At 34.3% G+C, this 144,179-nt stretch overlaps 5 protein-coding genes and 1 pseudogene across 5 annotated transcripts in view; 2 read left to right on the forward strand and 4 right to left on the reverse strand.

Moving 5' to 3' along the window:
- LOC109816786 (uncharacterized) overlaps positions 1–5,744 on the reverse strand; it is a 9,971-nt gene extending 4,227 nt beyond the window's left edge. The window contains exons 1-3 of the mRNA XM_020381905.3: positions 5,645–5,744; positions 5,425–5,510; positions 451–1,043 (exon numbers count right to left, since the gene is read on the reverse strand). Of these exons, the coding sequence (XP_020237494.1) occupies positions 451–1,043; positions 5,425–5,446 (615 nt within the window). The 5' untranslated portion in view covers positions 5,447–5,510; positions 5,645–5,744. The remainder of the gene's footprint in view (positions 1–450; positions 1,044–5,424; positions 5,511–5,644) is intronic.
- Positions 5,745–50,711: 44,967 nt separating this feature from the next.
- Positions 50,712–53,069, forward strand: LOC109816779 (large ribosomal subunit protein uL18-like; annotated as a pseudogene).
- Positions 53,070–75,114: 22,045 nt separating this feature from the next.
- On the reverse strand, positions 75,115–76,071 carry LOC145950517 (uncharacterized). Its single transcript, XM_083061609.1, has one exon. It carries the CDS (start codon positions 76,069–76,071, stop codon positions 75,115–75,117), a length of 957 nt encoding a protein of 318 aa, XP_082917735.1.
- A 3,466-nt stretch (positions 76,072–79,537) lies between these two features.
- On the forward strand, positions 79,538–103,742 carry NRPA2 (nuclear RNA polymerase A2). The gene is made up of 27 exons (XM_020381903.3): positions 79,538–79,842; positions 80,414–80,496; positions 80,602–80,721; positions 85,635–85,711; positions 86,464–86,527; positions 86,680–86,750; positions 87,422–87,499; positions 87,630–87,675; positions 87,818–87,998; positions 88,078–88,130; positions 89,292–89,365; positions 89,519–89,636; positions 90,583–90,670; positions 90,919–91,034; positions 92,552–92,679; positions 92,787–92,866; positions 95,477–95,718; positions 95,794–95,958; positions 96,091–96,255; positions 96,339–96,413; positions 96,748–96,851; positions 96,931–97,006; positions 99,420–99,548; positions 99,628–99,768; positions 100,560–100,772; positions 102,486–102,740; positions 102,891–103,742. The coding sequence occupies exons 1-27, from the start codon at positions 79,692–79,694 to the stop codon at positions 103,320–103,322; spliced, it is 3,525 nt and encodes a 1,174-aa protein (XP_020237492.1). The 5' UTR covers positions 79,538–79,691; the 3' UTR covers positions 103,323–103,742.
- On the reverse strand, positions 81,419–84,175 carry LOC145950814 (uncharacterized). Its single transcript, XM_083062606.1, has 3 exons — positions 82,623–84,175; positions 82,084–82,483; positions 81,419–81,972 (listed from the first exon to the last, which is right to left on the reverse strand). Exons 1-3 carry the CDS (start codon positions 84,041–84,043, stop codon positions 81,568–81,570), a joined length of 2,226 nt encoding a protein of 741 aa, XP_082918732.1. The 5' UTR covers positions 84,044–84,175; the 3' UTR covers positions 81,419–81,567.
- A 34,071-nt stretch (positions 103,743–137,813) lies between the features above and the next one.
- Positions 137,814–139,539, reverse strand: LOC145950518 (uncharacterized). The gene is made up of 2 exons (XM_083061610.1): positions 138,735–139,539; positions 137,814–138,070 (listed from the first exon to the last, which is right to left on the reverse strand). Exons 1-2 carry the CDS (start codon positions 139,537–139,539, stop codon positions 137,814–137,816), a joined length of 1,062 nt encoding a protein of 353 aa, XP_082917736.1.
- Positions 139,540–144,179: the final 4,640 nt, after the last annotated feature.

Here is a 144,179-nt window from a genome sequence, read left to right on the forward strand (position 1 = left end):
TCAGGTAATTATTTTTGGTTAGCTCTAATCTAGGAAATGATTTCTCTTGTAATTAATAAGTAAAAATTAATATTGTACATTGGATAAATAGTTGCCAGTGGGTTGATTAGATGTAGTTTAACCTCAAACCTTTTTCTAATTCAACCCAAACCAACAACTAATTTGTACACCATGAAAATCTTGCTGTTTTACTACCACTCCAAGCAGAAATTATGGTCAACAAGACGAGTATGAGTTGCTATAACAGTTTTTTTCACTTTGCTAAGGGAGTTACCATCTACAAATATCATAGAAACAAGATATTTTACAAGCACACAGCAATATAATTGTTACTTCAATAATAAGGACAAGATGAAAAGTTAAAAATCACCAAAAAATGCACATAATGGTTTGTACTGCTATTTTTGCATAAGTTCATTCTTATAAGTTTAAGAATTTGTCTTAACACACCTGAATTTGCTGGATACCAGTCAGATCCTTGCAGAAATCACTCAGAAGCTGATTGCAGGTGGGCCTCACGTATGTTTGAAAACATGCTTCCAGCTGACCAGTGATGCTACTCACTATAACAGATGGAAACTCAATTATTTCTTGGGGGTAGGGAACTTTATCCTTGTCACAGGTAGCCTCAAAGTCTATCACCACAAAATGCTGAAATTCTTGATATTGCTCGCGAGGGTAACCCTGAGCAACCATATTAATTGGGAGATACTGAAGCTGGTTCTCAACAGGATAAGGATAAAAATGGCTCTCAAAAGCATTCATTTGGCATTGCTGCACCTTGTGAGAGTTAAAATGGCAGGGTGCCCAGGTGCGGTAATTTTGGTGATAAGTAGGCTTGCTGTGAAATTCATTGGGAGGCTCAAGAAACTCACTGCCTAAATGGCAGTTAGGTTCAGTAACATCCCCAGCTGAATGAGTACCAGGCTCACTTTTAAGCTCTGCGAAGCCTTCTGTAGAACTCCCATTACACTGAAAATTGCAAGGGAAACCCTTGCCCTGGAGGCATTTTAAAGATGCCTCACAGTTTATTTGCATATTTTCTGCATAAAAAGAAAGAAAAAGGATCACCATGGGCACAAGCATGAATCTGAAAATTCTAGAAAAAATCTTACATCTAAAAAAACTATTTGCACAAAGATATCCAGCTTTCCCAAAAGAGTGAGTGGACCAAATTGAATCTAAGTATTCGAGAGACGACAACCAACAAATCATATTTTTATCTAATTCGATTTTTATTTACCATAATTATCAACTCTTGTATATTAAACATGAACCTCTATCTTGCGTGAGACCATTTTTGTGATTTTTCCTCAACGAGAGGATTTTTTGATTTCTTATTTAATTCGGTTTTTATTTATCATAATTATTTATGAATTAAAATTTAATATTTTTAAAATAAATTATCAATAAATAAAATTAACATTGCAATACAATATAAATTATTTATATGAAATCTAAAATATAAATTTTAAATATGATTTATATATTCAAACATAATATTTATTTGTATATATAATTTATTATAAATTTTAGTTATGTATAATAGATATTTAGCATGTGTATTGCACATGCTAAAATACTAGTTAATGCATATTTACCAATACTGGAATGCCAACTAATTATACTCAACAAATTATCATGCAAGAACATACATTACCTTAAACAAACAAGGTTTATAATTATACTTATGAACTAAGTTCCAAAATTCTACTCCCCAAGCAGGTATCTCGACAGTGTTCACTCCGGAAACCCATGCCTTTAACTCTAAAGTCCAAACTTTTCACATGTCAGCTACACAACATCCATCAAACTCAAACCGCTACACCCTCTCACACGCTACCCACTTCCAATCTTCACTCCTATATGGCCCTAAGTCCTAACATTCTGAATCTCAACACCTCAGTCACATAAAGGCAAAATCCACCCCTACTTGCATTTCAACCAGTAAATTAAGACCCAAAGCATGTAAAAACCACTCAATCCAAATCCATTTCTCACTCACATTACTCCCAACCACGCAAAACCACCAATCAGACCGAAGTTGAACTTTGAACCACGGCAAAGAAAACAGACAATAATACAGTACTCTCCACAACAAAAATTTCCACAATCAAAAACTAGGCACAAAAAAAAAGAAAAAAAAAACACGATGAAAACAGAAAGATGGGCCCAAGCACAAAAGTGGAAAATCTAGAAAAAATCTTACATCTAAAAAAGAATTTGCACAAAGATATCAAGCTTTCCCAAAAGGAGTGAGTGGATAACTGACTGAAACTATGTATATGAGATATGACAAGCAACAAATCATTTAGTTTTCAACTACTTAAAATACATAATAAATTATCAAAAGATAACTCATGACAGAAAAAGTCTTCTTCATACTCTGCTATCTGAGGTTGACATAAATTAATGCACATTTACCAATACTGGAATGCCAACAAATTATACTAAAAAAATTATCATGCAAGAACATACATTACCTTAACCAAACAAGATTTATAATTTTACTAGTGAACTAAGTTCCAAAATTCTACTCCCCAAGCCGGTATTTCGCCGGTGTTCACTCCGGAAACCTGTGCCTTTAACCCTAAAGTCCAAACTTTTCACATGTCAGATACACAACATTCATCAAACTCAAACCGCTACACCCTCTCACACGCTACCCACTCCACTTCCCTTCTTCACTCCTACGGCCATAAGTCCTAACATTCTGGATCTCAACACCTGAGTCACATAATGGTTAAAAATCCTCCCCTCCTTGCAGTTCAACTAGTAAATTAAGACCCAAAGTAAATAAAAACCGCTCAATCCAAACCCATTTCTCACTCACATTTCTCCCAACCACAAATCAAACCAAAATCAGACAATGACACAGTATTCTCCACAACAAAAATCTCCATAAGCAAAAACTAGGCACAGAAAAGAAAGGGAAAAAAAGCACATGATGAAAACAGAAAGATAGGCCCAAGCATGAATCTTGAAAATCTAGAAAAAATCTTACATCTAAAAAAACTATTTGCACAAAGATAATCAACTTTCCTAAAAGGAGTGAGTGGAAAAAATTGAAACTAAGCATACGAGAGATGACAACCAACAAATCATATATGCAAAACTTAAAAAGTACAATCAATAATCAAAGGATCACTTCGCATGGAAAAAGTCTTGTTCGTACTCTCCTATATGAGGGTGATGTAAAATAATGCACATTAACGAGTACTGGACTGCCAACTATTTATACTCAAAAAAATTATCACCCAAACACATACATTACCTTAACCAAACAAGATTTATAATTTTATTATTGAAGTTCCAAAATTGTACACCCCACACTGGAATCTCGTCGCCGGTTTTCACTCCAGAAAACCACACCTTTAACACAAAAGTCCAAACTTTTCACATGTCAGCTCCACATCATCCATCAAACTCAAACCGCTACACCCTCTCACACTCTACCCACTTCCAATCTTAACTCCTATGGCCCTAAGTCCTAATATTCCGAATCTCAACACCTCAGTCAGATAAAGGCAAAATCCACCCTTCCTAGCAGTTCAAACAGTAAATTAAGACCCAAAACATGTAAAAACCACTCGATCCAAACCAATTCTGACTCACATTTCTCCCAACCACACAAAACCACCAATCAAACCAAAGTTGAACTTTGACACAGCAAAGTAAACAGATATATTTGCACAATCAAAAACTAGGCACACAAAAGAAAGGAAAAAAAACGAACACGATGAAAACAGAAAGATGAGCCCAAGCAAGAATCAGGAAAATCTAGAAAAAATTTAACGTCTAAAAAATATATTTGCACAAAGATATCCAGTTTTCCCAAAAGGAGTGAGTGGATAAAATTGACACTGTATATGACAGATGACAACCAACATATCATTTTATGCAAATACTTAAAAATGCACAATCAATAATCAAAGGATCACTTCACACGGAAAAAGTCTTGTTCATACTCTCCTATATGAGGGTGATATAAAATAATGCACATTAACCAATACTGACTGCCAACTATTTATACTCAAACAAATTATCATCCAAGCACATACATTACCTTAACCAAACTAGATTTATAATCTTTTGATGAACTAAGTTCCAAAATTCTACTCCCCATGCTGGTATCTCGCCGATGTTCACTCCGAAAACCCGTGCCTTTAACTCAAAGTCCAAACTTTTCACATGTCAGCTACACAACATCCATCAAACTCAAACTGCTACACCCTCTCACACGTTACCCACTTCCCATCTTCACTCCTAAGGCCCTAAGTCCTAACCTTCTGAATAGCAACACCTCAGTCACATAAAGGAAAAATCCACCCTTCCTTGCAGTTCAACCAGTAAATTAAGACCCAAAACAAGTAAAAACCGCTCAATCCAAACCCAATTCTCACTCGCTTTACTCCCAACCACACAAAACCACCAATCAAACCAAAATTGAACTTTGAACCACCACAAAGCAAACAGACAATGACACAGTACTCTCCAAAATCAAAAAATAGCCACACAAAAGAAACAAAATAACACACATGTTGAAAACGGAAAGATGGGCCCAAGATCGAATCTGGAAACTGTAGAAAAGATCTTGCATCTAAAAAAATATTTTCACAGACATATCCAGCTGTCCCAAAAAGAGTGAGTGAACAAAATTGAAACTATGTATATGAGAGATGACAACCGACAAACAATTTATTCAAATACTTAAAATGCACAATCAATAACCAAATGACCACTTGGAGAAAGTCTTGTCCATACGCGGGTATCTAAGGTGACCGTAAAATAATGCACATTAACCAATATTGGACTGCCAACTAATTATAATCGAACAAATTATCATCCAAGAACATACATTACCTTGACCAAACAAGATTTATAATCTTTTGATGAACTAAATTCCAAAATTCTACTCCCCATGCTGGTATCACGCCGGTGTTCACTCCGGAAAACTGTGCCTTTAACTCTAAAGTCCAAACTTTTCACATGTCAGCTCCACAACATCCATCAAACTCAAACCGCTACACCCTCTCACACGCTACCCACTTCCAAATGAAGACAAAATCCACCCTTCCCCTTGCAGTTCAACCAGTAAATTAAGACCCAAAACAAGTAAAAACCGCTCAATCCATACCCAATTCTCACTCACATTACTCCCAACCTCACAGAGCCACCGATCAAACAAAAATTGAACTTTGAACCACCGAAAAGCAAACAGACAATGACACAGTACTCTCCACAAAAAAAAAAAAATCACACAATCAAAAGCCAGACACACGAGGGAAAGAAAGAAAGAAAAATCGCACACGATGAAAGCAGAAGCTAAAACCAAATTAAACCAAAAAGAAATAAAATTGCATGCATCAAAATGAAAACCGAATTAAATTAAAAAAAGGCAATTGGAAGAATCAAAAAGCGAACCTGAATTTTCAAGGGCCATCATGATCGTGAATATAGTTGAGATCCACGAGCGAGTACATCAGATCCTCCTATAAACAAAATCACGGCTGCATCGAAAACAGAAAGGATCAAAACGAGGGAGGAAGGCAGAGAAAGCGTGGGAAAACGGAGGAGAAGAGGGGAGAAAATAAGAAAAGGAAGAAAATGAGAGAGAAAAAGTAGAGAGAGAAAGAGAGAGAACCTGATTGTAGAGAGAGAGAGGGGTCTGAGTGAAATTACCTATCGGATTTTATATACACGAAAACAAAACTATCTTCTTCTCTTCTCTTTCGTGGGAGAGTGAGTTAAGCATTTCAGGGAGAAGAGTGGGGCCAACGCAACAGTTAAATTATTCTTAAATTCAGATTAAAATATTTCTTATTATATTTTCCCTAAGTCATCTTCTTTTTATCTTATTTTAATAAATTTTTATTTTTCTTCTATTTTTAAATATTTATTTAAATTAATGATATAAAATATAAATAATTACTTTAGGTGAGTATTGAGGATCTTTAAGAGTTTTTTATTTTCGTATTTAATTCAATTTTTATTTATTATAATTATTTAAAAATTATATTTTAATGTTTTTAAAACAATAAAATAAATTCTTTTATAAATTTATAATATAATTTATACTAATCTATAAAGAGAATATTCCTTTTAGTAATCACTTTGGTGTGTCTATATATTTTGGACCATTATATTTTTTCATTTTAAAATTTATATTTATACTTATTATAAAAGGAATACATTTTAGTAACCATTCTTTTGGTTTTCACTTTTTAGTGAACCTTTATATTCTTTAATATATAAAAAAAAATCTCATATCTTCTAGAATTTCTAATATTTATTTGTATATATAGAGAGGATGGTTCAAATTAGACCAATATAATGTAAATTTTTTAAAATTTATCACTGGATTGAAAGTTCTTCATTATATATACAAAAATTTATATTAATTCAAAATGATTTGATACATTAATTTTATAAAAATAAAATTGACATAATATATACATTTCAAAATATACTAAAATATCCACATTTTGATTATCTTCAAATTATTGTTCAAATTTAACAAAATTTGATATACACATGCAAGGTGATATGGAATTATAATTCAATAGTTAGATTAATAAAATTCACATTTAATATAAAGTTATTAAATGATCAATCTATAACTATTAATAAAGAGAATACATTTTTAAATAACTACTACTTTGGTCTCCATTTTATTTTTTTTTACTTTTTTGTCTATTCGGTTAAACAATAATTTTTTATGGATAAGGGATAGAATGAAAAATATATATATGAAAAAATGTAACCCATTATTCAATTGTTCGAGGCACTTCGTGCCTCAACCCCTCTAGTAATTGATAAAAGTTATATGGATATCGTTTAAATCTTCTATTTCTTTATATATATATATATATATATATATATATATATATATATATTAAAACTATCTATTTATTCATATTTGATTGAAATACAATTTATCCTTATAATTTCACTTACTTTATCTTTTAATCTTGAAAGTTTAAAATAGATATTTTAATTTCTTATACTTACCTTTTTTAATCTTTATAGTATAACATAGATATTTTCTATCACTATATTTACTAATTTACCTTTTTAAATTCTTATTGGGTTGTTGTTTAATTTTATTTTTTTTATATATTGTTGTCTCTTTTATCTTGACATGGTAGAGTTTTCAACTTTGTGATTTTGACATCAAATTTATCTTTTCAAGAGTTATCGTAAAATAGGTTTCTAGATATTTTGTTCCTCTTTTCTAGCCTCACCTGAGATGTTCATTATTGATACAACTATTGCTCAATTTTTTTACTAGTGACTTTGTCATATTTTGATGACTTGTCAATAAGCGTCACAATTGAGAGTAAAAAAAGTAAATCAATGATAGAGATTGTAAAAGGATTTAAAAATTTAAGTATATGAAATAAAATGGTCTATCAAAATCTATAAGGTCTAAAATAATTAATATATATATATATAAGAATACTTAAAATGTCTATTTTAAACTATAGAGACTAAAAATGTATTGTAAACTTTAAAAAATTTAAATAAATTTATATATTCAAATAGTATTTAATTATATACATAAATCATTTTAAATTTAGTTATATATGATAAACATTTAACATCTATGTTGCATATGCTAAAATACTAGTACAATATTTTATATATATATATATATATATATATATATATATTATTTTCTTAATATGTTTCATAATTTTTTTTTATAAAATCAATCTATAAATGTGAATGACTATTTTGCATGATAACATTTTTAGGAATTGTTACTATTTTAGTTTGTGTAATACACAAATTAAAAGTTTATTATATAACTAAAATTTTTAAAAAATTATGTATATAAATATTATGATAAAATATACAAATTATACTTAAAGTTTGAATAAGTAGATATTTTTAAAGATATAAATTATATTATATATAATATATAATTTATATTGTTGTATATTATTATTTTTATTTATTGATAACTACCATTTTAGTGTGTGCAATATACATGTTAAATATTTATTATATAGAATTAAAATCTATAAAAAAAAATTATATATACAAATAAAGATTATATTTGAATATATAAATTATATTAAAGATTTATATAAACATATATTTTTAAACATATAAATTATATTTTAGAGTTATGATAAATATTTTTAATTATACCACAATATTTTTTATTTATTGATAATTTGTTTTTAAAATTTAATTCATAAATAATTATAATAAATAAAACTTGAATTAGATAATAAGTTAAAAAAATATTTTAAAAGAATTTTGTCGAAGAAAAGTTTCTAAAAATATTATTGTGTAAGAAAAATATTTGTGTTTAATATATAGGGTTTAATTTATTTTAAAAAAATATTAAATTTAACTACTAAATAATTATGATAAATAAAAATTAAATTAGATATAAAGTTAAAAAAATTCTTAAAAACTCTCGCATTAAAGAAAAACTCTTAAAATTACTCTCACATGACATAGTCATTTGTGTTTTATATATAAGAATTTATTTAATAATAGGAGTTGCTTTATTTTAAAAAATATTAAATTTAATTTATAAATAATAATAATAATAAATAAAAACTAAATTAAATATGAAATTTAAAAGAACTCTAAAAATCTCTTCTCGAAGAAAAATTCCTTAAAAACACACTCATATAAAATAGTAGTTCGTAAGACTTCAACAAAATCATTTTTAACGATGTTTTTATTTTTTTATCTAATTCAATTTTTATTTATAAATTAAAATTAAAAATTTTAAAATAAGTTATCGATAATTAAAAATAATTTTGTACTACAATATAAATTATTTATCTTAAATTAAAAATATAATTTATATATTTAAAAATATTTATTTATACAAATTTTAAATATAATTTATATATTTAAATTTAAATATAATATTTACTTATATGTATAATTTATTATGAAATTTAGTTATATAAAATCAATATTTAATATGTGAAAAATAAGGGTTAAAATACTAGTTATTTTTAAATTTGAGATACAAAATTTGTTTAATCAAATTCACTTATATAAAAATTATAAAATATAATAAATATACAAACAAACAAAAAAACTATAAAAATAAAATAAAATAAATTGCATGAAAACGAATGAAACAACCGAAAAGTTAAAAAAAAATATATATATATATATATATATATATATATATATCAACTACTTTTTTTTCTTCACTCATTTTCACATGATTTTTAAGTTTATATTTATGGTTTTTTTAAAATATTAATTTACAGAGCTCAATAGTTCCTCACCTATTAAATAAGTAAAAAGAAATTAAAATTGTGTTTCAAAATATAAAATGATTATTACTTTAAAAAATAAAATAAACCAAATTCACATAATAAATGATTATAATAATTTTTTCTAAAATAAATCTTAAAAATAAGATAAAGATTACAAATATAATTTATTATTATTAATGGGGTGAGCTATACATGTATTATATTCGGTTATAATAGAAAAAGAGTATACTTAATCAAAAAATTTTATTTGAATTTTTTTTTGTTTAACAAGTATAATTTCTTTTCATCAGATTGACTTTATAGGGTTAAAGTGATACTTTTAGTCACAATTTCATGTTTAAGGTCCTTAATTAAGAAACATAAATGTCAAATAAGTTGAACTAGTCACTTTTGATATTTGAAACAAATATAAATAAATTAGTTAAAAAGTAAATATGTCTTAAGAAAAATGAAAAAGAAAAGAGTATTTCTTTTATTTGTTGTTATATTGGATTGAACCAAAAATGCTCCAATTGTTTAGTCTTTTAAACTAATGCCTAAGCCTAGCCTTTCTCGGGCTACAGGCTTTTTGAACCTCCCATATTTTTTATTTTATTTTTTTTAAATTTCAAAGTTGATAATTATTGTAATAATTATTTTCATTAACACGTTTTTATTGTAAAAAAATTATTATATATCATAAAACAATCTCATCTACCATTTTATAAAATCATATAATCAACTATGTGTGCATAATGAATCTTGAAATGTTTCATCTTGCAAAAAAACTTCTATATTTATTCAAAATTCAAGAGTCAATGCTAAAAGTGTATTATAATATCACAATAGTTATTAGAATACTTAGTATATCACAAGCTATCTATGCAATGTTAACACAATTACAACGATTTTTTGTATTTTCAATAAGCTAAGATATTAAAATCACATGATAATATAACTCTATGCTTCTCTAAGTAAATATGAAGCTCAAATTTATTGGTATTAATTGTTGTTGTGCTCACAAATTCTTCAAATTCCTATAAAATAAATAACTAACTAAGATAATTAATATAAATATATATAATAATAATAACAATGAAATTAATTGTACAAAAATTATAAAATCAACTTCATAGAAATTAAATGATATTAGCATGCTTTTTTTTCTCCTCTAAATAAACATGAAGTTTGTGTATGATGTGACTGACTCACATTTGAATGAGTCCCATTTTTAACATATTTCTTACTCTTAGACTCTTCATTTTTTTTTACTTTTCAATAATAAGTGAAATATAAAATACTAAAATTTAGAAAAGAAATAGGCAGCATAGGCTTGACCATGCTAGCCTAACTTCATTTATGACACAAACTTTAAATGGACATACATTTAATTCAATCTTGAAATTTATAACCAAAACCTTATAATTCATCTGATGGGTGCGCATTAGCTCAACAAACTTGATTAGCCTTATTTTTATTATAAATTTGAGAGACTAAAAATATATTTAAACATTATTTTTATTATAACTTTTAAAGTACTTTAACTATACATTTTAGTTATTTGTAACATTTTTTTTAAAGTTTTAAAAATTTACATAAAAAAGTTTGAAGATTATAACTAAAATTTAAATAAAATCTGTATAAGAAAAGTTTGAAGATTATAAAATTAAAATTCAAATATTCTTCACAATTATACTAATAACAATTAGTAAATTTAAAACTGAATTTTAAACGTTCAATCATATAAGTTTAAAGTTCAAACAATAATTATTAAAGTAAAATATTTTGATTACACATAAATTAATATAAAAGATAATAAAATACAATACTTAATTATTATAAGTCCAAATAAATTTTAAATAAAATCAAATTCATACAAATCTAAATAAATTAAATGTTAATGGTACAAGTATCCGCGATTACATATACTATGATACCTACTCTCCTTTTTAACATGTGTGTATAAAAAAATATACATACTTATAAGTATTCATTTACAATATTTATTTTTTACGTGTTGTGGATTATATTCGTGAATACTACTTGCAAATATATATATTTTTGACATCTTTAAATATCCACTACCTACTGGACCATTATCTCTAATGAAAGATACATATTAATACTAACAAGAAAAAGTTATAATAACATTATGTCATTTATTAAAAAGAATTATAAACAATTAAACAGCTTTAAAATTATCAATATATATATTAAAAAGTTGTCAATAATTTAAACAAATAATATATACATTAACATTAAAAAAAACTATTTAAACATTTATTATTATGTTTGACAAATTTATTATTTTTATAAAATTATACCATAAAAAATTTAAATTTGTTGACAGTGTTACATTAAAGATCTATATCAATTAAATTACTCATTTTATTCATACTACAATTTATGATGTTTTTTTTTTGTCAGCATACTACTACAATTTAAGTTAAAAATTAAAATGAAATTAAAGTTATTTCTATGGCAGCAGGGGACACGTGTGGAGCGTGCGGAGGGGCGTTACGAGTGACGTTGTTGAAAGCGAAAGAGATAGCGCGGTGAGATATTTTGGTTTGTTTGTGACCACCGCTTAACGGTTGCGGATGAATGTGGACCGTTCAATTTATTAACTTCTTTGAATCCTCACCGTCGATTCTGCATGGAGCGTTTCCGTGGGGCCATGTTGACGTATATGTCAATTAAACTTCTTTGTTTTTCTTTCGTCATTGTGATTGAGTGGTTGAAGTCCACGCCAAACGGCAAACCCAAATTATATATATATTTTTAGGTAACTAACTGTATATTTATCTATGGAGAAGTAAATCTATATTTATGCCTAATATTTGAAATTGTTTTGATTTTAATAAAAAATATTGATATAATTATAAATAATATTTAATTTATTAATTATATTAAAATTAAATAATATTTGTGTAATACTTATATTTGTTTTAAATTTTTAGAAATTTAATTTATTTTTGAAAAAAAATTATTTGACATTTATATAATTTTTTTATTTTAAATTTATATTAAATAAAATTTTATAATTGTTATTCTATGTTGAAATGTTTGTTTTTCTAATATTTTTCTAAAAAGTATTTGATTATTTTTAGATGGGTGCAATAAAGAACAAGTATATTCAATATATGATGGAGGTGAGGATGAGAATACAAATCTCATATTTATCGGGTATAAGGATGAGTACAAAGTATAGAAAAGTATAGAAATGGAGACAAAGATAATGAAACATGTAACATCCTGAATTTTCTACTAGTATAAGGGTTAATTATTATTTATTTTTATATTTATGAAAATTATTTTTGAAAAATATTTTGATTTTTAGTAGCCCAGAACGGGCCGTTCCCAAACTGGAACGGGCCGTTCCAAACTACTAAAATGGCCTATAAAGACTATATTGGAACGGACCGTTCCAACTCAGGATTTTATGAGTAAAATGCGAAGTCAGAACGGGCTGTTCCGATTTAGGAACATGCCATTCCAGATATGCCCGTTGTAGGTAAAATGTGATTTCAGAACGGGTCGTTCTAGTTTTGGAACAGGTCGTTCTGAATGTGAAATTTAAGCATGACGAGTGAGTCCAGAACGGGCCGTTCTGGATTCGAAACGGGCTGTTCTAGCCACTCCTAATGCCTATAAATAGAACGCTCCGGCACTCCTAAAAGCACATTTTTCACTTTTGATCTCTTTTTCTTCTACACTCTCTGAAGACCAAGGGGAACCCAGAGGAGGAGACCAACAAGATCTAGCTTTAGTTTCAGCTCCTGCTTATCGAGGTAAGGGGGGAATGAGAAACCTCGCTTTGGGTGTGGGAATATCTGTTGGGTAGTGGAATTGACCCTCAATCCTGTGTTTGTTGTATTTTTTGTATGCTCATGTATGAAGGATTTTTCTCCAATTGTATCTGTTTTGCCTATTGTTTTTCTTATATGTAATTAACTGTATGATTTGAGATCTGTATGGGTTCCTATGGGAAACTTTAAGGAATGCATTGATGATTGTAAGAGGAGATGGTTTGAAGAGGTAATTGTATGAATTAATTGTAGTTTTAAATGTTTATTGTATGAATTAGAGTGTTCTGTAAATATGAATGTTTTCTGTTTTGCTTTCTGATTGTTCTGATCTATTTCTTGTTGAATGAGATGTATAAATATGTGTTTATTTTTCAAAATAAACAAGTTTTGATATGAATTAGAGTGCTCTGTGGGTTCCTGTGGGAACCCTATGAGAAATAGGCAAATTTTAAATATTTTTTGTTTTATCTTTTGAGTTTTCTATTGTGTTCCTTAATGTTTGCAGAGTGTAAATATGTGTTTAATTTCGCAAATAAATGAGTTTTAATATGGATTAAAGTGCTCTGTGAGAATTGTGAATATAATGTGATAATGTGAATATGATGATGAGATATGATGATGAAATATGATGATGGAATATGATGATGAAATGTGATGATGAAATGTGATGATGAGATGTGATGATAATAATATGATATGAGAATGCATAGATATTATATTATTTTTATTTAAAATCTAAAAATAGAAACAAAAAAATTTAAAAAAAATTAAAATTAAAAAATTATAACTCAATTTGAGTCTTGTTATAATTATTTTTTGTTTGAGAAGAAGTATTTTTAAAAAATATTTTAATATGTTATAAAAATTAACAACAAATTACATGTTTTAGAAGAAAAAAAATTTGTTATGCATATAATATAAATTGTAAATCAAGATAAAAAAAATTATAAATTAATAATATATATATTTTAAGTAAAAATAATAATAAGTTGTTATTAACCTCTTTTTGGATATTTTAATCTTTTTTCTATTTTATTTTTTCTTTTTCCAAATATATTCATGTTTTAAGATTCTCCTCTACCTCTAACATATTTTAAAGTGTAGAAGAGTGAAATTGGGAAAAAAAAAAACAAACTTCTTCTTCCATTTCTACTCCTTCATGTTTCAATAGTTAAAGTGGTCTTTGAGGTTAGTGTATTTAAAGTTATTATTTTTATATTACTTTATTTGAATTATTTTTTTATTTTCAATGAGAAATTCAGTATTTTAATTTTTATTTACTCATTCTATTTTTATGTTAATTTAGAAGAAACATTATATGTTATGAACATTACATTAATTAAAATTATGTTTTCAAGTTAAATTATTTTTTCAAGTGATTGATCAACAACTTCAAGAGTTAAACAACCATTTCACATAAATAAATATTGAGTTGCTTCTTTGTGTAGCATGTTTAAATCCAAGAGATTCATTTTCTACATTTGACAAGGATAAGTTGATTCATTTTGCTCAATCTTATTCTTCTGAATTTTCTTCAGTTGAACTTTTGGCATTAGATAACCAACTTGAAAATTATTTCATAGATGTATATTTTAACAGTATTTTTCATAAATAGAAGGGATTGGTGATCTTTTTATGAAGTTTGTGGAGACAAGAAAACATGTTGTATATCCATTGGTATATTTGCTTTTAAAGCTAACCTTGATACTATCAATGGCAATTGCATCAATTGAAAGAGTTTTTTCTACTATGAATATCATCAAGAATCGGATGCGAAATCGTATGGGAGATGAATGGTTAAATAATTGCTTAATTACTTATATAGAGAGAGGTTTTTGATAACATTGAAAATGAGCAAATCATTCAATGTTTTTTAAACTATGAAAACTTGTAGAGAATAATTATGATATGTATTTGTTTTATATAAATTTTATTTTATATTTTGACAAATTTATGTCTTTAAATATTGCCCCCACTACTTAAATTTTCTGGATCCGTCACTGATCATGTGCATAAATGTTTTTAAGGGTACGATATGGAATACACCGCTAGAGAAGGCCCCCTAGTGTAAAAGCTTTGGGGATTAGTCCTTGGGGATAACTCGGTTTGGAAGTCCCAATCTCGCCCATTGTGTGCATGGGATGTATCTTGCGCGACTTAGCTATCCCGACGAGACTCTGGTAGTATGTCCTTCTAGTGAGAGTGCGTAGAGAGTGTGACCCGGCATGTACTCCTAGACTACTCTTCGTGCGGCAATATGCCATGTGATATGTTACTGGCACCACATGCATGATAATATGTAGTCCGGGTCCATACTTATGCATTTTTAATGTTATATGATAAAGTGATGGTTTATGTCTTGGATGAGTGAGATGTGATGTTATTATTAATTTATCTACGTTATACCTGTTTTATTTGTGTTTGGCTATCCATCATATATTTCTACACTCTGAGCCAGAGTGAGATGTTTCTCACTCCTTTTTCTCGTGTTATTTTTCTTTGACTGTTATACAGGTGATCATTAGCGTGAGGCTGAGGATGTTGGTGATGAAGCTTAGGCTTTTATGTTGGGTTTTGCTCTAATAGGAATTGTGACATCGGGACATATATAAGATTAGTTTAAGATGTTCTTATTAAATTATTTTGGAAAACTCAGTTTTATTTCTTTGTAATTTTACCGGCATGTTATTTGGATTAAGTTTATGAATGTGAGCTTTTTACCCTTACGTGGTTGGAAATTTGGTTTTTAATGATGAAATTTTTTTTTTATAATTACTGTATATGTATGTTGGGGTAGAGGGTGTCACAAAACACGTATCTATTTCATCCTTTGTCATTATCATCTTTATGTTTATCCATACTTTAAAGAGTTAATCATCCATACACTGCTAGTGTAAAGTTTTTTACACTGGCAACCAATCAAATCTTTTAAATTATTTTATTTTATTTTTATTTCATTAAATAAACAACTGACATGACACTATTAAAAGATATGATTGGTTGCCAGTGTAAAAAAAACTTTACACTGGTAGTGTATAGGTGATTAACTCTACTTTAAATACCAGTGTAAAAAACACTTTCATTTTTTTGTATGTTTTTAAAAAAGTATAAAAATAATTAGATTTAAATATGTGTGAGTAATTAACAATTATAGGGTGTGAGCAATTTTGAATAGAATTAAGAAATTTGAAAAATAAATTTATAAAAGAAATAGACAAAAGAGAATAAAAACTAAATAGAAAAAATATGGAAGAAAATGAGATTTTTGAAGTAAAAGAACAAAATAATTATCAAAATGTGTTTTTTGTTATTAAATAAAATCATCACCATTATCTTTTTTTAAAATAAATTTTGTTATTTTTAATTTCTGAACAAATATGTAGAGGCATAGTGTATCTCTTTCCCTTTTTAACACTATACTATGTATAAGGGCTATATATTGATTGTTTAATTTCCTTTTAGTCTCAACTTTTTTTGACACCGTTAAACTCTTATAACTATTTCATCTCCAATTTATACTTTTGATGGACATGATAATTTATATAAAAAAAAAGTAGATTTCAATCATAAAGACAAATGAATTTTTAACATGTAAGCAACACATGTGAACCAAGGTTCACATGCCAAAATAACAAAACATATTAAAATAAGGAAATAAAAAGAAATGAAAAAAATAACTAGTGGATGTTACTTAATGTGTAACTATTTTATACCGGTGTAAAAGAAAAACTCCCCCAATATGCTTTTGAAAATATGATTTCAACAACTTTTCCCTACTAATATATGAAGATTTTTTTTTTGTGTGAGTGCCTTTTTTTTTGTGTATTTATTTTATTGCTAAAATGGAGGCAACCCCATTGTACCTGTCAGAGGGCACACTCGTAATCTTCTGGTAGGTTGAGGGCCGAACGAGAGCTTCAGGTAGGTGTTGTAGAGGGGAGAGGTACCTACAAAAGGCACTCTAACGCTCAAGTCAGGACAAGCACAATTCTCGACGGTAATAAATGAACAGTGACATACCTCATTTTAAGTGACCTATTTACACTACCTTTGATGGGCCCTGCACGTAGTGGGCCTCTTCTGATGCTTACCAAATTAGGTAATACGATGCGAATCGGCTGATTATGCCTTAATTGTTGGTTTGCCCTTGTTAATCATAATCATCGCCTTAATCCTTTCCTGGCACTATCGGCTCCTTGCCGAGATGATAGATAAAGGCTTGGGGTGCCGTTCGTTCTCGGCCTTTGGCCGAGATGATATATAGTGTAAGATGTGATAAATCTCACCACAATTTGTGAGGCAATCAATATGATTTAAGGGAAAAAGATTATAATGTAAAATAGGAAATTACATCATAATAATGAGAGAATAATTGGTAGGATATTAGTCCTGATAACTAGCTCTTAACACCCCCCGTCAAGCTAAGCATTGGATTGAGACCAACACGAAGCTTGGATCGAAACAATTCAAACAATAGACGAGGCAACGCCTTTGTAAAAATATCAGTAAGTTGTAGAGAAGTAGGAACATGGCGAACAGCCAAGCGACCAGAGGCAACCAACTCATTGATGAAGTGACAATCCAAATCAATATACATAGCATGCTTATGAGCGACAGGATTCTGAGCCATAAACAATGCACTTTGATTATCACTGAGAAGGAGAGGAGTCGTAGACAACCCAACACGAAGTTCACGAAGGAGATTGAGCAACCAAACAAGTTCAGAAGTTGTGTTGGCCATGGCCCGGTACTCAGATTCACAACTAGAGCGGGCAACAGTAGGTTATTTCTTGGCACTCCAAGACAAGAGATTGTCACCAAGAAAGATAGCATAGCCATAGGTAGACCGACGAGTGTCCGTGCAGCGAGCCCAATTAGCATCACTATAACCAAGAACCGTGGGAGAAGGTGAGCTGCGAAACGTGAGTCCAAAATGTTGTGTACCACAAACATAATGGAGAATACGTTTAATAGCTTGAAAATGATCAATAGTAGGAGCTTGGAGAAATTGACTTACCGTGTTGACTGCATATGATAAATCAGGGCGAGTAATGGTTAAGTATTGTAAGGCCCCAACCAAAGAGCGGTACTGAGTTGGATCAGAGTAAGCCACTCCATCACTAACAAGATGAAAACCGGCAGCCAATGGGGTCGAGATAGGTTTGGCCTCAAGCATCATAGCTCGGGAAAGCAGATCATGAGCATATTTGGCTTGTCCCAAGAACAAACCATCGGCAGTATAAGTGATCTCAAGACCAAGGAAGTAGCCAAGCTTTCCCAGATATTTAATTGTAAACTCAGCATTAAGACGAGCAATAAATTGAGTGAGAAAGGGGGGATCACTTCCAGTAAGAATAATGTCATCCACATAAACCAAGAGGTAGAGAGTGATGCGCCCGCGATAGAAGAAGAACAAGGATGGATCAGCCCTGCTGCAAATAAAACCAGAGTGCATTAAAAAAGAGCTCAAACGTTGAAACCAAGCACAGGGCGCCTGTTTGAGCCCATAGAGAGCCTTGTTCAACCGACAGACATGAGTTGGAAAAAGAGGATCAACAAAGCTAGGAGGTTGTTCCATATAGACAGTTTCAGTGAGGTGGCCATGAAGAAAAGCATTTTTACATCCAACTGATGAAGTGGCCAGCCATTAAGCACGACAAGTGATAAAATAAGACGAATAGTAATAGCCTTGACAACCGGACTGAAAGTGAGTGAGTAATCAAAACCTGGAATTTGCGTGAAACCTTGAGCCACCAAACGCCTTTTTAAGCGCTCAATAGTGCCGTCACTTTTGTGTTTGGTACGAAAAACCCATTTACTACCAACAATATTAGGAGCAGATGGACGAGGGACTAAGGTCCAAGTATGATTATTATGAAGAGGAGAGAGCTCATCCTCCATTACTGCCAACCATTGAGGATGCTTCATGGCGGATTTAAAATCCTTGGGATCAGCAGCAACATGCATAGCAGTGAGAAGAGCAGTAGGCTGGTGATGAGCGAGGGCATAATGCAGATTAGGCCGAAAAATGCCATTCTGTGATCTAGTCTGCATACGAACAGCAACCGGGGCTGGTTGAATAGAAGCATCAGAAGAAGCAGGAAACACTATAGGAGAGGCCGATGTTGGGGATGGAGTCCGTGGAGGAGAGATAGGTTTCGATGAAGCAGGTGCAACAGGTGGAGCAGGATGGGGAGCCAGAGCAGCATCCAAGGAAACACATGATGGACAAGACAAAGTAGTAACTGGTGGTGGTCTCGTCAGAAGAATAGCGGAAGCAAACATCGAAGAAGACTTGAAGCCTGTGATTGGTTCATAAAATGAAGAAACCATAAGATCGATGCTAGAAGAAGGAGAACCTGCAAAAGGGAAGCAAATTTCATCAAATTGAGCATGGCGAGACACATAAATCCTGGAAGTGGTCAGGTCTAAGCATTTGAATCCTTTGTGATGACTACTATAACCCAAAAATATGCAAGGAGAACTCCGAGGACTAAATTTATTTTTCATGTATGGGCGCAAGCATGGAAACACACGACAACCAAATGGATGAAAATTAGCATATGTAGGCGCAACTTGAAATAGAAGTTTGAATGCAATCTGGCTGGATAGCACCTGAGAGGGAACACGATTAATAATATATACCGCAGAACTAAAAGCATCAACCCAATAACTGGTAGGAACATGTGACTGATACAACATTGCAAGACCAATCTCAAGAACATGTCTATGTTTCCGTTCAACCCGACCATTCTGTGCTTGAGTATGCGGGCATGAGAACCGATGAAGCACACCAGAAGAAGCAAATAAACCCTGTACTTTGTTATTCGTGAACTCGATGCCATTGTCACTTTGGAAAACTTTAAGAAATCGAGAAAATTGGTTTTCCACAAAGACTTTGAACCGAACAAGCACATCATAAAAATCTGATTTATGTCGTAATGGATAAAACCAGGTAAAGCGAGAGAAATCATCCACAAAAATAACAAAGTAAGAATATCCAGCAACAGAAGCAACTAGAGATGGTCCCCATAAATCACAATGAATAGATCAAGAACGGCAGAAGCCCTTTTATTATTGTCATAAAAAACCAAATATTTACTCTTAGCCATCTGACAAGTAGTGCAACAGATTGGCTTAGGCAAAATAGATGAAACATTTAAATAACCTTGCTGATTTAACTTATTAATAACATCAAAATTAACATGTCCCAAACGAGAGTGCCAAAGTTCAAAAGAGGCACGAGGCAGTGAAGAACTAGTAGTAAGCAACGCTTGTGGTCCTTGATCCATCACATAAAGTCCTTGATCACATCGTCCCCTTGCCAGAACTCTTCTTGTCTTTCGATTCTGAATAACAAAGGAATCATCCACAAAAATGGCTTTAGCATGATTATCACGAGCCAGTTTGCTAACAGATACAAGATTTTTAGTTAGATGAGGCACAACCAAAACATATGACAAAGGAACAGAATGTGATAAAGAACGAGAACCAACATGAGTAATATTTAAAGAGGTCCCATTACCAACAAAAACACAATCAGTACCATTATAATTTTGGGAATCAGTCAACTGAGACGAAGAATGTGTCATGTGAGATGTGGCACCGGAGTCCATATACCAATCTGACTGGTTTGAGGTGTCCAACGAGCAACTGGCAGCAAATGCCTGAGCCAAATTAGCAGACTCAAAAGACCGATCCCAGCGAACCAGACATTTGTTAGCATAATGACCCTGTTCACGACAAATCTGACATCGAGGGACATAAGAGTTGCGACGACCAGAGTTGTTGCGATGTTGACTGTCGCAACCCGAAAATTTCCGATCTTGCGACCTATGGTTTAGACATCCTTTTAAAGATCTCATCAATTAAGGAATGCCCGGACACCAGACTAATCCTTAATTAATGGTTTTGAAAATAGGTTCATGGAGTCGCCACCAATATTTTACTCAAAACATTGGAAAAAGAAAAGGTTTTTAAAAGTCCAATAATGGCCTTGATAACCAGAATTGGGTTCGGGGGTCGGTTACGTGTAGGGAAGGTATTAAGCACCCCTACAACGCCCTTAATTGGTACCCTATGACGAAGTTAACATTATAAATAATAATAATATAGATATTAAATCCCCTTTTATTGATGACTATTTACATGCTTGAAATTTAAATTAAACAATTGACTCTAAAATATCTACATGATTATTTTTATTATAATGATGTTTATCAGAAATAAGAAACAAAGATAAAAATAAAGGAGAGAGAAGAAGATTGACTGAAATACCTCGTATCAAGCTTTGTTAATGGTGATTCTAGGTGCTTTGTGGCGACCTTTTCACACTACAATACCTCACAAACTCTCAAGAAATACAAGAGAGAGAAAGAGAGAGAAAAAGAGAGAAAAAGAGAGAAATTTCGAGCTCTGGACGAAATTTTGGAGTCCGGAGAAATGAGCCCCAGCTGTCTATTTATAGACTTCAGGAAGGGGGTCCAGAACGGCCCGTTCCAAAACCGGAACGGCCGTTCTGGATATGGCCGTTGTGCCTAAATTTTGTACCCCAGAACGGCCCGTTCTGAAATCGGAACGGCCTGTTCCGGGGGGACCAAAACGGCCCGTTCTGGATTCAGAACGGCCCGTTCCGGGGCCAGAACGGCCCGTTCCAAAAATCGGAACGGCCCGTTCCGGGGTAATCCAGAACGGCCCGTTCTGAAATCGGAACGGCCCGTTTCGGGGGAACCAGAACAGCCCGTTCTGAATTCGGAACGGCCCGTTCCGGGCCCCTAAAAAAATCCCTAATTTGTCTTTTGGGTCTCTGACGTCCTATATTGTTGTTTTGTACCTCCCGGACGAAATTGGGTGTCTACAGCTGCCCCTCTTTACTTGTCCTTTGGAATAATTGTGTTGCTTTTCCCAAGGCAAGTAAAGACGTAGACATTTCGTACGGGTCTTCTCTTTGTCTCTTTGTGTGATGCTTCTACGTTGCTTCCCTTGGATAGATGTATTTGCTCGTATCATCACCCTTTAGAGCAGTTGCATACTCTTGGGTAACAAGGCTGACAAATTGTACACCTTATCTTCAGTCTTCGAGTAGAAGCTCCATTGTTTTTCTTGTGATAGTGAGGTGAAAATTCGGATCTTCACTCTTGCTTTGACAATGGATACCTTCACATTGTTTCCTTTGGGTAGACGGTGTTCCCTATATCCCTGCCCCTTGAAGCAACTAAGTGTTAGGTTGTATGCTCCGTTGGGTGTTAAGGATGGTAAACCGAAACATCCAGCCTTCAAGATCCATGTGAATGCCCCATGTCGCTTTCTGTGTCCGAATCCTCTCCTTTACTTCAGCAGTATAGATGCTCCCACATCATTCCTTTCGGGTAGATGGTGTTTACCTGTATCCTTGTCCCTAAGAGTAACTGAGTGTTGGTTTATGCTCTGTCGGGTGATAAGGATGGTAAACCGAAACATCTAGGCTTCTGGTCTTGATATAGACGCTTCTTACTGCTTCTGCTTGTCTCATGGTAGTGTGTCTCTTTATTTGTGGCTTGTTAACGAGGGAGTATATTCTGAGCTCAGCCTCTCCAAGCTGGACTGATATTTAGGGCTTCAGCCGGCCCACTCTAAGGTCAGGTAACCCACTTTGTACTAGTTTTGGGGATCTAGCAACCCTTTCACTAAGGTCAGGTAACCCAATTTGTACTAGTTTTGGGGATCTAGCAACCCTTTCACTAAGGTCAGGTAACCCAATTTGTACTAGTTTTGGGGATCTAGCAACCCTTTCACTAAGGTCAGGTAACCCAATTTGTACTAGTTTTGGGGATCTAGCAACCCTTTCGCTAAGGTCAGGTAACCCACTTTTTTGTTGAAGTAGTTTCGTAGCTCAGCCTCTCCAAGCTGGACTGATATTTAAGGCTTCAGCCGGCCTCCTCTAAGGTCAGGTAACCCACTTTTGTACTAGTTTTGGGGATCTAGCAACCCTTTTCCTAAGGTCAGGTAACCCAATTTGTACTAGTTTTGGGGATCTAGCAACCCTTTCGCTAAGGTCAGGTAACCCAATTTGTACTAGTTTTGGGGATCTAGCAACCCTTTCGCTAAGGTCAGGTAACCCATTTTGTTGTTGTACTTGATGTCTTCTTGTTGGTGTTGTAGGATGAAAGACTGCCTCTAGGTGGATGGGCAGGAGATGTTTAATGTGCCCCTGTGTTGGTGGGCAGAGAAGTGGATGATTGGTAGGGATTCCAATGTTGCCCCTGCCACTTGAGTATTGTTATGCCTCTCCAGGCGCCTTTATTGTGGGATGGCTGGTAAGTTTTTGGTGTTGTTCTTGTCAAGGTGAGTATTGTGATGCCTCTCCAGGCGTCTGCTTGTGGTAGGGTTTTTTCTGAATTTCATTTTTATTTAGCTTCGGCTCTTTCGTGTTTGAAGCTTGCCTTTTTTGCTATCATTTTTTGAATGCTTCGGCTTTTTTGACATTTTCGAAGCTTGTCTTTTTCTCATGTTGCTTTTTTTTTTTTTATTATTGTCATCATTGATGGAGGAATCTATTCCTATGATGTTGTTATCTGCTGAATCTTTATTGATGAGTATTATTTTGGAAGCCACTCCTGGCTTTGGTAGGAAAACATTCCTGGTCTTGGCACTTTCATGAATCTTCCATTATTCGGTTGAGGAGTAGGGCGCGATGGCCTCTTCATGCTTATGAGTCTGCTTATTTGGTTGATTCTATTCCACTATTGATATGTCTTTGCTTAGTGGGCACATAGAATCACTTCATGTTGTCGTTTGCCACTGCTTGGCTCATGCTCGGCTATTTTACTTTGACGAGTGTTTTGTCCTGATGGCTCCTTCTGACCCATAACAAGTAGAATGCATGGATGCATGGATGCAATGAAAATGCAAGACAGGAATGATTCTTTTATTTTTTGTGTAACGCCCTTCCATATGCCCCTAACTCATATGCATGCGATGCAGTTTATGCTCATGTGTTTGTTCCTAAAGATGCAATTTATTTTTGTTGGGAAATTAACCTGTACGTGTTAAGGTTAATGGTGACGATTCCTTTTTATCCATGTCGTTTGTGATTATCGTTGGGATATGTTCTTTTGAGCCCAAGCTTCAATGGCTCCTTGACTATCCAGTCGATGTGTGGTCAAGCGTCTCTAACCTCTATTTGAGGACATCTCGGCCTTCCCTCCGTGAGTATTCACTGTGCATTTTCCGTGTATCTTTTCGGTACCATTTTAATGCCATAAGGGTTAAGAGAAAAAGAAGGGATGTTTGTATTTATTTATCTTTTTTCAAAAGGGTTGTTAGAAAGGATTTTTCAAAAAAAGAGGTTTTTAGAAGAAGGGTTGGCCAAGGTAGGCTTTGGTGTTTAGGGTTATTAAACAAACGTATTTGCTGCAAGGAAGCTATTATTGTGTTTTAGCCTTTTTGGAAAGTGGAGTGATGACTTGGGTTTGTGCTTTGTTTAGATGATCCCTTGAGCTGCCTTTCAGTTTTCAAACTCAGGTCACTGCTTTGACGTCCTAACTTTTGCCTAGGTTACTTGAGATGCGTTCCCTAGCGGACATTTTTTTATCATTACTTTTGCCTAGGTTACCCTTTTTTGATTGTGGGTTGCCTAGCAGATCTTGCCCTAACTTTTGCGCAGCCCCCTTGGTGGGTTTCCTGCCAGGCTTTCATTTTTGCAGCGTTTGTGAGGTATGGGATGTCTTTATTTTATCAAACCCTAGTCATGTCTGGATTCATGTGATTACTTTGTTATCCTTTCCATGCTATTATCGAGTAACATCTTTGTCGCAAATACAACTTGTTTATTAAGGGTTGATGGATGAGGTCTAGAGTGAATATTTGTAGGGAGAAGAGAAATGAAAGAATGTTATGGCATTTAAAATAGTACTTCCAATTTACAGTGCCCCTTTAGCAAAGCTCGAAGGCCCGGGCATGCCCCAAGTTCGTGATTCATACACAGAGAGATAGACAGAAGTTGCCCCCTAGAGAGTCATGAATGATTTGATAATTTTCAAAAGAAAACCTTTCCACTTGTTTGAACGTCGGTGTTTTGCATTTGGAGTGAAACCTTTGTGAATTCTTGCTTTCGAAGGGAATACTCGAGCCACCTTTCAATTCCAACTCAAATAGACATTTCTTATTTTTATATATCCCTACTTTTGCATAGGACGTATCCTATCGGGATTTTGATTTTTTTTTTTTTCACCCTAATTTTTGCCTAGGACGCCCTTTACGGGTTTTCATCCTAACGGGTTTTTTGTATGCAATGTCTTTATTCTTCAATTGGGTTTTGTCATGTAATTCCCTAAAAAGCAAGGATTCGTCCATTCTTGACCATTCCTCTTATCCCGACAATTGTTGTTTCTGTATGAGAAAGTCTCGATGTTTGAATCGTCAATTTGGGCGTGTGATGCCCCCAATTACTGATAAGTGTTCCCCGATTTGATGTGTCAGGCTCACATTTGATTACAGTAATTTCCAATATCCAACTAACACGCACAAATTAGATTTCCCTTTTTATTCTTATTTATTATTTACAAAGAAGGCGTGTTATCTATATGAAACCTAGAATAGGATACAAGGTCACTTGAGAGATTCAATGAATATCATTCTCATCGATTTTTGTTTAGAGAACATCTTTGCATACTATTATATGTGCCTTCCATTTCTAATGAATGCATATGCTAAACTAAAAAATGCATGATATTTGTTTTTGCCTAAATTTTATCATTTTTTTTTGTTACTAAAGGGGAATGATGCATGATTTTTGCTATATATATTTTTTAAAATAAACTACCCTATATGATGCTTTAGAGTTAGGGTATACAGAAGAGCGTTAGTTTTAGTTTTTTTTTATTGATATCTGTTTGTTTGTAATTTTTATCTATTTGAAATAAATAAACACAAACAAATGCAACACGCATATGCTCAAACAAATGTACACCTGCGAACAGTCACGTTTAAATCCTTGGTCTGTGGTCCCTGCAAGAAAAGTGCATTGTATAGAACGGTTCTAATCTCACTGGTCTTAAGGCCCCCAAGGTGCCCCCATTATAAGGACCCAGTATCTCTGTCGCCGTCACCTGGCAAACTCTAAGGTTTGTCGCAGTATTTCGGGCTAGAGTAACCGGTTATCACCTTGAGTGTGATTTCCGACAAGGCTCGCAGGCTCCAAGGCCAAACTTGGGCCGGTCGTACGTCAACCACTCCCTATGTTTATTACCCTCATGCCCCCGGGTGTAGGGGGAACTGTTGTGTGCAAAGGTTTGTGTACAATTTTTATTTCAAACAAATGCTGAATTTAAACAGGCAAACAAATATTAAAGTCAAACAAAGAAAATAAACAAGGTAAAGGGGAAAAAATATTTAAATTATTATTTTTATTTTATTAACTTCATCAATTAAATGGGCCTGACCCTCTTTAAACATCCCCAGTGGAGTCGCCATCTGTCGCAACCCGAAAATTTCCGATCTTGCGACCTATGGTTTAGACATCCTTTTAAAGATCTCATCAATTAAGGAATGCCCGGACACCAGACTAATCCTTAATTAATGGTTTTGAAAATAGGTTCATGGAGTCGCCACCAATATTTTACTCAAAACATTGGAAAAAGAAAAGGTTTTTAAAAGTCCAATAATGGCCTTGATAACCAGAATTGGGTTCGGGGGTCGGTTACGTGTAGGGAAGGTATTAAGCACCCCTACAACGCCCTTAATTGGTACCCTATGACGAAGTTAACATTATAAATAATAATAATATAGATATTAAATCCCCTTTTATTGATGACTATTTACATGCTTGATATTTAAATTAAACAATTGACTCTAAAATATCTACATGATTATTTTTATTATAATGATGTTTATCAGAAATAAGAAACAAAGATAAAAATAAAGGAGAGAGAAGAAGATTGACTGAAATACCTCGTATCAAGCTTTGTTAATGGTGATTCTAGGTGCTTTGTGGCGACCTTTTCACACTACAATACCTCACAAACTCTCAAGAAATACAAGAGAGAGAAAAAGAGAGAAAAAGAGAGAAAAAGAGAGAAATTTCGAGCTCTGGACGAAATTTTGGAGTCCGGAGAAATGAGCCCCAGCTGTCTATTTATAGACTTCAGGAAGGGGGTCCAGAACGGCCCGTTCCAAAATCGGAACGGTCGTTCTGGATATGGCCGTTGTGCCTAAATTTTGTACCCAGAACGGCCCGTTCTGAAATCGGAACGACCTGTTTCGGGGGGACCAGAACGGCTCGTTCTGGATTCAGAACGGCCCGTTCCGGGGCCAAAACGGCCCGTTCCAAAAATCGGAACGGCCCGTTCCGGGGTAATCCAGAACGGCCCGTTCTGAAATCGGAACGGCCCGTTTCGGGGGAACCAGAACAGCCCGTTCTGAATTCGGAACGGCCCGTTCCGGGCCCCTAAAAAAATCCCTAATTTGTCTTTTGGGTCTCTGACGTCCTATATTGTTGTTTTGTACCTCCCGGACGAAATTGGGTGTCTACATTGACGAGAACCACCATTAGAATTGCCACGGTTACCACCATTAGAACCATCATTGGAATGTCCACGGTTACCACTGCGAGATGACTTATTGCCAGATGAGCGAGGTTGATTGTTCGCATAGAAGGCAGCTGGCTGAGAGGGCGTTGGTTCCTCAAGAGATGCCTGAAAAATAACATGGCTTTCGACATTACAAAGAATATCAGTAAATCGAGGCAAAGGTACCTGATCAAGCTGACCCGTGGAAAAATTTGCATAGGAGGGACCAAGACCACGAAGGAACTAGTGTACTTTGTCATCATTAGCAATAGGAGCACCAATAACAGCTAACTGATCACAAATAGTGCAAAATTTCTTTCCATATTCTGTCACAGAGATGGAACCACGACGCATGAGTTGAAGCTCGTCACGGAGGCACAGTTCACGAGCCTTGCTGCGTGAAGCATAGGCAGTATGCAGAGCATTCCAAATATCCTGAGCAGTGTCAGCACTGAGTGTCTCAAAGAGGGCCTCCTCAGTCAAGGAAGAAAGTAGGAGACTGGTGACATTTCGTTCTTGAGCTTGCCATTGAGCGAATCGAGGATTTGGAACAGAATCAAGGATCTGCGACGGTGGTTCAACAGAACCATCAACAATGTGAAACAAATTCTGATTTTGAAGAAGAGAAGTAACCTGTTTACGCCAGAGAAGAAAATTCTCAGAGTTAAGTCGAATGGTGATCATGTGAACCAAGGTAGCAAACGACATAGACGGAGGAGTGGTATCGTTAACCATGAGAGAGGACCGCAAACAGAATTGGACGATCGCACGGTTGGGGGAGAATGCACGACCGTGGTGGCAGATGACGGCACAAGGGTTTGGAGGCTAGGTTTGGAACCAGGTTCTGATACCATGTAAGATGTGATAAATCTCACCACAATTTGTGTGAGGCAACCAATATGATTTAAGGGAAAAATATTACAATGTAAAACAGGAAATTACATCATAATAATGAGAGAATAATTGGTAGGATATTAGTCCTGATAACTAGCTCTTAACAGATAGGGTGTTGGGGTGCCCTTTGGTCTTCGACCTTTAATCGGGCCGATGGGTGTGTGCTAGGGCACACTTAATCCCCGGCCTTTGGCCGAGCCAATACGTAGGTCATATGGAGTCTTATCGTGCTCTTGGTTTATCTTACCGGTCTCTAGTCGAGCCGAGGTTACTAGTCTTTTATCGATTCGGCTATTTGCCGAGCCGATGGTTTCGCCATTAATGATCTCATGTGCTTGTTAGTGCATCCATAGTCATGTTCGAGGTCCGCGTGGGTGTCTGATGGGACAGCACGTTTCGGTCCACGTGATCGATAGGACCCTTCCGGCACACCCATTAAACATTATCTCATAGTATTGTCACTACAAATCTTGTTTTATTCTCATAAACCTTTAGATTGATTTAAATTTCTTAAAAATATTATTGGGACACACTTTTAGCTTTATTTTAGGATTAAAAAGACAATATATTCTCAAAATGTTGAGAATTCACTTAGAAAGACTTTAAATATATGACTTTCTATGTTTTTGACTTGTTAATTGACTATGAACTTAGACATTTCTTTTCATCACCTAAAATAATCTGAATCAATATAATTGATAACAACTCAAAAATATATCTAGTGTTAATATTAAATTTACATTCAATTAACATATTCAATGAAATACCTAAAATCAAAGGCAAAACATAATAACTAATTTAATAGATGATCTAGATGGTGAATGCCAAAATAACGAATAACAACTTATGGAGATTTTTTACTAGGTGAGTAGTCTAAATGGTGTGACCCTATTGAATCACAACAATTGGTACAAAAACCAAAAGCAACAGTTGGTATGAGAACCATAATCAATAATTGACATGGTGACTAAAAAATAATTGTTGGAATGAGGACTAGAATTGGTTTCTTGAGTTTCGTCACTTACACTAGAAAAGTCCAGTACTATTGTCAAGAATAAAATAGATTAGGGATAAGTATACCATGACCTTAACATACATAACTAAGCTTATATGGAATTAGTTTGTCGATTATCTTTCAAATATTGCACACCTTTCTAATACTTAGTTAAGGATTTTGACACCCGACCTTGTACCTTACTCGTTGGTCGTTTGTGATAAGTATGGTTTAGCTTTCACCATACTATTTCGATTGAAAAATCTATAAAAGACAACTTAAAACAACCTCTCTATCAAAAGACAACTAACTTCCTAAAGGGTTTTCAACTTTTGGACTCTTTGAACACCATAACTAATATCCACCATACAATGAAATTTAAGTTTTTACGAACATTCAACTTGAAAACATTCATCACATGTCCATCACAGGGGGTTGACCTGATGCTCCTATGTTCAATTCTCATCTATGTTAAAATAATAATTGGGCAACATAAGTCATAACCTGAAAGTGCAGATTAATCTTTGGTTGTTAACTTTGGGACACAATGTTCATGAACCAAAAATATTATTAAATCCATGATAGTCTCCTATCCTATATTCTCACCCAATATCAAACACATTTTTCAAACAAAAATATATTAGGACACATTAGTTGATTTTTCCATAATAATTGTTGTATTCATTCTAAAATCCTTCCCAAATAATTGATATATTAAAATCATTAACAAAATTTAATTCATATGTTAAGTAATCACAATCAAATATAAATTTAAATAAACACACACAAAAGTAACTAATTATAAAAAAATTGGTTGTATTATTAATTGGCTTTTTGATTTAAATGTATTTATTTAAACTAAAAGTTTTATAATTTTACGAATAGTTTGATCCTAATTAATTTAATAACATATATTATAATCATATTATACCAAATTACTTATATATATATAATAATATTAATATGATATAAAAAATATTATATCTTAATCTTTATATTAAATCCATGATAGTCTAATATCCTCTTTTTTTTTCAATCTGAGGCACATTTTTTCAAACAAAAAAAAATATCAAGACATATTGATTTTTCATACTAATCATAATCTTAATAATATTAAATCCAGGATAATCTTCTATTATATTTTCTTTGTTGAATCCTACCTTAATATAGGTTTTAATAATGACAAACCCTTAGTTCTAAGTAATCATGTAGAGTTCTCATAAAAAGTACTAACATAATTATTTAAGTGTTTTAGATGTATTTAATACTTAGGAATTCTACAAGAGTGTCAGCTTAGAGGCACTTTCAGAATATAGCCAAACAATCTAAGTTGATATGAAGCATCTTGTTCAGAGTTGATTTTTAACTATACAAGTTTGTTGATTCAAGTAAGTTGATGAACATTTTTTCTTAGGGAAGATGCATTGAATACTTGTATAAAAGTCTCTCTAATGGAAACTTTTGCTTCAAGAGGTCTCATTTCAAACTTAGTTTCTCAAAAGACTAGTACTAAAGACCCTACTTAGAAGGTTGTTCAAAAGCATAATCAGAAGGAAGCTTCAAAAGCAAAATGCTTATGAAAGATTTGTTGACAACAATGATGAAAGTACAAGGTGACATCAACATTACTTAAAACTAAGCTACCACAACAACCATATTTCAGAGGTTATAAAAGGAAGACCAAGGCTACAGTTTTGAAGCAAGATAAAAAAGAGCCATAAAATACAAGCTTCCATAGTTGTAATCCTTGTTTCATACTTTGTGTTCAGAGATCTACACTTCTTCATTTTGTAAACACTTTTGTAATAGAAAAAAATGAGAAACTTCCTTAGTGGAATCTCCTACTTAAGGAGAGATTGTTGTAACCATAATAATTTTTAGGATACACAAAAACCTAATTTTGTGATCTAGTGTTTACGGGTATAGGAAGGAGTAAAGAGATTCAACCAGTTGGTTGAGTGGACTCATGGTAGGTGGCTTTCAATGTGGGTAGCCTAACAGGTTATTAAGGAAGAAGTCTTAGTAAATTGCTAAGTTTGAAGCACAAATAGTAGGTGGTTATATTGAGTGGAACTAAACCCAACACATGGCTAATGGTGTAATTAAAACATTTGTTGCTAATATAGTTGAAAAATCTCATAAAGTGTGAGGACTAGATGTATCCAAAGTTTTAGTGAACTAATATAAACCTCTGTCTACAATCTCTCTTACTCTATCTCCTTTATTTGCTGCATTTTTTTTTTACTACAATATACATCTGAACCACATGCCTTATAGTTGTCTAAACTCTTGATTAAAGAAGTTTCTGAAGGTAAGTCTAAGTTTTACTCACTCAAAATGATGAAACCCTCCTTGCATGGATTGAGTTAGGAGCATTAAAGAGGGAAAACCAGACTCCTTGGATCATCGAACTCAAGGTTTCTAGCCTTGGTGATGGAGATGATTGAATGGTGTTTATGGAGGCTAGGTGTTTGATGAAATGATAGAATGGTACTTTAGGGTTTTTGGCTCACTTCATTGATGGATGAAGGACACTCCTAAAGGAGAGAATACTCACGGTGAAGATGAGGAAGAGAGGTGGCCGAATTGACCAAGGTGACTAAGGAAGGATTATCTTCTTAACTAAAAATTCAAAAACCACCACAGATATATTCAAAGCTTACAGCTAGACCTTTGATCACCAAAGTAGCTATAACTGGAGTTCTAGACCTCCGTTTTACTTGATTCATTGTAAAGGTAACATCTAAGGCTACAACTTTTCTAAAGACCATAAAATCTAATTCTGTCAATATAGCACTTGTACTAGCACAACAAAATTGTAGTGCAAATATCCCCTACACCAGATAGCAATAGTGTATCAACATCTAAGGCCACAAAAATAGCTCAACCCTTCCAAACCCACTCCTTTTCATCTCAAATTCATATCCAAGCTTCCTACTACAATCCTAAACCAAAACAACTCACATATTCAACACAAAATACTTAGAAAATAAAACTCACATGCTACCTAAACTATAAAAGGTTAACATGCAAGCACCAACACTCAAGGAAATCACCAATCATTTCAATCTCTCATCAAGAATACTAAAACTCCAATTCTCAAAAAACAACCTCCTTGGATTCAATCGCTACAGCTATAGATTCTAGAAACTCCATCAACCATAAACTCTTAATACACTCGACAAATCAATGTCTCACCCAAATCTAAGGTTTTAATAGTTTCTAGTTGATTAGCACAATATCTCGTCTACTACTACTTGCACATATGCTTGCAACACAAGCAATATCACTCATTCACTACTTCTTACGTAAGCAAGAAGTATTAAACAATTAAGCACTCATAAGAATGAAGAAGAGCAGTCATAATGATATTAGCTAACACTGTCTATCATTCCTCTAATTACAATATAATCTAACAGTATAAAACTTAACAATATCAACATAAGGAGAACATCGTCCTCATCATTATCAAAGCAAAACATCATCAAAGTACCGCACAAACAAAACACTGTCAAAGTACACAACATAATCATGATAAGTACATAACTCACGGCCGATTGGATCGACCTGCTCTGATACCACTAAATGTGACACCCTCTACCCAAACATGAATATATAATAATTAAAAAAAATCTTATTGGGTTAAAAAAGCTCTTTAGAATTAAAACAACAATTCCAATAACATGAGAGTAGAGAATTCACATTCATCAACTTAAAACATGATCAAATGCGGAAAAAATGAAACATGAGTTCTTCCAAAACAAAATACAATAATGAAGTCCTAATTACGCCTAGTTATGCCCCGATGTCACATATCCTATCAGAGCATGCCCAACTGAAGCCTAAGCCTTATCACCAACATCCTCATGCTGATGATCACCTGCAACACAATTTTAAACACATACAAAGCAAGGGAGTGAGAAACATCTCACTCGGTTCTAAGTGTAGAAATAACAGTTAGGCAACACACACACAAATCATACAAGCACAGTCATAGCCACACATTATTTAGGTACAAATTTAAATTATACATACAATAGTAACACATGCACAGTCATTCATCATGCAATGATCTCATGGACTCGACTCATAAATGCATGTGGCGCTAGTCACGTGTCTCATAATCACATTTCTCATCATTTCATCACTGGTGACCCAAGGTACACCTTGTTAGCTTGTTACATCACTTGGTGACACAAAATACACCTGTTACATCACTTGGTGACACAAGGTACACCTGATTAGCTTGTTACATCACTTGGTGACCAAAAGGTACACCTGATTAGCTGGTTACATCACTTGGTGACCAAAGGTACACCTGATTAGCTGGTTACATCACTTGGTGACCAAAAGGTACACCTGGTTAGCTCATAAATGCAAATGATGCATGTCACACATTCACAATTTCATTGACTCAACATTTCTCATTTCACATCTCATCATATCTCATGTCACATTATTTCACAATGTCATATCACAGATCATATGTTCACCTTTCACATTCTCACATCATATTCATATAGTCTCATACAAGAAACTTCTCGTAATCATATACATCCAAATAGTACATAAATCATACCAAGAACTTATCCAAAACATGAAGCCATCATCAACTTTACATATAATGCCTCAAATCATCCATAGATCATATTCCTTATTTTACGTCATAGGGTTTCCCAAAAGAATCCACAGAGCACTCTAATTCATATTAAAACTTATCTGTTTTCAAAATTAATCACATATTCATACATCTCATTCAACAAAGAGTACAATAAAGCAATCAGAAAGCAAAACAGAAAACATTCATATTTTTCCTGTTTCCCATAGGGTTTCCCGTAGGAACCCATAGAGCACTTTAGTTCATATAAAAACATATTCATTCTCAAAATCAATCACATATCTACACACCACATCCAACAAGAAACCCAACAGAACAATTAGATGGCAAAACAAAAAACGTTCATATTTTGACTGTTCCTAGAAGCATGCATCAGGCAAGGGATTGGAGACAATCCTACTACCCAACAATTATTCTCACACCCCCGAGCGAGGTTTCTCACTCCCCCTTACCTGGATAAGCAGAAGATGAAGCTAGAGCAGAATCTGGTTGATCTCCTTCTCTTGGTTCTCCTTGGTCTCCAGAGAGTGTGTCCAGAAATAGTGTCAGAGTGCTCTATTTATAAATTTCAAGAGTGGCCAGAACGACCTATTTTGAATCCAGAACAGGCTATTTTGGATCCTTTCAGCATGTGTAAACTTGGCATTTGGAACGGTCCGTTCTAAAACCAGAATAACCCATTCTGAGTTTGCATTTTAACACACAACGACCATATTTGGAACGACTCATTCCCAACTTTGGAACGACCTGTTCCCAACTAGGGTTATATAGGCCATTTTGGTGGTTTGGAACGACCCATTCCAGTTTGGAAACGGCTCGTTCTAGGCTACCAAAAATATGTCGTTTTAGTAGTTTGGAACGACCCGTTCTGGGCTACTAAATGACCCTCAATAAATCTTATGAAAATTACTAAATTACCCTCCATAAAAAGTATGAAAACTGGGGTGTTACAAAAATAAATCCTATGACTAAGATACTTTACAATACAAGGGTAAAATGGGAAATACAAGGAAAATAAATCCTATGTCTTAGATACCTAACAATACAAGGCTAAAAATGGAAAATTAAAGACAAGGTTAAAATAGGAATAAAAATAAATTATATGCTAACAAGGTTTAGGAGAATGATTAATATCCTTTAGCCATGAGAAGCATGTCTCTAGGGTGTTAGCTCCCTATCCTCTTCCAATCTCCTAGCCATGAACCTAGTGATGGGTCCCACATGAAGCTCCAAGGATGGTCCTCCATCATAAAAGCGCCAGTTTCTGAAGAACAATTTTATTTAAACTTCTCAGAAGCAAATTGAAGTAACTAAGTTTTTGAAACACTTAAAAACACCATCTTCTAAGTAACAAAATTTCATTTAAAATTGATTTTTAAGAAAGACAACAATTTAACCCCTCTTATTGTTACCTAACATTCACTTCAATTGGTATTAAAGCTTGGCTCTTAGAGTTGAGCTCACTTAACAATGTATGAGAAAAGATCCTGAAGAAATGATGGTTATTCAACATCTAGTAATGTTTATTCTAGAAGGTGCTTCAACAAATAAACCTGTAGGTTTTGATGGAAAGGATTACTACTATTGGAGTGATAGGATGAAGTTGTTCCTAGATTCACAAGATGTTGACCTACTAGAAATAATAGAAAAATTGTTGCACAGAAAGATACACACTAAAAGTGGGGTTAAATAGTGTATATCAAAAACTCGCTCTTTTTGTAGTGAGGGAATTAAGAGTACAAACAAACAAAGTACTAGAGAGTAATCAGACGAAGTAATGAAGCAGACAAAATGGAATAAGTATTTTTATATTGGTTCATCTCCAACCTAGAGACTACGCCTAGTTCTTAATCCAACCAGATTGAGTTCCACTATCTTAACCAGGATACAAATATTCTTTACAAGCCACTTCTGGCTAAATGACAAGCATTCTTTACAAGCCTCTCTAAGCTTAAACCTAAGTATTCTTTTAAACAAGTCTCTTCAAGCTTAACCACTAGGTATTCTTTTAAACATGTCTCTCCAGGCTTAACCCTTACAAATACAATTGATAATAGTTATAAAATAGCTTTGTCTCTTCTAGACGTGATGCTATACAATTTTGGCACAAGTAGTCTACAAATAATTCTATACAAGATTTGCTATGAAGATCTTCTTTGTAGAATATCAGCTTTGTATTTCTCACTGCATGAGTTTGCTTTGTGTGAGTTTCTCTTTATTTTAAGCACTTTTTTCCTTTTTCATCACACTTCCTCTTACTTCATAGTTTACATCCTGCTCATCTTTCTTGTTCATGCCACTCTCTTTTTCTATCAAGGTCAATCATATTTGCTTAACGATTTTGCCATTATATAGTTGCTTTTGAAAGATGACCATTATAGCAACGTTCAAATTTCCTTAAGTTGCTTCGTGTGTCTATTCTTCAGAGAGTATTGTAGATGCATTTAATGCAAGCATTAAATGTTGATTAGAGATGCGTGTGTCCCTTGTTTGATCTTAGGTAGCTATCTTGAGTGTGGCAGCATTAATAGAGAGCAATTAGTGCAAAGCAATCTTTTTCAGTGTCTTGTTCGAGATATTTAGAATTTTCTCTTTATATCCTGACACAATGATTTGATGTCTCCTTTTTTAAAGCTTTTGTTCTATTTGAGGATCCTTCCTTATTAGACCTGTTAAGGAATAAAACATTAATGTTTTCTTAAGGATAAATTGACAATATAACAAAAAATAAATATAACATTAACACCAGATCATATGCTTTGTCTGATGTTCTTTGTCTTATAGACGAAATGTGTTACTGCTTCATCTATAATGCTTTTCTTTTGAAAAACTTAAAGCGATGTTCTTGTTGTTTATATGAGGAATTTTAGACACACTCTAAGCTTTTTAATGATATGTTTGTGATCATCAAAACTCAAATCGTCTCAACGGATTCCAGATTGTTCTCTTGATATCCTAAGCTTATTTTTGATCTTACAAAAATGGCCATATATACCAAAGAAAACTTTGGATATAGGGGTTATTGTAGCAAAGCCAAAACAAGAATAAAGTCTTGATGAAAAATCCAGATGCTTGCTTAATGCAAAGGCCAAGTCTTATCTTACTTGTGCTCTCAACAGATTTGAGTATGACAAAGTGAAAAAATGTACTATAACAAAGGAAATTTGGGAGAAACTTAAAGTAGCATATGAAGGAACAAATCAGGTAAAAGATTCAATAGTAAATATTTTTACCCTTTAGTTTGAAATGTTTAAAATGTAGCAACAAGAATCTATAGACAACATGTATAACAAGTTCATTATTATAATGAATTGTAGACCCCTAAAATTGTCCGGGTCAGAAATAAGACTCGAAGACTCTCGAAGACCGAAGGAAAGTCAGCCGAAAGGACTCCTGGAAGACCCTGGAAGACCCTAGGATGATTCTTCATAGGTTTAGAAGTCTTAGAGTAGCTTAAAATAAGGATGTGGGAGGATTGGAGCTCAATACGGCCTCCTAGAAGTTCAGTACGGCCGTACTGAACAATTTGAACTACAATACGGCCGTACTGAAACCAATACGGCCGTACTGAATTCAATACGGCCGTACTGTAGTTCAAAACTTCAGTACGGGCCGTATTGATGTCAGAGGCCGTACTGCGCCTCATTCCTATATATAGGACGTCATTTGGACGTCATTCCACACATTTGGACACTTTTTCCAGACTTCTGGACCCTCTGGCTGAGTATTCTGGGGTTTTTGAGCAGTGTTCTGCCCTAGAAATCTCTCCGAGAGCCGATCCGACGAAGTTCTTGAGTTCTGAGCATTTAGCTTGAGGATTCGAACTAGTCGAAGGGAAATCTCTTTGATTTCCAGAGTAAAAAATATTTTTAGGGAAGGAACGAGCGAGCGTGTAGTGGGAAGGAGCGTCAAAAAGCCTCCTAGCGCATGTTTAAATATATAAAAGCACGCTTCAAAGGTTTCTTTTCCAAATCCCTTCTTTTACCGCTTTCTGATTGTTGCATTGCATATTTAGAATTTTCATCATGTAAATATTCCGCTTATAATCGTTTCTAATAAATAGGGGTAATTTAGTAATTTTACACTGTTATTTATGAAATAATCCGTCATAGGGAACCCGAAAGGGGCGTTGTGGGGTGCTAACACCTTCCCCGCACGTAACCGACTCCCTTACCCAACTCTGGTTGTAATGGCCAAGGTTGATTTGCGAAAATCAATTACCTTATCCCTTTTTCCAATGTTTTGAGTAAAACATTGGTGGCGACTCCAAGAACCCTTCTTTTTGCGAAAACCACTAATCCATGGAGGGTCCCGCTTGGGATTAACATGGATTGGTGAATCATTTAATAAAATTGTTAGTTCGATGAGGTCTCAGTTTGAGAATAAGTCGTTCTAACAATCCATCATTTTTCAAAACTTAAAAAGAGTCCAACCATCGTCGCGAATGCCAAGGTCCGTTTCGGCGGGTGGCGACAGATGGCGACTCCACTGGGGAAGCCTCAAGAGTCAGTCCCATTTAGTGATGGATTATTTCTAAAATGATAGTCTAAAATTACTTCATTACCCCTAGCTTGTATGATAATATGTTTTATCTATGTGGTTTTTAATAACTATTGTATGTTTAAATTTTCGCAATTGTTTGAAATAAAAACTGCACACAAACCTTTGCACACAACAGTTCCCTCTATACCCGGGGGCATGAGTGGAAAGCCATAGGGAGTGGATGTTAGTACGGCCGGTTGTCGAATGGGTCTATAGGTGCCCGTAGACCGTTGTCGGAAAGCATCACTCAAGGTGAAAACCATGAACTCAAGTCCGACAGTGCGTTGGAACTTTCCATCGACTTACGACGAGAGGAATTGGGTCCCTATAATGGGGGCACCTTGGGGGCCTCAGACCAGTGAGAACAGTTAGAACCTCCTTGAATATGCACTTTTCTGCAGGATACCCCTACCTCGTGATTCGCTCGTGACTGTTCGTGGATGAGTGAATTGTTTGTGTATAGGTCTATGTGACATTGTTTGTACATTAATAATAAACCTCGTGATAAGGTCTAAGAATAACCCCCATGCATGAAAAATGTCATGACATGAGAGGAAAAACCATGTGTGAAAATATAATAAAAGTGAGGAGCATGTGCATCATTACCAATAAGACATCATGCATCCTCATAACCATTCATTTTAGGCTCACCAATACCCCTTGACATGAGTGAAAGAGACCCATGACTATTGAGATTCTCCGTTGGGGAGAGATCATAAGTCAAGGAGGGTGGTAAACCTCCGTCTTAAAAAGGCAGCGCCTTAAAGATGGAAGGTTACCAAGCTCATGTCAAGAGTGTATTCATTCCATAAATAAACTAATTAGATTAAGCATTCATTTTAGAAAGTGGCTGGTCATCTCTCTGTCCTCACGCGCGCGCAGAAACTCAAGAAAATGGACGCGTTGGAGGAACAAAACAAGAAGCTTACAGCCGAGCTCTCACAGCTCAAGGAGCAAATGGCGCAAATGATGGAACTCATGCGTCACCAAAACATGCACGGGGCTCACCACAGTGACCATGAGTCCCATCATGAGGAGGATCATGAGGAAGAGCAAGACCCTCCGCGAGCTGTACCCCTTGGGGCGGGGATTACAATTAGAGAGCCCGAGATTTCAAAGGAGCAATTCCACGCTCTCGAGGACCGGCTGAGGGCTATGGAGGGGCATGATTTTGACATCAAAGATGCCGCCGACATGTGCTTAGTGAGGGACATCCAATTCCCTCCCAAATTTAAAGTGCCCGATTTCCCAAAGTATGTGGGATCGACTTGCCCCAAAAGTCATCTCACTATGTATTGCCGAAAAATGGCTGCATATGCCACTAATGAAAAGCTCTTAATCCATTGCTTCCAAGAGAGCTTGGCTGACACCGCACTCAACTGGTATATGCAGCTGGATGGGAATCAGGTGCGTACATGGAGGCAGTTGGCCGACGCATTTCTCAAGCGCTACAAGTATAACATCGACCTAACACCCGATAGGTCCGATCTTCAAGCCTTGAGTAAGAAAAGTGATGAATCCTTTAAGGCGTACGCCCAACGATGGAGGGAGTTGGCGGCACAAATAGAGCCCCCGCTGTCGGATAAGGAGACGGTGTCCCTGTTTATAAACTCGTTGACCAGTCCCTATTATGACAAGATGATAGGGAACACGACAATGCTCTTCTCGGACATCATCACCATTGGAGAAAGAGTGGAACAAGGGTTGAAAAGCGGGAAGCTAGCTAAGCCTTCCCAATCATTTGAAGCTAAGAAGACCTATGGGAAGAAGAAGGAGGGAGGAGTCAATGTCGTAACTATTTCTTCATCTTCTTCCACTTCGAAGTCGGGAAAGTCGCAATACAACCCTGTGAAGAAGTTTGATAAACTTCCGACCACGTATAGCGACCTCCTGCCGAAGCTAGTACAAGCTCATCTTCTAGCTTACATTCCACCAAGGAAAATTGATCCACCTTACCCCGATTGGTACAATCCGCAAGACAAATGTCTATACCATTCGGGGGCACCGGGGCATTCAACGGAGAACTGTAGAACTCCCAAATATAAGGTCCAAGACCTTATCGATGCTGGGTGGGTCACTTTTGATTCGACAGCGCCCGATGTGAGCAAGAATCCTCTGCCGAAGCAGGAGTAGAGAGAAGAGCAAGCCACGATAGGGCCCCTCCACATTTTTCTTTTTGGGACTCATGATCAGTACCCGAGATCATGAGATCCTTTTCATGTAAATAAGGGTTTTTGTACAGTTTTTTATACATATCAATAAAGAGGCATTTTTCACACATCATTCTCTCATTTGTTCTTTTCTCCCTTTCTCTCATTAACATTAATAATTCTAAACCAAAAACAGAACCAATAAAACAATTATGTCTGTGATTGTTCGCTCCGACCGGGATCCGAAAGTTGAGGGTGAATGGGTTGAGTTGGACAGTGATGAGGAGACCATCTCTCCGGATCTGCAAAGACTGCTAAATCAAGAAGCTCGTCTACTCCAACCGTATCAAGAGAAATTGGAGGCCATGAATTTGGGGCAGGGCCAAGAGATAAAAGAGGTCAACATTGGGACCCATATCAGTGATGAAATAAGGGCACAATTGATCCAATTGTTAAGGGAATATAAGGACGCATTTGCATGGTCGTACCGTGATATGCCCGGTTTGGACACTAACATCGTCGAGCACAAGTTACCATTGAAAGAAGGGTTTCGTCCCGTCAAACAAAAGCTCCGACGAATCAAGCCCGAGTGGTCTTTAAAGATCAAGGAGGAGGTCGAAAAGCAATTAGACGTGGGATTCTTGGTTGTATCTCAGTATCCCGAATGGCTGGCTAACATCGTGCCAGTCATTAAAAAGAATGGAAAGGTTAGAGTTTGTGTTGACTACAGGGATCTGAATCGTGCTAGTCCAAAGGACGATTTTCCCTTACCACACATCGATACACTAGTGGATCATACAGCCACGAACACACTCTATTCCTTTATGGATGGGTACTCTGGGTACAACCAAATCAAGATGAATGTGGAAGACCGCGAGAAAACTTCCTTCATTACACCCTGGGGCACTTTCTGCTACAGGGTGATGCCTTTTGGACTCAAAAATGCGGGTGCCACCTACCAACGAGCGATGGTGACGTTATTCCACGACATGATCCACAAAGAAATCGAGGTATACGTGGACGACATGATCGCGAAGTCAAAAAACGAAATGGACCATATCCAATATTTGAGAAAATTATTCAACCGACTTCGCAAGTATCAGCTTAAGCTAAATCCGGCTAAGTGTACTTTCGGAGTTCGGTCGGGTAAGCTTCTCGGGTTCATCGTCAGTGAAAAAGGCATAGAGGTGGACCCCGATAAAGTGAAGGCAATAATGGAAATGCCTCCTCCTAAGACCGAGAAAGAGATAAGAGGATTCCTCGGCAGGGTGAACTATGTTGCAAGGTTCATCGCACAGTTGACCGACACGTGTAGACCAATATTCAGGCTGTTGCGCAAGAATCATTCCGAATCTTGGAATGAGGATTGTCAACAAGCTTTCGACAAGATCAAACAGTGCTTGGCCAATCCACCAGTATTGGTGCCACCTGTCGAGGGAAGACCATTAATCCTCTATTTAACCGTGCTTGATGAGTCCATGGGATGTGTGCTAGGACAACAAGATGAAATGGGAAAGAAAGAACGAGCCATCTACTACCTGAGCAAGAAATTTCTTGACTATGAAACCCGCTACACGCCGTTAGAAAAGATATGTTGTGCGTTAGCATGGGCAACACAACGGCTCAGGCAGTATATGATTAGGCATACTACTTGGTTGGTTTCCAAAATGGATCCAATTAAGTACGTGTTCGACAAACCAATAATCACTGGGAAGATTGCCCGATGGCAAGTACAGTTATCAGAATTCGACATCATACATGTCACACAAAAGGCCATCAAGGGTAGTACCCTAGCTGATTACCTAGCACACGGGCCGACCAACGACTACCAATCCCTTCAGGATGATTTCCCCGATGAGGATATAATGAATCTACAACATGAGGAGCCTAAAGATGATGCGTGGACCATGTATTTTGATGGAGCCTCCAACATGCTTGGACGAGGGATTGGCACAGTGCTAATCTCTCCACAAGGAAAATACATTCCCATAACGGCAAGACTCAACTTCGATTGTACAAACAACATGGCTGAATACGAGGCTTGCGCGTTGGGAATCCAAGCAGCCATCAACAATGGTATCCTAAAGCTCAAAGTGTTTGGTGATTCGGCCCTAGTCATCTACCAACTACGAGGTGATTGGGAAGTCCGAAATCCTAAACTGATACCATATGTTGAGCACATCAAAGATTTGACACATCTCTTCCAAAGTGTCATCTTTGAATACATTCTAAGGGAGGAGAATCAGTTTGCCGACGCTCTTGCTACGCTCTCGTCGATGTTCGCCTTGGGTAGTGAGCATGAAATGCCCATCATCAATATCCGGCGGCACGATAAGCAAGCGTTCTGCCTTCTGATAGATGAAGCTGTCGATGATCGTCCATGGTTCCATGACATCAAGCAATATTTAACAAAAGGGGAATATCCTGATGCGGCCAGCGATAATGACAAGAAGCATATCCGAAGAAGGGCCATGGGATTTCTGCTAGTTGGTGAAACCCTCTACAAAAAAAAATTATGACTCGGTCTTGTTGAGATGTATAGACCAAGTCGAAGCTCAAAATATGATCAAAGAAGTACATGAGGGGGTTTTCGGTACCCATATCCCCGGGCCTGCAATGGCTAAAAAGATCCTCAAGGCGGGATACTATTGGTCGACCATGGAAAGGGATTGTTACCAATACGTGCGAAAATGCCATAAGTGTCAAGCATACGCCGACAACATTCATGTCCCACCGACTCCACTAAATGTATTGGCTTCACCTTGGCCATTCGCAATGTGAGGCATGGATGTTATTGGACCCATCGAGCCAAAAGCTTCCAATGGACATAGATTCATCCTTGTGGCCATTGACTATTTCACCAAATGGGTAGAAACGGCATCGTATGCTCATGTGACCCGAAAGGTGGTAACATCCTTCATCAGGAAGAACATTATATGCAGATACGGTATTCCCGATAAAATCATCACTGATAATGGATCTAATTTGAACAACAAAATGGTGGAAGAACTGTGCCAAGAATTCAAGATCCAACACCACAACTCTTCCCCATATCGGCCAAAGATGAATGGGGCAGTCGAGGCAGCCAATAAAAACATCAAGAAAATAGTACAAAAGATAGTTGTCTCATTTAAAGACTGGCATGAGATGTTACCCTTCGCTCTTCATGGTTATAGGACTTCAGTACGCACATCTACAGGAGCTACTCCATTCTCCCTCGTCTATGGGATGGAGGCAGTTCTACCTGTTGAAGTCGAGATACCTTCGCTAAGGGTAATCATGGAAGCAAAACTTTCCGAGGCAGAATGGGTTCAAAGCCGATACGACCAATTGAATCTTATCGAAGAGAAACGGCTGAACGCCATATGCCATGGTCAAGCCTATCAGAGGAAGATCAAAAAGGCTTTTGACAAGAAAGTCCACCCTCGAGTCTACCATGAGGGAGAGCTGGTAATGAAGAAATTGCTACCAGCTCAAAAGGACAAAATCGGAAAGTGGGCCCCGAATTACGAAGGACCATACGTGGTAAAGCGAGCCTTCTCAGGAGGAGCATTGATTCTCACGGACATGGATGGAGAAGAACTTCGATACCCAGTCAACGCTGACGTGGTAAAAAAGTACTATGCTTGAAGACGTTGCTTGCATAGGCCCGCTAGGATGAAAACCCGAAAAGGGCGTCCTAGGCAAAAGTTAGGGCAAAATAAAAAGCCCGCCAGTACAAGGGTACTAGGCAAAACAAAGGCGAATTTATCCCCGCTAGGATACGTCCTAGGCAAAAATTAGGGGCAAAAGAATAAGATACAAAAACAAAGCAAGCAACGATCACTTGAATCGAAAACCGAAAGGCGGTTCAGGTGATTATCTTCTAGAAGCAAGCGTCTTGCAGTATCTACACTCCTGGCTCAGGCATCTCACCCGAAGCAATTAGGGGAACGTAAGAGCAACGATTACAGATATAATTGTTAAGCCTGATGTATATAGCCTACCCTGGCCAGCCATTCTTCAGAAATTCCTTTTGTATATCTTTCTGTAAAACCATTTGTGAATATCAATAAAATATCTATTCATTTCTCTTCTCTCTTGACCATGTGATTATGCCTCTAAATTGGTGTTTCTAAAAAAATTGTACGAAATTCTTTTAATAATCGGTCAATAAAGAAAGTTGGAGGGGTTCTTATAAAATCCGTAATCTCCTGCGTAAAAGGCTCACAAAAATATTCCCTCACATCGATGACAGAAATTCCTCCAAGAAGAGGAGGATAGGGAGAGCCATTCATTTTTCTAAAAACATTAACAAAATAATTAAACTTGCATTTTGTGCATCACACACACATTAGTTGCACATTCAAAGACCTTATCATGAGGCAGTCGCATAAAAATAGAAAAATAGGAAAAATTTGTTGTGTATGACAGCAGCCAACAGAAAAAGCCGAAATCAACGAAAAAAGGCAAAAATCAGAAAATCAACCGCATCGTACAGAATAACTGAGCCTGGAGAGGCTTGCCGAAATAATACTCCCCAAGAGACATCTCAGCTTGCACTCTTGGGCTGAACAGAAAATCAATAAATTGTACAGAATAACTGAGCCTGGAGAGGCTTGCTGAAATAATACTCCCCAGAGACTTCTCAACTCACACTCTTGGACCAAATCCCTAGTAAGAGCTATCAAAGCAAGATCAGTAAGATCCCCCAATGGAAGCAATGATCATCCAAACGAAATATCCGAGTCAAAGGACTCAGACTTCCTCAGTGGAAGATAGCCTTCCAACTCGAGCGACGAGTGAAGCTAAGCATGAAGAGGCTTTCTAAATAATACTCTGGGATACATAAGATCCTCAATCCCCATTCGCCTACTCAGAGGCACCCCTTCAAAAAGAGAAAAATCCGAAAAGATCAATAACCATTCCCCAAGCGGAATCCGGCACTCAGCCGAACACCAAACATCAAGATAATTCGCCTACTCAGAGGCACTCCTTCAAAAAGAGAAAATCCAAAAAAGATCAATAATCATTCCCCAAGCGGAATTCGGCATTCAGCCAATCATTGAACGTCAAGATGATCCGCCTAACAGAAGAGGCTAATCAAAATTAACGACAGAATCCCCCAGCGGATAACAGCCTACGCAGAGGCAACAAAACCAAGAAAATCAAAAAGAGTCACCCGAATAAGGATAACCGGGATACTCCACCAACGTCGAAAGGACGTCAGCCAATCATAAGGCATCGCTCACCTCAAAAGGAGCATCTTTGTGTCTGCACCCCCAAGGAATCAGAAATTCCCCAGTGGGCACCAACTACGCAATGGAAAGTTGGGACACAAGAACCTATGAGTAACTGCACATCCCCTAGACGGATCCCTGCGTTATCCAGCCCTCAGTGGCACAAAAATAAAAAACAATCGTCGAAGCAGCATCGTGGACTGTGGAGACAAAATCATCACAAATCCCTGGAGAGGGCAAACTCACACTGCCAACGTCGTCAGAAACACGGAGGCAGACCCTGGGGAGGGCAAACCGCAGACCCTGGAGAGGGCAAACTCACGCTACTAAAGTGACTAGAAGCACGGAGGTACGCAACCCTGGGGAGGGCAAACGCAGACCCTGGAGAGGGCAAACTCAGCTGTCAAGGTTGTCAGAAACACCGAGACAGAGCCTGGAGAGGCGGTACTCAGCTACCCCGTCGTCAGAAACACGGAGGTATACAACCCTGGGGAGGGCAAACCGCAGACCCTGGAGAGGGCAAACTCAGCTGCCAAGGTTGTCAGAAACACCGAGGCAGAGCCTGGAGAGGCGGTACTCAGCTACCCCGTCGTCAGAAACAACGGAGGTATGCAACTGCCAATGTCGTCAGAAACACAGAGGCAGAGCCTGGAGAGGCGGTACTCAGCCACCAACGTCGTTAGAAACACGGAGGTGTGCAACTGCTAACGTCGTCAGAAACACGGAGGCAGAGCCTGGAGAGGCGGTACTCAGCTACCGAGGTTGTCAGAAACACCGAGGTATGCACGAGCCTGGAGAGGCGACGACTAATACTCAACCTGGAGAGGCTACTCAACAATTTTCCACCGGAAGACACTAAAAGTCGGAAGGATGGCTTATTCCCCGGACAATTGGGTCAACTCCTTTACTTGTCAACCGGTACACCAAAAAGCTGTTTGACTAAGTAAAGGGGGGGCAGCTGTAGACCCCTAAAATTGTCCGGGTCGGAAATAAGACTCGAAGACTCTCGAAGACCGAAGGAAAGTCAGCCGAAAGGACTCCTGGAAGACCCTAGGATGATTCTTCATAGGTTTAGAAGTCTTAGAGTAGCTTAAAATAAGGATGTGGGAGGATTGGAGCTCAATACGGCCTCCTAGAAGTTCAGTACGGCCGTACTGAACAATTTGAACTACAATACGGCCGTACTGAAACCAATACGGCCGTACTGAAGTTTTTGAACTTCAGTACGGCCATACTGAATTCAATACGGCCGTACTGTAGTTCAAAACTTCAGTACGGGCCGTATTGATGTCAGAGGCCGTACTGCGCCTCACTCCTATATATAGGACGTCATTTGGACGTCATTCCACACATTTGGACACTTTTTCCAGACTTCTGGACCCTCTGGCTGAGTATTCTGGGATTTTTGAGCAGTGTTCTGCCCTAGAAATCTCTCCGAGAGCCGATCCGACGAAGTTCTTGAGTTCTGAGCATTTAGCTTGAGGATTCGAACTAGTCGAAGGGAAATCTCTTTGATTTCCGGAGTAAAAATTATTTTTAGGGAAGGAACGAGCGAGCGTGTAGTGGGAAGGAGCGCCAAAAAGCCTCCTAGCGTCTGTTTAAATATATAAAAGCACGCTTCAAAGGTTTCTTTTCCAAATCCCTTCTTTTACCGCTTTCTGATTGTTGCATTGCATATTTAGAATTTTCATCATGTAAATATTCCGCTTATAATCGTTTCTAATAAATAGGGGTAATTTAGTAATTTTACACTATTATTTATGAAATAATCCGTCATAGGGAACCCGAAAGGGGCGTTGTGGGGTGCTAACACCTTCCCCGCACGTAACCGACTCCCTTACCCAACTCTGGTTGTAATGGCCAAGGTTGATTTGCGAAAATCAATTACCTTATCCCTTTTTCCAATGTTTTGAGTAAAACATTGGTGGCGACTCCAAGAACCCTTCTTTTTGCGAAAACCACTAATCCATGGAGGGTCCCGCTTGGGATTAACATGGATTGGTGAATTATTTAATAAAATTGTTAGTTCGATGAGGTCTCAGTTTGAGAATAAGTCGTTCTAACAATCCATCATTTTTCAAAACTTAAAAAGAGTCCAACCATCGTCGCGAATGCCAAGGTCCGTTTCGGCGGGTGGCGACATGAATGAGTGGAATGACTTAGGAGAAAAGTAACCACACATCGTAAGATAAATAAGATCTTGAGGAGTCTACCAAAAATCTAGAGACCAAATATTTTAGCCATCCAAGAAGCAAAAAACTTGAAGATGCTTCATATGGATGAGTTGATTGGATCCCTTAAAGTACATCATGAATAGGAGCTACAAGAAGAACTCCAACCTAAGGGAAAATCTATAACTCTTAAGACTAGTGAGAAATCCAAAGCATTAAAAATTTAGGAAGACTTACAATCATAAGATGTTGAAGAGAACTCAAAAGATTATGAGTTAGGTCTTATAACTAGAAAGGTTTAGAGACTACTCAAGAAAAGAAATGGAATGAGAAGGATCTCATTTAGAAATGACTATCTAGCTAGAAAAACCTTCAAGAGCCAAGTAACAAACAATGAGTGCAACAAGTTAGGACATTATAAATCAGAATGCCCATAACTCAAAAAAGATGAGAAAAAATGAAAGAAGAAAGCCATGATGATGGCCACTGTGATGACTCAGAAGAATCATTTTCTGATGGAGGAAAAGAACAAAATCAAATCTATGTTTGATGGTATATTGAAACAAAGAACAAGTATATGAGTTTGAACCTAAACAATTGAAAAATGTTAAAGAATTGTTATTTTCTTTTGATAATATTCTAAAAGATTCAAATCTGTTAGCTTAGACATGTGTCTCTTTGAAAAGGAAACTCTTAATTACTTAGAAGGAAAATGAGAAGATCTACTTAGACAATGAAATATTGAACAAAAGGAACATATGTCTAAGAGATACTCATTTTAGCATGTCTGGATAATTAAAGAAACTCACCAAGGAAATGAAAGTTTTAGAAAATGAAAAAAGATTTCTCAAAAACATAGTTGAAATTTTAACTAAAGATCTATCAAACTATGTAAATGGAAAAAGAAATTTTGATAGATTGATTGGTGATCAAAGACATTTCCAAGATAGAGTGGGTCAATGCTTTAAAGAAGAAAATCATAAGAAGGTTATATACAATTAGCCCAAATTCAGAAAAACCAAACAAAAAGGTGTTTCAACTATAAATAGATGGGGTCATGATACTTCAAAATGTTATTGGAAAAAGACATGGTCAGAAAGAAGATTACTAACATGAAAGGACCCAACCAAGTATGGGTACCTAAATCCCTTTTAATTTTTTATGCAAGAATGTCTTTTACACAAAATCAACAAAGGGCAATGGTACTTGGATAATGGATGTTCAAGGCATATGACAAGAGATAAAAGTAAATTCTTGACCCTTGAAAAGAAGGCAGATGAAGGACGTGTCACATTTGGAGATAATAGAAAAGAAATAATAAAAGGCATTTAAAAAATAGGTAACATGAAATTTTCCCAAATAGTTAATGTATATTATTGTTAAAACATTATATTTTAAGCATTTGTGAGCTATGTGATAGTGGCCATGAACATCTGGTTACCAAGGTGCCAAAGGATCTTAGTCTAGTCGATTTCTGGTGGCCGAATGACCTATTCGATATACAACGTAAGATGAACAACACATACGCACTTATGTACATTAGCATACACTCGAGCGTAATGTGATGAAAAAAGGTAATTCTAAAAAAAGCTTCAGAAACAACTAACCACAAAGATGAAGGAAAAGACATATGCTTAATTTTCTATTTTCTATTTCTTGATTTGAAATAAGAAATGTAAAACATTTAAATGTAACAAAAATGTAAAAAATATTAATTGTATTACAAATTTATTTATTTAATTATATTGTTAATACTATAATATGCATATTATTTTTTTTATTATATCATATAGGTAAATATACTGACTTATTTATAAACTTTTTTTTATAAATATAAACATAGTCTTTTCAAATAAATAGGTTTTCTTTTAAAGATTTAAATATGTTCTTTTTATTAAATAGGTCAAACTATAGGTTCGTATTTAAAGTGTGTCCTATTCGTATCCTTATTTAAAATTGTCTAACTTTTTTTATCTAAAATTATTAATAGAATGATATTTTAGAAATTAATTTTTAAATTTGAACCACTTGAAATCTTGAAAAACAAGAGAAAGGAGTGCTTGTCAAAAAAGACAAAGATTTCATAAAATTGATAAATTAAAAAATATTTAAAAATTATAATAAAAATTATTATTAATATAAGAAAGTATAGATATCATTAAAAAAAATGTCGAAATTTTCAGCATAAAAAATATGTGGAGGTTTAATAGTAAAATCAAGGTGTTAAGTCCAAGGCAAGCCCAAAGCCCTAAATCCATTGGGGAGAGAAAAACCCTAAACCCATGACGACCCAAAGCAATATCTTATAAGCAAAATACTGTTCAACCCTAATTCGCTCTCACTCTTTTCAGAGGAAGAGATCCAGCTTCACACTGATGGTGAGTACCCAATCCCTCTTCTATCTAATCCGTAGCAAGTTTCACTATTTCGCAGAATCTTAATCTCTTTCATACGTGTTTCTTCGTTTCATCAATGTTCCCATGTTTTGCTAGCATTAAGGTTTTTGAGCTGAAGGCAGGGTTTTGAGTTATGGTGGGGTTTGGTTTCAATGTTGTTACTTCCTTGATTGCCCCATTTTGTTACCCATTTCATGTTTTGTGTTTGTTAGCTTGTAATGGATCAGTTTTGAAAAAGCTCTGCATTTTATTTTTTGTTCCCATGTTTTGTTTCTGACATAATCTGTGTGGACATTGTTTCGAGTGCATATTGAAGGCCTATGTCAAGGCCCAGAAATCAAAGGCGTACTTCAAGAGATATAAAGTCAAGTTCAAGAGAAGAAGGGGTATGTTATCTGTTTATTTTGTTTCGTGGTGTTTTTTTGTCTATATTGTTTCTTGCAAATGTTGTTTATGATTGTGGTTTTGTTTATTTACCGCAGAGGGGAAAACTGAATAACGTGCTAGGATTCAGTTGATTAATCAAGATAAGAATAAGTACAACATACCAAAGTACCGCTTTGTGGTTCGATTTGTATCCTACTGTCATGATAATCTGTAGGTTTATCATTTATGTGTTTCTTTACTTGAAGAGATGGTTATAATGCTAAAAGTTAAAAAGTATTGTCATTTTTTATTTATTAATAGTAAAATATACTTTAGCATATGATATTATGATATGAATAACTAAAATTATTTCATTAGTTGATGTTTTAATGTGAGGGTAAACCTTAACCATGTTATTTAGACCAATAAGGACATCATTGCCCAAATAGTATCTGCTAGCATTGCTGGTGATATTGTTCTTGCTGCTGCATATGCACATGAGCTTCCTCGCTATCGTCTCGAAGTAGGTCTTACAAACTATGCTGCAGGTACTTTGTGAGAAAGTCTCAACTCCCCAACCCTTTTCTCACTCAAGGTTTTTGTCTTATCTTTTCATTCTTTCTCTATGTGACCAACTTATTGCATCGGTCTCTTGTTGGCTCGTTGAGTGCTTAAAACACTTGAATTGGATGAGGAGTATGAGGGAAATGTTGAGGTATGTATGGATTTGTTATTTGCTATGCTGTGTGCGTGTGTTTGACATCGTTTTGAGTTAATTGGTTGTTTCTATTTTAGGCTACTGGAGAGGATTTTTCAGTTGAACCTGCTGAGAGCAGAAGGCCATTCCATGCTCTCCTTGATTTAGGTCTTATCAAGACTACAAATGGCAACCGTGTCTTTGGTTCCCTTAAGGTAACCTATTATACTGTGTTGGTAATTGGTGTGATTTTGTTTTGATACTAGTTAAAATGAATAATTGTAGTGGTTTACAGGGAGCTCTAGATGGGGGTTTTGATATCCCTCACAATGACAAAAGGTTTGCTGGCTTTGATAAGGATAAGAAGGAGCTTGATCCTGAGGTTCATCGCAAATATATCTTTGATGGACATGTTGCTTCCTATATGAAGGCACGGGCAAAGATTTTTAATTAGTATCATCTTGTTGGAATGTTTTAGTCCAATATTAGTCTTCAAATAAATGTTAGATAACCTATTTTGTATTTTCTGCAGACATTGATGGAAGATGAACTGGAGAAGCACCAATCACATTTCAGTGACTATATCAAGCGGGGACTAGAGCCTGATGGTTTGGAGGAGCTGTACAAGAAGGTTCATGCTGCCATCCGAGCTGATCCTTCGATTAAGAAATCTGAGAAACAGCCACCTAAAGAGCACAAGAGGTAAATCACTGATGTTTATGTGAATGCTTATAGATTCTATGAATTATGAAATGCATATGGATTTGGTAGGGTAAATTCCTCTAATAGTACTTCTAGGAGATAAAAATTAGAAGGAAAAATTAAATAAGTTTCTCAATAACTTAAAATTAACTATGTACAAGTTAATTTGTAGAAGTTTTCTCCTGTTAGTTTATCCAAAATTTAATTATGAATTTATGTATAAGCTAATTTTAGTTTATGGAAAAATTTATTTTGATTTTTTTCCTGCAAGTGTTTCTGGAGAATTTTATCCAAAGAGGCCCTATTTCTATTTTGTCATTTGATTTGGACCTGTTGTTGGATTGACCGTATATTTAGCTAACACATGTTCTGTTTATCTAGTTTGTGCTCATATTAGTTTGGTTTGACATTTGGAACATTTGATTCTCACGTATGCTAATTTAGGCTTTTTAGTATTTAGTGATTGGAGGATGTTTTTGCGTCTTTGTGCAGGTACAACCTCAAGAAACTTACTTATGAGGAGAGAAAGGCCTAGTTGGTTGCTCGCTTGCAGGCTCTCAACTTTGCTGTTGATGGTCATGATGATGACGAAGATGATGACTAAAAGTTCATCATGGATGCAGTAACATTCCTCCATTAATAGGATCTGTCTTAACATGCATTTAAAGAAATCATTGAGAATATTTTTTCTTGTACTCTTTATTTTCAAAGATCACCAATTTTGGATACTTTTGGAGTTGAGTTAGCTATAATTTTCTCAATTTCGTTTTTAGCCTGGATTGATGTGTTATACCTTATTTTCATGGTTTACAATATACGTTCGTTACCATAAAATCAACCTTTGTTAGTGTCATCCTAAATCGTGGTTGTCTTTATAACCTGATTTTGTTGGCCTTATCTGTGTGGGTATATAAATGATTAAATCGTGCGTTATATATTAAAAGAACAAGTTTACATATGTGGATTTTCAGTTTAAACCATTTTAATCGAGTGTTAATTTCATATACAAGTGTATTTTACTTTTTAAAACGTGTGCCTGTCCAATTTTTGACCGAGTTACATTCATTACAATGTTTTCAAAATCTAAGCGAATGCTACGAGGTAGTTCCTTGTGGGTTCATGCATGAATAGGGGGAAAAAGTGCTACAGTACTCAAATAATTTTAATTATTTATTTAAATTATTATAAAATTACCACTAACCTCAAATGACTTATTATAAGGATTATGCATAGAAATCCCTCACCTAAAGATAAATCAGAACCCTCTAGTATGGTAAAAATGTGAGTATTTAGTTTTCAAAAATTGTGCAAATTACAGGATATACCCTTAGTAAGTTCTCATTTCAAAATACTGAATAAGTGTAAGAGCTTCTATTTTCTGAATATGATTCTGTAAACTTATGTTTCTCTAGGGAGACTTCATTTTTATTTATCCTACATGGATAGCTTTCGTATATATTTTAAAAGATGGAAAATATTACAAACAAAAAAAAAATTGAGATGCTACTAAGATTGAGATCCAAGTGTCTAAGCCACTCATAGCTCGCAACAGAAGAAGAATCGGAATAGTTGTAGCTAATATCTGGTGTCGAACCTTTAAGCCAGCAAGTCTGGTAGAAAATATCTAATGGTGTTAGATTAATGATTCACCTATGAATCATATCCCATCAAACTTTAAAGTGAGCATTAAAAACATTAGTTTGTTTAATGAAGTTTTCCTTGTAAAGTAGAGATGACAGGTGTTTCACCATACAGGAGCTTTATGGGGAGAAGTTTTGGAGTCTAAGTATGGAGGATGTAAATGACTTTTAGGGGAACATGTAAATAAAATGACGTTTATATGGTATAGAGGTTTGAGGAGGATCCAATCAATCAAATTGGTTAGACATGATGATGAAGTGGAAAATTGGTAAGGTAGATAATATGTGGTTTTGGTTAGATAATTGGTTAGGAGAGGAAAGTTCGGTGAATAAATTCCCAAGAATCTTCATAAGCTCTGAACAAAAATTAGAAACAATTGGAAACATGGGAAGTTTGGTGGATGAAAGTTAGGTTTGGGAGTTAAAGTGGCATAGAAAGTGGTTCCAATGGGAAAGTAATTTTGTTACAAATTTGGAGCAACAATTGACAAATGTTACTACAAAAAGAGGTAGAAGATTCATGGCATTGGCTAGAAGATGATTCAAGAAAGTATACAATGAAATCAACTTACAAGGCATTACATAGAGAATGAATGAGAAGGCAATATGAAGTAACATTGAATGAAGTATGGAAGTTGAACATTCCCCCAAAAGTTGCATTTATGATATGGAAACTCTTAACTAATATGTTGCTAACAAAACTCTAAATGAGGAATGTGAATGTGTCCTCTAATGATTGTCCAGTCTTTTTTTGCCAAGTAGTAGATGAAACAATAAAGCATTTATTTTTATCTTGTGTAGGTGGATTCATTTTGTAAAGAGTTTTATTCATGGTTAGTTATCACCACAATGCTACCCCAATCTCCAATAGACACCTTTGGCAATACACATAGGCAACATGAATCAAAGTTAAGTGTGAGGAGTAGAGTGTTTTGTGGTGTTCGGTGGTTTGGTGTACATAGTGCCAAGGAAATTTATGTGCATTCAAGAATGGTACTTCTGACAAAATCATCTTATTACAAGATGTGTTGTTCATGGTGTGGTCTTGATTGAAAAGAAAAACTAGGTTTCAATATTTTTTTGTTGATCATGAAATCATGCCTAAGAGATCAATCCAAATGGAGTCAAGAGAAATGGGTTAGGCTTGGAAAGAAAGCCCAAAATCTTGGTGAGTTTTGGATCATTTTTAGTAGTCTAATTTCTCTTCTTTATAAATGATTTTTCTTGTAAATATTTTATTAATTTTGAATTTGTATTTTTGGGTCAAATAGTTTATAAATTTATTTCCTAGTAATTTCATTTTTAAGGGTGTAATTAGTATTTGTGGAGAAAAGATAAATACTAGATGACGAAATGGGGGATGTTGGGTAGTGTGGTTAAAAAATTTGCATGTTTTTCATAGTGAAATAGTAATGTTAGTCAAATAAAGCGTAAAAAGCAATAAGATGGAACATTAGATATTTTTACTTTTTAAAAATGTGTGCGTGTCCAGTTTTTGGCTGAATTACATTCATTACAATGTTTTCAAAATTTAGGCGAATGCTACGAGGTAGTTCCTTGTGGGTTCATGCATGAATAGGGGAAAAAAGTGCTATAGTACTCAGACAATTTTGAAAATATTTTCTCTTATAAAAGTGTTTTGTTTGTTAGCATTAAAACTGTAAACTCAATGGATTCAATATCATCTTTTGGCTTAATAGTATTTAAGGGGGTTTAACTAGTCAATGATATATGTTCTTATTAGGCTTGAATTGCCCATGAGAGAGTAAGAGGTGGGAAACCCCAAGGTTGGATGTCCATTTTGTAGACTACTACTTCTCATGATTATTCAAACTCTAACAAGTCACATGTGTCACACCTAGTCACACTTTTATCACCTTACCTTGTGGCATGCTCTCATTGGCTCTTCTAAATCTAAGAATGTTGACATCTAGTCAAACCTTTTTCACCTTGTCATATGGCATGCTATCATTGGCTCTTTCATATCTAGGATAATGACATTTTTAGGAGAGAAATTCATATTTGAAAATGTAACTAGAGTTAGTAGTCTTTAGTACAAATTAACCTAACATTGGTAACCTTAAAGCATGGTTAACTTAACTTGCACTACAAGCTACCAAACTCTATATATACATCCCTCCCTATGTAATTTCGTCACTTTTGAGTTATATGAGTATTGAATTGTTCAAAATTCTCTCTTAAAAAAATAAGCTCTTTCTTGGGAAAACTTTTCTCTTTATGAACTTTTATCATGAAATTCCTCCTTGTGACAAGTTTTTCATCTCTTGCTTATTTTCCTAGGAAGTGGCACACCCTTCTCCTTTAATTTTTTCCACCATTTTTTATTTCTATTTGATGCTCAGAGATCCATGGATGAAGATTGAAACATCAATTGAGCTTGTTGATAGGAAACTAGTTCCATTTATCAACTAGTACCATCAATTGATGTGTTCACTAAATTTGGGAAAATGCCTAGAAGTTATTTGATGATTCCCACTTGTTGAGGAATGTTACAAGGGGTGTGTATATACATGTGAATCGATAAATGTGTGAGGACTTGCAATGTTACATATCAAAGAATAAACATGTAGGCTAATGGTCTTAAAGATGTGGATATGGCTATGATGCGTATGGACAAAACAAGTGAATATGTAGCTATTGTTACTAACTAAGATGTGAATATCATAATGATGAGTTGTTGGTGGATTACCTTGCATGGAAGCTAATTTACAAACTAGACTTTGGTGTTTAAGGGCTAGAGGAAGTGGTCATGGTGGGCTTTAAATTACATACTAGATTTTGGTGTTTTGGGGTTGGAAGCTTGTGTAATTTTGTTGAAAAACATGTGGATGTGTGTAGTTTTATCTTTTTGTACTTCAAGCTTAGTGGGTTGTGTAACATCCCAAATTTTCTAAAATTATTAAAAAGGATATTTTGATTAATTAAAGGGGGTTTTATAAAATATTTTAGAGGCTTCAAGTGTTTTTAATAAATGTTTGCATAATTTTTTTTTGTATAATATTTGTTAGAGAAATATGTATTTTTATCTTATTTTGTTATAATAAGTATTTACTAAAAATATGTGTTTTTATTATAATTATTTATATATTTTATATTAATATAATTGTGTTGGGAGAAATATATTTGCTTCATATATTATAACTTGTTAAGTATTAATTATTGTATGTTGTTATAATTATTTGGGTTGGTTTTAATAATTATTTTATATGTATATGGATATATTATAATGTTATTAAATGACTTATTTATTTTATTATATAATAGAAGGGTTTTTTGTAACTTAGGTTAATTGTTTTAACTATTGAGTTAAGGTGGAATTAAGTTTTTTTAAAAAGGGAGTTATCTGATCAATTTTGATATTTTACGCTCTTTTACTCTTTCATGTACATTTGCACACTTCAGACCTCGGAGAACTAGACTTTAAGAGAAATCACATTGGAAATCCACATTCATCTTCCAATGCTCATCAAGGTAAGGGGGAATGAGTAGTTATGCTCTAAGCGTAGGATGTATATTGGGTAGTGGGATTGATCCGCAATCCTTTCCTTATTGCTTATATTGTATGAAAGGGGTTTTTCCAATTGATTGCATTATGTGTTTTTGGTCTTCTGTATGATTCCTTGTTGTTTTATTTGATGTTCTTTAATTGTATATGTCTAAATTTTATGATTGAACCTGTAATCGTGAAGTTTGGATTGCTTGTGGATTCTCGTGGGAACCCTAAATGGTTATTGCATGTGTAATTAATGGCAATATGTAATTAAAATGTGAAATTAATGTTAGATTTGAGTAATTGATGAATTAATAAAGTAATATTAGGCTTTAATAATGATTTTTACCAATTGGATTGGAGTTTGGGGCTTGTAATGCATGATTTTCACACATCCTCCAAGTCTTTCATGAACTTATATCACATTAGACATCAAATGGGCCACCTTGGGCATCATTTGATGTTGTTCCTGCAAGTTTTTGCACTGGGCGTGGCCTCAATCACATCAGGTGCATGTACTCTTGAGAGGGTGTTGTCCTCTCTACATTGGATGTAATAAACCCATCTCTAGGTGTGATACTATGAGAATCAGGTTTTGTGATCTTAATATGAATTGTATACTTGGATGTTAGCTATCAATTTTTATTGGAATCACCTAAAAAGGAGATCTAGAACTCAAGTTATGATTAAATTGGTAAGTAAAGGTTAGGTTGTTAGATTTAGGCTAAAACATTATGGTTTTGTATTTTTTAAAAATAGTAGTTGACATAATTGTCTCTTGAGGTTAGCATAGAAGTCGGAAATAATTATTTTAGACTTTTAATAAGATTAAGATGAACTTGATAGCATACATATAACTTTAGATAAGGTGTTTGGACTACACAATGTATTAGAAGATTGAGTTATGAAAATGTAGTTTTTGAATGGTGATAATGAATAATTTTACCCTTCCAGTATTTGATCTTATAAATTTTAGGTACTTATATCAATATTTAGGAAAGATAAATCATGAGAGAAATTAATTGTGAGTAATTTATGATGTAAGCTAATGGTGAATGACTTGAGGTGTTATATCAAGCGATATGGTAAACGATGTATTTGAGTTCTAAACATTTGACTCTTGTGGAATACAATGTGTTGTGCTTGTGTGTTGGCCATGTGATGGTCATGTGATGTGAAGTCTAAGTTGAGGCTTAGTAGGGATAAAATTTGGGCATGTTGGCTTAGCAGTGATATGAGTAATGCATGTACGTTATGTGCTTGTGATAATGTGATAACATGATACTACATTGAGTCTTGTATGTGAAGCATGCATCATATGCATAATTGAGATTTTGCCCTCAAATAGTGCCCTTTAGGCATTGAGCCTTCAAGCAATGTCTAAGTGTTTTACTAGTACCACATCCATATTCACATTGAAGCTCATGTCCATTACATTATGTGATGTGTATTTGTGATGAAAGTTGTTGTGGACCTTGACTGACCTTATTATGCTATCTTGGGTTATATAAATGTATAAATGATGATTTCATATTTTTTTTATGTGTATGACTATCTAGCTATATTCTACACCATGAGTTAGGATAAATGTTTCTCACTCCCCTTTTCTTTTTCTTTTGTTGGTGCTCTTATGTATGTGTTGCGAGTGAGGATCATCATGTGGATGATGAGGCTAAAGGCGAGACTTATGCCTTATGCTAGGTGTTGTACTTTGATAGGATGTGACATCAAAGTTTAGTTAGGATAACATATTATTGGTTTTTTTATAAGAAAAAAATAATAATCTATAACTTTTCATTTTAGAAAACACTGACAAACATTTTACTATTTATTTAATAATATATTTATGAATTTTCTTTCCTTTCCATGTAAATTTCAAACATGAAATATTTTACCATTATAGGCTAATTTGTTAAACTTTTTCTACGTTAAACTTTGGATTGATTCAAGCTCATGTATATTTTGTGGCTAAAATATTCAACAAGAGGAACATTGGATTTTGACAACTTTTATATAGGTTTTACTTTAGCTTTAATGCAAATATTTCTATAACAACTTCTACTTTTGATTCTTTCTTGAAGCTTTAATTAGTATCTCTTTCTATACTTAAGAAATACTACTTGCAATGATCAGATGGTCGAACTATAGGAGTAGATGTTCTAATGGTCATGGTTCTATTGTAATGGAAAAATCACATTTTGGTGTTACTTGCATAAACTAAGTAGAAACACCATGTTTTTGGTACTTGCTAATTAAGGATCGTTGATTCTGAGGTTAGCGGAAAAACACATAGAAGAGGGGGTTAAATATGTGTGTGTGTGAACAAAGGTATTTTAAAACTTTTTTGCAAGAGTAGTACTCTTCGTCCACTGCACTTTTGAATATCAGACGATTGTGCAGAGCTTGCTTAACGAACGATCAATGCGTCTGAAAGGTTTATCGTCCATTAGGGAAAATTTCTTGTAAAAGTATTAATTGAAGGTCTTACATTTTCCTTTTCAAGATGGTTTCGTTTAAGAATAAGTAGTAGATGAACTTTCAGAGTAATAAGTTTTTCAAGCAAAGTTAGCGTCTTCGTCTAAAAGTTGTTTTAAATATATATGAACATTGAACGAAGTCTTTCGCAAGGATTTAATCAATAATGAAGATTTGCGTCTAAGTAAATAAAAGAATGTAATCATTTTATACTGGTTCACTCAACAGAGCTACTTCCAGTCTCCTTCAACTTGAAGGGTTCCACTAGATAAGAAATGAAGTACATAAGTATTGTTGACCACTTCTAGCCCGTTGACTTCACTCATTAGCGCTAGTATATTCTTCTCAGCCTCTTCAAGCTAACAATGAATATTATGAACACCCAGGTTAGAACCACTCCTGGTCCAAGTATTCTCGATCACTCCTGACCCAAGTATTCTTGACCACTCCTGGGCCGTCAGCTTCACTCACCAGCGCTAATATTCTAACACCACTTCTGGTTCAAGTATTCTCGACCACTTCTGGCCTGCCAGCTTCACTCACCAGTGCTAGTATTCTTAAACCACTTCTGGTTCTCCAAGTATTCTCAACCACTTTTAACCTGTCAACTTCACTCACCAACGCTAGGATATTCTTCTCAGCCACTTCTGGATAGCAGTGAATATTCTTTGACAAGCCCCTCCGGGCTTTACAAGTATTCTTTTCCTAGCCTCTTCAGGCTTTACAACTAATAAATATGTAGTCGGGTTTGAGTGTTTTGGGTTACTCTCACTAAGAGGATACATCTATGATCTACACTCACTAAGGTTTTGCTCTCTAAGATGTACACATTTAGATTTCCTTAGTTTACAGAGAGAATTACACTAAGGTACATTTGACCCTATTTGCTCTGTCTCTGATTTTGATACTATATGGGCTGAATATAGCTCTTCTTCATGCTTACTCCATTTTTTGGACCAAAATAGCCAACCACTAAGTTTTGAAGTTGAGGTTTATATAGTCTTGTGATTTCTGCCCATTGTAACTTTCCGTTCAAGCAAATATAGTCGTTCACGACTAGTTTGATCTTCGTATTTAATGCTCTGATTCTTGCATTAAATGTGACTTCCTATTTATAGATAGTGCGTGAAGTTTTCTTGCTCAGTTGGTAGCTGTATCTGAATGTAGTAGAGTCCTAGGAAACTTCTGTCTTTTTTTGACCCTATAGCTGTGGAGCTTTTGTCCTTGCTTGAAAAGGGAATGTACTTTTTCTGACATATGCATGATTTAACATTTGAGCATGTTCTTCTTTCTTCTTTTCTTCTAATAATTCAGATAGCTTCGTGTGTTCTTTTGTGAGTGTAGACGATGTTCAAATTTGCTTTTGAACCATAATTTCTCAGGTGTTTGTGTGTCATTCATCGTCTGTGTCTGGTAGTCAACATTTAGTTCAATACTTTGACCTTTGTCTAATAAGCATTTTGACTTTTCTTTTGTCTTGGTCAACCTTGTATATGGTCAAGCTTTCCATTTCTTCTTGATCGTTGATCATCTTTCGTCTGAGTCTTTGTGTGCTACCTTAGATTGTATTTTGTATGGTCTTGTTGAGTGTTTATGTTGACCTTGTGTCTTGTGTCGTCTAATGCTTATGCTTCTTTGTCATTTTACCTATTCTTATATCTTTCTGAGACACTAACGCACTTGTTAGAGATAACAACATATATTATATTTGTCTCACTCAAAACTTTTTGGGAATGTCTTCGTCTGACTTACAGATTCTTCATGCTAACAAAGGTTATTTAATGAAAGTTTTTTATGCACATTCTAAAGGTAGTGTGGTTCTTGTGTAATGTGTAATTTGTAGGAATGGTTTTTTTTACTCAAGTTCATTTTGAAAAACGATTTTGAAAATTATAACCTATAAAAACCTAACAATAACCATATGATAATACAAGATTAATACTAATCATCATACCTTATGGATGAAAGAAAACATAAATTTGGTTACAACACTATAAAGATTGAGGGCCAACATAATAACCTTCATATAAAGTTTTAAATGACTTGAACCTACTCATCAATAATGACTAAAAAATATCTCAAATTTGCCAAATTTTGGACCATACTATTGTAATGCTTATTCTTTTCTTCATGCAAGTACTTGCAAGTTTATGAAATCATATATGTTAAATAGATAAGTATGGCACCAATATTCATTTTGTAATTTGTACTTTGAACATTACTTCTACAATCAAACAATTAGTATAAGTATTACAAGAACTCTTAAATTTAGTTTAGACAAAGCTTTATTAAAGGAAGAATGGGTAAAGAATCTGATGGAAACTTGTTTGGAGAATCCGGATTGATGTGAATCCTCTTCAAGTTCCTCCCTAGATCTTCGGCTCCTTGATTCTTCCTAAGCTTTGATAAGGTCTCCAATGGAGGAGGAGACCTTAGAACCACCAAGGTTTGGTGGAGAACTCTCCCAAGAGGCGCCACTCCTTGATGAAGAGATAAGCCTCTTCAATTCTCACCACACTCTTCTAGTGAAGGGATAAGAGAATTGGATGAATATCAAAGAGGTTTAGGAACTTTTAGAAGAGAGAAATCTGAACAATATTTCAGAAATGAAATCTCAATACATCCAAAAGTGTTTTACAATGAAGGAAAAACGAAAATATAGGAGTAGGAAGCTTAGAGAGCAAGCTAGCCTTAACAATGGTTCACTAGGAACCATGGTAAGGTCTAGCTAATCCGTCCAAGGTCAAGAGGCTTGAAGTGCAAGCTTCTCACTTAGCTTGCTTGGTAAGCTAGCTAAGGAGAAGCTTGTGCTTCAAGCTTCCAAGCTTGAGAAGCAGCAAGCTATTCGGCCAAGTGTGAACACAAGTGTGAACACATCTAGGTGAGCGACTCTTTGGACTTATTTTACTCCAACCAGTTTTGAAATGGTTAATTTGATTTAGTTAGGTTCATTCAATGTGAATGGAACCTAGCTAAATCAAATCTATGAAAAATTAGGAGTAAAATGAGTCCAATATGTAAATTTTAGCCTAAGACCACCTTTTGGCTAAATTGCTAGTAACACTCTCTAGCTTGCTAATGGCACTCTCTAGCTTGCTAATGCCACTCCCAATCCTACTACTAGAAAACTAAGAAAATAATGTATTTCTAGGTTAGGTTAAATGGAGTCATAGTGCTAAAGTAACCTACCCTAGAAACAATATACAATAGCTACTAAAAGGAAATAAAGTGCCTCACAAATACAAAGGCAAAAATATACCTAAACAAGTATCTACTATATACAAGGTACAAGAAATCAACTATACAAGTATGTACAATGGAAACTCAAGAGACTAATAATAGGAATTACAATTAATGCTCATGAGGAGCAAAGGTCTAAGAAGCACCTCCTCTGTAGAAGCCTCCTCTAGTTTCCTAACCATGGATCTAGTCAAAGGTCCAATGGCCTTCATGTATACATCCTCCTTGGATGGTCCTCCATCAGAATCATCACAAATAAGAGAAGAGAAAACAAATAAAAGAAAATCAATGTAAGCTTTTTAAATTCTCCAACATATATGGCAATACTCCATTGACGAGGCTACATATGGTTTACACCAAGTAGATAACAAATGTTTAATATTATAACAAAACAATTAATGTATTAAAGAAATTTTTTACAAAATACAAATATGCATATAAGAACAATTTTATGGCCCATCTTGTGATATTATAATACCAACATAGAAAAGGAAATCACCATTTAACTATTATATGCCTTAATTGTTGGTACATTCTATCGTGAATTGGTAAAACAAATGGTCCATAGGTGCATTAAGGAAATTATTGGTTGTAGTAAGTATAGGCGGATCTATCCAATATACTTAACTCATTTGAAAATTTTATAAAAATTGCATTTTGGTTTTCTAATAACTACTATAGGAGTTGCTTCTTCGTTAACTCATTATAACAATTTTTCATTCTGTCATTCACAAACATCCTCTTCTTTTTTCTTAATTTTCATCAATATTACCTTTTGGATCTCAAAATTCCCTTCCCACAATTACAAAATTGGATGCCTGATCTCTTTTCAAGGTTCAACTACCTAGCTTGGTAATCCCAAACTAAATCCAATTTTGGAAGTTCCCTTAATCTAAAAACCTAAACTTTTTCGTGTTTAAGAGACAATAGTTGGCCAAAACAAAAACTCTTTGTTTCATATGCTAGTAGTTTGTGGTTATTAGTGATTTGTAGCTATTTGTTGAAACTAATGTGAGGATCAATATTTGTACGAGGTTTTTTTAGGGTTTTCTTATTACATTGTCAGAAAAGTAACGTAAGGATCTATATCTAAAGTTTATTTTTTTTAATTTTAGTGTTTTGCACGTTTTTGGTTGGATGATTGACTATATTGTTAGTGAAGAGGAAATAAAATGGACGCTAAGCATGCAACTATAAAGGTAAGTGAGATTTTTCTTACAATATAAAAATTAATATTGTGGTATGTGCCATAACTGTTACTGTGAAGGTTGATAGTTTTGTTAAGTTTGTCATGCTCCTAAAGGTTTAATAGAAGATGATATTTTTAGGGTTGATAGATATTTTTGAAGACATAATTAGAGAAGATAATGCATATGAAAATGGAAAAAATAATGATTCGAGTATTATTTTGGAGCAAATGTTTGAACAAGAATTAGAAAGTGTGTTAACGAAGGAGAAGTTGAGATTTTTTTTTACAGTGAAAAAGAGGGTCATAGTTTCTATTTTGGATGACATTTTTTAATTTGTATTTGCATTTAAGTCCACATGAACTTAAGAATGTTTAATTTGTAAGTCTTGAGATGGCTTGTAAGGTGAATGAATTTGTTTCAAGAAAAAATAAATTTTTGAGAAATAGTAAAAGAGAAATATTACAACAAACATTTGTTTGCTTCAAGTAAACATTTAGAAATAATCGTCGATTAGACATAGAGAATCGAAAGTGTGAGAAAAAACGCAAGACAAGGTGTGGATGTGAAGTAAAACTAAGAGTGCATATTGATATTAATTGTAAACTATGGTACATTACATATTTTCTAGATGACCACAACCATAGACAATGAGTATTTTAGAATGCTAGCTTCTAATAGAAACTTGAGCAAGTTAGATGTAAAGTAGTTGAATAAAATAAAAAAAAAATAGCATAAATACTCCTCAAATTTATGGGTCATTTGCAAATCACCCAGGAGGTTATGAGAGACTTTCTGTTTTTACAAAGGACATGTACAAGTAAGTTGGAAGATAAAGAAGGTTGCAAGGTTTGGATGCTAGATTTGCCTTAGAATATTTAAATGGTTTAAGGTTCAATGATCCTTTAATGTTTTTTGTCACATTGTTAATGAGAAAAAAAATTGCAATATTTGTTTTGGTGTGATGGCATGATGTAAATGGACTAAGAAATATTCAGTGATGTGTTAGCGTTTGATGCAAAGTGTGGGAAAATTAAGTATTTATGCCCTATAATTGCATTTTCTAAGGTTAATCATCACAATCATACCACAGTATTTGGGAGTGTTGTTGTTTCAAATGAGACTGAAGAAGAATATATTTGGGTACTTGAAAAATTTATAAAAGTCATGAAAGAAAAGTCATCAATGTATATTATCACTAATGGTGATATTGTAATGAACAATACTATAAGAAAGGTTTTCCCAAATTCATACCATAAATTGTGTGCATGGAGTTTGTTGAGGAATGCAAAAACTAACATGGAGAAGCTTATATTTATAGAGGATTTAAGAAAGTACATGTTGGGTGACTATGAGTTTGACTTGCATAATCATTATTGGATTTTAGTTATTTGAAAAGAGGAAAATGTGGTGTATAACTTAAGGGGTTTTCTTTACCAATTTTAGGGCAACTTCTCGATGTGAAGGATTGCATTTTGAGTTGAAAAAATTTATTCATTTGAGGATTAGTTTGGTAGAATTTGTTCAACACTTTAATCATCTTCTGAGTTATATGTATTATAGAGAGTTGAGGCGGGCTTTGCATCAATTCATGGTGACCTTATGCCACAAACAATTTTTCATAATCTAGAATTGTTAGGTGCAAAGTTTTATATTAAATAAAATTTCAAATTATTTTGTGTTCAACTTGATAGTTTATTTGTGATAAGGGTGATTGGTTGCAAATAGACATTTAGTTGTTGTATATACTTAGTGACAAATTATGAAATGAAGCATAAACAATGGTAGGTGTCATATCAATTAGAACCAAATATTTGAAGTGTTCGTGCTTAAGAATGGAATCATTTAGCATTCCTTATGATCATATACTTGTAGTGTTAGTGCATCTTCGTTTTAATGAGTTACCAAAATGTTTACTATTAAATAGGTGAACTAAGGCTACCAAGGATGAAATTAAGGGCAAAGCTAGTAACCAATTTTGGGACACACATAAAGATGCTAGATACTTGTCGTTAATGGAGTATTGTAAAGACCTTAGTGTTTGGACATGTGAAACATATAATGATTATGTTGATAAAAGGGATAAAGTTGTAAATGAACTACTTCAAATAAAAGTTAAAAAAACTCGTCAATTTGAAGAAGACAATACATTGAAATATGAATTAAGTGAAGTTATAAAAAAATATTGTCACTATTAGAAGTAAAAGAAGGTTTGGTGAACAAGGATTGTAGAGTAAGGATAGGAAATCAAAAATGACTACTAAGTGTTGTTCGCATAAACATACAAGTCATAACATGAAAATCTGTCCAACACAATCGAAATTTGATGATATGAAACAAAGCACGTCTAGAATAAGTTTTTAAATGTGAAGAAAAATATATACCTTACTAAAATGAATAGGTAATCAATATTCTTATTATTAAAATTATATAATTCTTACTGTAAGAGAATTATATGTGATGTGTGTAATGATATCATTGTAAGAGGATGAATATAATGAAGATTTCTTTAATAAATGCGATGAATTTGATGTTGACGGCATGTGTGAGTATAGTCAAAATCAATTTACAATTATAAAGTCCAATTATCTTAAGAATTAAGTGATGAAGGTAATGTTTATGAATTTTGTGTGTGGATAAAGGGAATTACTTCATGTTTTGATATTGTTTGACTTACGTGGGAGTGATGTTATAAGTGATTGGGTGCCGATAATTTTTATTATATTTTTTTATTCATATTTTTAAGCAATTGATGACGGATGCACTAGAATGAGAAAAAATTAGGAAAAATCAAGATGTATCAAATTTAGATAATTTGGATGGCAAGGTGGAGATGAATCAAACTTTTGTTATTATTTTTGTAGGACTACTATTTTTTGTTGTTAGTTAAATTTGGCATATTATGCATATAATGTATGTGTTTTCATTTGTAATGCAATTTTACATGTTGATGATGTATATGAATGGATGCTTGTGGCAAAATGTTGTGTTGTTTGATGAATTATCTTTGCATAGTTGTGTTATTTAGTGGTTGAACTCCCTTTTTTGCACTTTGCCCTAGATTAATATGTATCTTTATTTTTATTTTTATTTTTTTACATTTCATGGTGTAGCAAACTTACTAAAGTTAAGATTCTGCACATATTTTATGGTAACGATGACTTAGTTGATCGTTCACTAATTGTTGGCTAAAATATAAATAAAAAATAGTTATTGACTAATCTCATTATTTATGTCGCATGATGATACAAATAATTTAATGTAATATAAATTTAATTAAAGTAAAGTAAATATGACCATTTGTTGCAATCAAATGCCAAAACTACTACGAATTATGTTGTACTTCGTTAGTTGTTTAACTAACGATAATCAACTCTGTCTTGAAATGCATTTTGTTTGAAGGTGAATATTCACCTATAGTATTATTGCTGAGAATGATTTTACTAATAATCTTGCATCTACTCAATTTTGTATCAACATGATTGAGAATATGGGAGGTATTCACGAACTTTCATTAGGATTGATTTGTCATTATAGATGATCTCCAGCAATATACTCACTTAGGTGTTGTGTTTAGTCCACTCTAGATTTGTACTTAATAGTGTTGGATAGTTTGCTTGGACATTTATTGAGTGAGGAATTGCACTCGTAGTTAGGCCCCTTGTAATATCACTTTGAGACTTAATCTTTGCAAGCTTCTTATCCATGTGATTTTGTTTTTTTTTTCTTTCCATTTCATCCAAACGATCATAAACACCTAATAACTAATGAAGATAAGAAAAAAAATCAAAGTATGTACAATTTAGGTTGTTCAAAAAATATAAATTGTAAAATATTTAATAGCAAACTTGAGTCATGTTATGAATGACCTATGTTGTAGAGTATGTAGCCTTTATAATTGTTTGAAGCCTTGATAGTTGATTTGCATTCTAGCAACTGAAGCATTAAAACAATTGAATATGTATCTACATAATGAGAATCGTTTCTAACACCTACTATAAAAAAGTATTATCTTAGAATCATTTTCATTTTGTTGTTTGTGTCAACATTAATGGTTAAAACATTTACTTTTGTCGTCTTGTATACAAACTAATGATTCTTTACTAACCATCGAATATGCATGAACCAATTAGCTAATTTACAACAAATGCATTATTAAACTATCCTAAATGAAGCAAAATTGGTTTCAAAGCATTCAACAAAAGGTGATGTGGCAAGATTTAGAGTTTCATTCATGGATGGCCCTACCATTGGAATACCAAGTGGTTGTGGAGAATTACAGACTAGGAAAGTCATTAAGTTGGAATTTAAAAACAAATGTGTTTGTCTTCAATATGTAGAACAGGTAGGAGTTATTGTTATGTTTTTTGTTTTTTTTATATTACAAAGTTGTATATTATAAATATTATTTTTTATATTAAAATTTCTACCATGATGACTACTAGTCTAGTAGCATTACTGGTTGATATACCGGTGACTTTAGTCACTCAACAACTAACTGCCAATTATAGTAGTAATAATATCTAAGCTTCAAAAGTCTTTGAAAAAGCGTAAAGTAAGTCTACTTTGTTACAATTATTTTTCTAAATATACATTATTAATGAGATAAACATTTATATTATTAATGGCACAAACATCTATAAAGTATTATATAAAATTTTAAAAATTTTAATACATAATTGTATATTATATCAACTTTAGGGTGTGCCGATATCTGAGGTTGACTACTTAGGACAACACAAAAAACCCAATAAATATAAATATGGCAACAAAAAGAGAGAGAAAATAATAATAATAACTTACGCCACAAACTAAAACTTTCATTTTTCTCGATTCTTCTATATTTTCATGAACAACATTTGTCGTTGTCAAATCTTATATATTTTTAGGATAGAATGTTTTCCTCTTTAGAGAAAGTTTTTTATGGAAAGCACAAGGCATTTGGTTGGATTCAGTGGGCAAAAGGAAGAGAGGCATTACATGACTTGAAACCTTACCTTTGAGCACTCTTTTAGCATCATGCTAAAGGGCAACATTGTCGTGTTATAGCAGTGTTGGCATAACAGATGACAGAGGAAAATTTATAAATGTAGGTTCTCTTTTTATGCAATTTGTTCCAAAGATGCTACCCCATATGAATGAGTTAGGTTTTGATTCATGAAACTCAAGAAGAAGTTCAACCACATGTTTCTTTTCTTCATTGTAGCACTTCGGACCACGGTTCATGCTTCATTTCATCTTTTTGCTTTCCAAAAACTCTCGTAATCCTAATTTTCTTTTCTTGTATTGTAGTAGCCTCTCTATGTTTGACACATGTCACGTTGACACAATCGCTAGGCTTTATACCGGTAGCTAATTAGTCTTGCATTCACATAGTGACATAATAAAATATCTAAATAATAATATGGTTGAAATGATTTGTTTTGCAATATCGTTAGAAGAAAACAAAATAATCTATTATGATAATTAAATACAAACAAAAAATATGTGGTATATCCTTTTCATTAAAAAATTACTTGGTTAATTTTTCTCAAGAATATTAAAGTATCTTTAACGCTAGAATCCTCAAAGTTGCTTTTGTTTGAGATTTTGGGTTGCTTAAAATTTATGCATCTTTTCTCATATAAGATATGTAGCTTATGAATAAAAAATCTCTTTCAACATGAACCATCATCAATCAAGATGAGAAAAAAACTATAAATATTAGAAGAGGGAAATTACCAAAGAGATGAACAACAACAATTAGAATAGACTATAAATCAACTAAAAGAATTTAAAAAGACAAACAAATTAGGGAAAAAATTAAAAATAAATAAATCAATCATCCACTAAGAGTTGACTAGAACTTGCATTAAGCGTAGTTGATTCAAATAGACATCTACTAGGGTCGAGGTTGGGGTAGGACAACTTTGTGAGGTTGACAACGACCAATGGCGAAGGTTAGGCGATGAAGTCAAGGTTGAGCAATCGTTTGAGATTAGGATTGAACAAGATTAGGGCTTGTAGTGATTGCTTTTTTAGTTTGATAGCAGCGACAGGTGAGAGAGAGGCAGATAATTGACATACATGTTAAATTATTAAGTGCCTTTTTCATAGTACATATTTAGTTGTTATATTATAAGCTAAAATCTACTATGGACAATGTTGTATGTAGTAACCTTACATAATGTTATTAGGGTTTTCATAATACAATAGCAGCGCATATTTAGTTGTATTATTAGGTGTGTTGCATATTTAACAATAATATATTATTCATAAAAGTCATATTTTTTTTCCTTATATGTCTTCTTCATATTTTAAATTCAATAACATTGCATAATTGTTCAATATTTATTATATTAATCACATAAATCACCAAAATAAACATTTGTCCCAAGATTGGTTTCTCTAAATATTTCTGACACAATCATATTAAAACAAAAATAAAAAAAAAATTGTCACTACGGGTTCACAACAAGATTGCTCATTTTAATGAGATATTGACAACAATTCTATTTTCCATCATGCACATAAAATTACACATTAAAAAAATTAAAAGGGTTCAAATCAATTTATGATGTACAAAATTAATATGAAATAAAATTTAATATTTTACACATTAAAAAATTATCAATACTACCTAGTTCTTTCTTATTGTCACATCCATGAATATTCTCAAAGTTTACAATATCACCAACACAAAAGTTATCTCCCTTACAAAAGTTATATCATCCCCTACAAAAAACTTCTTGGTATTGATACCAAAGGATGTACCACATTTTATTTATTATCAGATAAATAAATGTTAATCCTATGAGTTTGTCTACGAAATTCATTTTTTTTATTACAACCAAAAATAGCCTACACACCAAATAAATTAAAATTTAACATAAAATTAATATGATAAATTTGGTTATAGAAAATTTATATAATTATTTTGACGATATATATTGTTCTAACCAAGGAATATCGTTAATATAACAAATTATGACTAATGACAATTTTTTACTACAACATAGTTGAGTCATGCACAAGTGTAGCTACAAATCGATCAAAAAAAATAAACAACTAAATTGAAAACTATGATCCTTAATTTTGAGTTAATTTATAAATGGTCAAACATTAACAACAATATATTTACCTCTCATTTTTAGAGAAGAACTTCAAAATTTGCATTAGCATAACGAGCATTCATCTACACAATGAAAAAACAAATTACAACAAATCCATCAACTACCTTGTACAATGATAACTTCATGAGGTTATGATGGAAATAAAAAAAATGCACCTTAAGTGAATGTCAATTATTGAGCACAATGTATGATAATGGTCAAAGAAGAACGAGAAGTGAGAATATAAGAAAAGGTTCAAACAAGTTGGAACCACAAAACTATAGGATGCATTGTTGATTAAATTGAATTTATAACAACAAAAATAAATGAAGGTACATGCACAATGGAAGCAACAAGGAAAACAAAAAAGCAACAAAAAATACATGAAATTGTGTTCCTATTTTGAACTTTCAAAAACTAGTACACTTGGAACCGAAACATCATACTAATACACTTCTAATACATGAGATTATTAAAAAATGACATTGATGAATCTTAAAAACATTGATCGACTATAATTAGCACATACACGTCATAATTAAAAAAAATGATGACTATGTCAAACACATTAAGTATAAATAAATTTACATCAACAAACAAATTAATATTATTAAAATTTAAATTATTACATCTACAACCTACCATTAAAATACTTAAGTAAAAGGGAAGAATTTGGTTTTTCATTTATTATCGGTCAATGTTATTTTAAATAATTTTTTTATAGAAATTTATTATTATTGTTATTGTTGTTGTTGTTAGTATTATTATTATTATCTTTGATCTATTGGCTTTTTAATTACTTTTGTCTTTTATTAATTTTTTAACTCGAGTATTAAAATCTTAAAATATTTGCAAGTGAATGGGATCAGGTTAATCTATCATGATTAACATGTTTTTAAAATAAAAATCTATTTTTAGATGCATTTTTGTATATTAATTATATTTCACGTATTATGATTTCTTCTACACATATTAATACACTTTGTAAAATTCTTTAATTATAACATTATTGAGAATCTATTTTTAATAAACTATATATATAAATTATTATTATTATTATTATTATTGTTATTATTATTAAACAAACATCCATTTTATACTGATATGACTATAAATTGGATGCATATATTAAAAACTTAAAATACTATTATCATCTAACCATGTAATTAATGAATGATATTGTCTTTAATTAACATAACATTAACATTAGTACTCCATATTATTAAGATTTAGATGTACAAATTGAATTGTCTATTTATATATAATTTAATAATGTTTATATTTTTAACTGATTTATATTTTAAAGTTTATTTGATGTTGATTATTTATAATCTTGTTCCATATTTAGTTATATTTAGATATGACATAAAACTCACTAGATAGAAAATTTGTCACAAACTTTAATTCTAGCAAGGAAGATTAGGAAGTAAGAAAATCTATTTTTTTGTTGAATAAAAATTGAAAGTAAGCTTTTATTTGAACTAATGTGAGCTTGTATATTTCTTATAAAACAATGATTAGATGTTGGCATTCATGAGCATATCAACTTAGCAACTAGTCAAAATGGTGCACAATTTATATAATCGAATGAAATGGTCTTTTGTTTGAATATCAGTTTGTAGTTGTTTGTAGAGCAATGATTTTTGTTCTGATGTTCACGGATCAGGAACTTATCATCTTTGGAAGTAGTCTGAAGTATTAAAAATTAAATGCTTAGCAATTTGATGAACTTTAAAGTTGAATGTGCTTATAGCTTTGGCTCATCCATGATCCATTACGGACTGTCAAGATTTTTATTACCATTAAACTACTTTATAGAATTATTTTGGTTAAAAACATAATTTAGTGCCTTATAATATTTTTTTTTGTTTCAATTTAGTCCCACTTTAATTTTTTGTTTCAATTTGGTCCCTAATAATTTAAATTAGTGCAATGTTAGACTTCCGTCCAAATTATTAAAACGGGGTTAACTCCTCTCGACGTGGACGCCACTTGGATGGATTAACCATGGGCACGTGGATGCCTACGTGGATTGACCATGGCCACGTGGAAGCCTTCTTCTTTTCTTCTTCTTTATGTTTTTGTGGATGAGTATGTTTTCATTATTCTCATCTGAAGGTTCTTATTATCCGCCCCCACTTCCTCTTCTTATTCTTCTTCTTCTTCTTCTTCTTCTTGACAAATTAATTTTTCTTTTCCCCATCTTGTCATTTGCAGGATTTGAAGTTAGGGTTTATTGTTCAACAACGCAAATGTTCCGGATGTCTTCGAACTCATGCTCAATGAACTCCACGAATTCAAGTGGGTCTGAAAGTCATGGTACTAGGTATTTTGTTCCCTGTTGCTATTGCGGGGAGGTTACTGTGTTGCGAAACAACAATGACATTTGCAAATGCTGGTAAAAGATTCCGGGGTTGTCCAAATTACAAGGTATGTTATGTAAATTATTTAAATTAATTTTGCCCTAATTGCTGATTTTGGGGTTTTGTTACTTTGGTTTAAAAAATTTGTAGTTTGGTGATGCTGAACAATAAGGATGCATTTTTTTCAAGTGGTCTTTAAAGGAATATGTGGATGAAAGGGATTTGTTGATAGTTAGGCAGAGGAGAAAGATGAACAATCTCCAAAGTTCTCTGAAGTCAATAAGATGCTGGATGAAGTTGTTGATAATTGTTGTTATTTTTTTGTTGTTGAATTTGGTCTTAATGTATGTAATTTGTAACAACTTGGTTCAATTTGGAAGGGTGTTTTATTTGAAGTAGTGAAATATGGTGTTTTTTATTTAAAGACAACTTTTGGGATGTTGTTGTTGGATATTTTTGTAATGTTGGTTTAATTGCAATGGAATTATCAAGAATTAGTAATGATAGTATTGAAGCATCGTAAGTTGCAAGTTGATAGTATATTTATCTCCTATCAAGTTGACATTTTTGACCTCAAAAACTTGCTCTTCAGCCCAACTGAAAATAATATGTTAACTCATTATAAACTAATAATGAGTTAATTTAAACAATTCAAACCCGGTGAAATATACCTTGGTATCCACCATTTGTTGAAATTACTTCCTTTTCAATCTTTTTAAGTATTTTAGGAAGAATATCTCCTTGATTTAACAATAGGTTTTCCTCTAGCCTCAACAATGACCGAGTTAAAAGCCTCACTCATGTTGTTAATCAAAATATCACATTTAGGATTTGGCTTGAACCTTGACTTGCTCCAATACCAGAAAACAATAAAATATAAACAATTATTTGAATTAAGGCATAAACTACAAGTTATGAAACAAAGCATACCTAGGGGGAATTTGAATTACATGTTTGAATGCTTCAACATCCACTTTTTAATCTCATGCATTTCTCTTTCCCATGCTTGAGGATATGTGGCTGTAGCTACCTTCCACATCAAATCCTTTAATTTTTTCCAAGGAAACTTCTTCCTAAAATTATTTTAAAGGTGTCTAACACAAAACCTTTGATCTACACCGGGCAACAATTGATTGATTGCTGGCAGCAACCCCTACAAAATAAATATTACACACAGAATCAATCAATATACTTATTCTCAACTATAAAATTAAAAAAATTAAAATTTTACCTTTTGTTGATCAGAAATGAATGTGTAATTAACTCAAATTGAAAATCCTCCAAGATCAGAAATTAGGAGGTGTAAAAACCACTCCCATGAGTCTCTAGTCTCGGCTTCAACAACTGCAAAACATATTGGCAGCATTTGGTCATTTGGATCTCTTCCAATTGCTGCCAATATTTGACCACCATAATAACCCTTTAGAAAACATCCATCTAACCCTATTATGGGTCTACACTTTAAGAAACTTTCTTTGAAACCTTGAAAACAGATATACATTCTTTGAAAGGTTGGAAGTACTCTACTAGGCCCTTCAACATTATTCCCAACATTATTCTCACAATCTTCATTGTCATCAACCTTCACCTTCACTGTTGAACCTGGATTAGATCTGATTAGCTCATGACTGTAGTCATAGATCCTCTTGAATTGTTCTTTAAAAGACCCTTCAACATAACTCTTTGCAAATTTCCTAGCCCTACATGTCATGGCCTTAGAGATGGTAGCGTTCCATTTTCTCTGCACTCTTTCTCTAATATCATTCAATTTTAGTTTTGGATTCTCCTTCATAGAAGTTTTAAGTTTCTCACTTAGCCACTTAGAACTCAACAAAGTCACCTTGTGGTCCCTACTACATGTATGTCTATCAAAAATCTTTCTTAGTTGCCAACTTTCTTCATAAGGTACTTTGGCACAATATGCTACCCATGGACATCCTTGTTTGCATATCACCCTTATCCTTCTTATCCTTTTTTTATCATTTTTTGTAAATTTTAAATTTCTCCCTGAATTAACAACATATGATGTAACTGCCCCTTTAAACTGTATTCTACTCAGAAAATACAAGCCCAGTTCCCACTTATAATCTTCCATATTGCTAGGCATATTAAAACATGGATACTTACTTGAACCAACAGTATATTCTTCATCACTAGTGTCATCCGGGCCACTTAGTAATTCTTCCAATTCATATTCTTCATCTGAAATACCCCTACCCATGGAAAGGTTTTTTTTTATCTACTCCACAGTTGTCACCTTGGAGCAAGTCATCATCTGAATCATCATCTAAATTGTTATTTGAATCATCATTACCAAACGCATCAGTATCGTCATCTATAGGGTCTATAGTAGGCTCAATAGTCTTCTTAGGCCTACCTCTCTTCTTACTACTACAACTAGGTTGTTATTCAGGTACTGGTTCAGGGACAGGTATTTCAAAATGATTCAATATATCTAACTCACCACTATTACTAACCTGTCTTACTTCCAAAGGTCCTTCAAACCTATCAACTGAAGAATTATGTCTAGGTTTAACATGTACCTCAAATAATTTAATATCTAAAATTTATTCTTCATCAATATCACCCAAATGTACTGAAGGATAAAAACCACTTGTGAAAATCTTTATCACTCCATTTTTGCCTTTTATTAGAAATTTTGTGAAAATATTTTTCCACAAAAATGAGTGACCATTCTCATAAAAATAGTGTGCATGGTCATGATTCTCCTAGAAGTAGAATGAGCAATAAAGAGGAACTTCGTGAATTTAGGGAATATATTAGGAAAATAAGTAGAAAATGAAAAACACATTGAAACAATAAGAGAGTTGCTAAGCAAGTTAGTGGTGGGGGTGAATCTAGTAGACCCAGTGTCTATGAAGACAATGGGTCTTCTAGGCCTAAAAAGCAAGATGGTAAGGGGTCTTCCAAGTCTTTTAGAGGCAAACATATGGAAGGAGGTTCACAGCTCAAGAGCCATCATTCACACACCCACACTACTTCAAGTGAAGGGTTCTATAGTAGTCACCATTATGATGGCTACTATCAAAGACCCCCTAGGCAACATAGGCTTAGGCATGACTCTCATAAGGGACCTAGAGTTGACCTTCCTCCCATTGATGGAAAGGATATGTTGAAGAGTACTTAGATTAGGAGATGAAGGTGGAATAACTCTTCACTTGCCATAATGTGAGTGAAGAGAGAAGAGTTCCAATGGCTATCCTTAGCTTTCAAGGGTTTGCCATGTATTGGTGGACTTTACTTGAAAGGGAAAGAAGAATGCATCATGAACCTCTAATCCAATATTGGAATGAGCTAAGAAGTGCCTTAAGAAGAAGGCATATACCCTCCTATTATGAAAAGGAGTTGATGGACAAGCTCCAAAGACTTCAACAAAGAAGCTTAAGTGTGGAAGAGTATAGGCAACAAATGGAGTTGCTCATGATGAAAGGTGGCATAAGAGAATAAGAAAAGACCACCATAGCAAGGTTCCAAAGTGATCTTAACCTAGAGATTAGGGACAAGGTTGAACTATTGCCTTATAGAGACCTTAATAAACTAGTTCAACTTTGTGTGAGGGTAGAACAACTTAAGAGAAAGCTTAGTATTAAGAAGGAATCTACCTCCTACCCTAAGAAAGACTTCAAGAAGAAGGGTCACTCCTCCCATTCTAAGGTAAAAAGACCTCTAGAAAAACAAAAATAAAAACAAAAACAAAAATCTTCCAATGATACTAGAACTAGTTCTTTTAAATGCTTAGGAAGGGAACACATAGCTTCCTAATGCCCCCACAAAGAAAACAATGATCATTAGGAGTAATGAGATTTTAAGTGAGGAGAGCACTTCATCTTCACCATCATCCTCAAGTGAAGAAGATGCAAGCCTTAGTTATAGTGAGGAAGCACCATGTGGTGGTGACCTTCTAATTGCACAAAGGTTACTTACCAACCAATCACGTTAACAAGATCAACCACAAAGGGAGGACCTTTTTCCATTCTAGATGTAAAATTTTCAAGAAAACATGTTCTCTCATTGCTGATAATGGATCTTACAACAACTTTATAAGTTAAAGGTTGGTTGATAAGCTTAATATAATTACTATAGCCTATCCTAAATTTTATAAACTTCAACGGCTTAATGAGGATGAACCAATAGAAGTTAAGGACCAAGTAAATGTTCCTTTCTCCATTGAAAAATACAAAGATGAAGTTTTATGTGATGTAATTCCAATGGATGCAAGTCACATCTTACTTGGTAGACCTTGACAATTTGATAAGAACAAAATTCGCCTAGCCCACTTAGTCAAGAAACACGCCTTAACTCATCTTTCATCATCCCAAGTGTTAGAAGATAAAATATTAATGAAAAACAAATTAGATGAAGAAAGAAAAGTAGAAAAGAAATAAAAAATAAAAACAACCTCCAAAGTCTTAAAGAGGAGGAAGAAAAGGTTATACAATTGGAGGGTAGTGTCTCCTCTAAGGAAGTTGTTCCTAGAAGTTAATTTTTCATAAAACACTCTATTAAACAATGTCTTCTAGTAGAACAACCTCTCTACCTTCTCCATGCTAAAGAGACACTTGCTGCCACAAGCTTTGACTCAAGTATCTACCTGAGGGGTTTTAAGAACTTTTAAATGATTTTGATGATCTATTTCTCCAAGAAGTTCCAAGTGGACTTCCACCTTTAAGGGGGATAAAACATTAAATTGATTTGGTACTTGGGGGTTAACCTTCCCTATAGGCTTGCCTATGGAACCAACCCTCAAGAAACAAAAGAAATAGAGATTCAAGTTGAAAGCTTGATGAATAAGGGTTGGGTTCAAAAGAGGCTAAACTCTTGTGTTGTGCCTATTCTACTAGTTCAAAAGAAGGAAGGAACTTGAAGGATGTGCACAAACTGTAAAACTATTTTTTCAAGTTTAGTTTGATCTATTTCCATCCCTATTAGCAACACATTCTTTAACACACTTATTTTAATTGGTTGAATTTTTTTTGAAAAATATAATATTTGGTGGGTCCTACACTCTTATTTAATGAATCTGTCATAATTTTATATTTTTCAATAATTCTCAATTAATGAAAGTGAGTGTGTTAAGAATAGTGGATTGTTGACACACCTCTTACAACCAACTACAATAATCAACTCCTATATATTAAACACAAATTTTTATTTTGTGCAATAGTATTTTTAGAAACTTTTATTTGATAAGTGAGTTCTTAATTTTTTTTTAATTTTTTATCTAATTTATTTTTTTTATCATGATTATTTATGAATTAAGTTTTAATTTTTAAAACAAATTATCATTAAATAAAAATGATATTTTATAAATTATTTATCATAAATAAAAAATATAATTTATGTATTTAAAAATATTTATTTATACAAATTTTTAATATAATTTATACATTAAAACATAATATTTATTTATATATAATTTATTACAAGTTTAAATTATATATAATAAATATTTAACATGTACATTTAAATTAAAATATTAGAAAATTTATAATTAAAAAAACCAGACAGAATGGACCTCCCCACAAAGTGAAACCCCTCTTCTCTCGCTGGACGGTATGGACCTCAACCGGGCCTCAAAGTTAGTGGGCCATGCGTTCGGCCCCAAAAGCCCAGAGATGATAATTGCTAAAAAGTAATAATAACAATAATTAAAAAACACTGAAAACCCTCGCCATAAACCCCTCTTGTCCCCTACTTCATTCTCTTCTACTTCGGCGTCGCCTTCTTCGCTTCTCAGAATCAAAACGCCATCGAAACGACGCCGTACCCTCCTTCCTCCCCCTTCTAACCCTAGTTCCTTCTTCTCCGAGAGTGGCGAAGATGGTGATTCCTAAGTTCGACGCGTTGCGAGAGCTGTTCAGGCATCACATAGAGTCCTTTGATTACATGGTCGACGCTGGATTGGAAACCATGCTCAGCCACATCAAGCCCATGGAAGTCTTCGACGATTTCACTTCCACAAAGCTTAGAAATATCCTTTTTTTTATTTTATTTTTTTTTATTTTACAAGTTTAAGACTCAATTAATTAAGCTTCACAGCAAGCAAATTTTTATCTTTTGGCTTTATAATTTTCTTTAGTTTGGAATTAGCTTCATGGGATGCGTGTTTTTAGTGTTTGGTTTCAGTTTTTTTTTTCTTTGCAATTTGGGTTTGCTATTGTTAAATTGGTGATTGTTGTAAAGTTGCAGTTTTGTAAGGCATTGTATGGATAAATTTCTCTTTAAGAATTAAGCACCTATTGGAGAAAAAGATAAAGAAAGAAGGTAAAATGAATTTAACTTTTTATATAGGGTAAAACCAAGTTATGCGCTTTAGTTTCTGGAGAAGTTAGATGAGAGAGATTCTATATAACAGTTTAGTACAAAAGTTATTTTATTTTATGGGAGAAGTTCAATTTATTTTATCTTCTTATTTGCCTTTTCTGAAGTCCTTATGGAGAAGTTTACTATGTAGAGCCTTAGTGGGTTTGAGAATTTTAGTTTAATTGGAGTCACATAGTTGTTGATGGAATTGGTGTTTATTCCCTTAATTTGATTCTTACTTTGGTTGGATAATCCGGTGCTGTATCCACCGCAGAAGGAGCGGATTTCAAGGACAATGCGGGAGGCTTTACTTCCGTTTGAAGCAAGTTTCAGTTTTAACATTTCATGCTTTTATAGTGTGCAGTTTTTTATTTTTGGTTTTTTATTTAGTGATTGATTCAGTTGTTTTTTTTTTTTTTGTGAGCAGTGTAGACAGGCAAAGACTTCTTATGGAGGGAAGATTACTATAGATGTTTGCTTTCAATATAATGACGGGCCTATTATTAGGGAAAATGTGAATTTTGGGCAGTTTCCCATAATGTTGCAGGTTTGTTCACTTTGTTGCTTTGTATTTAAATTTCAGCTTTCCCATTAAATGAATTTTTATGTTTGTTAGCTTTCTATGACTTATGACCTGATAGGATTTTACATAGTTCCGGTTGAGCTAGTTGTGGAAATCCACTAAGTGCATGATAGATTTGTCTTTTTATTGTTTCTGCTTTAAGGTAATGATTTTTTAGGGCTTTTATAAATAAATAAAGATAAGTGGAAGTATCCTGATTCCCAAGGTTTTATGGTTTTTCTGTACAAAAGGAGGATGTTAGTGTGAAACGTGATAGATTTTCCTGCTACATTTTTGTTGGTTGGATTTGGGTTGTGGAAATAGTTGTGGGTGGATGCAATTATGGATGGAAGTGTACTGTATACATTTTTTCCTCCCAATTTTTTTTCAAGTGTACTGTATAAGTTTTAATTTCTGAGGCTGTTTACTGTGTAAACATTTATTATTTTGTTGTAAGAATAAAGAGCATTAAGGACTTTTCACCAGTTAGTTTTTCTTGACTTAATTGTTACAAAACTTAGAAGAATTTTTAGTACTGAATTTTTATTCCATGTAGGTATGCGCAAGGTTGTCAAACTCGAGAGTCTACACAAACTCGTGGAGCTCTGGTAGACTCGACTTGTAGACTCGTAAGAGTCTACCTAATATTAAAATATATTAAAAAATATGAACACACACAATATGATATCACTATTTCAACATTCTAAGTCTGAAATAAGTCAAATAACAACAATAAAATGTCATAATACAAATCTTAACCATACATAAACAACCAAAAGTCGAAAACACATAAGTCCACAAATCAAAAACATAAAACAAGATCTAAATTAATCAATCAAAGTCCAATCCTCCAACAAATGCATGTGCATCATCATCATCTTCATTTTCTTCAAGCTCATCCTCTTCATTTGATGATAAGGGTTCTTCAATATTCACATCATCAAAGACCAAATCCTCAAGGTCATTTAAAGTTGGATTGGTTGAATCTCCAACTAGTTCAACATTTCCACCATCATCCACATTTTCATTTTCATCCCTAAGTGGTGGTTGGACATTCTCTCCATTAAAAATAGCATCTCCTTCCTCAGTTATCCACTCATCATCAGAATGAAGTTCATCAAAAGGAATAACAAGATTTCTTTTCACTTGTTTACTCTTTAGCTTCAAGTTATACATCACATAAACCAAATCATTCATCTTCCTTTGATGCAAGCGATTTCTTCTCTTTGTATGAACCTAGAAAATAGAACACAAAAACCAAAATTTCAAGATTACCTATAAGGCTAAAACTCTAATTTCTAAACATTAAAAATTAACAACTAAAAACAAAGACATTAATTCAATTACCATTTCAAATGAACTCCAGTTACGCTCACATCCAGAAGAGCTACAAGTTAAGCTTAGTACACGGATTGCAAACTTCTTTAACTCTGGACATCCATCCCCATAGAAGTCCCACCATTCTGCAGGAAGCATAATCTTCCTACTAGCCACTGCAGTATCAAGACCAAACAACCCTCTAGCATAATGAAATTCAGCAAGTTGCGTACCAATCTTGCTCCTCTCATTCAAGTCACTCACCAACCTTGTCATACAATTGTATAACCCTTGTTTAACCTCAACATCATCATCTCTAAAATTAGGGTCATAATGGAAATGGGGATTGAGGTAATATGCAGCTGCATGTAAGGGTCTATGGAGTTGTTTATCCCACCTTTCATCAATAATATTCCATACAGGTTCATAACTATAAATATGAAATAAATGCAAGTTAGGAATATTGCCATTATCATATACTAGAAACATGAGTACATAACTATACTAATTTACTAAATAAGATCATTAAATTTCAATAGAAATATAGTTTAGAACTAAGAAAAGTTTACCTTTTCTTAACATTGCCGAAGTTGATTTTTATCTTTTCCTTGGCACAATCCATCCCATCATATATAAAACCCATGGCAGGTTTTTCATCAGAATCCACCAAGCGAAGGACAGTCATAAGAGGAACAACGGCTTTGAGACATATGATTATGTTCTTCCATAGACGACTATCTAAAGCCATGCCTTCCACCTTTCTTCCCTCCGGTGTAGAGGAAAACTTACTTGATTTCCACTCATTTGAACTAAACATACACATCAATGATGCTTTATTATCATTGAGACAAGATAGAGTTAAATAAGCAGTAGCAAATCTAGTTATACCGGGCCTAACCAAGTCCCTCCCCTTAGTGAACTTCTTCAACATGCTAATGAGCATTGTTCTAGAGTATATGTAGGTGGTAATCTTTCTTCCTTTCTTGATAGTCACTTCATGAACCTTTAGCTTCTTCTCAAAATCCTCAAAAATCAAATCAATACAGTGAGCAGCACATGGAGTCCAATACAAATTCTTCCGTGTCTGCATTAACATTTCACCTGCTGCCTTGTAATTTGCAGCATTGTCTGTGACAACTTGGACCACATTCTCTTCTCCTACATAATTGACAACATCATCCAACATTTTAAAAACTTTATCAGCTGTTTTAGAGATGTCAGATGTGTCTAATGAATATAGGAAGACTGTCCCCTTAGGACTATTGATCAAAAAGTTACAAATTGATCGCCTCTTCTTATCTGTCCATCCATCAGACATGATTGAACAACCAGTCCTCTTCCATTCCTTCTTAAACTCTTCAAGCATTGAATCAATTTCAATCACAGCTTGTTTCAAAAGCTTCTCCCTCACATCATGATAAGAAGGGGGTTTATAACCAATTCCATATCTCCCTATCATCTCACACATCTTTATAAACTCTACATTTTTAATGGAATTGAAGGGAATGGCACTTGTGTAAAAATACCTTGCAACTTGTTGATCAACTTGGTCCTTGTAGTCTTTTTTCATCATTTGGTTTAATGTTATTTGAACTCCAGCACCACCAACTCCTTTTCCTTTTGTCAAAGCCCTCATGTCCATCTCTTTTTGTATGTCATCTTCCTCATCAATATCAACCAATCTCTTTTTCCTCATTGATGTCTCTTTAGCCTCCGCAACAATTTTCATCATTAGAATTTTAACTTCTTCCGGTACCATTGCACATGGTTCAGAATCTTCTCTAGTACCAGCAAGGTGACGCTTAAATCTGAAAATCCCCCCACTGATAGTTTTTGTGCAATAGTTGCACTTCACCTTTTTGCCATTGCCTAGAACATCTGTCCCATGCTTCCAACCCATGTCAGTCCTATTTCCAGGGGCATTTTTCCTTGCTCTGGAAGAAGAAACTGCATTGCTTGAAGACTTTGAGCCACCACCGGTTTCAGACATCTTGCAATTATAGGAGTGAGAACTGAGAAGTAACACTCACGAATTCACGATGACGCTGGAAGCTGCAATGAGGCGTTCGTATGCGGCAGAAGCTGCAATGAGGCGTTCGTATACGGCGGTGTTCGATTGCGGCACCGTTCGCAGCGGCGTAGACGTGCGCTCGCAGCGGCGTAGACGTGCGCTCGCAGCGGCGGAGACGTGCGTTCGCAGCGGCAGAGACGTGCGTTCGCAGCGGCGGAGACGTGCGTTCCAGCGGCGGAGATGCACGTTCGTTGAGGCGGAGCTGTGCGCTCGTTGAGGCGGAGATGCGCGTTCGTTGAGGCGGAGCTGCGCGTTCGTTGAGGCGGAGATGGGTGTTCCAATGGTGCGGAGGGAGACTCAAAAACGTGAGAATGGTGGAGGAAGCTCGCGCGCAGGGAAACTGGTGTTCTTACTAACTAACCCTAGGCAAAAACGACGTCGTTTTGGGCCATTTAGGGGTCAAAAAAAAAATGTAACCAGACTCGTGGACTCGGGCTCAGACTCGCGATTCTGACCGAGTCTACCCGAGTCTACCCAAAAACGATTCTATAAGCGAGTTAACCAGTTTTGCTCCTCTAGAATCGTAAACTCGTCCGAGTCTACGAGTTGACTCGCGAGTTTGACAACCATGGGTATGCGTATAGCTTAATTTATAGTTTTAGTGAAAGATTATTAATTTCCCTGTGAAATTTTCATGAATTTATTGTTACAAAACTTAAAGAAATTTTAAGTATAAAATTTTATTCTGTGTTAGGTTGTTTGTTTGTGTATGTAAGTGTTCGGCTTAATGTTTAGTTTAGTGAAAGCTTATTAATTTCCATGCATTCACAATACAAAACAGAGGTCAAACTAATATTTTTGGCTGTGCACATTTTAATTTTCAATACTTCACTATTTTCTTAAAGGTTAGCTTTTGTATTAATTTCTTAGCTACATTTATTTCAATGATTCAAAGAAATTAAATCCCAGTAATAAAAAAAATGATTATCTATCACAGGTTATCCTCTTTTAAACACAGCAAAATGAAAAATACATTAGCAATGATGATACTGTAGACTACAGAGCACTTTGTTCCTCTACATATCTACCATGGAAATTCCATGATAGAAGTCATGTGCTTTTTGCCAAATATAGTTACAGAAGTACTATTCCCTTCGAAACATTGGTGCTTGTTCGCAAAGATGAAAGATCCACTTCCCCAAACCTTTGAACTTACTATTTGTTTCACATTTTTATTCTCAAGCATTCCATGCTTTTTCTAGACCCGAGTCTAAAATTCTTTGTAATATTAGCATGTTTTCCCTTTAATAAACTAATGTGTTTGAATTGAAATTTACATTATTTATTTCATATGTTTTTATAAGCATAACAATCTGTAAATTTTGACTTGCCTATTTTCTTGTTAGCTTGACAAACACATACGACTTGTGCTGTTATGCATGTGTTAGTTTGTTGTTTTGAGTACTACCATGCTCTGAACTGTACTGGTGGTGTCAGAAAATTAGTTTTTAATTATCTAACTTCTACATAGTTGTGTTAAATGTTTTATCTTTAACCTTTACTGATGCAGTCAAAGTTATGCAACTTAAGAGGTGCTAATCCCCAGAAACTTGTGTCCTACAAGGAAGAAGCATCTGAAATGGGCGGGTAGGTTGTTAAACCCTACTTATATATATATATACACACACATAGAGTATAGAATTCTTCCATTCAAATATTAAAATTACATATGTACCTGTATTTAGGAGTGTTGGTCCTCCTCGTTGTATTAGAAAGAGCTTCTAAGACAGAGAGTTCATTTTATTATAATATTATTTTGATGGTCTGGTTTGCTTCTTCTTTTTTACCCCGGCTTTCCTAAGCTTCTTAATTATGAGAGTACAAGCTAATTAAAAATTGAATAATTATGCAAGCACATCTTTATCCTTCACAAAATAAACCTTAACTCCAAAATGCTGTTAATAAGTAGCAGCAGCTTAGATATTACTATGGACTACAGTGAGTGAATCAATGCAAAATCATCACAGAACTTCTGTTGGGAAGCTTGATTTAAGAAATTGTATTTTGTTTATTATAAGTATTATTCAATTCCCTTGTTCCATTTATTAGAGTATAGAATTTTACTCTGTATTTTCTCTTGTTTAAGTGACTAATGTCACTGATAGTGGTTAGCTGTCTGTTAGTTAGTTTGTTATTTTGCTGATAGGTGTCTTCTTTTCCTTCTGCTGTACTCTAGAGTAGCTTCCTTGTACTTTTTAGCAACTACAAAAATAGTTGCATCTCCTTTGTACATTTAGGAAAATATCAATATATTTCACATTCTAGTACCATTACTTTCCTTAAATTGTTTCAAGATTGTTTGCTGATAATTTGTTCATCAAACACCTTATCTTTTTCAGTTACTTCATCTTGAATGGCCTTGAGAGAGTTATCCGACTGTTAATTATGCCAAAACGAAATTATGTAAGCAATCTTATTCCTTGTGTTCTATGCTTGCATTACAGCAAGTAAACTAGAGAAGTTATATACCTTGTTTCTGCAAAAGGCTAATCATGGATTTCTCAAGCCCTTGTCATGGCTTATTAATTCCTTTTCTGGTTCTTTAAATGTTGTAGCCAATGAGTGTGGTGCGAAATTCATTTAGTGACCGGCGGGAAGGATATACTGATAAAGCAGTGGTAATAAGGTTTGTTCAATATACTCTTAGTGCTATTTTAAATGATTAAATTATCATGAATGGTAGTCTTTTGGATGTTTGTATCTGTAAGGCTTAATAAGATTCCATGAACTAAAATGGTTGGACATTGGGACTTTTTGGAATCTTTCCTTTTTTCCCCTGATTTTCTCATTTGTGTAATTGGATCTTCCAATGGGTTCCTTTCTTTTTATGGAAAATGGGCAAATTGCAATAGGATGTGCTAGTTTACATATTTCTAATTTAGTATGATTGATCAACGAGTGGTTAGCATCTTTTAAAGATAGTAATTCTTACTATTTAACCAATACCATTCTTTTTGGTTTGTGATTGCCTCAGAAAAAAAACCTTTTATAATTAATATTAATATCTGATGCATGTTATTTGGTATTCACAGAGTTAGATGCCCAATGCATGCTATTCTGCATTTGCCTGATTAAATGAAAACATAAATAAATTATTGAAATTGATGTTGTCGAGTGGTGTGCCAAACCGACAATTGCCTTCCTATTTTAATTTTCTCCATGCATGGAATATCAAATTGTTTGTTTATCATGTTTTTCAGAAATTTGTCTATTTTATTTTTACACAAAAGTGATATATCATGATTTCTTTAATACTTCAGTATGATTTATTTTAAAGTTTTACATTTTATTTGCTAGGTGTGTAAGAGCTGATCAGTCCTCATTATCAATAAAGTTGTATTACCTTCGTAATGGGAGTGCTAGACTTGGTTTCTGGTAAGAAGCCTAATGTTGATTTAAAAGACCTACTCCAAACTATATTTCATAATCCTGTTTTACACAGCTAAAATAGTTCCCATGATTTCAGATGTAAGTAGATATATTTCATCATGATATCATTTTTCAGGTTAAGGGGACGGGAGTACTTGCTTCCTGTGGGCATTGTTTTGAAGGTACTGACTACTGACTATTAATTTACAATAAAATTCTGTTCTAATTTTTTTCTTAGAACTGGCTTGCTAAATATTCCTTTATTTATCCTATGTCCCAGTTGTTTGAAGATTTTTTAATGGTGCTAATGGTCATTTGTAACAGGCCCTCATTGACACAACTGATCGTGAAATTTATGTAAATTTGACAAGCTGCTATAATGAGAAGTATGAAAAGGGAAAGGGTGTTGTTGGGACCCAGCTTGTTGGTGAAAGGGCAAAAATAATCTTAGATGAACTTCGGGATTTGTCTCTTTTCACTCGACTCCAATGTCTAGAATATATTGGTACTTAACATGGCATCCTTCAAGGTTTCTTTGTTGAACAATTTGTATATTTTGTACTAATTCTTTATTTTAAATTCAGGAGAGCACTTCCAACCTATTCTGACTAATCTTAAGAATGACAGTTATTCTATTGTAAGTCTGTATGTTATCATCATATACTAATGGTAAATTATACCCTCCTCACTTGAAAAATGCAAAAATTTTACTGCCCTCTATTTTGAAATATTACACTCCCCTCCTTGGAGAAATTAATGTATGCTACACTAGTCAAATATGACATGAACAAGATTGATAGAAACCTTGTATCTTATTAAAAAGAAATAGGGATTTTTCCCCTTGAATACAGTGCCTAACTTGCAGAACTTCAATGGACTGCATCTTGATCTCCCCACTCATTACAACATGCTCTATTTCTTCCACAAACCTAATTACTAGTGTAACTAACTAACCTAATATGTATCTATCAGATATTCAGAGCCTTAGTGGTGGTTACTATTGAAGTCCTACCACTGACTTTTTCTTTGAGGTTTTTGGATTTTGAAATAAATTTTGTTTGATGTCCTAAGTTAACAGTAGGGGGTTAGTCAAAACATCATTTCATCTTCTAAAGTTTTCTTAGTCTATATGTAGGTGTTCAAAATTAGCGGTAGGGGACACTAAGACATAGAGACTTGAGGATTTTAATACACTGTTTGAAGGTAAATGGGGAGGAAGAAAATGGGAAAGGGGTGGGTAGGACAGGAATACCAATTTTTCACTTTTTGTTAGAGAGTAGAAACAGGAATGAGAGAAGTTTTTGTTTGGGACCCACAATAAAAACACCCTCCCCCCTATCCAAATTTTTTTTTTGGCACGAATAGGGAAGATCTCTCTTTTCATTTTTTTTTTGTTTTAGTTTCTTATAAATTTAAATATATTTTTTAACAAAATATTGAAAATAGTTTTATTTAAAGAAAATAATAATGGAGTAAAATAAATAAAAATATTTTTTTGTATAATTTATTTCTTTTCAATCTCTCTTCTACTTATCTAAATAAGCTGAGAGATATTTTTTAACTGTCCTAATTATTACTATCTTTTTAAGCATTACACCTTTTCTAGTTTCTACTCTATTTCCCTTTTACTTCTATATTTCCTATTTTTTCCCCTTCTTTCTCTCTTTTTCACTTATATCCAAAAAAAGCATTAGAGTGAGGGGGGGTATAGTTTACCCTTTGTATTAATTTAATTGGAGGAAAGGTTTCTTTGTTCCTATGTTTTTCCTGCGATTATATGAATTTCTTTGTTTTCTAGGTGGCTGATGCTGTTTTGAAGGACTGCATATTAGTTCATTTGGATAACAATTTTGACAAATTCAATCTTCTCATGTAAGCCACTTACTATTCTTTATGTGATGATTTTGAATAATTAGTCAGATTCATTTGTTTCTTATGGACAAGAAATACTTTTGGTAGAGGATTTATGAATTGTTTTCTCACATTTTTGGTTTTGGTTGGCCCCCCCTTTCTTCCATGATTCAGTTTCATGTTGCAGAAGCTTTTCTCGCTTATAGATCAGACATCAGTGCCAGACAACCCAGATTCCTTGCAAAATCAAGAGGTTTTACTCCCCGGCCATCTGATTACACTTTATCTCAAGGTAGAAAGCTTTTCACTGATTTTCATTATATAGTTATCGGTAGTATTGAGGACATGTCATACACATTATGGATCTGATAACACTTCAATTTTAGTTCAATGAATCTCAAGCTGTTTATGGCATACACTTACACTATTTATTTCAATTTGACATTTTGAAAATTCACTCTAAATTCAAGCTTTGAATGGAATTGGGCAATCAAAGTTTAAAATTCCTGTTTGGTTGTGCCTTTTTGATTTGGTCAAATTCCTTATAAAAAAGCCAATTAACTGAAACCTTTATTAATTCTTAATCCTGACCCTACAGCATTCAATTAATTGCAAGAAGCAAGAATGAAGGCAGTGGGGAGTACTCTGCACTACAAAGTTTGTAGTTTGATCTCCACACTTTATAATTGTTTCCTACGTTTGAAGTAATAACCTAAGGCACAATTTGAACTCAAAATTGATCTGGGGATATTTAATTATGTATATTTATATACATTTAAATATTTTGGCTTAAGATTTTTAAAAGCAAATCTAGACCATACATACCCACACAATAATAATAGAATTGAGGTTGCAATTTTATTTCCTGATTCTGAGTAACCCAGACAAGAATTTTAAGATTTTGAATCCAATTCCAAATTGATGCTGTAGTTTATCAATTCTGTTGAACCGGTAATGGATTTGTGGTGTGTATTTACCTCAATCTGGCTTTGATTTTAAAAAAGACTACATGAGTTTCATTACAGCATAACTTGGTCTACAAGTCCTACACTAAAGTTATTTGTGTCTTTCTTTCTCTCAACATGACAGTTGATAGTGTTGTTTCTATAAATCTTGAAAGTTCATATTCATTTCAGCTTTTAGTTATTACTTTATGATCTGGATCATGCTGTCTTCTAGTATTCTTTCCATCACTTAATGTTAAATGATTTCTTACATTTTCATACTGTTGATCCTAGGAAAAACTTGAAGATTGGCTGGAAAAGGGAAGAAGGCTTCTTCTGGACGAGATCAAAAAGAAAAGCAAGAAATTTGATTTCAGTGACAGTACGTAGATATTTGTTAGCTCTTTCAACATGTTATTTCCTGGATTCTTTTTTTGTTCTATCTACTTAATTTTTGTCAGTGTTTAACTGCTATAGTAGTTTGTTTTTCCCAGAATGATCTTGAGACTATTAATGATTTAGAGATTCTTCCTTTTGCATTTTATTGCAGTCTGTATAGCAGTATGAAGTTGGTGATATTTACCATATATAATTTTTGTCAATTTATTGTCTGCCTCTCTGGTATTGCAGTTAGTCAAGTTAAGAAAGTCATGGATAGAAACACACCAAAGCAAGTCAGTACAGCAGTTGAAAATATGTTGAAAACTGGAAGATTGGTTACACAAACGGGTCTGGATCTGCAGCAGGTATTGACTTGCCAGTGTCAAGTTAAATAATACTTCTGTAATTTTGTATTTGCCAGCTGCCAATTGTCTTTTTTGTTATAAAAAGATATAGTATTAATAGGCTTACTCATAAAGAAATGCATATCATTAGATATTCTTTATTAACTTGTCAAGAAAAAAACAATTACATTTATCTTTTGTATTTTTTGGTATGTTTATTGTGATCTGGTTCTTGAAAGGATAGACCAATCTTGACTGCTGCTGATATCATATTCTTTGTGCCTTCATTTTGGAAGCCTTTTTCTTTCCTCTTTTGATGTTCTTCCCAGTAACCTTCTGTGTGACACCTGTGCTAATCCCCGAAGGCCTTTTCTAATTTTATTGTTCATATAAAAGTTATTCAGAGTGACCTATTAAGCATGGGAAAATTTAAAAAGGAGTTTTGTCCATGTATTAACACGTCAAGGCTCAAGTTCTACTTGGTTACTTCAAACTTTGATGTAGTGCTGTGTGATTCTCTTCTTGTAACATTTTATAACCCTCTGCTTGGGAGTGGGGCAGGAATTGAAAGGAAAGTGAGGGAATAGGTGAGAATTAATTTGATAGGAAATACAGTGGAATTTGTAGTTGATTGGTAGAGTGGAATTAGATGAGAAATTAAAGGGAGTTAGTATTTTACCCTTCTCTCTTTATTCATGGCTGTTTCTATGTTTATTGTCATAATGTATTACCGATTCTACCATATTTGAATATGATGATTTTTACGTATAATGCATTACCCATTTGCATAATGCATCACCTACGGGAAAGAACTTGGATTGTGATAATGCATTACCCTTTATCATAATGCATTACACACGAGATGGAGCTTTGTTCCTTCAATCATGAATGCATATAATACAAAAGAAAGAAAGGATAATTTTGTTATTCTTGCTCAATTCTGCGACAATCCCCTCATCTTAGAGAGTAAATTTTAAACCATGGGACCCACCATCTTCTCCACTCAATTAACCACTAATCCCCTTTACCAAGCACAGGTACTGTTGAATATATCCCCTATTCCTTCCCCTTCCGTGATAATCACTCCTAAATCCTCCTAGCAAGCAGGGGGTAAGGGAATCAGTGGTACATTATAAAAAGGTTAAAGTTCAAGTAACTGCCTTTGACTAATGGTCATTTGTAAAAATGAAAATCCTATGGTTCAAAGGTTAACTATTTGATTCCCTTACCAAATCATGCAATGTAGCGCAAAATTAACCCCCTCTATTAGGGCTGCACAGAAACCCCCATTTGGGTGTCGACAACACTGTTTGACCAATTAAAGGAGTTGTGTTATTGAGTTTTGAACCTGAAAGCTTTCTGAAAATCTCTACCTAATAGGTGTTTCCTTCATTTCAGCCAAAATAAATATTGAGTAAACTATATCATTGAATTTAAAGTTATTCATAGCAAGACTAGTTTCTTAATTGCTTTAAATCTCTTGTTTTTGTTTGCTTGTTTCCCTCCGAGTTATTCATGGACTATTTTTGCTTAATCAGAGAGCAGGTTATACAGTTCAGGCTGAAAGGCTAAATTTTTTGCGTTTTCTATCACATTTTCGTGCTGTTCATCGAGGGGCCTCATTTGCTGGACTTCGTACCACAACTGTGCGGAAGCTGTTACCTGAGTAAGTACTGTTTTACATAATCGGCATACTGTGATTTTGTTATAATATACTTGCATATGTATATAAGTGTTTCTTATTTAGATTTTTTTTTTTTAACATATTAATAGATCTTGGGGTTTTCTTTGCCCTGTGCACACACCTGATGGAGAGCCCTGTGGATTGTTGAATCATATGACTTGCACTAGTAGTATGTTACTTCTCTCATTTTCCACTTTTTTGTGATACATTTATCTTTGACTCTATTTTATCTTCTTTTTAAATGCAGGATATTTGCACCTAATTGTGAAATGTACTTGTTAATGACTTACCAACGCTTTTGGATGTGCCTTAATCCACCTTACATGGGAATATTATTATTTATTAGTAATTAAAAGAGATTGTACATTGAATTTTGTCAATCTGTAATTGCCTCTTGAAACATTGTGAAAACTGCTCCCTAAAATAGATTTTCAGAGAGTAGCACCTTAGCTTTCAATTTATTTTAGGGAAAATTGTAGAACTGTACTTGGACCTTGGTTATGGCATACGTTTAACTCGACTGAAATCCTCCCTGTAGGGTCTGAGGCCGACTATTGATTTTCTGCCTCCAGTACAACTTAATGCTATCAGTTTTGACTAGTTTATGTACAAATTATAACATTTTTCGGATCATGAGCATCAGTTCATACATTACTTACAGATTGTGGTCTTTTTGTTACATTTGATGACAAGAAGCTGCAACTTGAACTGGATTAGAAGTTTCTATTCAGTGAAATTAAGATTATATATAATTTTTTCCTACCTGTTTAAAGAAAATATAAGAAAAGTGAGTATACACTCAATGATGATAGAAACCATCTAGATGAAACCATTTGTCTTTCTTTGAAAAGTGAGTATATATAATTTTTTACTACCTGTTTAGTTACACATTGATCAAAGATATTGTCAATGTAATCACTATAGAGTTTGGACATCCTCACCTTAGAAGTCAGATTTGAGAGGTTTAGTTTGGCTCTAAGCCCAAATTCTAATATGGTATGAGAGCTCTCCTTTTCCTTTACCATTTTCTCACATATTCCATGTGCCATCGCATTTATTTGATTCAAAATTTTGTTTGGGTTAGTTTGTCAAGATAATTTTTCATTGACTAGATATGCCGCTTTAAAATGGGAACTAGATCCATACAAATGAAATATTGGGTTTGTGGTAACTAGACCCATACAAATGAATTGCTCAATATTGAAAAAAACCTAAGTCTCACATCTACTAGAGATAAGATAATTAAAGAGTATATAAGTAAGGGACAACCCTCATCTTATAAGTCGGTTTTGTAGGGTTGGATTAAACCCACAATCCACTTTCTAAGTCTCAGGGAAAAACAATTATGTCCGTTGCATCACATTCCTTATGGATGCAAGAATATATTTAGGATATGTTTGGATTCACATTTGGGTGCCCTCAACTTGAGTATAGGATTGGTCAAATATTATTTTCCCATTGACCAAGATGTTTGGCCTTGTGTTTTAAACATTCCAAGTAGCTTTTCCCATTTAGTCATGATGTTTGTTTCATGTATACTGTGCTTTCACAGGGCTTGATTTCAAGCTGTATCAGAGAACAAAGAGAAAGAAAGAGAAAGCTTGTAAAAGATGCTGATATATTTCACATCTGAATTTACAATATTTGATAACAAGTATTTATAGAGAAGATTACATAGCTCAGATAACTATGCTACTTACAACAGAAAAAGAGCTATATACATCAAGACTAAGTATTCTAACAAGCTGAGCTGCATGATTTCTTTTTATTCCAATCTCATGTATGCCCTTCTTTTTTCATTTGATTTCACTCAGCTGCATTTCGATCACAACAGTAATGTGAATCATAGCTGCATGATTTCAATCACAGGGTTTTCGCTGTTCCCATCCATGAGTGTTTTGTCAATTATCATCTTTAATGCTGCTAGAATAATGTTAACATCAACAGCTATATATTGTGTATATATATATATATATTATATATATTTTTTTTATAAACCTAGCTATTTAATTTTATGTAAAATAATATTGCAAACCAAGATATTTAATTTTGATTAATTAATTTATATTAATATTGATATTGATATAATGAATTACAGTACACAAGAAGTCTCATAGGAAATATATATGTACACTATAATCCATTTTGGTAATTACACACCAAAAATCAATTTTGATTGCAATTTTCCAATGGACATCCCGAGTCAAAATCAATTTTCTAATAATTGTGATCCAAACAAAACCCATGTTCAATTTTCTATTATTCGTGATCCAAACAAAATTTGTGTTATTTCAAACTGACATTCACTTAGAATCAATTCTATAAAATTATGTCAATTCAAAATCAATTCTACAAATGCATTTCCAACACAGTTAGTATGAAGATTTATGAATTTGTTGTGAAGGACATTGGTAGTTTCCAACAATGACAAATTATGATCAAGCATAATGACAAATTCTCTATCAATATTAGGATACCAGTTCTATCACACTTTAAGTGGGCCAGAAAACTCTTGCAATTAATCTTGGCATGTGCTGCATCTAAAATAGGGTGACCTAAATATTTACAATCTAACTCTTTAACTAAAACACTGTTGCATATACTATCCTTAACACTTAATTATTTTGTTTGTGTGATAAAATATTTGCAATGTTATTAACCTACTTTTGAGGTAATCTTTGTTTATTTGCTTGAAGATTCATTGTTCATTATAGTAAATCAAATCCAACTATTGTAGTTAACTTTTTTTTTTCTTTTTTTCTGCTCTTCTCTATTTCAGGGATAACGTCATTCTTTGATTCTCGAGGAAATATTAAAGATTATTTTAAAATAAAAATGTCCATCCTAAATATTTTATTGGAGGTTGGGATGACACCATCATTGCCAAAGATATTTCTTCCTGGTCCACCTGAAGCTCTTGTTGTTCTCTTAGATGGTTGTGTTGTTGGTTGTATAGCATCCAGTGAAGTGGAGAAAGTTGTGGCTCACATACGACAATTGAAAGTGTCATCTGCTGCAGTGGTTCGTTTTTGTCGAATTTTCCTTGCTTCCCTGATAATATATAACTTATATTGACTTAAAAATTATGTGAAACAGATTCCTGATGATATGGAAGTAGGATATGTTCCTTTGAGCATGGGTGGAGCCTATCCTGGTCTCTACCTGTCCACATCCCCTTCAAGATTCATTCGGCCAGTAAGAAATATATCAATTCCTTCTAATGGAAGTGAAAACATTGAACTCATTGGGCCATTTGAGCAGGTCATTATAGATTTTTATTCTTGTATGTGGTATACTTGTTTGGAATTATTCTGATGAAGATATCTTTATAGAGATGGGTGCTTTCAACTGAGGATTTGACAAATTTTTAATGTTCTGTATGTTTCTTATTAGGTTTTTATGGAAATTAGATGTCCTGATGGTGGAGATGGTGGAAGAAAAAGTTCATTTCCTGCAACTCATGAAGAAATTCATCCAACAGGAATGCTTAGTGTAGTTGCTAATCTTACCCCATGGTCAGATCATAATCAGAGTCCACGGAATATGTACCAGTGTCAGGTTCTATAATCTTTTGTACTGATCTTGGTATCCAAAACTACTTTAGCTGCAAGTTTTTCACTCTTTGGGTGTTTATGATGTAGATGGCAAAGCAAACAATGGCATTCTCTTCACAAACTATTCAACATCGTGCAGATCAAAAGTTATATCATCTTCAGGTTTGTTCAAATCAGCATGATTAAAATTGTTGATACCTTCTGTTCCAAATAAAAACAGATTAGTCTTTTTATGTTGGAAATCAAATATGGGAACCAAAATACTTGGTCTTGTAGTAAATTTAATCTATTGCATTGGATATATAATTATTTATATTTTTTCCTCCATTTAGACTTTTTTAACTTAAATATTTTGGGGCTTTTTCCGTTGCGTCTCATCATAGACCATACGCTCAATCATTTGATAACATATGCAGTTTCTGTTGCATATGATATATTATTTAAATTTTATCCTTGTTATGCTGTTATAATTTGAACATTTTGGGGGCATTTTCAGACTCCTCAGACTCCCATTGTACGCACAAGTACATATACTAAATACAACATTGATGAGTTTCCAACAGGCACAAATGCTATAGTTGCAGTTCTGGCATATACAGGGTAACTCTGCTTTAATGCAAAGCAACTGTAGTTTTAACCTTCCTATGCTATTTACTAATATCTTGTTTACTAATTACAGATATGATATGGAGGATGCCATGATTCTGAATAAGTCATCAGTTGAACGTGGAATGTTTCATGGACAAATATATCAGGTTAGATACCTGACACAAATAATTAAGCTTTCTTGATTTGAATCCATCATAGTTGATTTCTCATGACACTTTATTTTAGGATGCCGTGACTTTGTTTCATCTTGAAATTTTAGCAGCTTGCTCTGAATTCTGTTCTTTTTCTATTGGAACCTCATTGTTGTTGTCTTTTTATTCTCGAGGATTTCTTATTCTCTTATATTTGTATTTCTTCTTTCACAATAAATACTCTGCCGTTAAAGTTCAAGTGAAAAGCAGAGAAAAGAGTTTGAGTTAAAAGGGATTTTTTTATTCTGTATATGAAAATCTGCTACATCAGTATTTATTTATATTTACATTTACATTTAGGGTGCCAAGCAAGCTACTGAGACAGCTGTCCTAACTAACATCTAGCGACGCTGTAATTAGTTCTCTTTACAGAATAACTACCCACCCAAATTACAATATATCACTTAAATTAGTCTTTGATTGTCAGTTTTAAAGCACTGTGAACTATATCCATGAAACTAAAAATATATCACTCAAATTTTCTTATATGGAAAAAAATAGATTGGAGCTTCATTGTTGCTCCAAGTTTTCTATCTGGAAAGGATTATCCCCCTGACATGTTTCTTTCACGCTCAATGCAGCAATGTAATGGATTCTTGACTTCGTACTCTTGCAAGTCAGGATTTTCTATTCTCCACTATTTTGTTGGCATGACTCTTAGTCTCTTACTATACGACATTGTTAGCACAAGGAATTTAAGGTGATGAGAGGGAGAAAAACTCAAAAAGGAACACAATGCATTCTATGGAGAACAATACATATATTAACCTAATGAATAATGATGAATATACAGGTCATAATTTATCTAATTCATATATTGATCATAGTAGTCAATAGTGGTTGTAGTGGCTGCTATCGCGGCATGTCAGAGTGGAGCAGCACTATGCTGCTACAAAAAGCTTGTTGTGGTACGCTTTAAAGGAGTGGTCGGTGTGGCCGCGAAAGCGGCGGAGCGTGGTGGTGTGACCGTGGGTAGGAGGCGGATTTTCTCACTTCTTCTGGCAGATCTCCTATAGATCTATCTTCTTCTCCAGCTGATTTCTGCTGATCTGTCTTCATATCCAGCAGATCTCTTCAAATCTGTCTTCTCTGATAGTGGCACTGTCTTTTTCGATAGTGGCTCTGTCTTCTCCGGCATCTGCAGACCTGTCTTCTTCTAAGAGGGAAGGTAGGCGGTGACAGCTTATGAGTCTTAGGATTAATAGGGTTGTAGTAAAAATAAAATTAGGGTTGGAAAAGTTGGGGCCCAAGTTTTATTTTCTCTATTGAGTTGGTTAATGGGCCTTTTACTTCTCTAATTTTTTAGGGAGTAATTTCTCTTTATTTTTAAGTATTATTATAATTCAGATAATATTTTAATAAAAAATTTAATATAAGACCTTAAATATTTTGCATCATGCGTTTTGGTTTTCTCCTCCGCATCACTGTGCATTCTAGTTCTCTCCTGTTCGCCATGCATGCTCATTTTCTCCTTCGCACTATGTGTTCTGGTTTTCTCCTCCAAGTCGTGCGTTCAGGTTCTCTCCTCCGTGTTCTCTTTGCAGTAGGGTTGTTCATTCTTTGTAGTGAAGGTTCTTTCTTTCCCCTTTCCCTTCCTTGTTCCGTTTATTTTTGTCTCATGTCCCATTGTTTTTATCCAGTTATGAAATATACTATACATGTAGTAGTTAATATTTTTTAGACTTGATTTGAAGATATTAGTCTTTTTTTTAGTTTTTTATTTGTTGTCATTTTATTTTTAAGAACTTGTGAGTTGTGTCTTGTGCAAAATTATGTATTTGCCACTAAAATTTGTTACTTTATTATTGTATACTATTTTACTTTAATATGAAGTTAAAATGCTAGTTATTATGCTATTTATAAGTATTTTGACATATTTTTTATATTAAGTAAACTCTTACGAGTTTACTATTTGAGTTTACGAAGCTTCTACAAGATTATGTAAACTCTTGAGATTGACAACCTTGGTTATGTTTCTATTTTATATGTATATTATTAATTATATGTATTATAAATTATTATATATATATATGAATAAATTTGAATAGCGGTATCCCACAATCGGTTATCCAGCTATCCCACTTTTAGAGTCGACCGCACTGTGCCACTATCCAGGATTAAGAACTATGATATAGATATACAATGAACCTTAACCTAGCTAATCTTATGTACAATGAACCTGAAAATGAAGCTAAAATAGATTATTTACATGGCAAACAATGTATTTATCTATGATTTCTTTTTTTTTTCCCCTTTTTTGATGGTGTCGTGGTCTGGTTATATTGGCTTCTGTTGTTTGTGTTGGATATAGGGATAATGTTTCTCTACAAATTCTGATGGCGAATTTTCTTTATGACTGTTTTGGCAGACAGAAACTATTGACTTGTCTGAACAAGGTGCAAGGTCAGACCGATCTTCAAGAATATTTAGGAAAAGTAATATAGATAAATCAGCTTGTCCCTCAATTGATTCAGATGGACTTCCACATGTTGGTCAGGTATTATGTCTTCGTTCCCCTCTCTCTCTTGTTTTCAATTTTGCCAGAAAAAAAAAAAAACTTAATGAATGATTTTCAGATGATACGACCAGATGAACCCTATTGTAGCATTTATAATGAGGTAACAAGTTCCGTACACACCTTCAAAAGAAAGGGTTCTGAAGCTGTTTATGTTGACTATGTTGCTGTTGATGTCAAAAGCAAGAAGCATCTTCAGAAGGTGAATCAAGAAAGTTCATTATGATTTACTATTATTTATTTAGTGAACTTTTGTTTTGTATAAAAGAAAGAATAGTATAGGTTGCTTGTACGTGTTTGCACAGATTGATCATATCAATGATTGAACCATGTTATTTACTTTCTTTAATCTTTGTTGCTTCATGTTTTCTTTGAGATTTTTTTTTTCATTTTGATATGCAAGGAACTCAGCTGTAATATGCTGATTACCTTTATTTACTTGCTGTTCTCCTTTTGTATACTCGAAGGATGATATTTTAGCTATCCTGTTGTCTGTTAAAGCCATAATATTTTAGCTAGAAATCTCTATTTATTATGGACATTGTACACCTTAATTACTGAGACAGCTGTCCTAAATAACTTCAATTTTGTTGTATACACTGTTCATCTTATTATTTATAATAAAATCAAATTAAGGTATACAAATAATATTATTAGAGTATTTATATTTCGATTTATACAAAATAGCGAAATATCAAAACCTTTTGTATACTTAAGGATGAAATTGTATTCCTTAATTTGATTTTATTATTTATTACCATAGTATTTGATTTTCAATTTAAGTTACTATTTAACTCATTCCTGATAAATTTTTATATCGACTGCTATACTGCATAAACCTGTATTTGTAATCTGATTGTTGTTACCAGTGATATGGTATTAGAAATGGAAACATAAACGAATGATCTAGTTTTTACTGGGCTTGTAATTCTTTATTTGATTATTCACTTTGATCTGCTAATTTTTAGCTTAAGCTTTTAATCATTGGAGTAGGTTAACATACGCTTTCGACATCCCCGGAACCCTGTTATTGGTGATAAATTTAGCAGCAGACACGGCCAGAAAGGTGTTTGCTCTCAGTTGTGGCCAGATATTGATATGCCATTTTCTGGAAATACTGGGATGCGCCCAGATCTCATTATCAACCCTCATGCATTTCCATCCAGGATGACAATTGCTATGCTTTTGGAATCTGTTGCTGCAAAGGTACTACAACTAAAAATCTAAGTGAAGATTATCTATCATATACAACAACAAAAGCCTTATGTCTGAATTTTACCATATTAGTTATCAATTTTTTCTTTTATGGTGTGTTTGGATGATGAATTTTAGAAATTCTTCGAATTTGAATTACGATTCTAATTTTCATCGTTCTTTAAATGTTTTGTTTAGATAATTCAATTCAAATTTCTTAAATTTTAAATTCTTAGTTTAGATATGGTAATTTGATTTACATCATAGGAAAAATTGATTATATATATATATATATAGATTTTAAGATTTAATTTTATAAAAGTAAATATTAGCCAATTTTTAAATATTTAATATATTAAAAATTAATATCAAATAATATTTAATAATTTAAAAATATATTTTTGAATATTCAATAATTAAGAGATATGAGAGAGAGAAAAAAAAATATAGGTGAGATAAGAGAAAAAATATGAAGAATTTCAAATTCTTAATTTTTTGGGAGAATTTGATATTCTATTATTTGAAAGAATTTAAAAAATGTTTGAATTTCAAATTTTTTTGTAATTTCTTTACATCTAAACAAAACATTTCATCCTAAGGCATTTGAAATTCTTCAAAAAAAAAAAATGAATTACTTCATTTAAATTTCCCATCCAAATATAATTTTAAAGTAGTTGATGGCATAGTAGTCAATAACGAGCTATAGTTGAGTGGAGCTGCCCTGGACCACTATGGGATTGTAATAGCAGAGTAGTTTTCAATAGTGGCCATTGATAGAGACAAAATTGTGGCTTTTTGCGTGCCATAGCAGAGCAGTTTTTAATGGTGACCTTTGATACAGACATAATAGTGGGTTTTTGCACGCTATAGTGGAGCTGCCAAAATATAGCCTTCAAAAACCGTTGTTTGGGTTTTTTTTTTTGGGTAAAATAATTAACAAAAAGTTTCCTCTGTTTTGACCTCTGTTCCTTCACATATTATAAGGCTTTTTTATGTGTTCTGTTCTGTTCTTTCTTTAGATTTCCCAATTCACACTCTGCTAATTCTTATCTAATTTTCTGTATTCTTACTGCTCCTAGATGAATGGTGATTGTGTGTAATTTGACATTATTTATCATACATGTCTGTAATTTTTATTTTCAAGTTTTTATTTATATACTAAATAGTTTGTATTATAATATTTAAAATAGTGGTCATCCCGCTATCCAGCTTTAGTATTTTCAGAGTTGACTGCTACCTGCCACTATTTGAAATTGATCATTATGGTTGATGGAAGATGAAAATATATGATTGTGAAGTAATAATAATCTCATTACTAGGATGTTCCTTTAATTATTTCTGTGATTATCATTTTTATGTTCAGACTTGTCTTCAATTTTTACTGATTATGTTAGGACCTATGAAGTACCATACTTGTACATACAAAATGGTTGATGTAATACGGTTCAACACTAATCATGTCAATTACTTCTAGCCTATGTTTATCAATTATTTATTAAAATTTTGAACCAATACAAGTGGGATTGCACTATAATTACATAAATTGTAGTACATTTTATTGTGTCTACAGTGCTAATGCTGACTTGGGTAACTTTGATATCTTTATTCTAATTAATGTGTTTTTATGGTAATATTATATCAATTGCTTAAGTTGTATCTTAGCTGTGCCGTATCGGTGTCAGACATCAGAAGGCATGGATGATTGATAATAATTTCTTCTTGCAGGGAGGTAGCTTACGTGGAGAATTTGTTGATGCAACTCCATTTCGAAGTTCAGTGAAGAAAGACAGTGGCAAGTCTGATTCAAATTCAGGTTCACTTGTTGATGATCTTGGTCTTCTGCTAAGAGAAAAGGGATTTAATTATCATGGTTTGGAAGTTCTGTACAGTGGTGTTTATGGAACAGAATTAACATGCGAGATATTTATTGGGCCTGTTTATTATCAGCGGCTGCGTCACATGGTTTCAGACAAATTTCAGGTTAACACCTATAACACCATCAGCAAAACGATACTTACTCATATTTTCTGTGTCTCACACAAATGAAAATGATAGTGTATAGTTCCTAATGCCTTACTAAACAATATTAACAAGTGTTGTTTAAAACCAAGTTCTTTTTGTACATTACAGGTTCGATCTACTGGCACAATTGACCAGGTGACCCGGCAGCCGATAAAAGGACGGAAGCGCGGTGGGGGAATTCGATTTGGAGAAATGGAACGAGATTCTCTTCTTGCACATGGAGCTGCATATCTTCTGCATGATAGGTTGCACACCTGTTCTGATTATCACATTGCTGATGTATGTTCTCTTTGTGGAAGCATGCTTACAACAACATTCATCCAACATCAAAAGCGGCCAGTGCGGGAGATTGGAGGGCTACCCCCTGGAAGAGCTCCAAAAAAGGTCACCTGTCATGCTTGCCAAACAAGTAAAGGCATGGAGACAGTTGCCATGCCCTATGTGTTTAGATATTTGGCTGCAGAGTTGGCAGCAATGAACATAAAAATGACTCTCAAGCTCAGTGATGGTTCTGGTGCTGTTGCTGGTGCTGGAGCCTGATGTTCTTGAGTATTGTCTCAGTTGCTGTGATGACACATGCTTAAATTCATTGGATGTGTTAAGTTTGGGATTTGCATCACAACATGAAATGTTTAATGGAGCTCAGATGCTTGCTCACATCATGGGGGGTTGAAGTTTTTCCAGGCCTTGCACGTATGTTAATTGCTGGCTGCTTTCAACAGATTCGGATAGTTGAGCTCGGATTGGAGTTCGTCCATGTTACCCAATTGTTTAATGCATTCAGATGTGGGGAGGAGATAGGTAGTTTTTATAACATTATAAATTGTATCATAACCTTGAGTTCTGGCGAAAGAACCCGTAATTATTGTTTGTCACAAATACAATTTGTCTGTTACTTTGCATACTAAATTATGTTGTGTCCTCCTATAGTAAAAGTAAATTCATACGATATTCAGTTTAGTTTTGGTATGCTCTTATTCTTGGTAGCAAAATTTTTATATCTTCATCAGATTAAAAATTATTAAAGTAATTACTATAAAAAGCCAATTTTTAATTAAATGACAATCATCATTGGGCGAAAGCTTATGTATTTTGTTCGGTTTCTATCTTTTACTTTTTGTTTAAAAATTATATTAAATAAGTGACTCAAGTCTTAATGTGATTATGTTCGAATATAAAAAAAGAAATTTAAAATTTTAGTTAGAAGAGTATATCTATCTGTTTATAATGTATAGATTCTGAGTTGTGAAATCATATACCGTAACACGCTATATTATCGTCAAAGTTGTTTGTCAAAATCTATCACATTTCTCAATAAGTTGTTTTACTCCATCCTTCGTTGCCAATTTTAACTTAAATTAATATATTCTATCATTTATTTTTGTTATCTAAATCTCATTTTACAATGTAATCATCGTAGGAAATTAAAAGTAGTTTTCAATCTACTTCTGTTTCCACTCTTAAACTTTTTATCCTCACACATAATTTAGGATTTATAATCCACTTTGCAAGAGAATGAGAACCATGTGAGTTCATCAAATTTGAGATATATGAAGATCAATCAATTAAAAGAATAATTATATATATATAAGGAGGGATCCGTTTATTTTAGGAGTAAGTTTACGTAGACTTATTCTGTTGCGGGTTGCATCAATTGTCCCGTGGCGGAGGCTAGGTGGGCCAAGTCACTGTCGAATCATGGCGCTTGGGCTGCTGCGCTCTTAAGTAAAAAGAGTTGCGCCCTTACTATAAGCTATAGCTTTTGGCCTAGTGGTAAGCGCTCGATCCAACAAGTGGTATCAAGAGCAGAGTTCTTGTATAAGGCTCAAAAGCTTCAAGAATTGAAATGGCCTCATCAAATTTTTTATTTCCCGAGGGAAACTCTATTTATAGACCCCCTATATTCAATGGTGAAGGTTATCATTATTGGAAATCTAGGATGCAAATTTTTATAGAAGCCATAGATTTAAACATATGGGATGCTATTGAAAATGGTCTTTTCATTCCCTCTATTGTAGTAGGCAATGAAATTAAAAATTTGCCCAAAGATCAATGGAGTGATGATGATAGAAGAAAAGTTCAATACAATTTAAAAGCCAAAAATATAATCACTTCTGCTTTAGGAATTGATGAATATTTTAGAATTTCAAATTGTAAAAATGCTAAAGAAATGTGGGATACACTTGAAGTAACACATGAAGGCACTAATGATGTGAAAAGATCTAGGATAAACACTCTCACTCATGAATATGAATTATTTAGAATGAATCAAAATGAAAGCATACAAGACATGCAAAAGAGATTTACACATATAATTAATCATCTTGCATCTCTAGGAAAAGTGTTTCCTAACGAAGATCTTATTAACAAAGTTTTGAGATGTTTGAGTAGGGAATGACAACCGAAAGTGACTGCAATTGCTGAATCAAAAGATCTAACAACCATGTCTCTTGCATCTCTATTTGGAAAACTTCAAGAGCATGAAATGGAATTGATGAGACTAAGTCAAAATGAAAATAGTGACAAAAAGAAGAAAAGTATAGCACTTAAAGCATCTTCATCCTCTCATGAAGAAAATGAAAAAGATGACAACATTGAGGAAGATGATGATGATGACGATGAAGATTTCAATCTCTTTGTAAAAAGATTCCACAAATTCCTAAAGAATAGAGGAAATAGAAGAAAGTTCAATTTCAACATAAAGAAGAAAGGAGAAGAATCTTCTTCAACCCCGAGATGCTATGAATGCAATCAACCGAGACATTTGAGATTAGAATGTCCGATCCTTAAAAGAAAAATGGAAAAATCCAACAAGAAAAGCTTCAAAGAAATGAAAGGGAAGAAAGCTTATATCACTTGGGAAGAAAATGACATGGATTCTACAAGTGACTCTGAAAATGAAGTTGTGAATTTGGGACTTATGGCCAAAGATTATGAAAGCGAAGAAAAGGTAACATCTTCTAACATTGATATCTCAATTTCATTTGATGAACTACAAGATGCATTCAATGATCTACATAAGGAATCTTTAAAACTTGCAAAATTAGTATCATCCTATAAGAAAACAATTTCAAATATGGAAAAAGAAATTACTAAATTAAATGAAGAATTAGATAGTCTTAAATTAGAGGTTAAAATGCTAAATTCCAAGAATGAAAATCATTGCTCTACAAGTAACTTGGAAATTACAAACATTACACATCTATGTACATCATGTCATGAATTTAAAGAAGAAATTAACAACTTAAAGAGTACTCTTTCAAAATTTACCATTAGTAGAAATAATTTAGATATACTGTTAGGAAAACAAAGATGTGGTTTTGACAAAGTAGGATTAGGATACAACCCACAAAAACAACAAAATAATTACAAGAATTTCTTTACAAGTTCTCAAGTTTCTACCTCTCCTTTTATAACATGTTTTTATTGTGATAAGAAAGGCCATAGTATATCAACATGCTATGTCAGAAAGAACATTAGCAATCTTAAGAATATGATTTGGATTCCAAAAGATTCTTTAGTTAAAACTAACATTAAGGACCCAAAGAAAACTTGGGTACCAAAATCAATCCATTCTTTGTCTTGAAGGATTCCAAAGACCAAACTTGGTACATTGATAGTGGATGTTCCAAGCACATGATAGGAGATACTTCAAAAATCATTGACATTACTCCTAAGAAAAGTGGACATGTAACCTACGGAGACAACAATAAAGAAAAATACTTGACATTGAAAAATAGGTACAAATTTCTCAACCTCCATAGAAAATGTCTTGTGGATGTTATTAAACATAGTTTATCAAGTGAGTCAATTATGTGATAAAAGTTTCTCTGTATCTTTTGATTCACAAAAATGTCTTATTGAAAAAAAATTATGAACATGTTAAAATAATAGGATTTAGAGTAAAAAATGTATACAAGATAAAATTAGAGAAAAATATGAGTTATTCTCAATGACTTGAGTGAAGATGATGAATCATGGTTATGACATAAAAGAATTGCTCACATAAAAATGGAAAACTTAAATAAATTAATCTCAAAAGATTTAGAAATAGGATTACCAAAAATTAAATTTGAGAAAAATAAACTTTGTGATGCATGACAATAGAGGAATCAATTCATGTTATATTTGATGAAACTAACCTTGTTTGTCCAAGAAAAGATATTATTGATGATATTGTAGAAAGTTTTGAAGACACTCATATTCATGAGCAAACTCAAAAGGACAAAGAAGATTAAGGAATGGAGGATTCTATAATTCAAGAGAATCAAACAAACATGATTCCTCAAAGAGAGTTGAGAATCTCAAGAAATCATCCTCTTGAAAATATCATTGGAGACATATCAAAAGAGGTAACTACTAGATACTCTCTCAAAGAAGCATGCAATAACTTGGTTTTTGTTTCTAAAATAGAAGTTAAAAATCATTGATGAAGCCTTAAATGATGAACATTGGATAAATGCTATGCAAGAAGAGTTAAATCAATTTGAGAAAAATCTAGTATGGAAACTAGTCCCTAGACCATATAATCATCCAATTATTGGAACCAAATGGGTATTTAGAAATAAATTAAATGAACATGGTATAATTATAAGAAACAAAGCTAGACTAGTTGCTAAAGGATATAATCAAGAAGAAGACATAGATTATGAAGAAACATATGCACTTATAGCAAGACTAGAAACCATTAAAATGTTAATAGCCTTTGCATCTATAATGAATTTCAAACTATATTAAATGGATGTCAAAATTACATTTCTAAATGATTTTATTCAAGAAGAAGTATATGTTGAAAAACCATCTAAATTTGAAAACTCATAATTTCCAAACCATGTCATTAAGTTGAAAAAGGTTGTATATGGATTAAAACAAGCTCCTAGGGCATGGTATGAAAGACTTAGTAAATTTCTTTTGGAAAAATAATTTACAAGAGGAAAGGTTGATACAACATGAATTTATCAAAGCAAAAATAGTATGAATTTACACAAAATTTGGAATGGAAAATTTTTTGGCTTGCTCTTTACCTTTGGATTATTTTGTTATTATATTCTTTTTGATGTTGCCAAAGGGGGAGAGTAAGGATAAGGATCACAAAAGGAAAAATACAACACTTATCTTAATCCTCTATGTAACACCCAACTTTTATTTTATTATTTTATTATTATTATTATATTATTAAAGGTATTTTCGTAAATTTATTAAAGTAATAGGGGTAATTTGGTAACTTGGAATGGGCTGTTCCAAAAATGGAACGGGCCGTTCCAAGCATTAAAAATGTGTTGTTTTGTTGTTGCAGAACGGCCTTGGAACGGGCCGTTCTGGTATGGAGAACGGGCCGTTCCGGAGGGAGAACAGGCCGTTCTGCTGAGACTGAGAACGGGCCGTTCTGGTTTCAGAACGAGCCGTTCTGCTTTTTGGGAACGGGCCGTTCCGATTTTGGAACGGGCCGTTCCAGTTGAAAAATTTGCCCATGTTTGAAGGATCCGGAACGGGCCGTTCCGAAATCAGTACGGGCCGTTCCGGGTGCGTCAGATTGCCTATAAATAGGGGAGGGGGGCTGAAAATTTTATATAGAGTAAGAAAGTGAAATCCTAGAGAGAGAAAGAGAAGTGAGAGAGAGAGAGAGAGAGAGAGAGAGAAAGAAAGAAAGAAAGAAAGAGAGAGAGAGGGAAAGAAAAAGAGGGAATCTAGAGGAGGAAGCCCTGCCCAAGTTTCAACTCCCCTTATCCAGGTAAGGGGGGAGTGAGAACCTCGCTCAGGGGTGTGGGGATAATTGTTGGATAGTTGTTTGTCGGATTGGCCCCCAATCCCTTGCCGTTGTTCTGTTTGATTTTCTATTTACTCTACTTTGTTCTTTGTTGAAGGTGTCGTTGTTCTGTTTGATTTTCTATTTATTCTATTTTGTTCTTTGTTGAAGGTGCCGTTGTTATGTTTGATTTTCTATTTACTCTACTTTGTTTTTGTTGAAGGTGCCGTTGTTCTGTCCGATTTTCTATTTATTCTACTTTGTTCTTTGTGGAAAGTAATAAATGAATATGAAGTTAATGATATAAATAAATAAGTTTTAATATTAACAAGAATGCTCTCTGTGAATACTTGTGCGGACCTTATGAGGAGTATTGATGACATGACCTTGTGAAATATGGACAAAAGACATGAGACCTAAGAATGGACTATTGAGACAAGTTATGATTATGAGAATATGAAGAATAATGACATGATGTATTAAATGAAATTCTGTAATAAGTTAAATGTTGAGTCCATGAGATTATGAATGTATGACATGCATCATATGCATATATTACTCCAGGTGTGCCGCTGAGGCCGCATACCCACGATGTAACATGCTAATAAGGTGTACCGTATGGTCACCCACGATGTAATATGCTAATAAGGTGTACCGTATGGTCACCCACGATGTAATAAGGTGTACCTTATGGTCACCCACGATGTAATATGCTAATGAGGTGTACCGTATGGTCACCCACGATGTAATATGCTAATAAGGTGTACCTTATGGTCACCCACGATGTAACATGCTAACAAGGTGTATCTTAGGGTCACAGTGATGTAACCAGGTGTACCTTAGGGTCACCAATGATGTAACCAGGTGTACCTTAGGGTCACCAATGATGAATTGTGAATCTTCCGTATGGCGCCACATGCATGCATTTATGAGTCGAGTCCATGACATTATAGCATGATAAATGAGTATATATGTGATATTGATGATGTATGTGTATGTTTTACATGTGACTTATATTTGTTGTGTGTGTGTGTGCTATCTAACTTTTATTTCTGCACCTGAAACTGAGTGAGTTGTTTCTCACTCCCTTGTTGTTTTTGTATATGTTTTAAATTGTGTTGCAGATGATCAGCATCATAGGGATGTTGGTGATGAGGCTTAAGGCTTCAGTGGGGCATGCTCTGATAGGATGTGACATCGGGCATAGCTAGGCTTGTTTTTTTTGGGATGTTATTGTTTTTAAAGCTTTAATTTTCTCTTCTTATGTAATTTTGAACGTTCTTGAGAAAAGACCAAAATGTACATCTTTGTTATACTATTATATGATTTTAAAGTTATAAATTAATTCCTAACTAGGAGGCACTGCCACCTTTGCTGGAATTAATCTATATTTTCCTTTTATATGATCTCTTGAATTTTGATACTTACAAGATGATTTTCTATGATTTATGAGTTACGAATGTGAATCTTCTACCTTATGATATTGAAACAATTGTTTTATACATGAAAGATGTTATTAAACTATGAAAGATTTTATTTACTCAAAAAGAAAAATAAATTATTGTTTACATTTATTGTGTATTAATGTTGGGGTAGAGGGTGTCACACTCTACTTGACTTTTTGATGTTGCCAAAGGGGGAGAGATAAGACTGCAAAGGAAAAGAAAATGTTTATTTTCTTTCTAACATTACTGTGGGCTAAGTTTGTCTAAAATATTTTGACAAAAATATTCTTGATGCCCAATTTGACACTTATGTTTTAAAAATATAAACATTGATCTCTACAATCTTTTTCAAAACATAAGTACAACTTCTTTTATAAAATAAAAGGAACTTCAATCAATGCTTTACTAAGGGGGAGTGATCGAAATATGTTGTTTTATTTTCTTTCCCTTTACAGTGAATTGTCATCATCAAAAAGGGGGAGAATGTGGAAGAAAATATGCTCAAAGTTTTGATGATGCCAAAACATTGAAGAAAATAAAGGTCAAGTTAAAGCAAGTTAATCAAGAAGCAAGATCTCAAGTAATAACTAAATAAGTCTTGACTGCTTAGCTTAGTATGTAAAATGAAATTTTAGAATTTGCAAATTTGACTTGGCCATTAAAATAAGAATTTCAAGAAAACTTAAACTTAATACTTTTGAATATAAGAATAAGTTGTTTGAAAAGAAAGCAAAAAGAGTATTCAAAAGATTAAACAAAAATATTTTTAACTGGAAAATAGAAGCTCTTTATATCTTAAGTTTTCATAAGCCAAAACAAGTGACATGTTTCTGATTACCAGAGAAAGAAAACCTTTCAAAATGTTAAAATGCTCTCTGGTAATCGATTACCACGGACTGTAATCGATTACCAGAAGAGAAATTTTCAAAATTCGAATTTGAATTATACAACGTTTCAAACATTTTGAACTTAAACCGTTGTAATCGATTACCACGTCTTGTAATCGATTACCAGAGCCTATTTTCTGAAATATTATAGAGAGTTACAACTCTTCATGAAAAGACATAACTCAAGAAATAGTTGTCTATAAATACCTATAATTTTTCAGAGAAAAGGGATGAACTCTATTGTGAAAATAATCTTTACAAATCACTTGGCCAAAATCATTTGCAAAATCTCTAAAGAGTTCATCAAAGATCATGAAAGTGTAATATCCACTCTTCAAGAGAGTCATTCTGTAATACTTAATAGATCATTGGATTTGTAAAGGAGAAAGGGTTTTTTTCTCCTTGTTGGTGTTTGAATCTCAACACAAGGAAAGGGAGTTCCGAGGTGTTGGAGGATTCATTTTCTTGTAAGGTTTACAAGAGTAGTGGAAATCTCAAGTGGGAGACTTGAAGACTGGATGTAGGTAGGATTGGCCGAACCAGTATAAAATCAAGTTTGCAATTCTTCTTTCCCTACACTTTTAATTTCTTGTTATTAATTATAATTGTGTTGTTTGCATCATCATTCATTCTTTACATACAAATTTGTCTAAGGAAATAAATTGATTAAGAAGTAATTGGAAAAGTTTTTATAAGAGGAAATTTAGTAAACTTAATTCACCCCCCCTCTTAAGTTAATTGAGGCTAAGGGACTAACAATTGATATCAGAGCCAAGGTCATGAGTTCGATACCCAGCGGGGCAATTGCTGAGGGGGAGATTGTTGCGGGTTGCATCAATTGTTTCGTGGCGGAGGCTAGGTGGGCCAAGTCACTGTCGAATCATGGCGCTTGGGCTGCTGTGCTCTTAAGTAAAAAGAGTTGCGCCCTGACTATAAGCTATAGCTTTTGGCCTAGTGGTAAGCGCTCGATCCAACATATTATGTTCAACAACTCATGTTTTATATTGAATTTTAATGATTCAAAAAATTTAAAAACCATTTGATACTTTATTACATTAATTCAAATCAATATATAAAATGATTTTATGATTATCTATCAGTTTGAATTAGTGAAATGATTTTCAAATTTGCATACTTGATTTATGCATTAAGAACGTTAAATTCAACATTTGATGTAAAACATAAATTATTAAACGTAATAAGTTTAAATAGATTTACTCTTGAAGTAAACGAATCCTTCATATATATATATATATATATATATATATATATATATATATATATATATATATATATATATATATATATTCCATGCAACAAATACCAAGTATACTTGAATGTAAAATATTATACCTACCCATACCCCTTTTTGTCAGGTCTCAATGAATTTGGAGAGACAAACAAATCTCCTTTGATATACTATAACGATATTTGTGCAATTTACAGCTTATTTTAGTAAATTTGGTGAAATGATATTTAATTGATTATATAAATAAAAATCAATAATAATTGGTATAAAATATAATAATATTAAAAATAATTCAAGAATAATATTAAAAAATAAATATATACTAATTTGTTATTACAAATTATTGAATTTTTTTGTAAATAATATTAAAGCACATTTGAATCTTCATTTTCTTTATTAGTAATTAAATTTTTAATCTACTCTTGAATTTGCTACATAAAATTGATTTATCATTTTCTTATTTTATCATGAAACAAACAAAAATTGAAGTTCATTTTTATTTTTCTTAACAAATTAATATATTTCTTTTAATCAATATATTTAGTATGAATTTTAAATTTATTTTGATAACATAAAAATAATATATCACAATAAATAAAAAATAATATTAATGTGTTATTATATCATAATAATAATTTATTATTATAAATTACAATATATATTCATTAAAACTAAAAAATATTACATAATATATGATGTATATATCAAAATTCATTTAAATCTTAAAAAATATTTATAAATTTCATAAATTATATATTATTTGAAATGACTGAGAATAAGACTAATCTAATAATTATTAGCAAATTGTAATTTTAAAATAATTTTATTTGATTTACCAAATTATATAATTTAATAATTATATTCATTGATGTATATATAAAACTCATTTAAATGTCAAAAAATATATTTTTTAAAATTTAATAAATTATATATTATTTGAAATGAGTGATAATGAGACCAATTTAATGCATTTATGGGGGTGTATTGGTTTAGGATTTCATAGGATTTTAAAAGACTTTTTTTGAGTAAAAAAGTTCATTGGTATTCGATCAGGATTTTATGTCAGTTAAAAATAATCCATTGGTATTCAATATGGATTTTCAAGATTTTTTAAAAAGTCCAATAAAATTCATTGATATTCATTTGAGACTTTTTACAACTTAAAAATAATCTATTAGTATTAAAAAATATAAGGATTTTAAAGGATTGTTGTTTTAGAGAGATTTTGAAGGACTTTTTAGTGATACCGGTAAATACTAAATTCATAAAACAATGATAGCTAAACCCATCAGATTTTGAAGGATTGTTTGAAGTGACTTTTCAAGTGTTTTACGAATTTTTGAATGAGTTTTTCAATTTTTTTTTCTTTGTTCATGTCTTTTCCATTTTTTTCTCTTGCTAATAATATTGCACTATTGATCATATATAATACTGTAATATTGTTCCCATTCCATTCCCTTATTTGGTGAAACTTCAAATGATAGTTTCATTGACTTGCTTTATTTTTCTCTTCGTTCTCTTTAACTGACTTGCTTTATTTTGCTCTATTTAGTTGAGATTTTTCCTTAGTTATATAATACAGAAAACACTTAAAATTTTAACTTTTAAGTAGTAATTATTTTATAGCACGCATCAAGAAAAAGGAAAGGTGAAAGCTAAAATTGATATCATGATCTCTATAATCAACTATAAATCTTCAAGACCTTGTAATCAATTTAGATTTATTATAATATATATATATATATATATATATATATATATATATATATATATATAAGATGAATTTGAGTTAAAGTTTCTGTGAATAGAATGAGATAAGAATGGATCTTAGTTAGGGGAAGAATTCTCTTATCACAAAAACTACAATCTCTCCCTCTCTTGAATTTGTTACTGTTATGAGTTATCCTTCCCCTTTTATAACTCAATAATTATTTTATTTCTTTTTTTTTACTATGAATTTTATTTTTTTAATTTTTATATCGTGAAATTAAGATTTTTTATATTTTAAAAAAGAAAATTAACATAAGATATTACAGTATCTTAGAATTCAATAATAAAAATATTTCTTTACGAATGAATAATTGAAAGCAATTAAAAAATTAAAAAACTTATTTTGTACTTGTAACAAATTTTAGATTTTTTTTTTCTCCTAGTTGATCTTTGTAAATTTCTAAGATATTTTAAATGAATAAAAGTGTATGAAAGACAAACTTTCACTCAAACACCAGTATATGTAACAGCCTAATTTTCACTGGGCCGTGGGCCCAATTCGTTGCCCGGAACGGGCCTTTCAAAAGTGAAACGGGCCGTTCTGGAATAAAGAAATTGCCTAAAAAACGTAGTTGAGAACGGGCCATTCTGGAGGGAGAACGGGTCGTTCTGGAAAGAGAACGGGTCATTCTGGATGAGTCCCGGAACGGGCCGTTCTGGTTTTGGAACGGGCCGTTCCAGTGCAAAAACATGCGTAGAATTTTCAGGCCCAGAACGGGCATTCCACTTTTGGAACGGGCCGTTCCGGGTTAGGTGAGGTAGATTCCTATAAATAGGAGACATCACCTCTCATTTTCTCACATTTCTCATTCTCTCTTCCTATTCTCTTCTGTTCTCTCTTCTTTCCTTCTTCTTCTCTCTGAAGACCAAGGGACACTTAGAGGAGGAGACCAAGAGATCCCTATTTTTGTTCAACTGTTGTTTATCCAGGTACGGGGGAAAAGAGGATTATTTATATGTAGAGTTACAAGAGGGAATTGGGTAGAGGAAGAATCCTTTAGGATTATGAGTAATTTTATAATTATTTCTATTTGGAGAATTATTGGTTCAATTAAGAATTATATATTGAGGTTTATGAATATGCTAATTTGTAAGAATAATGATCTAGGAGAGAGAACGAAATTGTAGAAAAGTGCTGGTGAGCTAGGTTTTGGAATAATTAGGGGTTTTACTGTTTATGTTGATAATTTCATTGATTATTATTAAATTGGTAATTCTATTGATTTAATTTTTTATTAAACTGGGAAATTAATTGAGTTTTATATTATTGTTATATTATTGTTATAATGAGTATTCATGGTGAATTGCTTGATGGGTATGTGAATCGTTGCATTGTGTGAACTTATCAGTATGTAGTCTAGAATTGTGATATGAGATGAGATGTTGTGTGGATATGATTATGATTGTGACTATGGTACCTCACACTAATGACCAGGGATGAGACGAACCCTGACATGGTGTGAGATGAGTGAGACAATTAACACGCATCACTTATGTCAAATATGGCAGCCCTGGCATAGATTTAATTGTAAGAGATTGTGTGGATTGTAATGTGATTGTGGTTCCTCGCACTAATGACCAGGGATGATACGAACCTTGGGTAAGTGATGCTACAAGGACGAGGGTACCCCTGGCATGGTGTGGGATGAGTGAGGCAATTAACCCGTATCACTTGTGTCAGTTGTGGCGTGGTCTTGACATAGTGTTAATTGTAAGATTTATGTGGATTGTGATGGATTGGTGTGATTATGATTGTGATGTGATTGTGATTCCTCACATTATGACTAGGGGTGGCACGACCTTGGGCAAAGAGATGCTACAGGCGTGATCTTGGCATAGTGTAAGATGTGTGATTTCTCATGCTTATGTCGGGGTGGCACGGCCTTGGGCAAAGAGATGCTACAGGCGTGACCTTAGCATAGGGTGGGATGTGTGAGACAATTAATACTTATGTCGGGGGTGACACGACCTTGGACAAGAGATGCTATAGGCATGACCTTGGCATAGGGTTGATTGCAAGATTTGTGATGATTGTTGTGATTGCGAATTGTGACGTGATGATGATGCGCGATTGATAAAGTTATGATACATTGAAATGTTTATGAATATTTTGTTAAGTATCGAGTTATAATGAGATGACATGTTGTGTGTTTGTATGTACTTTACATATAGATGTTTTCTTTTCTCACCGTACAATTTTGTGGATGTTTTAGGTGAAGAAGATCCGGCTGCGAGTGGCATCTAGAATGCAAAAAGTTAAATTAGGGGTATGCTCTGATATTGTGACATCGGGGCAGAGGAATTTTAGGACAGAATTTTTATATGGATTTGGAATTGTAAATATCATTTTGAAAACAATTTGTAAACTCTTGTGTTTCATTTTCTAAATCTTTATTATTGTGGTTATTGAAGAACGATTTTTGAAGTTTCTCATGTGAACCCTTTTACCGAAATTTAAAACATTTATTTATAAAGTTACAATATATGTGTTGGAGTAGTAAGGGTGTCACAGTATAAAATGATGAGACATATTTAGTTATAAAAGAGTAGGGTAGTTGTCCCACTATTTGTTTAATTATTTATAAATAAAATATTTTAAATCACAAATTATAAAAAATTAGAAATATTATTTAGAATAATTTTTAGCATGTACTGTACTACATAACTTTCTTTATAAAGAATGTCATTTTGATGAATTTCTAATTGGAGTGGTGGATGAATTTTCATCTTCAACGTTATCGATTAATGAAAATAATAATTTTGAGCCTATTATTGAAACTCAATAGCAATTATTATGAATATGTAGGTGAATGCTATTTAGAATGTCATGATATTACATAGAATTATTATAATTATTTATCCAGACATTGTTTTTTTTTTTATTATTATTTTTATCTTTGACTCTTTTTAAATTTGAATCTATGAAAAAAAATCTTAAACTCTTATCGTATGTAAAAAACCCACGAAATTTTGCAAAGTTCACAAAGTCGCGCATAATCCATTTAAATCCTAACTTAAAAGTCTTGTAGACTCCATTAAAATCCTAATTGAAAGTCTTGTGGAATCCTAAATGTCATGAAAATCCTGCAAAATCTTTTAAAATCCACAAGACTTTTTTCAACTAAAAAAATCCCTTAAAATCTTAATCCAATACACCGCCTAATTTATTAAATTAATATTTTAAGCTTTTTTAAACTAAAAATAACTTTTAAATTCATAATAAGTATATTAAATAAAATATTTTAAACGCTAATCATTTATAGACTTTAATAATTATGATAATAATGTTTTACGTTAAAAAAAACTCTAAATGATTTTTATTATATTTTTTTTATAATATACATTATTTAACATCATAAATATAAATGAATTTTCATATATGGGTTAAGTACAAATCTAAAAAAGTAGTACAATAATCATAATGTTTAATATATATAATTTTTTTTATTAATTTAAAATATATTTTATTGTAATTATTTTATTTAATAAATATATTAAACACTTTAATGAAATATTTCAATTTTATTTTCAAATTCTCTGAAGTTGATTTGATTTATTTTAATGAAAAATATTTATTATAAAATATAATCATTAAATTGAAAAAATAAAACTATTTTTTATTTTATTCTATAACATGATGTATATTATATTAATAATTTTTTTATTTAAAAAAAAGTAGGAAAAAAGCAAAATTAAAGTTTTCAATTTATATAAAATATATTAATTAAACGAAACATACACACATATATATATATATATATATATTTTTTTTTTTTACAACTTAAACCAAATATACTAAATAACATAAATTTGTTATTCAATAAGAACTTTATAGTTTTTATAATCAAAATTAACATTTAAAATTCATTAATGATTTTTATAATTATTATATTTAAATGTATCAGACAAACAAAACATAATTAATTTTTTTTTAAATATTACATATCCAACTTCAAACAATAATTATTCTACTTTTTCCTACAGTAACACAAGATTTCTTTTTTCTGCATAAATAAATTTTTTTATTATTAGAAATATGCGGAAGAACATATGCATAAAGTTTTGATGATGCCAAAATATTAAAGAAAATAAAAGGTAAAGTTAAAGCAAGTTGATCAACAAGTAAAATCTCAAAAAATAACTAGATAAGTCTTGACTACTTAGCTTGATATGTAAAATGAACTTTTAGAAATTGCAAATTTCACTTGGCCATTAAAATAAGGATTTCAAGAAAACTTAAACTTAATCTTTTTAAATATAAGAATAAGTTTTTGAAAAAGAAGGTAAAAAGAGTGTTCAAAAAGATTTTACAAAAATATTTTTGACTGAAAATTAGAAGTTTCCTATAATCAAAAATTTGTGTTCAAAAAGATTTTACCGGCTTATGTAATCGATTACCAGATCAAGGAAACTCCAAAGTTTAAATTTTGAATACAAAATGTGTTCTGTTAATCGATTACCAGACCTTGTAATCGATTACCAAAAGAGGAAAACTTCAAAATTTCAATTTAAAAGATACAACGTTTCAAACATTTTGAACTTAAAAATCGTTGTAATCGATTACCAAGTCTTGTAATCGATTACTAGAGTATCTTTTCTGAAAAATTATAAAGAGTTACAACTCTTCATGGAAAGACACAACTTAAGAATTAATTGTCTATAAATACCTATAATTTTTCAAAAGAAGGTTACGAACTCTATTATGAAAAAGTCAGATGCAAAAACATCTTGGCCAAATTCATTTGCATTATTCTAAAAGAGTTCATTAAGATTATCAAAGTGTGTATCTACTCTTAAAAGAGAGTTATTCTGTAATTTCAAATTGATCATTGGATATGTGAAGAAGAAAGGGATTTTCTCCTTGTTGGATTTTGAATCTCAACACAAGGAAAGGGAGTTCGGAGGTGTTGGACGATTCAAGTCTTGTAAAGAGTTACAAGAATAGTGGAAATCTCAAGTTAGAGACTTGAGGACTGGATGTAGGCAAGATTGGCCGAACTAGTATAAAACGAGTTTGCAATTCTTCTTTCCCTACACTTTTAATTACTTGTTATTTAACGTGTTTGAGTAGTTTTGCATCATTCATTCTTTACATATAAATTTATCTAAGGAATTGAATTTGTATGAAAGTAATTCGGAAAAGTTTTATAAGAGGAAAATTTGGAAAACTTAATTCACCCCCCTCTTAAGTTATATGAGGCTACTTGACTAACAAGTGGTATCAAGAGCAGGTTTCTTGTATAAGGCTGAAAAGCTTCGAGATTTACAATGGCCTCATCAAACTTTCTTTCTTGAAGGAAATTCTATTAGTAGACCTCCTATATTTAATGGTGAAGGATATCACTATTGGAAATCCCGTTTGAAAATTTTTATTGAATCAATTGACTTAAATATATGGGATGCAGTTGAAAATGGTCCATATATCCCTTCAACTAAGGTAGGAGAAGAAACTAGGATTTTACCCAAAGATCAATGGAGTGAAGGTGATAGAAGAAAGGTTCAATACAACTTTAAAGCCAAAAGTATAATCATTTCTACTTTAGGAATTGATGAATATTTTAGAATTTCAAATTGTAAAAATGCTAAAGAAATGTGGGACACACTTGAAGTAACACATGAAGGCACTAATGATGTTAAAAGATCTAGGATAAACACTCTCACTCATGAATATGAATTATTTAGAATGAATCAAAATGAAAGCATACAAGACATGCAAAAGAGATTTACACATATAATTAATCATCTTGCATATCTAGGAAAAGTGTTTCCTAACGAAGATCTTATTAACAACGTTTTGAGATGTTTTAGTAGGGAATGGCAACCGAAAGTGACTGCAATTGCTGAATCAAAAGATCTAACAACCATATCTCTTGCTTCTCTATTTGGAAAACTTCAAGAGCATGAATTGAAATTGATGAGACTAAGTCAAAATAAAGATAGTGACAAAAAGAAGAAAAGTATAGCACTTAAAGCATTTTCATCCTCTTATGAAAAAAATGAAAAAGATGACAACATTGAGGAAGATGATGATGATGATGAAGATTTCAGTCTCTTTGTAAAAAGATTCAACAAATTCCTAAGGAATAAAGGAAATAGAAGAAAATTTAACTTCAACATAAAGAAGAAAGGAGAAGAATCTTCTTCAACCCCAAAATGCTATGAGTGTAATCAACCGGGACATTTGAGATTAGAATGTCCGATCCTTAAAAGAAAAATGGAAAAATGCAACAAGAAAAGCTTCAAAGAAAAGAAAGGGAAGAAAACTTATATCACTTGGGAAGAAAATGACATGAATTCTATAAGTGACTCTGAAAATGAAGTTGTAAATTTGGGACTCATGGCCAAAGATTACGAAAGCGAAGAAGAGGTAACATCTTATAACAAAGATATCTCAATTTCATTTGATGAACTACAAGATGCATTCAATGATTTACATAAAGAATCCTTTCAACTTGCAAAATTAGTATCATCATATGAGAAAACAATTTCAAACTTGGAAAAAGAGATTTCAAAATTAAATAATGAATTAGATGATCTTAAAACCGAAATTAAGATAATAAATTCTAAAGATGAAAATAAAGAAATTAAAAATAAGTTAGAAACAAATAAAATAAATCATCCATGTTCAACATGCAATAGATTTAAAGAGGAAATTAGTAATCTAAGAAACACTCTTGCAAAATTTACTAGTGGAAGAAATAATTTAGATATAATATTAGGAAAACGAAAATGTATATTTGATAAGGAAGGATTAGGATATAATTCTCAAAAACAACAAAAGAAATACAAAAATTTCTTTATTCCCACACAAGCTACTAGTTTTCCATTCACAACATGTTTTTATTGTGGTAAGAAAGGTCATAATTCATCAACATGCTATATTAGAAAGAATTTTAGCAATCTCAAAAATATTGTTTGGATTCCTAAAGGTTCTTCTGTTAATAATAACATTAAGGACCCAAAGAAAACTTGGGTACCTAAATCAACCCTTTCTTTGTCTTGAAGGATTCCAAAAATCAAACTTGGTACATTGATAGTGGATGTTCCAAGCACATGACAAGAGATGCTTCAAAATTCATTGACCTCACTCCTAAGAGAAGTGGACATGTAACCTATGGAGACAACAACCGAGGAAAAATACTTGGCTTTGGAAGAATTGGTATAAATTTCTCAACCTCCATAGAAAATGTCTTACTTGTGGAAGGTCTTAAACATAGTTTATTAAGTGTTAGCCAACTTTGTGATAAAGGTTTTTCTGTATCATTTGACTCACAAAAATGTCTAATTGAACACAAAAATGATAAAAATGTTAAGATAGTTGGATTTAGAGTTAACAATGTGTATAAAATAAAAATAGAAAATAATTGTAATCATTCTCAATGCCTCATGAGTAAAGATGATGAATCATGGCTATGGCATAAAAGAATAGCTCACATAAACATGGAACACTTAAATAAATTAATCTCAAAAGATTTAGTAATAGGATTACCATAAATTAAATTTGAGAAAAATAAACTACGTGATGCATGCCAAAAGGGAAAACAAGTAGAAGTATCTTTTAAACCAAAGAATATAGTCACAACCTCTAGACCCTTATAACTTTTACGTATGGACTTGTTTGGACATTCTAGAACTATGAGCTTTGGTGGAAGTTACTATGGTATTGTCTTAGTGGATGATTTCTCTAGATATACTTGGACTTTATTTCTTGCTCATAAAAGTGATACATTTGGTGTCTTTAGAAAATTTGCTAAGCTAATTCAAAACAAGAAAAATCTTAAGATTGTCTACATTAGAAGTGATCACGGAAAAAAGTTTGAAAATAAAGATTTTGATTTATTTTGTGAAGAAAATGGAATTGAACATAACTTTTCTACTCCTATAACTCCTCAACAAAATGGAGTAGTAGAAAGAAAGAATAGATCATTAGAAGAATTAGCAAGAACAATGTTAAATGATTCAAAACTCCCTAAATACTTTTGGGCAGAAGCTGTTAACACTGCATGCTATACTATGAAAAGAGCTTTGATTAAACCTATTCTTAAGAAAACTTCTTACGAGTTATTCAATGGAAGAAAACCTAACATTTCACATCTTCATATTTTTGAATGCAAATGCTTTGTACTTAACAATGGAAAAGATAACTTAGGAAAATTTGATGCTAAATTTGATGAGGGGATATTTCTTGGATACTCTCTAAATAGCAAATCATATAGAATATACAACAAAAGAACCATGACTATTTAGGAATCAATACATGTTGTATTTGATGAAACTAACCTTGTTTGTCCAAGAAAAGATATTATTGATGAAATTGTAGAAAACTTTGAAGATACTCATATTAATGAGAAAACTCAAAAGGACAAGAAAGATGAAGAAAATGAGGATACAATAATCCAAGAAGATCAAACAAACATGAATCCTCAAAGAGAGTGAAAAATCTCAAGAAATCATCCTCTTGAAAATATCATTGGAGATATATCAAAAGGGGTAACTACTAGACACTCTCTAAAAGAAGCATGCAATAATATGTCTTTCATTTTTGAGATAGAAGTTAAAAACATTGATGAAGCTTTAAATGATGAACATTGGATTAATGCTATACAAGAAAAATTAAATCAATTTGAGAGAAATCAAGTATGGGAATTGGTTAATAGACCTATTAATCATACAATTATAGGAACAAAATGGATTTATAGAAACAAACTTGATGAACATGGTATAGTCATAAGAAATAAAGCTAGACTAGTTGCTAAAGGATATAATCAAGAAGAAGACATAGATTATGAAGAAACATATGCACCTGTAGCAAGACTAGAAGCTATTAGAATGTTACTTGCCTATGCATCAATAATGGAATTCAAACTATACCAAATGGATGTCAAAAGTGCATTTCTAAATGGTTTTATTCAAGAAGAAGTTTATGTTGAACAACCCCCAGGATTTGAAAACTCAGAATTTCCAAACCATGTCTTTAAGTTGAAAAGGCTCTATATGGATTAAAATAAGCTCCTAGGGCATGGTATGAAAGACTAAGTAAATTTCTTTTGGAAAAAGAATTTACAAGGGGAAAGGTTGATACAACACTATTTATCAAAAGAAAAATGAATGACATTCTTTTAGTACAAATCTATGTTGATAATATTATTTTGGAGCTACTAATGACTACTTGTGTAAGGAATTTTCAAATGATATGCAAAGTGAATTTGAAATGTCCATGATGGGAGAATTAAATTTTTTCCTTGGACTACAAGTAAGGCAAACCAAAATTGGAATTTTTATAAATCAACGCAAATATTGTAAGGATTTGCTCAAAAGATTTGGAATGGAGAATGCCAAACCAATGGCAACACCAATGAGCACTGCTTGCTACCTAGACAAAGATGAAGATGGAAAATCCATAGACATAAAGAAATATAGAGGTATGATTGGATCTCTTTTATATTTAACTACAAGTAGGCCTGATATTATGTTCAGTGTATGTCTATGTGCAAGATATCAATCTAATCCAAATGAATCTCATTTAAGTGCAGTTAAAATAATTATGAGATATCTGTTAGGAACCACAAATCTAGGACTATGGTATCCTAAAAACATCCTTTCAATCTAGTAGGGTACTCTGATTCTGATTTCGCTGGTGTAAAATTGATAGAAAAAGTACTAGTGGAACATGTCACTTTATTGGATCTATTTTAGTATCTTGGCATAGTAAAAAGCAAAATAGTGTTGCCCTATCTACTACTGAAGCAAAATATATTGCTGCTGGAAGCTGTTGTGCTCAAATTCTTTGGATGAAACAACAACTATCTAATTTTGGTCTTTCATTAGATCATATTCCAAATAAGTGTGATAATACTAGTGCTATCAATCTCTCTATGAATCCAGTACTACATTCTAGAACCAAACATATTGAGATTAGACATCATTTTCTTAGGGATCATGCTAAAAAAAAGGGATTGTGTTATAGAATTTGTTGAATCAAAGAATCAATTAGCCGACATCTTTACAAATCCTTTAACAAAATAAAACTTCTTTTCAATTAGACAAGAATTGGGAATTCTAGACTCCTCTCACATTAACTCTTGACTCTATATTTTCTACTTTTGTTAGTTCTCTCTCTTTTGATATTTATATTGCATTATTCTTTTTGATGTTGCCAAAAGGGGAGAAAAAGGGAAAAGAAGAAACAAGGGAAAAGAAACAACCATTTTTATATATTATATTTAAATACAGATCCTTTTACTAAGGGGGATACTAAGGGGAGTGATCGAAATATATTATTTTCTTTTCTTTCCCTTTACAGTGAATTGTCATCATCAAAAAGGGGAAGAATGTGGAAGAACATATGCATAAGTTTTTTATGATGCCAAAGTATTGAAGAAAATAAAAGGTTAAGTTAAAGCAAGTTGATCAAGAAGCAAAATCTCAAGAAATAAGTACATAAGTCTTGACTACTTAGCTTGATATGTAGAATGAACTTTTAGAAATTGCAAATTTCACTTGGCCATTAAAATAAGGATTTCAAGAAAACCTAAACTTAATCCTTTTGAATATAAGAATAAGTTTTTGAAAAAGAAGGTAAAAAGAGTGTTCAAAAATATTTTACAAAAATATTTTTGACTGAAAATTAGAAGTTTCCTATAATCAAAAGTTTGTGTAACAAATATAAGAATATTTGTCTGGTAATCGATTACTAGCTTATGTAATCGGTTACCAGAGCAAGCAAACTCTAAAGTTTAAATTTTGAATACAAAATGTGTTCTGGTAATCGATTACCAGACCTTGTAATTGATTACCAGAAGAGGAAAACTTCAAAATTTCAATTTAAAAGATACAATGTTTCAAACATTTTGAACTTAAAAATCGTTGTAATCGATTACCAGAGTATCTTTTTAGAAAAATTATAAAGAGTTACAACTCTTCATGGAAAGACACAACTTAAGAATTAATTATCTACAAATACCTATAATTTTTCAAGAGAAGGTTACGAACTCTATTATGAAAAAGTCATATACAAAAACATCTTGGCCAAATTCATTTGCATTATTCTAAAAGAGTTCATTAAGATCATCAAAGTGTATATTTACTCTTAAAAGAGAGTTATTTTGTAATTCCAAATTGATCATTGGATCTGTGAAGGAGAAAGGATTTTTCTCCTTGTTAGTTTTTGAAGCTCAACATAAGGAAAGGGAGAACGGGCCGTTATGTGTTAAATGCAACCCCAAAACGGGCCGTTCTGGATGTGAAATTTTACACATGACGAAGAGTCCAGAATGGGCCATTCCGGATTTGAAACGAACCGTTCCGGTCACTCTTGATGCCTATAAATAGAACGTTTTGACACTCTCAAAAAGCACACCTTTCAGTTCTAACTTCTTTCAATTCTGACTTCTTTTTCTTCTACATTCTCTGAAGACTAAGAGGAACCTAGAGGAGGAGACCAACCAGATCCTGCTCTAGTTTCCACTTATCGAGGTACAGGGGAAAAATGGATTATTTGTATGTAGAGTTACATGAGGGAATTGGGTAGAGAAAGAGTTCCTTAGAATTATGGATAATTTTATAATTGTTTTTGTTTCAGAAATTGATGATCCCATTAGATTCTGTATGTATTGAGGATTACAAATATATATTTAATTTGCAAAAATGATGATCTAGGAGAGAGAACGCAATTGTAGAAAAGTGTCTGTGACTTAGGTTTTTGAAGGTAATTTTATATATAATTATTTCTGTTTGAGAAATTGATGATCCCATAGATTTTACATGTATTGAGGATAAGAAATATATATTTAATTTGTGAAAATGATGATTTGGGAGAGAGAACGAAATTGTAGAAAAGTGCCTGTGAGTTAGGTTTTGGAAAAATTGGGAGTTTTACTATTTGATTTAATATTGTATTAAATTGGTGAATTAATTGAGTTTTATATTAATTTATAAATATTATTGTTATAGATGTGTATTCATGGTGAATTGCTTCAAGGGTATGTGAATCATTGTATTGTGTAGACTTATTTGTATGTGATATGGAATTTGAGTTATGAGATGGGATGTTGTATTGAATGTGAATGTGATGTGATTGTGGTTCCTCACACATATGACCAGGGATGAGACGACCCTTGCGTAAGTGATGCTACAGGAATAGTGTGCCCTGGAAAAGTGTGGGATGAGTGAGATAATTAATACGTATCACTTATATCAGATGTGGTGTGGCCTTGGCATAGGGTTGATTGTAAGATTTGTGTGGATTGTGAATGTGATTGTGGTTCCTCACACATATGACTAGGGATAAGACGACCCTTGGGTAAGTGATGCTATAAGGACGGCGTGCCCCTGACATAGTATGGGATGAGTGAGGCAATTAACCTGTATCACTTATGTCAGTTGTGGCGTGGCCCTGGCATAATGTTAATTGTAAGATTTGTGATGATTATGATTGTGATGTGATTGCGGTTCCTCACACATATGACCAGGGATGAGACGACCCTAGGTAAGTGATGCTACAGGGATGACGTGCCCCTGGCATAGTGTGGGATGAGTGAGGCAATTAATACGTATCACTTATGTCTAGAGTGGCATGACCCTGAGGTGGCGTGACCATTGACATAGTATTAATTGCAAGATTTGTGATAGATTGGTGTGATTGTGAAATTGTGATGTGAATATGATGCATGATTGATAGAATTAAAATGTATGGATATGCTTGTAAAGACTTCATTAATTGATGAGTTATGATAAGATTATGTTGTGTTTTTCCTTGTATTATTTACATATAGATGTTTTCTTTTCTCACCGTACAATTTGTGGATGTTTTAGGTGAGGAAGATCCGGCTATGAGTGGTATCTAGAATGCCAACAGTTGAATTATGGGTATGCTCTGATATTGTGACATCGGGGCAGAAGATTTCTAGGACATGAATTTTATTTGTATATGGAGTTGTACTTATTATTTTGAAAACATTTTGTAACCTCTTAAGTTTTATTTTGCAAGTTTCATTTTCAAAATATTTTGGATATTGAAGAATGTTTCTAAAGGTTTTATGTGAACCCTTTTACCGATGTTAAAAAATTTATTTCCTTAGTTTATTTACATTATAACAGTATATGTGTTGGGGTAGTAAGGGTGTCACATGTTACTTGTGTGCTTTGTGCTTAGTAAGTAACTTAGCATTTTATCACTATCTTGTTGATGATTGATGACTTAGATTAATGTTAAGATTGATTTGTAAAAAAAAATGGTATGAAAAATCGAAATATTAAGTTTTCACTTAAGATAATTGATTATTTCAAGTAATAATCGATTATTTGCTCTGTTTTTCAGTTACATGAAGAACAATTGTTGTGATAATCATTATTCATCAAAATAATTGATTATTTCAAAAATAGGTCTCTAGAATAATCAATTATTGCTCAAAATAATTGATTAAAATGTTCTTGGTTGATTTCCAAAATTACTAAGAACAAAATAATCGATTATCCATGAAAATAATCGATTATTTCAGTCAGAAAACTTATATATATCATTTTCCACACCTTGGACAGAGAACTCTTAGAACTTGAATCTCTGTGATATCATTTTACAAAAAACACTCTTTGTAACACATTTCTCTCTACAAGAAGAGGTTCTTTGACTTTTGTGGTAACCTTAAGAAAGTTTTCAAGAATTGTCTTGATCATCATCTTCATAGAATGAAAGGCTAAGTTTCATGGTTGATTCACCTTCTCTAGTCTATTCTATGAATCAAGTGATTCGTTCCATTAATTCTCTATTTTTGTAGTTATCTTAAGTAGGTTTCTTAAAAGGAGAGAATCTTTTAGTGGGGTGTTACAAGTAGATACTTCTTGGGGTTCAAGAAGTAGGTTCTTTAATAATGTAGTAGTCTATTGCATGTGATATTGTGATTGTAAAACTTTTGACTTTAAAGATTAGTGAAAAATATCAATCAGGTTGATTGGGAACTAGATGTAGGTTACAAGTTGATGTGGCTGAACTAGTATAAAATTGGTTGTACATTCTTCTCTCTTCCTACACTTGAATTCATATTCTTTGTGACACTCTCTACCCTGCATACCATAAAAACATAATTAATAAAATTTGAGTAACTTAATCTTTCATTATTAAAATACCAAACATGTTCAGATAGAGAGCACCACATCCATAACTTAAACAAATAACATAATCAAAAGACATTACAAAAGAGATAAAGCTAAGGTTTTTAAAATAATTTAATAGAAATAACATCCTAATCTAATCCTATCTGCGTCCCGATTCACATGTCCTATTAGAGCAAAACCTAACACTAAAGCTTAAGCTTCATCACCAACATCCTTAGCCTCATGCTGATGATCACCTGTATAACAACCAAAGGAAAACAACACAAAAGAAAAGGGAGTGAGAAACATCTCACTCTGGCTCACGGTGTTGGAATACACATTGGATAGTCAAACACAAACAAGACATGTATATATACATAGCATAAATAGATTAACAATAATATCACATTCCACTCATCCAAGACATAAAAATCAATTTAACATATAACATTAAAATGAACATGTAATGGACACAAACTACATATTATCATGCATGTGGTGCCAATAAAACATCACATGATGCATTGCTGCTAGCAACACACGTAGAGTAGTCTAGAAGTACATGTCAGGTCACACCTTCTGTGCACTCTCACTAGAAGGACATACTACTAGGATCTGGTTTGCTAAGCTGCGCAAGGCTTCCAAAAAGTAATTTTAACTTTCTGGTTGAGCCACACTAAGCGTGGAATCTCACACTCAGTGTGGGCCATGCTAAGCCTCAATCTCATGCTTAGCTTGAGGATCACAGATAGCATTACCAACTTTCTATCACATTTACGCTTAGTGCCAAAAATGGCGCTCAGTGTGGTTTGTGCGATCAGAACTCTACAAATCTGCGATTTTTCGCATTTTGTATCCAAATCATCAATCTCTTCACACAATCGGTAAAAGTGTTCTAAATAATACAATAAACATTAAAATAGTACAATTTACTCAAACAATTACATCTTCAAATGATCTTCTCATATAACTCCCAATGTATTCTCTTAGGGTTTCTCATAGGAACCCATAGAGATCTCAAATCATACAATGACAATTCTAAAACTGAAATTACATTCATTCAAACAATTTATACAATTAATTATACAAGAAGAACAACAAGTGAAATAGACACAATTGGGGAAAACCCTTCATATATGAGCATATAACAAACATAGGATTGGGGGCCAATCCCACTACCCAATATACATTATCACACCCAGAGCGAGATTTATCACTTCCCCTTACCTTGTTGAGTAGAAAAGGATGAATGATTAACTCCAGGGTGGTTTCCTCCTCCTCCTGGTTCTCCGAGCTCTAAAGCGTAAATGCGTTTGTGAAAAAAAATGTAAAACGTAAAATTGATCCGTTTTCTATCTTTTTGTCTTTTTAAAACTTAACCTCCCTCTAACCCTTTAGTAAAAATATGAACCATGATTATCAAAAATAAGTTCCCTTCCCTTATTATAAACAATTAAATAATATAACCTTTAATTATAAAACCTCACAATATATATATATATATATATATATATATATATATATATATATATATTCATGTAAAATAATTACTAAATTCAAAATATTTAATTATCACAAATATAGTAAATAATAATAAAATAAACATTAATCAGTTCTTATTAATAAAAATAAAATATCAAAATTATTAATAAAATACCTATATTATGTTTTATAAAAATATGGTGTTACAATTCAGCCATTCTTTTAGAAATTTCATCTTCGAAATTACCTAAAGCAAATAGAAACGGATACGCTTCCTACATCTGAATTTTTAATTCCCACGTAACACTTTCTTCAACATTTCCTCCCCAAACAACCTTGACTAAAGGAATTTCCTTACCTCTTAGTTCCTTCACCCTTTTATCCTCAATCCTCAAAGGTATAATTTCATAATTGAGGTTACCCTTCAACTAAATGTTGTCGAATTCAACAATATGAGATGGGTCATGAATGTATTTTTTAAGTTGGGAAACATGAAAGACACTATGAAGATTTGAAAGAGATGGAGGTAACACAATTTGTTAAGCTACATCACCAATCCTCTTAAGGATTTGGTAGGGACCAATGAATTGTGGAGTAAGCTTGCGAGATTTAAGTGCTCTACCGACTCCAGTCCAAGGAGTTACTTTAAAGAATACATGGTCTCCCTCTTTAAACTCAAGGTCTTTCCTTCTCTTATCATGGTAACTCTTTTGCCTTCTCTGGGATACTCTCATTTTATCCTGGATTAGTCTTACCTTTTTAGTTGTTTGCTAAATTACCTCAGGTTCTAACATGGAATTCTCCCTAGGTTCTACCCAACATAAGGCTGTTCTACATCTTCTACCGTAGAGTGCCACATAGGGTGTCATCCCAATACTGGAATGGTGACTATTATTGTAGGTAAATTCTATCAAAGGTAGGTAATTATCCCAACTACCTGCATGTTTTAAGACACATGCCCTTAACAAGTCTTCTAAAGATTGTATGGTTCTCTTAGTCTGACCATTTGTTTGAGGGTGATATGCTAAACTTAACCTAAGCTTGGTGCCTAAAGCCTTATGCAAGCTCTCCCAAAATCTAGAAGTAAACCTCAGGTCTCTATCATAAACTATACTAGCAAGAACTTCATGCAACCTCACAATCTCACTTATGTACAACTTGGCTAACCTCTCCAAAGGGTATCTAATGTTGATAGGGATAAAATGGGCAGACTTTGTTAGTCTATCCACTATAACCCAGATAGAGTCTAGATTCCTTGCGATTCTAGGTAATCCAACCACAAAGTCCATGGAGATACTATCCCACTTCCACACAGATATGTCTAAGGGTTGTAATTTTCCCTAGGTGTCTAGGGTTCTACCTTAGACTTTTGACAAACTAAGCAAGCATAAACAAACTCTTCTATCTCTCTCTTCATCCTAGGCCACCAAAACATCTTCTTAAGGTCTTGATACATTTTAGTGGCTCCTAGGTGGATACTAAAATTCTTTATAAATTCTTCATCTAAACAAGGTATTTCATCTCAAAATATTTGAAATTCTTTAAACAAATGAATTATTCCATTTAAATCTCTCATTCAAACATACTATTAGGGCATTGGGTACCATTTCCCGTAAAAGATTAACACACATGAAAAAAATACATAGAGACAACTTTATAATATATTTTTTTCATCCGATCCCACAATGATCAGTTTAAAGTTTCTACATATAAACTGAAAACTATTTCCTTTGTTCTCTACAATAAACAACAAAAAAATATTTGATTTTCACACATATTAAGGAAATTAGTTATATACATTAAGCTAATATTATTATGAAATTTTCCTTATTATAAATATAAAAAAAAAGTGTAATTAAAAAGTCATATATTAAAGGATAAAAGAGTAGTTCCTCTTTTCTCCATCATAAGAAGAAAAAAACACATTTTTATTCTAAAATAAAAGAGAATTTTTACTATTTTTTATCTCATTTAATGACACTCTCTAAAATATCTCTCTTTTAATGTATGACCTTTCAATTGTACATTCTTTTGTTATAGCAAAGAAAATTTAATAAGAATATTGTAAGATTAGTAAAATTTAATATAGATAACTAATTTTCCTAATAGGAGTAGAATCATTTTTTTATATTTATAATAGAGAACAAAATAAATATCGAGGAAAAAGTAATTGAAATATTTTTATATTTAAAAAGAAAAAAAAGTATGTATTTTTTATATATAATAGAGAATCGAAGAAATATAATAAATATATTACTTTTTGATATAATTTTATTAAAATAATAATCGTACTCTATCAATAAATATATTATATTTAAGTGGTAGTTAAATAATTTATAAAATAATAAATTAAAAAAATAAACTAATAATAAATTGAAAATTAATTGAGAAAAAAGGTACATAGACACGAGATTGTTCCTTGGTTATTTTTCATTAATTTAATAAATTTGGAATTAAGTTCCTTATTTATCTCCTGCTTTTATAAACAATATATGTGGTATTAATTAGTTTCATCGTTCTTTTTTGTCGGTTTGTCAAAACATCAATTTTGAATTTTAAAAGTTTCAATAACTTTTTAGTCATGTAAAATAAGAAAATTTTAAATTTAAAAAGGTTTAAATAGTTTTTTAATTTTAAAAAAAATTACATACATTTCTTAACCTAAAAATCCACTCATGAATCCTCGGTTCATTTGGACCAATGCTATATTGACTATTTGACACAAGTTTGATAAAGAAACAATCGACTGAGTGAGTCACAAAAGGTTATATTGATTCAATCCTTTTTTCAATCCAAAATTAACCTCAGATCGATTATATCTCGATTTTGGATTGGATTGATTCGACTAATTAATCTAGTTTTTCATAACACTGTTCATAATTAAAATATAAAAGAAAGGGTAAATAAATTGTTGAACCATAATTCAAGTCGTAAAAGTTAAAATAATATATAAAATTTAAATAATTTTTGTTCAAAGAAAGCATCTATAAAATGGAAGATTAGTTGACTTAAAATTTATAAGAAATTCAAATAGTAGTGAAGGTAAGGAAAGATGAAATATTGAATCAAAATAAAAAAGATGAACCCATAAATTATTAATTTAACTAATCAGGAATGAAATAATCAAACATTTAAAACGAAAGCAGAAACTATTTTAAAATATAAATAAAAAAATAGCTAAATATTTGAAAGTTAAAACTAAATTATACAAAAATACATAAATTAATTAATTAAAATATAAAGAAAATATTTAAAATTGAAAAATTTATATATTCATGGATGTATATAATCAATTCTAAACTTTGACAAAAAAAAAAAAGACGTGTGTAATTTTTTTAAAAGAGAATACAGTAAAACATCAAAGCATGCCAAAATGACATGTGAGAAGAAAGAAGTCCTACATAAAATATGCAAGTTTAGTAAATATATAAGTGAGAAAAAGTAGTACCTAAAATTTAAGTTTGCATGTATTGTAAATTTTTCTCTAATATTTTATTTTTCTCTTATTTTCCAACAAATATAAGTTACTTTCTAAGAAAATACTACATTTGTTTTTTTTTTTTTTATAATAATCCTTTAAAGTTATTTTACATAAATTAATAAATATAATAAATTTTCTTATTTTTCATAATGATTTTATGTTTCCTATGATAGTTTCTTTCATTTTTGTTTCATCATAAATACATATTAGTTGTCAAGATAAATTAATTACAATTTAGATGATTCATAAGAATATAATTGATAACATGTAACGATTAATGTAAAAATGACAAATATTAAATTATAAATTGTTCCTGTGTTAGGATACACACTCCAATTATCTTTGTTGTAGCGGGTCGGGTCCGAGGTCTAGGTCTTCTCGTCCTTCTCTGAGTAATCCGAAATGAGGGGGGGTGCCTGCAAAGACACTCCAACGCTCAAGTAAGTGCTCGGCGTATTAAATGCGATAGTTGAAAAGTTGGTTACGTACCTCGTTGGGACTCTATTTATAGGACTTCTTATTGGGCCGTGATTAGGGACTGGGCCCCGGGAAATTAGGGGGCTAATCCAATGCATTACGTTAATTAAGCTCTTTGAAATTATCTTGGAGCCGGCACATAGTTTTGGCCGAGCATACCGACGTACTCCGTTCGATTCTCAGGTGGTCGGTATGTTAGGGTATTCGGCCAAGTATTTGAGGGGTCGGGTGTTCGGCCCAAGTGTTTGAGGGGTCGGGTGTTCGGCCCAAGTATTCGAGGGGTCGGGTATTCGGCCAGGTCGGCCCCCATACGGTATACAACCCCCGCAGCGTCGAGGATGTGAAAGACGAAGACGGTAAGAATTGTGTGACATCCTGGTTGTCGGCGGAGAGGCAGGGGCAGTTTTGACAAGTCTCGGCATGGCGTAGCCTGGGTCAGGGCCTCGTGATTGAAATGTAGGCCGAGACCTCTGACCACGTGAGAGGGATCTAGGCCGATCCCTCTGACGCATGGAGCGAATATCGCGACCTCATGGTAAGATAAATGTAGGCCGAGACTTTTGACATCACGTGAGAGAGATCTTAGGCCGAGCCCTCTGACGCGTGGAGTGAATATCGCGATCTCCTGCTGAGATAAATGTAGGCCGAGACCTCTGACATCACGTGAGAGAGATCTTAGGTTGAGCCCTCTGACGCGTGGAGTGAATATCGCGATCTCCTGCTGAGATAAATGTAGGCCGAGACCTCTGACATCACGTGAGCGAGATGTAGGCGGAGGTTTAGGGATGGGGACATGTCGAGGACTTCGATGAACGAAGCCTACGCCGAGGTCCCAAGCTATTAGAGTTTGCGCTGAGGCCTCGGCGGGTGTGGCCTTCCAGGTTAGCCCTAGCGGTTACGGGTCCAACGGTTACTAAATTTGGACCGTTGGATGACCTAGATCGAACGGCTGGGGTGTCGGGACGTCTTTTCACCTCCACCATTTACCTTGCCTATAAATAGGAGGGGGGCTGCTGGTGAACTTACATGCTGTAAATTTGCCGAGCGCTCTCGACTTCAGAAGTAATCGAGCAAACCGATCAAAGGTAAATTTTGTATTCTTTATTCTGCTTAATAAATGGATAAGGACTATTCCTCGGGTAGGACTTGTACATCTTCGGAGGCGTCGGGCCGTTCGTCTGATCGAGAGGAATCGGGTTCAAGTGAAATATCACGGTTGCCTCCCTTACAATGTGAAGTGGTCTTTCCTTCCGATTTTGCCGAGCAGGAGGATAGTGGGGACGAAGTGATAGAAGTATCACCCCCGTTGACTTTGGCTGTGGCCTTAGCACGAGCCACCGAGGTGGATGATAGGGGTCTCGGACAGGTCAACGAACAAAGCGCTCCAGCGGGGGTGACTCACGCCGAGGCGATTGAAGATGCTTTGGTAGTGGTTGATGATGGTTGGGGCAAAGCCGTGGCCGCTCCGAGGACTCAGCCAAAGGTGAAGATTGATTACGGCACGGTGGAGATGCCCGGGTATGAATTGGTAGACGGAGAGGTCGGTGTGTACTTTTCAAAGTTATCTGACCAAGAGTTGTTGGATACTTTCGTGTCTTTAGAGAAATGTTTCGGGAGTGGGGAGGACGAGTTCTCGTTGCTTGCCGAGGCGTGCGAGGACGATGGGCCGAACACCGATTTCGTGTTCTTGGAGTGGGGGTCCGATGAGGACGACTATTTCTACGCCTATATGTGTTGGTTTCAGGATCTCGGCGTGACATTGCCCTTCGATGATTTTCAGATGGGAGTCCTCCGTGCTTTGAACGTGGCGCCGACCCAACTACACCCTAATGCTTAGGAGGCTATGCAAGCGTTCTGTAATCTGTGCTTATGCCTCGGTCTAACACCTCGACCCCTTGCCTTCCTCTATTATTACATTTGCCGGCCGAGCAAGCCGGTAAAATGGGTGTCATTAGCTGGAGTGCCGAAGCGTGGATTTCTCCGAGCATTCACCTCCTCTTATAAGGGATTTAAGAGTGGGTTCTTTAAGGTTCGTTGGGGTTCGGATCTGAGACACTTCTTCTTTGACCGGGAGGACAATCCGCTATTCCCCTTCTATTGGACGAGGCGGCCGACGCGCTTCGAGGCGATACCTTTTTCCAAGCTCCCCGCCGAGGATAAAGAAATTGTGGAGCTTCTTAATAATTTGCCGAAGGGCCTACCTGTCCGAGGCCTCTTGGACGTATTCGAAACGTCTCACTTCGAGATGGCCTTGCTAGGTATGTGTTTTAGGCTTCGGTAGTGTAGCAGTGTTTTGAATTGATGTTAAAACTTCTTTCGTTGCAGGATTGATGGCCGGAGGGGATCTCGACGTGACCGCCATGCTCGCCAAGCGAGCCAAAGATGCAAAGGCCAGTGGAAAGGTGCCACCGGCGAAGTCGGCATTGAGGATTACGAGGGATAAGCCTTCGCCTGTAATAATTCCCTTGGCCGACCAGAGAAAGAGGACAGGGACCTCTCGGCCACGTCAGACCGACCAGAACGTGGAAACCGAGCAGCCGGGCACCTCCTCCAAATGCCAAAAACAAATAACGCTGGAACAGTCCGGATGTGGGGGGTTTGCTATCTCGGCTGTTGTTGCAGGGTCAAATTTTTTGGCCCTGGCCGTCCAGTCCGAGAACTTGGTTAGCCCTGACCTCGCTACCGGAGGGGGGCTCCAGTATTTGGAGGGTATGTCTATGGAGGCCGAGTACAAGCTCTTCTGCGAGCTCGACGTGCGGACTTCGCTGGTGGCCAAGCACGTGATGATGAGGTCGGCGGTCTCGACTGAGCGACTTCAGACCCGGTTAAAGGAGGCCGAGACAACAGTGAAGGAGGCCTTGGCTGCGAATGCTAAAGTTACAAAGTCGGCCGACGAACTAAAGAGATCATCCGATGGCTATAGGAGGGAGGCCGATGACTTGAAGTTGTCGGTGCAGAGGATGAAAGTTGAGGCCGCGGCTGCGGCGGCTAAGATTGCTCGGTTGACCGAGGCGCATACCAAACTCAAGGCCGAGGCCACCGAAAAGATCCTCGAACAACATGATGCGGGATTCCAACAACCAGTCCGACAAGCCTAGTACTTCTGCGAGATCCCGGTTGACTTTAACTTTGACGTCAGTCGAGATTTTTACGGGGGTAAGTACATCAGTTATGCCGAGTTCCCAAAGGGAGCCAGCCCTGATGACGAGGCTCCCCGCCGAGGCATCTCCACGCAGGCGCCGGTACCTCCGCCTATGGAGGAAGATGACCCAATTATAGATGTGGTAGGTGACGGTAATCCGGACGTCTCGGCCGCGGTGTACGAACCGATTCTGGTAGAGTAGGTTTGCTTGCTTTTTGTAACCGGTCCGTTAGTGCCTTTTGTAACTTGGCCATCGGCCCCGGTAGATATTTTTTTGTAAGTAGCCGCTGTGGTCGGCAATACTTGTTCTTAATTGAATTTGCTTTTCAACTTTCCGTGTTTACAAGTGTTCAATGATATTAACATAAACCGAGTTGTATGTGTGGCCGAGAGGTCAGATTTTGTGATTTATGACGGTGTTTGATGCGTGTTGTGTTTGTTTATACGAGTGTGTTCGGTTTCCGTGAACGTTAGGTCATCGAAGCTTCGGCTTGTGTTTATACGAGGATTACTCGCGTTTTAATACGCGTTGTGTGTAGTGCTCGGCCTGGGGCGCGAGTGTGTTTTTCTTCGTCGACCGAACGTTGGTTAGTGTCGTCGCCGTCAACATGGTGCTCGGCCTAGGCACATCCTTAGCCGAGGAGGGTACTCGGGAGGGAAACCTTGAGTGCGAGTGCACGTTTCAAACTTGACCGAGGATTTCTCGGGTTTTAGTACGCGTTGTGCGTAGTGCTCAGCCCGGGGCACGAGTGTTTTTTCGTTGTCGACCGAGCATTGGTCGGTGTCGTCGCCGTTGACATCGTGCTCGGCCCAGGCACATCCTTAGCCGAGGAGGGTACTTGGGAGGGAAACTTGGGGTACGAGTGCACGTTTCAAACTTGACCGAGGATTGCTCGGGTTTTAGTACGCGTTGTGCGTAGTGCTCGGCCCGGGGCACGAGTGTTTTTTCATCGTCGACCGAGCGTTGGTCGGCGTCACTGCTTCCGTGCGTAGTGCTCGACCTGGGCATACAATAAAATTGCAAACGATATAATGAGATTTTGGAACTTTTATTAATGAAGTGCCTCGTCAAAAACCTTGCCGACCCAAAACCCTCCTTAGGGAAAAAAGAGTCGGCTAAGGAAGAGAGTGCACTGTTACATCAGCTGTAATACATTTTCAAATGAGAAGAATTCCAAGTTCTCAGAATTGGTTCTCCCAATAGGTGCTCCAGCTTGTACGCTCTGTTGTTCAGGTTGTGTCGGATTCGGAAGGGACCGTCCTAGTTTGGGGCGAGTTTCCCATGTCTCGGATCTTTCCTTGCCTCGCCTGTGGCTCTCCAAATGAGATCGCCTTCGCGGAATTCTCTAGGTTTTACCCTGCTGTCAAATCTTCTTTTGTAACGCTGTTTGGTGGCCTCGGCCACCACTTGTGCTTGGTCTCGAATTTCTTCCACGCTATCCAGGTTTGCCCGGAGCTTGGCTTCGTTGTTCGACTCGTCGTAGTGGGCTCGGCGGAACGAAGGTTCTCCGATTTCCACTGGGATCATTGCATCGGATCCATAGACTAGGCGAAAAAGAGTTTCTTGCGTAGTCGACTAGGGGGGTGCATCGGTAGGCCCATAGCACTTCGGGTAACTGCTCGGCCCATGCCCTTTTTGCTTCTCCAAGGCGTTTCTTCAACTCTACCAAGATGACTTTATTGGCCGACTCGGCCTGACCATTCGTCTGCGGGTGTTCGACCGACGTGACCTTATGTTGTACGCCCAAGCCGTTCAGGAATTCATTTAGTTTTCGGTCGGTAAATTGAAGGCCTTTGTCGGTCACCAGAGTGTGCGGGACACCGAATCGGGTAATGATGTTCCTCCATATAAATTTATGGACTTGGTGAGCCGAAATGCATGCCAAGGGCTTGGCTTCGATCCATTTGGTGAATAGGTCGACGGCGACAATGAGGAACTTGCATTGTCCCTTGGCAAGTGGGAATGGTCCGAGTATGTCGGCCCCCCGCGTGGCGAACGGCCAGGCTGGGGGAATGCAATGTAGTTGCTCGGCCGGTTGACGAATCAAGTTGCCATGTCTCTGGCATGGCTGGCATCTCTTTACGAACGCTGCACAGTCGGTGTTCATGGTCGGCCAATAGTACCCGGCTCGTAGAAGTTTAGAGACGGTCGTCCTTGCCCCCGAATGCAGTCCGCATATACCCTCATGTACTTCTCTCGTCACATAGTCAGCCTCGGCGAGATTTAGGCACTTGAGTAGTGGGGTAGAGAAACCGCGTTTGTACAGCTGGCCGGCGATGACAACGTATCTACTGGCTTGGGTTCTTAATCGCTTGGCCTCGGTCGGTTCGGTGGGTGCGATTCCGCTGGTGAGGTATGCCTTCAGTTCATCCCGCCAATCAGGGGGATTGTCACGATCGGCTAGCTCAGCGTCCACATTTGCTACCATCTCGGCTTCAATGCTGGGGTGGTCGATCTCTTGTTGAATGATCGTTCTCAAGTGGCCCGGCTTCTTGGTTGCGGCCAACCTAGCCAACTGGTCGGCCCGGGTATTGTCTTCGCGGGGGATGTGTTCGACCAACACCTCCTGGAAATTTGCCTTCAATTTTTGATAGGCATGATAGTATCTCATCATGTTGTGGTCTTTTACTTGGAAATTTCCGCCCACCTGCTCGGCCACTACTTTGGAATCGGTGCGGCACTTGATTCTTGATGCACCCATGTCCTCGGCCAGCCTCAATCCGGCCAATAGAGCTTCGTACTCGGCTTGGTTATTTGAAGCTTTGAACCGGAAGCGCAAAGATTGCTCTAAGGTTATCCCTCTCGGTCCTTCTAAGATTACCCCTGCCCCGCTCCCTTGGTTGTTTGAGGATCCGTCTACATGGAGGGTCCACCACTGTTGTTCAAATTGGCCGTGAGGGTGAAGTTCGTTTATGAAGTCGGCCAAGCATTGGGCCTTGATCGGTCCCCTCGGCTTAAAGGTAATGTCAAATTGCGAGAGTTCCATTGACCAGGCCATCATCCTTCCGGCGAGTTCGGGTTTGCTTAGTACCTTAGCGATTGGGCAGTCGGTATGCACGATAACTCGGTGGCTTTGGAAGTAATGACGTAGGCGGGAGGCATGTACTAAACTGAGTGCCACCTTTTCTATCAACTGGTATCGGGTTTCAGAATCCTGCAGTTGTCAGCTGATAAAATATATAGGAGCTTGGGTGCCTTCTTTTTCTTGCACCAGAACCGAGCTGATCGCCTCCTCGGACATGGCCAAGTACACAAGTAGCGGGCTTAGAGGATCAGGCTTGGTGAGGGTCGGCGGGGTCGCTAGGGTTGTCTTCAATGTTGCGAAGGTGGCTTCGCATTGTTCATCCCATGAAAAGGCCGAAGCCTTTCGCAAGAGCTTTGTCATCGGACTAATCTTGTCGCCTAGCCGTGGGAGGAACCGGGATAAGGCGACCAATCTTCCCGAGAGGCGCTGCAGTTCCTTGAGGTTGCTCGGGCTTCGCATGTCTAACATGGCCTGGCATTTGTCTCGGTTCGCTTCTATGCCTCTCGCGGATAGCATGAAACCTAGGAATTTGCCTCCTTTGACCCCGAAGGTGCACTTTTCGGGGTTGAGTCTCATGTTGTGCTTGCGGAGTTCACCAAAGATTTCGGCTAAGTCGGCTAAGTGTTCGGCCAGAGAGTTAGACTTGACCACCATATCATCCACATAGATTTCGATGTTTCGGCCAATTTGACCCTGAAACAAAAGTTGGCGCTCCAGCGTTCTTCAACCCAAACGGCATCACTTTATAACAATAGTTGGCGCTCTCGGTTATGAACGCCGTCTTCTCCTCGTCGGCCGAGTGCATCCTTATTTGGTTGTAACCGGAATAAGCGTCCAAGAAGCTGAAGATTGAATGCCCGGACGCTCCGTCGACTAGTCAGTCGATACAAGGGAGTGGGTAGACATCCTTGGGGCAGGCCTTATTGAGGTCGGTATAGTCGGTGCACATTCTCCATTTCCCATTGGCTTTTTTGACTAACACTACGTTGGCTAGCCAAGTCGTGTAAGTGACCTCTCTGATGAACTTTGCTTGCAACAATTTTTTCACCTCGACATCAGCTGCCTTTCTCTTCTCGTCGCCCATTTTTCTTTTCTTCTGTGTGATTGGCCGAGCGTCTCGACATACGGCTAGTCGGTGACATAGGAATCTAGGGTCTATCCCCGGCATATCCGACGCTTTCCATGCAAACAAGTCTCTGTTATCTTGAACCGCTCGCTTCACCTGGTTCGAATCATTTTCGTTCAGCTGAGATCCTATGTGTGTGACCTGTTCGGGTGTTTGCCCGAGTTAGAAAGGAACGAGGTCTTCGGCTGGCTCGATTCGATCCTCCTCACCCAGGCGTGGGTCGAGATCTAAGCCCTCTGTCATATGTCTTATTACATTTACGCCTGACAACGTTGACGGGGGGTCGGATACGGGACAGACCTTTAGGCTAGAGAGATAGCATTCTCTTGCTGTCTTCTGGTCGGCATGAACGGTTATTACCTGTCCATCTCTCGACGGGAACTTCATGCACAGATGAGGGGTCGAGACGATGGCTCGGAGTGCGTTGATGGAGGGTCGGCCGAGCAGGATATTGTAGGATGTGTTCGCATGCACAACGATGTAACAAATTTTGATTTCTCGGGAAGACTTTTGGTCGAAACCGAAGCGAGTGTATAAGTCGATGCACCCCCTCGTCATTACTCTTTCACCAGAAAACCCTACTAACGGTTCGTGATATGGTTCTAGGCTTTCTTCTGGGATTCCTAGTTGCACGAACGTGTTCCAGTATAAGATGTCGGTCGAGCTCCCCTGATCGACCAACGTTTTCTTCACGATGCAGTTATGCATTTCGACCGAAATTACCATGGGGTCGTCTTGTACAGGGTCGGCGCCGCGGAAATCTCGGTCAGTAAAAATGATGGGTGGCATCTTTGGCATTCTCGGCTGGTTCACATTATTCACTGATCGGATAGCTCGGAGGTGTCGCTTTCGTGCTGAAGAGGAGGAACCGCCTCCAGCAAAGCCCCCGGCTATTGTATTGATCACCTTCCGTGTTCGGTCATTGTCATCCCTGGGACGCTGTGATCGGTCTCGGCGTTTAGCCGAACGGGATCGGCGGCGTCGGTCCCTCGATGGACGAGTTTCACGAAAATGCTCTCTTTCCCTTGACTGGTGGTCTAGGGAGGTGGTAAAGCTTTTGAGGTGACCCTGTTTGATGAGGTCCTCAATCTTGTCCTTCAATGCTGAGCACTCTTCGGTGGAGTGCCCCCGGTTTCGGTGGAATCGGCAATTCTTTGCCTTGTCGGCTCTAGGGGGCGTGTTCGCTCTTTTCAGCATCGCCAGGATTTCAGACGCAAGAGCCTGCTCCATTACTTTGGCCCTGCTTGCATTGAGGGGAGTATACGCTGTATAGCGGGGTCCTCTTGGGGGGAGGGTATTTAGGGGCTCGGCGTTGGTCTTCCTCACTGGTTCTCGTCCGGGCTCTTTTCGGCTATAACCCTCCTCGGCTCTGGCCTGATTCCGGGTCTCCACCAACTCCTCCATTTGCATGTATTTTTCTGCTCGGCGTCGGAGGTCATTCATATCCACCGGCAGTTTTTTGTACAAACTGTTTACGAAGGGTCCGGGCCTGAGTGTAGTGCTCAGCCGGTCCATTGCCACGGCAGGATTGAGGTCGCCGATTTCCATAGCGATTTTATTAAACTGGTCCATGAAAGTCCTCAGACTCTCTTTTTTCTCCTGACGAACCCCCGCTAAGGCTAGTGAGGTCGTCCTGTACGGCTTGCTCGTTGTGAACTGGAGAGTGAATTGGGACGACAGTTCGTTGAATGAGTCGATGGAAGAGCTCGGTAGCCTCGTGAACCAACCCAGGGCCCTTCCTTTCAGAGACGTGGGGAATATTCGGCACAAAGCCGAGTCGTCTTGAGTGGAGAGAGTTGCTTGAGTCAAGAAAACATTCAAGTGCTCTTCTGGGTCGGATGATCCGTCGTACTTCTCGATCGGCATGCTCTTCCAATGGTCCAGCAGTGTTGCCTCCATTATTCTTCTGGAAAAAGGATGCCTTAGGGAATGAACGGTGGTGTCGGCCTTGTTGGCTATCAAAGATGTGACCGGGGTTCGGGTGACCTGGTCTGTTGGGGCGTGATAGGCGGATTCTTCCACGAGTGTAGGAGTGGACGGCACGTATGTTTGGTTCAGATGCCGGAGCTCGGCATTTTACCGACGTAGCTCAGCCAGCTCTCGGGCGTCGGTTTCTCTTTGCCTTTGGATGGCCGCCATTTCCTCGCGAAGTGCTCGCAAGTCGTCTTGAAAGTTCGGTTGAGTTTGACTGGTGTTCGGCTGGACTTGCTGTATCACAGGTTCCGGTTGGGTCTAAGGCATCCCGTACGGGTAGCGCTCTTGGTTGGTCATGATGGGGTTGCCTTCGGGGTTAGGAATCGGGTGAGTCGTTGTCGATTGTCCTTTGCACGTTGTTACCATATCTCGGTCTCAGTCGTAGAGTTAAAAGGGGCTGAAAACGTCTCTTCGGCCCCACGGTGGGTGCCAAATGTTCCTGTGTTAGGATACACACTCCAATTATCCTTTTTGTAGCGGGTCGGGTCCGAGGTCTAGGTCTTCTCGTCCTTCTCCGAGTAATCCGAAATGAGGGGGGTGCCTGCAAAGACACTCCAACGCTCAAGTAAGTGCTCGGCGTATTAAATGCGGTAGTTGAAAAGTTGGTTACGTACCTCAATGGGACTCTATTTATAGGACTTCTTATTGGGCCGTGATTAGGGAATGGGCCCCGGGAAATTAGGGGGCTAATCCAATGCATTACGTTAATTAAGCTCTTTGAAATTATCTTGGAGCCGGCACATGGTTTTGGCCGAGCATACCGACGTACTCCGTTCGATTCTCAGGTGGTCGGTATGTTAGGGTATTCGACCAAGTGTTTGAGGGGTCGGGTGTTCGGCCCAAGTGTTCGAGGGGTCGGGTGTTCGGCCCAAGTATTCGAGGGGTCGGGTATTCAGCCAGGTCGGCCCCCATACGGTATATAAACAAAATTTTACTAAAACTCTCACATATAAAAAACAACGAAGGAAGAGTATTCTAATTTAATATACTACATTATATAGATGTTTAAAAAGAGTCTTATTAAATATTTACTAGAATGTCTTTTTAATAATAGATAAATAAAAGAAGTTTTATTTAATTTCTATACAAACGAGAAGAACATGTATATTGTATAGAAAACAGTCTCTATATCAAACATCATATTTTTCAAAATATAAATGTAATTAATTCAATTATATGAATTCAGCTAGTTCTGTATGTAGTCAAGATTAATGATGATTAGATTCATTCCGTTGACCGAGATATCTAACACAAGAAAAATAAGCTATTTTTAAGAAAATATATGCAATACAAGATACTTAATTAATTATTATATAAAAGGGTCATGTATAGTGTTAATATTTTTAATATATATTAAATGTGATTAACTGAATTATATGCATTTGGCTCTAAAGTCCAAAGGCTAATATTATTCATTAATTTTACAACTCCAAACATTAACTATACGTATCTCCTTATGGTAGTTTTTTTTTTTTTTTTTTTTAGTAAATCGCAAATAGAA

The sequence above is a fragment of the Cajanus cajan genome, chromosome 8, assembly GCF_000230855.2.
Source record: "Cajanus cajan strain Asha chromosome 8, NIPB_CcT2T_4, whole genome shotgun sequence".
Taxonomy (NCBI): Eukaryota; Viridiplantae; Streptophyta; class Magnoliopsida; order Fabales; family Fabaceae; genus Cajanus; species Cajanus cajan.

Coding starts and splice junctions, on each gene's coding strand:
- LOC145950517 (XM_083061609.1), bottom strand. CDS start 76,071: ATGGGTAGGGGTATTTCAGATGAAGAATATGAATTGGAAGAATTACTA.
- NRPA2 (XM_020381903.3), top strand. CDS start 79,692: ATGGTGATTCCTAAGTTCGACGCGTTGCGAGAGCTGTTCAGGCATCAC. Junction 95,959..96,090: donor TCATTGGGCCATTTGAGCAG/GTCATTATAGAT, acceptor GTTTCTTATTAG/GTTTTTATGGAAATTAGATG. Junction 97,007..99,419: donor TTCATGGACAAATATATCAG/GTTAGATACCTG, acceptor CTGTTTTGGCAG/ACAGAAACTATTGACTTGTC.
- LOC145950814 (XM_083062606.1), bottom strand. CDS start 84,043: ATGTCTGAAACCGGTGGTGGCTCAAAGTCTTCAAGCAATGCAGTTTCT. Junction 82,484..82,622: donor TTCGGCAATGTTAAGAAAAG/GTAAACTTTTCT, acceptor TCATATTTATAG/TTATGAACCTGTATGGAATA. Junction 81,973..82,083: donor ACTGGAGTTCATTTGAAATG/GTAATTGAATTA, acceptor TCTATTTTCTAG/GTTCATACAAAGAGAAGAAA.
- LOC145950518 (XM_083061610.1), bottom strand. CDS start 139,539: ATGGAACTCTCGCAATTTGACATTACCTTTAAGCCGAGGGGACCGATC. Junction 138,071..138,734: donor GACGAGAGAAGTACATGAGG/GTATATGCGGAC, acceptor CAATGATCCCAG/TGGAAATCGGAGAACCTTCG.